This window comes from Mya arenaria, chromosome 9 (genome assembly GCF_026914265.1).
Source record: "Mya arenaria isolate MELC-2E11 chromosome 9, ASM2691426v1".
Lineage (NCBI taxonomy): Eukaryota > Metazoa > Mollusca > Bivalvia > Myida > Myidae > Mya > Mya arenaria.
The window spans coordinates 1082538-1226716 of NC_069130.1; the positions used below are offsets into that span (position 1 = coordinate 1082538).

At 33.4% G+C, this 144179-nt stretch overlaps 1 protein-coding gene across 5 annotated transcripts; it reads right to left on the minus strand.

Moving 5' to 3' along the window:
- Positions 1 to 30208: 30208 nt before the first annotated feature.
- LOC128245459 (uncharacterized) lies at positions 30209 to 117286 on the minus strand. Of its 5 annotated transcripts, none has more exons than XM_052963628.1 (26): positions 117154 to 117286; positions 90636 to 90687; positions 74818 to 74869; positions 64033 to 64075; positions 63277 to 63325; positions 63105 to 63159; positions 62159 to 62240; positions 57211 to 57259; positions 57044 to 57098; positions 56012 to 56105; positions 55627 to 55675; positions 55460 to 55511; positions 53963 to 54056; positions 52910 to 52958; positions 52740 to 52791; positions 50614 to 50701; positions 49551 to 49599; positions 49246 to 49444; positions 47086 to 47288; positions 46676 to 46803; positions 46016 to 46125; positions 41488 to 41909; positions 40407 to 40681; positions 38111 to 38335; positions 36997 to 37093; positions 30209 to 35764 (listed from the first exon to the last, which is right to left on the minus strand). In XM_052963628.1, the coding sequence occupies exons 4-26, from the start codon at positions 64066 to 64068 to the stop codon at positions 34620 to 34622; spliced, it is 3657 nt and encodes a 1218-aa protein (XP_052819588.1). In that variant the 5' UTR covers positions 64069 to 64075; positions 74818 to 74869; positions 90636 to 90687; positions 117154 to 117286; the 3' UTR covers positions 30209 to 34619. The 5 variants fall into 5 exon arrangements, with proteins under 5 accessions (XP_052819588.1, XP_052819589.1, XP_052819587.1 ...); XM_052963629.1 differs by having other exon boundaries at positions 90636 to 90704; positions 117154 to 117267; XM_052963627.1 differs by lacking the exon at positions 117154 to 117286 and adding an exon at positions 107918 to 108061.
- Between the last annotated feature and the right edge of the window lie 26893 nt (positions 117287 to 144179).

A 144179-nucleotide genomic window follows, 5' to 3' on the forward strand; every position in this document is an offset into this window, starting at 1 on the left:
GAAACATCTTGTAAAAAGGTGTGAAATAATGTTTCCTCCTTCTCTCCTTCAGAGGTTCAAGTCCTGTTTCAAAATAAAGATTAGAAATGGAAACGAGTCATGTTGCTCCGGAGATGATTCGCGCTGCCTCATGCTGAACTTTCTCTAGATCTTCTTCATCAGCGTGCGTAAGATTGTCCCAAACAACATCGGCATATTCTAAAAGTGGCCGAATAAATGTTTCATATAGTATGTCGAGCGATTTGCGATCAAGGAAGTATTTAAATGATAGCATGAGGTTGATACGTTGCCAGGTCTTGTTTTTTACGGACTGAATATGTTCATGCCATGAACTGTTCATGCCATGAGCAGTTATTGGAGAGTGTGACGCCAAGATGTTTATGTGAAGTAACTTCCTCTATTTGAACATTATCCATAAAGATAGGTGGATGTGCCTGTCTGTTTGTTTACCAAGAGATAAGCAGTGATTCGGTTTTCGCCGGGTTGAATGATACACGCCACCTTTCTGCCCACATATTGATCTTTTCCATGTCATTGTTTAACTGCTGAGCAGCAAACAAGTGTCATTGACTATGATATACATGGTAGTATCATCTGCAAAAAGACGTATGGGTGAATTTATTTCACGAACGATATCATTGATGTAGACAAGAAAGAGTAAGGGCCCAAGGATTGAACCTTGCGGAACTCCGGCAGATATTGAGACATAGTACCAGGCATGACAACGCACTGTTTTCTATCACTGAGATAATCAGTAAGCCATAACAATAGGGGACCAGAAATACCACTTTCTCTAAGTTTGAAAATGAGGGCTTCATGCCATACGCGATCAAAGGCTTTTGATATGTCACAGAATACTGCTCGTACTTCTTTACCCTCATCTAGAGCGAGGCAAAATGAGTGGTAAATATATACAAGCTGATTAACAGTGGAGTCCTTAGGAACAAAACCTGACTGAAATGGTGTAAGGAAGTCACTTTGACGGAAGAAATTGAACATGTATTTATGCAAAATTCTTTCTAGAACCTAACTTATAACACTCAACAGGGATATTGACGGTAATTACAGACGTCTTGGGGATCTGACTTCTTAAAAATCGCGCATACTTGAGCCAGTTTCCATTGGCTAGGTACCTTACCAGAACGAAGAGAGTAATTAAAAAGATCTCGAAGGGGCTGTGCAATTTCGGTTGCTATCTCCCTTAAAACATAGCTGTTTATAGAGTCCGGTCCTGTGTCTTCAGAACCTTTATTGAGTCAAGTACATCTTGATTGGAGATATCAAAATCTTGCATGGAAAGGGAATCAGAGACAGATGGAAGAAGTACGTTAGTACGTAAGTTTTTCATAATGTGTTTGTATGGCAGTTCTTATAGTATGGTTGGCATGATTGCGTATCATCCTATAAGCCTGCTAGTGGTGTTCATTCTTCGAGAATCTGGCTCTTCTATATGCTCTTTGTCTTTGATGAATTAATTTACCAATTTTATAATGAAACCAAGGAGGGTCCTGAGTGCGAATCGTAATACACTTTGACGGTATTCATATTTCACAAAATGTCATAAGTTGATCAGTGAAATTATTAGCGTACATATCGATATTTGTGTTGAAACATAAACTCCAGTCAAATGATGACACTAGCGATCGAAGTTTGACAAAGTCCCCTTGTGAGAATTTCCAGACTTTCCGTTTAAATGTTGATCCGACAGTTAGATTTCAATATGCAATAAATAGGGCAGTGATAACGAACTAACTGATCAAGAAACGGTTCCCCTACACCACATTTTAAAACAATATCTGATGATGAAACCAAAAATAAGTAAGTAAGTTCTAATACATACTCAAATAGAGAAAATACGGATATTAACAGGCAAGCTATGGTTGAGGCCTGTAGTTCAGATAAGAAAAGTGTTAGATCATTTTACTATGAAAACGACAAATTAAGAACAGCAAAATTAACAAATGCCAGATTTAAAAATGCGAAATAGTATTGGAATTTGTTTAAGGATGGTACAAAAGCTAAACAGCCTGGAAACATTTCTTAAGACAAGTTTACAACATATTTTAAAACTATCAATAACCCAGATGATATATTTTTTCCTACCAGATGAAGATATCTTAAATTTTAATGAGAATATTATTAACTCTGAAATGAAAATTATGTTTATTAATTCGATTTGCCGTTTAGCATTGATGATATTTTAAGGAATATAAAATATTTAAATATGGGCCGCAGCTCAGGACCAGATCAAATTATAAATGAACTCATGTATCATGGTACAAATGTATTAGACCATATACTATTGATTCTTTTCAATAAGACTATGCAAATGGGTTATTTTCCAGATAATGGAAAATCTTTACAATATGCAGAAATGAACCTGAACAAATGGGCAGAAAGTAACTATATCTAGGCTGAAGAACAGGCTGGTTTTCGTGCCAAAATAGGTACAGTAGATAACATGTTTGAGTTCAACAGCCTTATTAATCATGTGATTAATATTAAGCAGTAGCTGTATTGCCTATTTGTTGACTATTCTAAAGCGTTTGATTACTTAGTTAGAGAAAATATCTGGTATAAACTGTATAAGCTAGGTATTAGAAGTAATTTTGTTGATGTCATTAAAAGCATGTACCTACAGATGAAATTTAGAGTAAAAGTAACTAAATGATAATGGTGAAATATTTGAAAGTTTGCTTTGTTTACGACAAAGGGAATATCTAAGCCCGTTTTTATTCTCCTTAAACCTTAATGATTTAGAAGATGAAGAGGGGTCTAATGGCATTAATGTTTCATTGTTGAAATTATTTATGTCAATGTATGCAGATGACATTGTAAATTTTGCACAAACAAGTGAAGATATGCACCTTAACTTGAATATTGTACATGCATATTGTATGAAATAGAAAGTCACAGTAAATAAAGATAAGACTAAAATAGTCATTTTCAGAAAAGGTGGTAGAATACCTGACACTTTATATTTGTATTATGGCAACTCTGAAATTGATATTGTATCAAAATATTGTTATCTTGGAGTAGTCATGACGTCAGGTGGCTCATGGGCAGAATGTCAAAAAACCCTTTCGGGTCAAGCTCAAAAAACTGTTTAATTGTTTTAATTCACGAATACATCTGTTGATCATGTTCGTGATTTATTTGATAAGTTGGTTTGACCTATATTGTTCTATAATTGTACATCTTGCTGTTTTTGCATATAACGCCTTCGAATTATGACGGCAAGCTACTTCAGTTACAGTTCACTTGTGATGCAACAATTAGAAACCTATAAACTTCTCTTTACCTATATATGTATAAGTACATGAATTTTATTTAAAGATAGACAACTGTATTAAATTCCTTTTATCCGCTTATCAGTTCATAACTTATCTGTTTATCCATCGTGTACTGAACTGTATCTCCTGTCTCGAATTGATAATAATCCTTGTTTACACGAAATTGCACAACTCACTTAGTTAACCATGAAATTCAATTGTACACGTTCCGTATTGTTGTTTCTATTATATACACATGACACTTATTATTTGTTGTGTTTTGAGTAATCTTTACTTTAACATGTGTGTAAATATCCTGAATGTAAACACACAATGTAACCCAAAGAAATATATACGAAAAGAAGGTCGAAGATAGCTAAAATTGTATTCTAAATTGTTAACCAGAAATTTATATCAAAGAATAAATCCTACTGCACTGTACACATATTAAATTTATAGAAAAAAATATTTAGAAAACGTTATTTAAGATCAGTAAGGCACAATTTCAATTCCGACAAAATAAGTTATCTATCGAGTCCTGTAATAGTCTAAATATCTTTCGCTTTCTATTTCAAATTTAGAATATAGTGAATGGGACGTAAATCGAAATAATTATATTGGAAAAAGGATTTATTAAATAGAAGGGTTACCACCCTTCCATTCGACGCAGCATTATTAGAAAGGGATATTATTTCATGTTAACAAATTATGGGTTAAGTATCGATTAAGAATTATGCAATGTATTAAGATGAACATATTGTATAATGCAGTGAAGAGTATAACTGTACTTCACTTTTTACTGTAAATGTCTAATCATTATTAGAATGTTTGATTGCGGGGTCAAATTTAAAATTACTAGATGATGAGCTGCATGTATGAAAACAACCTTACATAACCTTTATTACTTATTGATAATTCTTGACAAGATCTGACAATCTACATATTGTGTTGTACATATCACATATTTGAAGATATCATTATGTTATTATGTCCGTATTATCATTTTTGAGTAAAACGTCTTCTTCATAACTAACTGGACGTTTAACTGTTTACTCAACGAAAATGTCTCTTTAAATCATCTAATAGTAAATATGTTATAACTTGAAATGTGGAAACTAGTGGAATGCAGTGTGTAGGAAAGACAGGGAGGCCATTTAAAGCCTGATTACGAGAACATGTTTATAAATTCAAAAAGAATAACAACTCCTTGATTTTTTTATATCAACATTTTTAAAAGAATGGATATAGTTTGGAAAAATTGTTATACTTTTACTTTTGGAGTAATTTTAACTAAAAGAAAAGCTAACAAAAATTTATAAATTAAGTAAATATACATGACCAAAACAATATCAAATGACAGGGCCGCGCTGGACTGCGATGTTAATTGAAAACATATGCCGTTTGGGCCGTATAGGCTTAGAAAGTTGACAAGTTGATGAAATGCTTGGTCACATGCGGTGGTCACATACTGAGGCCATTTTCGTATATAAACCATGACTTTTTAAGCCTTGGTAAGCTTTTTACCACCAGAGGATTTTGCTAAAAGAACTTCTGAAAACTTAACGTAAAATTAAGAAGGGACTCTCTGCTAAGCAACGTAGTTTGTAAAGTATCAAAAGTGTGTTGTTCTCCCTTAATTATTTGCTTTTGTGAATTAAAGGAAAATAGTTAAAAAAACCCATATCTGTTAGCTAGAAGCAAATTTAAAAAAGTTACTAAGTAAAAACAAATTCAGAGTTTACTATCTGCAACTAATTACGAGAGAACTGAACTGAATAGTAACTGTATTAATCTTATTGGGTGTTGTTGTAAAAGGAGCAGCGAAGCGGTTAAGCTTGAAGAACGAACCTGGGTTTAAATATAAAATAATATAACTAGACAAGTTATATAAAAGCCACAGGGTAACAAAATTAACCATTCATCCAGTAGAACATATATTTTTTACAGATGTAGTTCCTATACATTCAAAGCAAGATGCACCGCAGAACTTGACTGGAGTAAACGCTTACAAACTTCATATCCGCTTGGACTCAATGGTAACATATTTAATATAGGTAATATATCAAAATGTATTATTATTGGCATTTGTTTCATTATTTAAAGATAGAAAGCATAAGACAGGATCACATGGTAAGATAATTAATGGAAACATAAAGAGGAAACAGAGTCGAACACTTGTTTAGAGCAGTGTAAAAATAATATGTTACTATATGGCAAGCATCGACTTCGTTCTACCTTATGTTCCCGTTCAGTACTTCTTTACGCTTACTGGATAGGGAAGAGGAAACAATCATTTTGAGAACAGATCCAAAGTATGAATGCGCCTGTATTGTTAATGGTTATATAAAACATTACCTTAATCGAACTATTGAGAATGTTGATACACGCAAAGGATATCGCATTAAACTTTCTTTTAGCAACAAGGGATATACCTAATAATATATCATAAATATAAAAAAGCCTATTCGAAATGAAGTAGTAGCAAAGATAATATTTCATCAAATACATCTCCTTCATGAGATTGTATTGTTTCAGTGTACCGCTACAACGCTGTTGGACATATTGTTATGGCGATTTTAAGTTTATTAAAAACAATCTATTTAGAAAACTGCTAAATAAAGGTCCTAAATACCGACTAGTATCTGAAATTAATTTTCATACATGTAAATTAGAATTGACACAAATTTTATCTTAATAAAGTCCATTTCGATAACTCCAAAGCTGACTATTGATATCAAATCCCTACATTAAAAATTGGTGTTCGTTCCAGCTGACAAAGCAGCTAATAATGTAATCATAGTTTGACGTTTATATAATGTAAATACTATCAATGAAGAGTTACAATCTTCTTGAACTTACGTTCGTAGCCAACTCAAGGATCAAAGTGTTATTAAAAATCATATCGATTCTACTGTTTTAATTCCAACAAAACACTGCTTACCTAAAATTAAAAAAAAACGTATAGATCACGATTAACAGTTGATTTCATTTCTTGTTCTGATAAACGAGTTTCGATTTTACTTACATCCTGCCTAACTTAGATGTATAAATCATTGAAAAGTCAAAAGTATTAAGCACTGAGGCCTTATATCGTCTACTTCCAATATCATTGACTACATCTAAAGAATTGTTGATGGACAAAAATTAATTCCAGAGTTCTCATAAACTTTGCTACTATATTTCTTTCTCATTCAACTGTAATGTTGATAAATGATCTCGGACAAGATATTTGTAAAATTGAAGAAAACTTCAGTAAAGCTGTAACAATATACACACTACAGATAATAAGCATGCCGCCGAAAGGTAAGTAGGTTGTCAAGGCGTATCCAATTCATATAGATATTGACATTGGCGAAGATGAAGAGTCAAGTCCTGAATTAAGCTTGGTGGATGCTGCAAGTGACAACCTGGTAGAAAGTTTTAGTTTTTTTAGGGTTTCTCTAAATGATTTTAGCAAACAGTAAATTCAACTTAAACATGTATATACTGATGTCATATTACAATCCAGGAGGTCATGAGCTTTTTAACGGTAATATGCATATGTGCCATCAGGCAAACTTTCATAATTTTAACCATTAGTGTACAATTTGGTGAAATTTTGTCACGAAATGACTGGCCAATACGATGAAGAACATGTGGAATCAAATGTTTTTAAACATTAAACTTGTCAAGGTTACCCCTTAAAAGATACTAGTTGACATCAATCAAGCCCAGTTTTAGAAATCAATCATATCTAAAACTTATGCTCAGTAACTTAAATCATTTTAACACCTTAAAGCTAGCGTGGTTCAAAATATATGCTTCTTGAAGCGTAAACCGGTTTAAACCCCGCAAAAAGTCATTACTTATTGTTCACTTACCGTGCCAAGGCGGAATCCTTAATATTTGTCAATGAAGACGTTTCATATATGTTGCATTGTGTCTCTTGTGCTTCTTTGACCTTTATCCTTGTGCCTTAAACAGGATCTTTGTAACATTTTAGGCTTCAAGGCTTGACTCTTGTACGTAATGCTTTGACGTGATACACATTTGTACATAGCTATGTTAAGAACATGCACTAAGTTAAAGCGTTTATATATGGCCACGAACATGTTTCGTAGGCCGCCAACGGCCAAGTAGACTACGACGACGACCACCTGTCCCACGTGTTCTTCAAATGTCAAACCATAAAAAACGGACGTCACCAAAAATGGCCGCAGAGTATTTAAAATATTCCCGCAATAGAGTTAGTTAAAATTTCCGTCAAAAGATATTTGAAAAACCCCGCCAAAATAATTTGAAAATTTCAGCCAATTTATTTTGTAGATTCCGTCATCCTTAAACCACGCGCATTTATCACAGGCGAGTATCACGTGATCGCTATAGCACATCGGCCGAACAAGATCGAGAATAATTCGCCCGTTTCAACCTATAATTTTGGCTTTTACCGATGGAGAATGTTAAGGTAGAATCTTTAAATAGGCGCAGAGTACCCGCGTTGTAACACAGTTTACTCGCGTGATTTTTGTTTTTCGGATGTTTGCTAAGTTTAAGCCTGAAACTCGATACAGATTTGATTTTGTTCGTACATTGTCCAAATAAGTCAGTTGTCCGTGTGTTTTAGCGCAAAAAGCAGGTATATGAAACAAATGTTTACACAATATTGATTAAATTTGCAAATGTATCCTTCGTTGTAATTTTAAAGTGATAGTTCGGTGTTTTACAAAAAAATTCAAAGTTAGTACAATGTCCGAACAAAATATTTACGAGTACAATGTCCGAACGAGTTCATGTTTATAGCATTTCTCGTTAATAATTATATACCGTTCCCTTCTTTGTAGATTATGCTGCACCACAAGTTTGTCCATACTTAAATCGCTTTTCTGACAAGTGACGTGATACACCTCTGTGTTTATGTAGCCCAACCGGCTCGATACTACTAATGTAACGCACCCAGGCAGATCAGACATTCCTAAAACCATAACATATGAAGCGATGCCTGCGAGCACTTGTCTCATTCAAACAGATTAGACAAAATGTTTCGTTTTCTTCTTTTTGGACTATTAATGTCGGTGTTTGTTACGCTTCCTTCTGTTAAGGCTGGCGGTATGTTTTGTTTTCTTTTGCAATGAAACATATTTCTTGATTGTATTATATAACTATCACAAGCGACAATTTTTACAGATTGTTCACAATTGACAGTAAAATGAATGTCTTGTGATCTTAAAGCAGAATGTTATAATTACACCATTTGTTTTATTTTTGTTGTATAGTTATTACTGAGGGATCGTTGATGTTAAAATTATGAATGATGCGATGTATGCATACAAATAATTTTCTAATTTATAAGTTTAAAAGTCATTGTTAATAAAATAATAATAATAATAATAATAATAATAATAATAATAATAATAATAATAATAATAATTATACATTTAATACTACTACTGCTACTGCTACTGCTGCTACTGCTACTGCTACTGCTACTGCTACTGCTACTGCTACTGCTACTACTACTACTACTAATGGAAACAATCTAAGCCGGGGGTGCTCTATTGTAATTAAAAAATCTTTCTTAAGCAATTGCTGCATTATCGATAATGTGAAGGACTTAAATGGTCGGTGTTTAATTTTAAATATCAAAGTTTTTGAACATACATATTCCCTAATTATTATTTATGCGCATGATAATGTCAAAGAAAGGAAATCTTTTTTTCTTAATCTTAATAACATGTTAAATGACAAATGCTTAGGTATTTAAGTGATTGGAGGTGATTTTAATGAATCAATATATAATATAGATAGAGTTTCTAAAAACAACAATAATGCAAAGTCGGAAAAAAACGTAATTAAACTTATAAAGAAAACAAATTAAATACTGTATGGCGTGAAAGCAATCCAGATACAAAACATTACACATGGAGAAGGAAAAACAGTCACGAAAAAAGCAGAATTGACTACTGGTTAATAGATAAAACATTTGTTCCCTTTATCGAAAGTACTGATGTCCGACCAGCCTGTATTAAATACACAGATCACATGGCAATTTCTATAAAAAATCATAAACAAATAGAAAGAGATCCAGGTTACTGGAAATTCAACAATGCATATTTATATGATGAAAAAATTGTAAATGCAATGTCTAAAGCCTTAAAACGTAGTTTATCATTAAATGAAAACATGAACATACCAACAAAATGGGAACTGATGAAAGTTGAGATCAAAAATAAATCATTTGAATTTGCAAAAAAAAAATCAAAGGACGTCCGAGATAAAAAATAACAGCATTGGAAAAAAACTAAACTATCTAGAAGCCAATGATATTAATAATGAGGAAAAAATAAAATACTAATGGATTTAGGAAAATTTTACGCAAACAAAGCGAGAGGTGCTCAAATAAGATCCAGCATTCAATTTCTAGAAGAAGGTGAGAAAAACACAAGTTATATTTTGTCCCTTGAAAAATCAAGACAAACGAGGAACAATTTGACGTAATTAAATGTGGATGGCCATTTATTTTCAGAATAAAATGATATTCTTAATGAATAAGTAAAGTTTTATAGCAAACTATTTAAATCCGATGAATTAGATGAAAAAGATCTTAAAAGATATATTAACGATAGAAAATAAGCTAAGCGGAAATGAGGCGAAAATGTGTGAAGGTTTTTTCAATAATGAGGAATGCGAAAATGCTTTATTATCAATGAAAATTAATAAAAGCCATGGATTCGATGGCTTATCAGTTGAATACTACAGAAAGTTTTGGAAATTAATAGGCCCTTTATTGTGAGATGTTTTTAATGAGGGATTCGTCAAAAAAGAGCTTAGCTATACACAAAAATCAGGAATATTGTCATTATTATATAAAAAGGGGGACCCTACAAATATAAAAAAATAGAGACCAATAAGGCTTTTGAATGTAGATTACAAAATTGCAGCAAAAGTTTTATCACTAAGGCTACAGAGAGTTATATCCAAAATTGTTAGTTCAGACCAATAAGGGTATATCAAAAATCGTTTTATAGGGTACAACCTTCGTCAAATACAAGATATTATAGATTATGCGGATGAGCTGCAATCCGAAAGCGCGATCATATTTCTTGATTTTAGAAAAGCATATGATACGATTGAATGGCCTTTTCTATTTCATACACTAAACCATTTTGGATTCCACGATGACTGTATCACTTGGATCCAAACATTGTACAGAAATTGCTTCTTACATATTTTCAATAATGGATGGAAATCAAATCCGGTATTCCCTGAAAGAGGTATACGCCAGGGATGTCCACTCTCTTCATTACTTTTCATTCTTGCTGCAGAAATCATGGCCCTAGTTGCCCATTAGATCTAGTTGCATTGTAAAAGTTATTGAGGTCACAGTAGACAATACAACAGTTCCACTCAAGATATCTCAGTTAGCAGATTACACGACTCTTTTTGCAAACTCTGTAAATGATATTGAAAATGCATTAAAAATAATTGAAGAATATGGTAATTTTTCCGGACTAAGGTTAAATAAATCTAAAACGGAAGGTATGTGGATAGGAAAAGCCAAGGACTTTTCTATTAAACCTGGTAATATCAACTGGTCAAATAAACCAATAAAAGCACATGGGATTTATTTTGGTCTCAACCCGAGAGAGTGCGCATCTTTAAATTGGGATTCTAACGTAGAAAAATGCAAAGAAATAGTACAAGGTTGGTCAAAAAGAAAATTAACGTTTTATGGAAAAATACAAATTATAAAAACGCTACTTATTCCGAAATTCACATATGCCTTTCATGCATTGGTCGTTCCGAATCATGTGATAAAACTATTAAACAGAATCATATTTAGCTTTTTGTGGGATAAAAAAATGAAAATAATAAAACGAAGGACGCTTATTGCTGCAAAAATGAACGGTGGTTTAAATATGATAGATTAAGAATCTTACAAGTTCAAGTTCAAGTTCCAGTTTTATTAAGTAATTTACGGCCACCGGCTCATAATACAGAACATATATACATCAATGTCATTCAAAAATACCATTGTCATTTCCATGACTATATAACAATATTAACAATATTATAGAAACCTATCAACATTTAGTTATTTTTCATAATTGCATGAATGAATTGGCATGTCTTTAACAAAGTGTTATAATTTTTGCATGACAGTTTGCTATTAAATACTTCCACTGTAGAGTTTGCAGTTGTAATACTACCTAAGTAAAAAACATCGTATTATATCATATTTCTTGCATTCAAAGAAAACATGGTACTCATCTTCAACTACATCTATGCCATTACATTCACTCAATAAAAATAAAATGGGTGAAATCTTTAATTTCAGAAGAAAAAGCTCATTGGAAAGTTATACCTAAATATATGATGCAAAAGTTTGGTAAGGTTTTTCTAGTTTTTTTCTATGAGTTTAGATAGTCCTTTAAGCATTGAAATCAGTCAATTATCTCCCTTTTATAGAGATTTAATAACTCTTTGGATAAGGCTTAAAAATGTTGAACCTGAATCTCCAAAGAGTTTTTATGACATCAGGAACCAAGTTCTTTGGGGTAACAAATTTATCAAATTTCACAACAAATCACTCATTTTTTTGAACTGGATTAATTCTGACATATGTTATGTAAATGATATATTAAATGAAGACGATGTAATTTGTGGGGATTATTTTTTCAAAAATTACGCTATAGGCAAAATTGGATATCAGAAATAAATATTTTAAAACATGTTTTCCCCAAAAAATGGTTGCGAATAACCTCTAGCGAAAAAGGAAAAAATAAGAGTGTCAATAAATATAAATATTATTATTAATAATAAATCACTTATACAGCTGACAAACAGGGATATATATTCGTATTTGATTAAGGACAAGGTTATCAAACCTCATGTCCATCGCTTTTGGAAACATTATTTTGATAAACAAATAGCTTGGGATTCATTTTATAAAACTATTTATGCCATACCAGACAACAGAATAATACAATTCAAATATATAGTTTTAAACAACATTTTTCCGTGCAACGTTATAAAGCATAAGTGGGGTATGATTAACTCACCAAACTGCATATTTGCAACACGTGTGAGACATATGAACATGTTTTCAGATTGTTTAGCAGTCAACTCTGTTTGGCAGATCTTTTCAAATCCCTTTTCAAAATACGGGGTAAACAAGAATATAAGAAAGATTGAATATATTGTACTTGGATATAATATTACTTATCCTGAATGTTTTTTTATTTAAACCTAATATTTGCCACTCTAGGTTATAGAATATATAAAGCATATTTCATCAGCGATAGTAGACGAGAACATGTCGATATTAAAAATAAAATAATAATAATAATAATAATAATAATAATAATAATAATAATAATAATAATAATAATAATAATGAGTTATAACAAAGAGTTTCCAATGTTGAAAATCTCTAATTACTCAGTTTTTTTCTACCTAACGTTTTTATTTATTCAGTGGTGCTTGGGTACCATTATATATCTAAATTATGCTTTAGAAAAGGAATTTCGCTTAAACTCCGTTGACATTATGTCCTTAATGTCAATAAACAGTTTAAATTATTAATGCAATGAAAACCACACGGACAAGCAAGTAGTGTAAACCCTATTTAGAGGCACAAGGCCAATGCCGTTTGACAAAGCATTACACAAACAAAACACAGTCATGTATAAACACCACAAACACAAATACAAACACCACGAACAGACCACTCATGCATTCATTCAGCTTAATTGTCATGCAAGTAAACCGTAACTGATGTTTTCATAATTGACAAAGTTTTTTATTAAATTTAATGTTTTATTACACAAGAAAAAAAATCCATACATGACAAACCTCTGTTAATAAACCGGCGTTTCCTTGTTGCTAAACCATGTTAAAACAGCATTTAAAGAACCTTAGTGCACCTGCTTATTCCAAGCAGCTACGGGCCTGCGTTTGAATATATTGCTATGTTGATTTCACAGTACAAGTGGCTGTTAAAAGTTGTAAGATAAAAGTTGGACCAGTTTAGAGAACAATTGTTCGTAAAGCTACGAACAGCAGTGTCGAAACTCTCTCCGAGTTACGATGCCGCTCGTATAACTCTGAATGAAACGGTTCCATTGTTCTTGGAATGGTGTATGTGCTGTTTTATTGGCTCCGGTTTTGTTGCATTATGATAATTCAATGCAACTTCATTATGTCAATGCAATGGTCCTAGGATTATCAACCCATGAAATGCAAATATTTTGATATTATTGTATCGAAAAAAAGGTTTTACCTCGATACATATTTCAGACAACCAAAGCCAGGTTGAACATTGAGATCTATATAACATATTGCTAATAACAATCGCCGAAAAATAGGTTTAATATATACTTGACGTTTTGTCGGAAAAAGCTCGATTATGTAAATTTGTCTATTACAGAACTGACCGACCAAAAGCTCCTAAAAGCGATTGAAAGAGCTCTAGATCGACAACTCAAGGATACAGAAGTAAGACAAGAACTAAGTTATTTTATTGGTTTCCATCTTGTTTTGTTCCGTTTCGATATCGTAAGGAAAGCTTCGAAAATCTTTTTATATATGATGATAGGTTAGTTGCAACTGTTGGAAAAATGTTTTCGTTTGATTGTCACTGGTTCTGTATCTTTGTTGGTGTAAAGGTCGGGCCAACTGTTGACTAAACCTACGACTGTGAAGGAAACCAGATATGCAATGGCTGTTTTGACGAATGTGAGGGCAAAGTGAAGTGTGCAAGCGTTTGCATGCTGCGCGGTCTTGAAGATGAAGACAAACGTGGAAGGTCAATAATTACACGTCATTGTACATATTTTTGTTGCTTTCCGTTCCAGTTTTCGAAAACATATGTATGTTTGTTTAAGTTTACGATCGCATTGAATTTCACATCGCAAACACCGAAAGTAAATATACACTCAGGGCACAACTCTTCGCGCGAAATCGGTGAAAAACATTGCGATCCTACACTGAAACGGGTGACTATTAGTTTATTTAACGCAGCTACTGATCTTTTCATGGGTTTCGGCTCCAGCGATTAGTCTTTTTAGTTTGGCACACAGTGCACAGAAAAAAATAAACACTGGTTAGAGTTACACTGGTTCTTAAACGTACATCAGCGTATAACATGGTCACACGGGACCTCTGTTTAACTAGTAATTTAGTGTTAAGGCGGGGAATCGAACTTGTGACACTGGTTTGCCATTGTGTTAGCACTAGGCCAAAGATTCGCCACTTATAATGAAACAAACAGCTTTACTCTAGTTCATATAGTTTTGTCGTTGTTTGTATCAGTGGTATTTGTATCACCTTTTGGCCAGTTATACTTTCTCTAAGTTCTGAATAAGTAGCACAATGTAGTGAGTCTAAGGAATGATATTCAGACTCAACATAGTTAATTTTTAACAACCTTTGTTTTCTTGATCAATTTTCAGTGACGATACGCAAAAAAAGGATGGTGGTACCGCTAAACCCGGAGATATCTACCTTCATATCCTATTCGGAGAATTTCATGATTGGAATTTATGTGTATACAAAGTTCATACAGAATACATTAAACTAAATAGGAATTCATTAGGTTATTGTGTCTGCACCAACATTCTATGAGTTAATTTAGGGAACCTTTTTCGATTTGTTCTTTAAAGTCCATTACAGTATGAGCAGAGTTAATCAGTCGCCTTTCCCAATTTAAAATTTGGTATCAATTGTAATTATTATTCAAAAGGCACAATACAGCTTGATACCAAAAACATTTTTATTTTTATGCATTATTATGTTTATTTGATTTTAATGATAAGAGAAACAAAAAACATAATCTAGCACCTTCTTCTAGCTGACAAGAATCACCAATTTCATGAAAATTTAATTTCAAATTATATCCGCATACAATTGTTTAAGATACGTTGGTGCAGATTCTGAAAACGATTAGTTTTCGAACCTAACATATTAATTGAATGTAAGTTAACGATAAAACATTTGTTAAAGAGGTCATCAGTATCTTAGTTGAAACACTCCTTATGATTTGTCAAATTTGATTTCCGTCATTTGACAAAACCATGAACGAGTCACTTTTATAATGATTAGTGTATGCATACAGAACAATTGATCATTTGGCTAGAATTGACCAAGCCAAACGATTAACCATTTTTTTCACAATTGATAGTCAAACACTCAAGTCTGCTGAAAAGACTGCTTTTGTATAATCGAACTCTATTTACGGTACTTTTGTCTAACCAGGTATTTCTGAAATAAGATCATCTCATGTCAACCGTCAACCAAAAATGTTAGTGTGCCCATGATTTAGATATAGCTTGGTATCGCTATGTTATTTTCCTAAATACGAGTATATAGTAGTACGTATGCAAATAACTATTCTGCAAAGTTGAGAGCTAATTCTACAGACTAAGTCTGGATGTTCTTGGCCTTTCAATCATTTCATTTATGTACACTTTTTAGTGTTCTGTGACCTCTTATTTAAAATATATCTTTCGCGTTTTATCCTTGTAGCATCAAGGTCACTCGCTAGGCAAATCGCTTAAGTATCGATTTCAGATATTGCAGATTATTGTTATGCTCAATGCCAGTAGAAACGATCTTTAGATCGGGTTTACTAGTAAAAATGTAAGAATATTACATTTTTATTTATAATTATAAAAAGAAGGCGCGCGCGCGTGTGTATGTGTGTACGTGTGTGCGTGCGTGCGTGCGCGCGTGCGCGTGCGTGTGTGCGTGTGTGTGTGAGTGCGCGCGCGTGTGTGTGCGTACGTACGTGCGTGCGTGTGTGTGAGTGTATGCGCGTGCGTGTGTGTGTGTGTGTGTGTGTGCACGCGTGCGTGCGTGCGCGCGTGTGTGTGTGTGTGAGGGCGTGCGTGTGTGTGCGTGCGTGTGTGTATGTGTGCGCGCGCGCGTGTGTGTGTGCGCGCGTGCGTGTGTGTGTGCGCGCGTGCGTGCGTGAGTGCGTGCGTGCGTGTGTGTGAGTTTGTGCGTGCGTGCGTGCGTGCGTGCGTATGTGTGTGTGTGTGTGTGTGTGTGTGTGTGTGTGCTGTTTGCAAAGTATATATATATATATATACTTAGGTACACAAATACCCATGGGGTACAATTTACCATAAGGGGCATATTTTTCTCAAGTCTCGGTTTGTATGAGTTTAATAAAAATGACCAAAACTATGTAAATAGGACGGAAACAACTCCTTCAGAAAATTGACAGCTACCTTAATTACCGTTATTTAACCATTTGCATCGCTGCGTATCGCGGTGGCTCGACGCGGTGGAATAAAGCGGTGGGCATTATGCTTCAATCGCCACGTATAGTGAAACTTAGATACCTGCGATCATATTCTTACATTGAATTTCATTATAAGTAAACTTAGAGCCCAGAAAAAGAAAAAAAAAATGCTCATTTATTTAATTTTCGGCCGCATTTGACTCTGTCTGGCTTGTGGCATAAGCTAATACAAATACTTGCAATATAATATCATCAGGTGAATAAGAGTGGTATTAAATACAGATACTGATATCATTTGTAAGCAATATAAGCTGTATCGTTATATCGACGTTCTTATGAACACAAAATATTTCTCTTTTTATTTTCTATTATTTACGACATATGCACAAGTTTGTAGAGTTAATTAACACTAAAAATGAACGAACAGTGAAAATTTTGAGTGTGAACTCTTTTGTTATCACAATCACAAAACTACTAACCAGAAGTTTATCTTATTTCAACATTTTTCTCATGTGTTTCTTACAGATAAAAACGGTGCCCCGAAAAAAAGTGTCCAGACAAGAAGAAGTCAAATCTCACCACTTCAAACTGACTAACTATTAGGAATCGTATATTGATATACAGATTTTGTGTTGAATACTAAGAGTGTCATTACAATGTCATCTCTTGGGAGTATCCGTCTACGATGTCGGGTCTTACAGTATCCATTTTAATCACAAAATATAACTAAAAGTTTGGCTAGAACAAACCTTCTATCTTCAAGTCCATTAAAGCCGCATGAAAAAAGTACATTCAACCTTTTTTGTGTAAATGACCTCATTCACTATATTAAACCTATTAAATGAAAAAAATCTCTAATTTAGTTTCTGATGAGACAGCAAATGGATACTAGTAACCAAGGGAAGCAATCGTGGGGCGATTTCATTATTTACTTATCATAATAAAAGCAACAAATATATATAAACTTTACCACAATTACACTGTTTTGAATTTTAATTTTCTTTCTTAATATCATCATTTTTTCGTTCTAATTTGACGAATAATAAGTAATTATAAAGAGAATGTTAAAATTTTGAAATAGGAAAAACAAATATGAACTACTGCAATGATCAAGCATTTAAATGTGGTAACATACTGTTTGTCATCGTCACTGTACCCCCGACGACAAAGCAAAATATACTGTAATCTATTTCTGAGACCCGATTCGTTTTATAACAAATTAAAAGAAAAGTTATTCGTTTAAGTTTGTGTTATTGAAATTAAATGAACTTGAATCTTGGTCAACCCCGGCTCCGAAGAAACTGCAACTTCAAAAGGAAAAACATGATGAGTGAAAAAATGACAGCTGCATTCCGTCTAATTATTCTCAAAGATGAAGGTTTAAAACGTTGCTTAATTACCTCTTTCTACATGCCAAATCCTTTCTGCCAGATTGGTCAGTTTAAATTCAATCGTTCGATTGTCTCCCCTTGTGCCGTAATAAATTTTTCCATAGTGTGGATATTTAAATGTCTATTTACTTCCTCAGCCCGTTACCAACATTATTAATGTGAGCAAGATTGTCGGAATCATTTGACAATTCCAATATATGTGCCTGTTATTTCTAAATCTTTTATTTTATTTATGCTTTTCCGTTGAAACAAATGTTATCGTGGCACTAAAATGTGAATATGCGTGTGTATATAACTTTGTTAATCTAAGTGTGTCACACATGTAACTCATTATCCTCTCCATATATAGAGTCATTGCTCAAAATGATGCATTTAATTGTCAGCTGGCTAAGAGAGTGTTGGGTGATATTACTTTTTGGACATGTAGTACGTCAATATGGTTGTTTGCAAGATCATATGGATAAACCAGTTGTCAAGCTCTGGAAAATCAAAAAAGCCCTCGTTACTGTTCGTTTTTCTAATTTTGTTTGAAATTATTTTAATACAACAATTGTCGAACTTACATTAATCACTTTCGTTGGCAACATGCTAGTCGGGATTACGATCTTATGCTGTGGGGGGAACTCGATAATCCAGAAGAAACCCACTTGTCCGGCTTGGTAAACCAAACTTATTCCACTATGTAAATATTATCATTATTACAGAGTGCATTTATCATTAATTTCAAACAATGTGGTAAAGTTTCGTCCATAAAAACTAGAAACGTTTTTGGAAAAAAGATTTTGCCGATAATGGTCAAAATAATTTAGTTAAACGTTTTCAATATATCAAACGTTACAGGGTTTAAGCATTTAGTACAAGACCATTGTATTGAGAAAATACAGCCTTTTGTGTGAGACCAATAATCTGACATTCTTTTACCATGTATTGTTTCTTGTTCTAATACACTAAACCAATCGGATCTACTAATGTCGTATATGTGTTAAAACCCTTAAACCATGTGGCATCGTTGTATGACTTTAAAATTGTTTTATTGTTGTCTGTTCTCATTCATATCAACCTTAATATGTGTTGTAAGCAATCAGCAAACATTCAGGACGGAGTAACCCATTAATCAACATTCTGGAAAGGACAATCCATTAATCAACATTAAGGACGGGGCAACCTAGTAATCAACATCTTGGAGAGGACAACCCATTGATAAACATTCTGGAAGGGGTAACCCTTTAATTAACATTCTGGACGGGACAACCCATTGATCAACTTTCTGGACGGGGCAACCCATTAATCAACATTCAGGACGGGACAACCTATTGATCACCATTCAGGAAATGACAGCCCATTAATCAACATTAAGGACAGGACAACCCAATAATCAACATTCATGACGGGACAACCCCTTAATCAACATTAAGGACGGGACAACCTAGTGATCAAATTTAGGACAGGGCAACCCATTAATAAACATTAAGGACGGGACAACCTATTGATCACATTCAGGACGGGACAACACCTTAATCAACATTAAGGACGGGACAACCCAATAATCAACATTCATGACGGGACGACCTAGTGATCACATTCAGGACAGGGCAACCCATTAATAAACATTAAGGACGGGACAACCTATTGATCACATTCAGGACGGGACAACACCTTAATCAACATTAAGGACGGGACAACCCAATAATCAACATTTAGGACGGAACAACCCAATAATCAACATTCATGACGGGACAACCTAGTGATCAAAATTCAGGACGGGACAACCCCTTAATCAACATTAAGGACGGGACAACCCAATAATCAACATTCATGACGGGACGACCTAGTGATCAAAATTCAGGACGGGACAACCCCTTAATCAACATTCAGGACGGGACAACCTAGTGATCACATTCAGGACAGGGCAACCCATTAATCAACATTAAGGACGTGACAACCTATTGATCACATTCAGGACGGGCCAACACCTTAATCAACATTAAGGACGGGACAACCCAATAATCAACATTTAGGACGGAACAACCCATTAATCAACATTCAGGACGGGACAACCCATTAATCAACCTTAAGGACGGAACAACCCAATAATCAACATTCAGGACGGAACAACCCATTAATCAACATTCAGGACGGGACGACCTAGTGATCAAAATTCAGGACGGGACAACCCCTTAATCAACATTAAGGACGGGACAACCTAGTGATCACATTCAGGACGGGACAACCTAGTGATCACATTCAGGACGTGACAACCCATTGATCAACATTCAGGACGGGACAACCCATAAATCAACATTCAGGACGGAACAACCATTTAATTCACATTCAGGACGGGACAACCCAATGATCAACATTCAGGACAGGGCAACCCATTGATCAACAGTCAGGACGGGGCAACCCATTAATCAACATTCATAACGGGTAAACCTAGTGATCACATTCAGGACGGGACAACCCATTGATCAACATTCATGACTGGACAACCCATTTATCAACATTCAGGACAGGGCAACCCATTGATCAACATTCAGGACGGGGAAACCCTTTGATCAACATTCAGGACGGGACAACCTATTAATTAACATTCAGGACAAGACAACCCATTAATCAATATTCAGGACGGGACAACCCATTAATCAACATTCATGACAGGGCAACACATTGATCAACATTCAAGACGGGGCAACCCAATAATCAACATTCAGGACGGGACAACGTATTAATCAACATTCAGGACGGGACAACCTAGTGATAAAAATTCAGGACGGGACAACCCATTAATCAACATTAAGGACGGGACAACCCAATAATCAACATTCATGACGGGACGACCTAGTGATCAAAATTCAGGACGGGACAACCCCTTAATCAACATTAAGGACGGGACAACCTAGTGATCACATTCAGGACAGGGCAACCCATTAATCAACATTAAGGACGTGACAACCTATTGATCACATTCAGGACGGGCCAACACCTTAATCAACATTAAGGACGGGACAACCCAATATTAACATTTAGGACGGAACAACCCATTAATCAACATTCAGGACGGGACAACCCATTAATCAACATTAAGGACGGGACAACCCAATAATCAACATTCAGGACGGAACAACCCATTAATCAACATTCAGGACGGGACGACCTAGTGATCAAAATTCAGGACGGGATAACCCTTTAATCAACATTAAGGACGGGACAACCTAGTGATCACATTCAGGACGGGACAACCTAGTGATCACATTCAGGACGTGACAACCCATTGATCAACATTCAGGACGGGACAACCCATAAATCAACATTCAGGACGGAACAACCATTTAATTCACATTCAGGACGGGACAACCCAATGATCAACATTCAGGACAGGGCAACCCATTGATCAACAGTCAGGACGGGGCAACCCATTAATCAACATTCATAACGGGTAAACCTAGTGATCACATTCAGGACGGGACAACCCATTGATCAACATTCATGACTGGACAACCCATTTATCAACATTCAGGACAGGGCAACCCATTGATAAACATTCAGGATGGGGAAACCCTTTGATCAACATTCAGGACGGGACAACCCATTAATTAACATTCAGGACAAGACAACCCATTAATCAATATTCAGGACGGGACAACCCATTAATCAACATTCATGACAGGGCAACACATTGATCAACATTCAAGACGGGGCAACCCAATAATCAACATTCAGGACGGGACAACGTATTAATCAACATTCAGGACGGGACAACCTAGTGATAAAAATTCAGGACGGGACAACCCATTAATCAACATTAAGGACAGGACAACCTAGTGATCACATTCAGGAAGGGACAACCCATTGATTAACATTCAGGACGGGAAAACCCAATGATAAACATTCAGGACGGGACAACCCATAAATCAACATTCAGGACGGGACAACCCATTAATTCATATTCAGGACGGGACAACTCATTGATCAACATTCAGGACGGGACAACCCATTGATCAACATTCAGGACGGGAAAACCCAATAATCAACATTCAGGACGGGACAACCCATTAATGAACATTCAGGACGGAACAACCCATTAATCAACACTCAGGACAGTACAACCTAATGATCAACATTCAGAAAAGGGCAAACCAACTGATCAAGATTCAGGACAGGGCAACTCATTGTTCAACATCTAGGACGGGGAAACCCAACGATCAACATTCAGAACAGGACAACCCATTAATCAACATTCATGACGGGACAACCTAGTGATCATATTCAGGACGGGACAACCCATTGATCAACATTCAGGACGGGAAAACCCTTTGATCAACATTCAGGACGGGACAACCCATTAATCAACATTCAGGACGGGACAACCCATTAATTCACATTCAGGACGGGACAACCCAATGATCAACATTCAGGAGAGGGCAACCCATTGATCAACAGTCAGGACGGGACAGCCCATTAATCAACATTCAGGACGGGGCAACCCCATGATCATCATTCAAGACGGGGTAACCCATTAATCAACATTCATAACGGGAAAACCAATTGATCAAGATTCAGGACAGGGAAACACAGTGATCAACATCTAGGACTGGGCAACCCATTGATCAACATTCAGGACGGGCAACCCATTATTCAACATGAAGGAAGGGACCACATAATGATCACAATCAGGACGGGACAACCCATCAATCAACATTCAGGAGGGGACAACCCATTAATTCACATTCAGGACGGGGCAACCCATTGATCAACATTCAGGACGGGGAAACCCAATGATCAACATTCAGGACGGGACAACCCATTGGTCAACATTCAGGACGGGACAACATATTGATCAACATTCAGGACGGGAAAACCCAATGATCAACATTCAGAACGGGACAACCCAATGATCAACATTCAGGACGGGAACACCCAATGATCAACATTCAGGAAAGGGCAACCCATTGATCAACATTCAGGACAGGGCAACCCACTGATAAACATTCAGGACGGGACAGCCCATTAACCAACATTCACGACGGCGCAACGCAAAGATCAACATTTTAGACGGGACAACCCATTAATCAACATTCAGGACGGGACAGCCAATTCATCAAGATTCAGGACAGGGCAACACATTGATCAACATCTATGACAGGGCAACCCTTTGATCAACATTCAGGACGTGGCAACCCATTGATGAACATCCAGGACGGGGCAAACCATTGATCAACATTCGGGACGGGGCAACCCATTGATCAACATTCAGGACGGTACAACCCATTAATCAACATTCAGGACGGGACAACCCATTAATCCACATTAAGGACGGGACAACCAAATGATCAACATTCAAGACAGGGTAACCCATTGGTCAACAGTCAGGACGGGACAGCCCATTAACCAACATTCACGAAGGGGCAACGCATTGATCAACATTTAAGACGGGGCAACCCATTAATCAACATTCAGGACGGGACAGCCAATTGATCAAGATTCAGGACAGGGCAACACATTGATCAAAATCTATGACAGGGCAACCCATTGATCAACATTCAGGACAGGGCAACTCATTGATGAACATTCGGGACGGGGCAACCCACTGATCAACATTCAGGACAGGGCAACCCATTGATCAACATTCAGGACAGGCAACCCACTAATCAAATTCAGGACAGGGGAACCCATTTATAAACAATTAGGACAGGGCAACATATTGATCAACATCTATGACAGGGCAACCCATTGATCAACATTCAGGACAGGGCAACCCATTGATCAACATTCAGGACAGGGCAACCCACTGATCAACATCCAGGACAGGGCAACCCACTGACTAACATCCAGGACAGGGCCAACCACTGATCAACATTCAGGACAGGGCAACCCACTGATCGACATTCAGGACGGGGCAACCCACTGATCAACATTCAGGACATGGCAAACCACTGATCAACATTCAGGACGGGGCAACCCACTGATAAACATTCAGGCCAGGGCAACCCACTGATCAAAATCCAGGACGGGACAATCCATTCAGCAACATCTAGGACGGGACAATCCATTGATCAACATTAAGGACAGGGCAACCCACTGATAAACATTCAGGACAGTGCAACCCACTGATCAACATCCAGGATGGGACAACCCACTGATCAACATTTAGGACGAGGCAACCCACTGACCAACATTCAGGACAGGACAACCCACTGATAAACATCCAGGACGTGGCAACCCACTGATAAACATTGAGGACCGGGCACCCCACTGATTAACATTCAGGACAGGGCAACCCATTGATCAACATTCAGGACGGAACAACCCATTGATCAACATTTAGGACGAGGCAACCCACTGAAAAACATTCAGGACAGGGCAACCCACTGATCAACATTCAGGACAGGGCAACCCATTCAGCAATATCTAGGACATATGCATTACCAAAACTTATATATCCATTTACAGTCTTAACAAATTCAAGTAAAATTATAGTTGATAGTATAAAACGAGATATATTGATTTCCTTTTGGACGGAAAAGCAGACAATATCAAAAGAGAATTATTATACCAAAAACTAGAAAATGGTGGACAAAAAATAACATATATTGAAAATTTACTTGAGTCATTAAAAGGTGTTTGGGTGAAAAGATATTTGGACGACATGAACAAAAGTCAATGGAAAATATGCTTTCATAAGAAGCTGATGCCTTACGGAAATGACTTAATATTTGATTGTGAAATAGATCAAACACTAATAAATATAATTTCTAAGAATCGTTCATTTCTTCACGACGTCCTTAAAGCTTTGAGTAATATTAAAAAAAAATATGATATAATAATTTACATGCAAAACAAGTTCTTTGGAACAATAAAAATATTTGTAGCAGAAACTTAACCATATTTTATTATGAATGGTTTTAAAAGGGCATTAAATATCTTAACATTAAACATATATTTGACTAGAGAACAAACACATATTATGACTTCAATCAAATGAGGTACCTTTACGATATAAATGGTAATGATTTCATAAAATATCAAACTCTTATTCGTTCAGTGCCACAACATCAAAGGCGGCATCACCCTTACATAAAACATAACACTAACAGAAAAGGTTAACAAATCAGTACAAACAAACATTTCTTTACTCAATACAGACCAAAACATCTATCCGTCCAACATCGGAAATGAAATGGGCAGAACACATGGAAATCAAAATGAACAACTAGATTGGAACAAAATATACAGTAATATATACAAATCAACAATAGATACAACCTTGCGGAGTTTTCATTAGAAAATTCTTATGAGAATAATACCCACCAACAAATTACTCTATAAGTTAAAACTTGCTGACTGCAGTCTATGCATTTCTGTTACTCGAATGTAGAGTCAATTGAATATTTATATTGGGAATGTAGTAGAGTACAAGATTTATGGAACAAACTATGTAAATTTATTGCATCAACGACAATAAATATAAACATAGGTAAACGGCTTTACTGGAAATAGTAGGTAAAAACCCATACAGAAATGTTTGTAACTTCCTAATTATATTAATGAAATTTTACAATCAGCAAAATGTAACAACATAATATTGTCGTTTGATGCATACTTGATGTACCTGAAGCTAAGAATAAAAATAAAATATAAGACCAACAAACAAAATGGAGAGTACTTGATATTTTATATGATTAATTTTAAAAAACGACATAAGAAGCCACCACAATATTAATCAAAGATAACCTTTTATAAAAATACAAAAAAAAAATATGAAAAGAGACATCAATCTGATGGTGTGTAAATGCTTGTGCATGAGTTTTTTTGTGTGGGCGTGAGTGTGTATGTGTGAGTGCGAGCGTGCGTGCGTGCGTATTTGTGTGTGTTATTTTTTGTAAAATGTATCCAGCATTGAAATGTTTACAAAATATCATTTTCGTTGCCTTTTATGTAAACATTCGATGTAGAATATAAATGAGAAAAGAAAAAATCTAGGACGGGACAACCAATTCAGCAACATTCAAAACAAGGGTAACCCATTCTGCATCATGTGTTAGGGTTGTTTATATACATTGACATGACATAGTTACATTAGTTGCCTTAAACTAGTATCTAAATTATGTGTTTTATTTGTACTTTAAAAGAGAAGAAATACACATTTTGTATCAACTAATTTGTATCGACTTTGTAGACATTCTTTCATTCATCTGTTATTGAGTAGCCCTACATTGTTTGTATCCACTATTTTGTACCGACTTTTTTCATGGTAGACATTCTTTTTATTAATCTGTTATTGAGTAGCCCTACATTGTGTGTATCCACTGATCTGTACCAACTTTGTTCATGGTAGACATTGTTTCAATCATACGACTGAAAACGTTTTAAATACATTAATAACGTTTTAACATAACATCTCACTGTTAAACCCATGGTCATGATAAAAAATAAATGTTTAACCCATTGCTGTCCCTGATATTCTGTATGCAATTATGTTCAAATGAATCAAATTTGAGTAAGTTTTGTGCAATCATGTTTTCTGCACTTACATAAAAATATACCTTTGAAATGATACAATATTTATTCCTCAAGTTTATTCAGTCAGTAAATGATTAGATATGTACATGCACTTTTGGATCAGCCCCCTTATGTAGATTTACACCAATCAGGTAGAAACACAAACAAGTGAATATGATGTACGTGATAGTACTCTTTTTCCTGCAAGCATTAGCAAATCCAATTCACTTTGCCATGTAGACAGCATATTTTCGGAAACGGAAAGACGTTTGAAATGATACATTATTTCTTCTTCTTCATCTTAATTCAGTCAGTAAACGAATAGATGCGTACACGCACTTTCGGATCAGTACTCTTATTTAAATTTACACGAATCAGATAAGAACACAAACGGGTGTACGCGATCGAACGCTTTTTCAGACGGACTAGCAAATCAAATTCATTTTGCTATGTAGCATATTTTCAGAGTTCCTGGGGTATGGATCGGAAACCCAAAGTTGCGCCCATTTAGTGTGCCACATAACGTCGAATTCTTAATCCGTCACTAAACTATGTATTGCCAAATTTCAAGGTTGAATAATCACAAGCAAGGCTAAAACATGTATGGATGCGGGGAAAAGGCACACAAGAAACTTTGAATGGAACGGGTGAGACGGCATCAGCCATACATAAAGATAATATAGTAAACGTTGGTATGAATTTGAAAGTAAATTCATACTAGGCGTTCATTGGACATGTGTAGTGAAGGCTATTCGAGCATGTATCAATGACGATGTGTTGATACTATTATCGTATTGACACTCCGGTTACAGTGATCACGTGTTTGACTGTCCGTTCCAAGGCGTGTATTCAATCATATATCGTTAAAGCTATTTTAATTAGTATGTGGCCTGTTTTTGTTCTCTGTATTTGAATTTGTTGTTTTAATATGATTGTTTCTCTAATGCATCAGTCTATTGTAACCACGGCCCCAAGGTCCGGGGAATAGCGAGGACTTTGACGTTCTGTTCAGCTAATCCTCGGTAGCGGGGACAAACTGCTGGTAAAATCCCTGCCAAAAGCCTCCGCAACCCAGGGGCGTCCTAGGTTAAGCCCAATCCTCGCTATTTTCGGCGCGAAAACAAACCCACCGCAGGCACTCGGCAATGAGGGGCCACCTGGAAGGTAAAAAACACGGCCCATTTCCCCGCTATCCCCGGTATACCCCCGAACCTGGGGGCGCGGTTACAATTTACTGTTGAACTTTCGCCTACTGAGCCTGTAGTTTTTATAGTATTATTGAAGCGTTTTCTCTCCTGTTTGTTGTTCATTTCGCCAACATTCTTGTGGTTTTATACATGCTCTTGGCTTTTAAGGCTACTGGGCTTGTTTTAAAGTTCCATAAGAACATGGATCAAATGAAAGGAAGAGGGGAACTTTAACAACTTTTTTACATTTTGGCGTTCAATAGAATTTGAGCAGCGCGGCTGGAAAGCTCGCTCCCTTAGGTCTAAAACATTAAATTTAACTCTAAGTTATTAGGCGAAACACATATTTTACCGACATATATCTGAACAACAGAACTTATGTGGTTTTACTTCTTTGATACTTATCTACTGAGAAATGAGCCATGGTAAATTGAAAACATCTCGCACTGACAAACCACAAACAAGTGCGAACACCAACTACAATCAATTGCCCCCAGAGCTAATTCACTCTTCAATTCAAAATTTAATGTACTTCAGTTCGTCTGGAAACATTTTCAATCGTAGAGCTTTCTTGCATGTCGGCATTATTTACAACTCCTTCGTAACTGATTCATACCACAGTGAAGCCAATATAATGAACCCATGCTTTTTCCTTAAGTGTCACATGACTTGAATACTTTAATGACATGTTTCCTCCAATGATTCATTATTTTTTCCCCTATTTTCAGAAGAGGTCATTCTTAACGACGATCAACATTTTATTGACTATGAATTATACCATTAAAAAAATGTCAGAACATACAAGTACGTTAGTTCAAAATAACCTGAATAACAGGTGCTTGTGTGACGTCATGAGTGATGTCATAGAAATAGTATTACATTAAGCTCGATTCGGGCCGAAATATAACTCAGCAGCTGCATTTTTGTTTCGTCGCCATTTTTTGCAGTGTTCATTCGTTTGGAAAGTGTTTTTTTTTAAATTGACTGAATAACTGGTATTATTTACACACACAATATATAGGGTAATCGATTAATTACCGATATAGTCATACTTTAATCATTATTTGTTTTGACAAGTAATTTAAGCCTGAACATTTAATAAACATTTTCTTGATAAAATGTACAGTATCTTCAGAATCAGAGAAAAAACTATTTGAAATTTCATTGTTCATTGCAAACGACAATAATGGAATCATGTCCATATAAGTTGTTTGTTCTGAATAAAATCGACAGAAAAAAACTAAAGTTCGGAGGAGTTGACCGTTTTAGACTTAATTTTGTGCTTTTAATGCAAACAAATAGTCAAAACAACTGCAGAAAGTACTATTTAGTAAACACACATCATCTTACCAGGAATAGACAACTGGACTCAAAAGAAAATATGTGAGTTAAATGCGGTTTATTAAATTTGTTATTATTTGTATACAGCTATATATGCCGAAACACGTTTTTGTGCAAAAGTTGGCATCGTTGACCCACTTTTAGTCAGAAACCAGGTCGCTCAGCAGCCATTGTTATGATGCGGGCCCTGTCAGCGCTTAAATAAAACAAAAAGCCGGGCATTAACGTCATGTGAATTTACTGAATAATGCACGTTTTCTTCCGATAACGCCCGGGTTTTTGCGTTTGAATAAACCACGATAACGGACCGAAAACACACATTTTATGCATTTTATGTATATATAGTAGTGTGCAACAGACACTCGTGTTAATTTTAAGAGGTAAAGTGGTACTACCTTGTCACAGACCGCAGTTTATTTTGACCTACCGTTTGGATCAAAGGTCACCTTCTACTAGTTGTATTGTATGAACATCTCAATTTCAAAGTGTTTTTGCTCTTCAAAGAGGTGCGACACTATTGCTATACTTTATCATTTAGGTATTGATTAAATGCGAAATCTACACCTCGGTCGGTGCAATTTGTTGTCTTTAAGGCAAATTATTTTTATTTGCAAATGCTTAGCAAATGATAACGAAACATGCCATCAATGAAGTTTTGCTTTTACGCAAGTATAGGACATTTCGCTGACTACTCTTTTCAACCCGTTCGCATGTCACACGTGCACAACAGAATAATACAAAATAGATGCAATTAACATTTTGATGAAGTTGTCTGTATCTATATCGAAGTTTGTAAGACGTTTTAAATTTGCGTAAGAAAAACAACAGAGACAGCAACATCTCATGTCCTGTTTGAATGCGAGATTCTGGACAGTAATGATTTAGCCTGATACTTTGTCACATTGTATTATTATTTTCCAATAACCAGTTATGTTTAACTATAAAGGGACCTCACTGACAATGTACCGGACATTGTGGTGGATGCGTGGTCTGGTGGTAACAAACTTGACTGTCAATCCAGGGTTCGCAGGTTCGATTCTTCGCCGCAGCGTTAAAAAGTAAAATTCGCCTTCCTATACGTTGAATGGGGGTCCCGTATGACAATGTTCTACACTGTTCAATCTTTAAGATTTGTCCAATTCAAAGATAGTTGCCATCTTCGATATCCCGTTGAAAAGGATGAAAAGCGCCTGGGTAGAGTAACTATTTTTCGAACAACGCATATAAACAGGAATTATAACATATAACATAGTACATGTATATAAAATCCCTGATATATGAGAATAATAAAAACAATTGAATACACTCTTTTTATTTCACACTTAAAGCAGAAGAAAACAAAATAATTAGAGACAAAAAATACATAACCAAAACAGCAACTCGCAAAATAATTCTGTATCTGTAGCAAACATTTACTTCTAACACTGCTTGCTTAAGCAAAAAGTAACTAACAGTTTTCAAAAAGCAAACCTTTGACCTGTTACATTGATTCATTCTTTATTAATCTTTTCTTGACTATTGAAAACGAAACTTTTTAACACGTTTGGAAAGGTGTAAACAATTTGTTTAAAATGTTTCATAATGTAAAGTGGTTGATTTCGCCAGTATCGTCTGTTCGCTTTGACGTCATCACCAGAACGCAATGTCAGCATTTGACTTTAATTTGAATAGGACGTGTTTTTTTGTAGTTATGTTTTTGTTGTTTTTAATTCGATTGTAGTGTTGTGAGCAACAGCATTGTGAAGAACAAAATGCAAACACGTCATTTTAAAATTGTTTAAACCCGAGCATTTTAGAGTCTTTGTGTTAAGTGATTTGTCGTTGATGTTCCATTAAAATGTGGTCTTTTCGGTTTGGTGTCTATAACAAAACGAAAAGATAAAACTGCTAGAAATCCGCCATCATGAAACGAAATGCCTTCAACCATTTGTTTATCTCATGTAGGTTAGAAATAATCTTACGAAACAAAACTATTATTGCGAATTCAAACCTATTAATTGGTCAAACTTAACAGAGCCTTAATATTGTATTAACACATACATACATACATCAAGATATTGTGTTTTTCTTTTTGTAGTCAGAGTCCGACAATAGTTTTTAGTCAGATATGCATAATACACTATCATACATCTCTCATTAAAGCTTTATGATTTCTAACATTTTTTCAACTCTAAGACTAATATATATAATTATTTAATTGACATGACGCTATACTCTGATTAAGTCAATCGTCGGTTATCCAAAAAACAACAACAAAAAAGTAATATATTTTCGGTTTTCCTACATTTGTTATTGCAATTGTTCTGACACTTATTAACGGTTAAAGCTTACGTAGTATTCAGATCGGTAGTTCCTTATGCTGGCAAGACGTTTACATATTACTTTTTGATAGAGCAATTGACATTATGGCAGCATTGGTCAGTAAATATGACATTCAGACACAGCATAACTTTCTTGGTGCAAATTATACGTTGCTTAAACGATATAAATAATTTCATTTCGTTCGGGTCCCCAAAACAAAATTTGAACATCGTATCGGCGTCAGGTCAATTGTTTGAGCTATGTATTTTCACAAAAACTAAAACTGAAACATATTATGACATTTATAACGATTCAATTCAACACGTAATATTGTTTGATTTAAGCAACACAGGGTGCTTACGTCGGTATCTAACAAACAAGAAAATCACACATACATGATTGACTGTACACCAGAACGCCCACAGAGAGTTAATCAGACGAATAAAAACACATCAGAGCAATTCCGTTTTCTTTGTTATCTTATGTCCAGCTATCTTGTTGGGGTGTGGGTAATATTTCGACCTTACGCAAGTCGAATGGTGACACGCCCAGAAGGATAGGCGGACAAAAGAAAACAAAAGAGACTACTGTAATTGAAGACCATGCCCTAGTTTATAAAAAATGTGTAACAAGCTAAGCAATACTTTTTTCGGCCACCTGTAAATATATCAATACAATTTGACTACCGGATTTAAGGCTCTCTTAGATATAAAATATTCGTCGAACCCGCCCCATGTGTTTTCGTTTGTCCGTCATTGTTGAATTCGTAAATACATGCAAGCGTTTCGGCCTAAGGTCACTTGAAACAAAACGCAACACAATCTATATTATAAATATATAAAACTGCATACCTTCAAAAACACGTTAAAACCTCTAATATATAACAATAACATTGTATCACGGTCACATATTCAAATATCCGATTATATAAAAATGTACACATAATTTTTGTAATGAAGCTTGAAAAACATAAAACATGTACTTAATTTCCAAACTCAATTTCATTGAACAGTACAAATTAATTGATCCTTTTCCAGTTAATTAGTTGCAACATTAGTATTTTTTACTAATCTGATATAAAGCGGGAAATATTTCTCGTCTAAGAAATGTTCTTAGAACCGGCCGCATTTCGGCGTGTGGTTAAATGTAAACAAAACGAGAAAATGTGCATAAAATGTACAAATAAGCATTTACATTGTATCGTTGTTGCATTTTCAAATTTCCGATTACATAAATAAACGTATATAAAAACATATCATTCAATTATAAATAAATACATTATTTCAAGGTAATGTATTCAAATATCTGATTACATAGATAAATCTATAAAGTTACATGGAAGAGAGCACACATTTTATAGATACAGTGCGTAACCTTTTTTTTAACGTTAACAATAATTCATGGACATGTATTTAAACATGTAACACTGTTGAATAGTGACGTTTAATATAACAACAAACATGAGGGGCGTTCAATCTATTATATAACTGCCATAAGGGTTTCCATATGAATGTGCTTACCTCAATTCTATGAATACCTAATGAAAAAGAGTGGCCTTTTTGTCATTTGATCTTAATAATGCATGTACTTGTATACGTCAATAATTATATTGTTTACTAAAATTTGAATATGGCATATTCGGATATTCAGGCCTAAATTAATCAGGGCTTAAACATAGGTCACTGTTGAGTTTGAACATATATTTAAGATAAGATAAACCGAGGATCGTTTGTTTTGAATAAATCGTTTGATAAGTAATTGCATACGGGTTCGTCTGATTACAAAATTTATCTAATCTGTCGTGTTGTCTTATAAAAAAGCAATCTTAGAAAGCGAAAATGAGTTTAATTTATGTAAAATGCCGAGAGTTTTTATCAACACTAGTCAGTAGTGTTCGGAAATTCTCGGATAAAATGAACGCCCCAGTGAATATATCATACGATGAAATATATTTAAATTGCAATCATTAAATAACAATACTTTTGAATAAAAAAAGACAAAGGAACACTTTTGTGTGCCTTTGACTGATAATTATATGATCGAGACAAACAAAAAAAAAAGAATCGAATAGCATCAGTCTTTAGTGTGCCCATTTGGTATACCTTTTTTCCCTGACTTCAAATCCTTTTTTTATATTATGAAAAAACCCAAGCAAAAACAAATATGAAATCATACCTTATTTATCTATTCGATACGATTTTGAAAAGGAATCAAAATATTGTCTACTAGTAATTTAATTTATCTAACAACATAACGTCGTTTCAGTCTGTACGTTCGACACACAAGACATCTTTTCAAAAGCGGTTTACTACACGAGACTCGAAATGACATTTCAACTGTCAAGACTACACGATGGTAATATTGTGACTTCATGATTAAAACCTCACGATTTCAACTTCATAAATTTACGATTTCATATCGAGAATCATTTACATAATATACAAAGCAGCATTCGTATAATTGTTGTTGTGCTTTTTGTATATCAAGCTTGGGCATCTTGCAAATAATGGTTATATCAATGAAATGATCATTTGACTCTCAAGATTTGACAATTTTATCTAGTTTGTGATACCACGATTTCATCTTCACGAGTTCAACTTCATTCATCTTCACGAGTTCAACTTCATTCAGTCACTACTTTAATCTTACGTATTGTTAATTTCTATCGAGAAACATTCAGATTATATTCAAAATGGCGTTCACATGTTATTGTTGCTGTGCATTTTCGTTCATAAAACTTTGAGAATCTTGCAAACAATGGTGACATGAACTTTATGATCCTTCAACTCTAAAGATTTGACAATTTAAACTTTGTGATTTCACATAATATACAAAATTATATTTATATATAATTGTTTTTTATTGCCTTTTCGTAGATAAAACTATGAAAATCTTGCAAATAGTGGACCATGACCACTTTCAAACATAACCAGAAACATTCGCATTATATACAATGTTTCGTTCATATAATATCTGCTGTGCTTTTTGTACACACATCTATGCAAATCTTGCAAATAATGTCGACAGCAGCGTAATGATCTAACATTTATCAAAGTCTAGACGGTTCTATAACCAATATCGATGTAATAAAGGATGTTTTGCTGTCATTAACTAGTGAATATGATATCAGTTAAATCAAATATCTTATCTGGTATTTTAAAGAAAGTATCATTTTGTTAAATGAATAACACAAAAAGCACATATAATAATAATATGAATAGCACATGCAAGAAATATACACTTAAATTTATTCAAGCTTGGTTTTAAACTAAGTTTTCAAATGTAAAACAAAATGTTTAAAGTATTTCATGACCTACGCTATCCACAGTTTTAACTTTAAAAAGAGTCAAGTCACTTTTTCAGCCAATTTATATATAGTGGTTTCAACCACAGCAAGATTCATATCTTAATTATTCCAAAAACTTTGAAACAATTTGTACAAAATACTATTTTCTTTTCGTTCCTGGTTTTTCTTCTCCAGTTCTTTCAGTTTTTCTTTGGTAAGTTTTAATTTTTTTTCGTGTTTTCTATTCTCTTCTTCCCTTGTTTTATTTTCAAGTTTAAGCTTCTCTTCGTGTTGTCTCTTCTGGTCTTTCCGTTTTTCCTTTTCGGTTCTAAGCTTCTCGCTTTGCTTTTTAATCTTTTCTTCAAAAATTTCCTTTTCTCTAATAAGATTTAATTCGTGTTTTCTGACTTGTTCTTCCCATGATTCTGTTTCCGTTCTACGCTTCTCTTCGTGATTTCTATTTGTTTCTTCAAGTTTTTCCCTTTCGCTACTAAGCATATCTTTGTGTTTTCTTTTCTTTTCTTCCCACGTTTTCTGTAAACTTCTAAGCATCTCTTCGTGCTTTTTATTCTTTTCTTCCCATGCTTCCTTTTCGCTTGTAAGCTTCTCTTCTTGTTTTCTTTTTTCTTCTTTCCGTTTTTCCTTTTCGCTTCTAAGCTTCTCTTCGTGTTTTCTCTTCTCTTCATCAAATGTTTCCTTTTCGTTTGTTAGTTTTTCTTCGTATTTTCTTTTTGTTTCTTCCAGTTTTTCCTCTTCACGTCTATGCCTCTCTTCGTGCTTTCTATTCTCTTCTTCCCATTTTATTGTTTCGCTTAAACGATTTTCTTCGTGTTTTCTATTGGCTTCTTCCCGTTTTTCCTTTTCACGTCTATGCTTCTCTTCAAACTTTCTTTTTTCTTTTTCCCATTGTCCCTTTTCGATTGAAAGCTTTTCCTCAAGATATTTACGTTTTTGATATTCATGTCTTTGCATTTCTTCAAGTTTATTATTTGCCTCTTCCTTTTGTCGTCTGCTTTCCTCTTGCAATGCTGCAATTTGATTAAGTAATTTATTTTGGTCTTCCTTACTTGTTTCAAGAGACGCAATCTTTTTCTGTAGATCTTCTACCTTGTCTTCATGTTCTTTGTCTCGCCGTTCGCGTTCTGCATTTAGTTTCATTTGTTGCTCATCCATCTCCTTTTTTTGTTTATCTAAAGCCTTCTGATTGTCTTCTGCCATTTCGATCTTTATTCGTTTTAATGAGTCTGCATTTTCTTCTTTCTCTTCTAAACATAGAAAATAATTTTCGTTTATCATGTGATGTTCATAACTATTTTCAAATTGACTTTTACAAAAGAAAACTATATGATTATGATATAATAATATCTCGTTTGTCGGTCGGTGACAAATGTAAATATTCATTTCATCGTGAAATACAAAAAAAAATGTTTCTCACAATTAACCAACAAACGGAACACATTCCGACGAAAGCTGGCCTCGATACTTTTTGAATAAGCCAATACAACAAATGTGTCTAAGCAATTGGCTATCGCATTTGAAGGCGAACGGAAGAGATTTTCTTAAATCAACATGTAGGAAAGGATTAATGAAATAAGAAACTTTAGATACTTGAAATAAATTAATCAATATTTTAATGCGACATTCCCTAGTCCTGGTTACATTTTTCTCCGTGAATTACAACTCCCGAAACAGACGTTTTACCACCGATATATCCGAGCTGGACTGAATTTGCTGCTTTATGTAGTTTACCTGAGGAATTTGTTCTGCGAAATATTCTGAATGTATGTGTTTTTTTTTTTTATAAATGTCGGTCGTTTTGGCTCTTGCGTTATCAAATCAGAAGATTTTGTTGTCAAACATTGAAACAAGTTGCTCACGCATATTAGTCCAATCATTATGAAATCTTTTCAGAATGCTAATGTGATTTAAATGATGAGCTGTTTCAATTAAAATGTAAATCATACCATTTTTTGTTCGAAAATATTGATGATAGTATACGAACCACCTTCTTCATAAATATATTAATGAATATTAAGTACCCATTAAATCAAGACAGATTGATCATGAACTGTTTCGTTTCGGTACATAAAAAGAGGCCAGTAGCTCAAATTATTGAAAAAAAAATAGTTGTGTTTGAATATTGCAAAAGGAGTCAGTTCAATTATGACTTTCAAATAAAGCACAAAATATATACTGAAAGAACATTTTTGCTAAGTTTTTTTCGGCCATTAAATTCACATAAAAGTTATCAGAAAACAATTATCTTAACATGATACCAACAATATATGGGGTTACCAGGAATCGAAATTAAACATTACAGTCAGTGGCACAATTAAACAAATAAACTCATTTGTACATAACGGATGCCTTGATATATGTACAATAAATAGTGTTTGATTCAAAACCATTGAGTGCATCTATGTTATAATAATATGAACTCGTATTATTAAGCAAAACACCTTTTTATTTGTACAGATACATATTTTAAAATACTTACTCTTTTTTTCTTCCACAGAAAGAGCATCATCTTTTTCAAGGATCTTATTTTCCTCCTGGCCAAGCTGGTTCGCAAAACTGCTCCAACATAAACCGACCTAAAAATATAATGCACTGTACACTTCTTGGTCACGTTAGATTCAGTAACATTCTATGGGTTGGATATAAGCAGTGTCAAACGTGTCGCCACATGTAACTTGTTGTTTGCTTATAAGTAATGGCACTGTCGCGCACTGTACCCTTATTTCGAATCCCTGTGCTTAGCAGCAGTACAAAACAGAACGGTATAGCTAGGCTGAGGTGTAATTCCTATGATATTTAAGGAGGTTAGATATGCTGCAGCGGTTTAAGATTCCATTTTTTGTTCATTAGCTCCCTTTTCCTCTTCTGCTACATTCATCACAAGGACGCTAGTATTTTCAAGCTACATTGTCTCTAATGCTCAGTTAAAAATCAGGCAACCATATTAGGATTTCGGCAGCGGCTGTCTACTTTGCGATAATAGGTAGTGCAGTTGTATGAGTCAACTGACTACAACAGTAGCTGACAGTGCAATATTTGTTTGCATTAAGAGAACAACAAGTAATTTGAAAACTCATATGAATATTTGAAATAAATTTAGATGACGTCTTAAACGTACACCTTCTTAGCTCTGAAATTTTTCTAAACTGGTACAACAAAGTGCCTTCATATAATTTACTACAGTCATACAAGAATAAAAACGCCTGCTCCTGGCGGCGATATATTTATATTACAAACATGACTTCGGAATTCGCTAGTAAAACACTCAAAATTCTGACAAACGGTTTTTGAGAGTTTCTTTCCTTTCGGTTTTACAACAAAGAAATTATCCTAAAAGCTGACCTAAAGGCGGTCTAGTATATTGAAATTGGCCGAGTTGTTGAGGGGGAGAATTTATTTGAAATATACTGCTTGCAATGGACAGAATGTGACGAAAATAGCTCACCACGGTGGGGTTTTAACAATATTTGGATATCAAAACGTTAGGTCAGAATCTGATTAAAATTAAATCAAATTAAATGATTCTTCTTAATCTTTATTAACATTCATATTTATATGAAAGAAAACAACACAAAAGCGCAAACAATGTTTACCTCTCTTGGTTCATAATGAAAAAGAGCTTTCTCGTATTGCTGCCTGGCTGTTTCGACATCTCGTTTGAATTTTTTATGGCCTCCTAGGATATAATAACCTTCGGTCTTCAACGTCGCAAATAAGTTTTTTATGGATTCCAAGCCTACAAGTATGTTTTCACAATGTTTTTCTAATTCCTCTTCATTTTGTCTTTGAAACTGTTGCCAGAACAAGTCCATTTCCATCTACAAATGAAATATTGTCACATGTGAATAATACTATTAAAATGAGTTTCGTTTGTCTTAAGTTTTAAACAAGAACGATATAAATACGACTCTCATTTACTTCCTGTTTCACAATTGGCATGCTATACATTTAAATGATATTAAGAAACAAGATAGCTGTATTCGATATTTTAGTTCAAAGCTCCTATAGTTCCAAACGCAGACCCTGTGTTTGTTTAACGTGTTCACACGGCGAAACGGTGACGCTATGAACCTTTGTTTAAATGTTCTCTTAAACTCGTGCTTAAAATTGAAGGACCATATCTTTAAAATAAGTAGTGCGATCTGATAGAAAATTGAATCTTTCTGATATGTTATGTCCTAAATATTGCTACAAAGTCCGGTAAATATTGAAAATCAAATCGGATAAAAATAAAATAAACAGTTCGATCAGGATGTTCATCAATTTTGGTTATCAATTTAGTCAAAAGAAGACAATTAATGTACCATTAACCAATTTTGAAAAAAAAATATATGATGAATCTGAAATGAATCATGCGGTTTTGTCGTAAATATAAACGCTCGAGGCTTTATGTTTTGATAAGATTAGGTAAAGATGGATATGCAGATATATTTGACTGTCTATATATTTTTATTTAGGGAATGGTTAGTATTACCTTGTTTTTAGCTTTTATAAAACCATCACCTTTTTTCTGTATTACACTTGTGTAATAGAGCCGTGTTCTATTGCTTTTGGTCAGAAATATGTCACTCCGAATTTTTGTGAAGAAATTAATTGGCGTAAATAGATATTTGGCAATATTCTTGCAAGTCATTCATTTATTTCTAACTATGATGAAGTTTTAATTAAATAAAATAGTATATGTTGTTTTAATTTTGAAAGGCAAAGCATGGTATTTCGTCTTAGTTTCGTGAAAAACACTTTAAACTGGGTCGGTTATTGATGTATTGAAACTGAAAAAAAACGTCATGAACATATCACAAACTATGACGTCATCTTACCGGATATGTCGTCAAAATATAAAATTAAGTAAATATCGTTAAAAGTATAGTTCTAATTGTATATCATCTTGGTTTTCATTCTTCTTCTAAGCATATTTAAAACGATCGGATGAATCTGTGTTTTTTAGATTATTCCAGGTACCTAATTTCTGCAATGCATGTAACGCGGAAAATGAAATTGCTTTGTGGTATTCGGATAGTCACTTAAGCAGGTAAAACAGGTTGGTGGTTTTTGCTATATTGCATACGAAAAAACATGTTTTTTTGTGATAAAAAGAAGCTGACATTAGACATCATATAATACAAAATTTTATTCAACATTAATCGGGAGTTATGTTATAACCTTTGGCTACTGAGCTTGTTGCTGTAGTTGCACATTAAGTATTTTCCAGGAAAATGTCAGTAAGCTCGCAAAAGGCTCGCTGACTAACTTATTTCTTGAGCTTGATGACTGAAAGTCTTTATTATATGACTACTCGTGACAAATCCCTTATCTTCTTAAAAAAAATGTATTTCCGGTTCGGGTCGAAATTACCTGCCGGAGTACACGTGCGGAAGCCGAAAACAGGGATTGCCGATCAACAACGCCACGCGTGGCCACGGTTAATATTTCGATCCGGACCAGGAACGCATGTTGTTAAGATTTCAAATGTTCAATTTGCGAAAAATATAATAGAGAAAACGTAAGTCTGTACAGTCTGCCTAAAAGCGAAGACGATTTTTCGAATTATCAATATGCATTAAGTTGCACTCAATATAAACTTCCAAATTAAATTTTAAACAATCACATAATATAATAAACAGTAAGTGGCATGACTCATGTTCCATTGGCTGCCAGTCTTCGGAAATGCATATCTGGTGTGTAGACATGCTCAAGATAGAGAGTAATTAAGGTAGGTGCAGTAAACTTTACCCATTTACGTTGTACACCATTGGAATGAAAGACACTGTTAAAATTCGTAAGCGGACATGTAATTGTGACAGCTTAACAACGGGATCCCTTTATCTCTGCAATGTTGCACATGCAACTGACACTGAATATGCAAATTTGTAAAAATGTATTACAAACCTGAGCATTTCTTTCAACAACATTTGCAACATCCTTGATAGCTTTTGTACGCATGTATTCAAGCGCAGTCCACCGGGTTTCTGTGAAATGTATATCAAGCAATTTTGATGGCTGTGGCAACTGTAACTCCTTCATTTTGGATCGAAACATGTTCATGCATTCTTCTTTAACTCTTTGATTTTCGATTTTAGCAACCGTTGCAAATGCATCGTCAACATCAGGCACAGCTCCCTTTGCAAGGGCATCAACATAATTTCTGGTTAGTGTGGCAAACACTGCAAACAAAATCCATGTATGAATAAAGACAATATGTATCTAACATGTATAGAAGAATAAGAAAGTGTTGAGGGTATTAGCAAAATATAAGTATGATCTTGCTTTCTTATTGTTTTGCTACCCTTAAACTTTTAAACTTTTATTTTCTTTTACAAATGTTACTTTCTAATGAAAGGACTTGACTAAAACTTAAACATAGATAACAATGTGAAGTTGTGCACAGTGAAATAATTATAACCTTTAGTTCCATTGTTACAGAGTAATAATGTCTGTGAAGTTGTACACAGCGCTTGGACACAATCAAAGAATGTTATCTCTCCTTGTACTTTGAGTTTCTTCAAACAAACTTGAATAACAATTGCAAACTTTCCCTGCATTTTTTTTCTTTTTTCCCCTATTTACTATTACTGTTATTATTATTATTATTATTATAATAACTATAATGATGATGATGATGAAGACGATGACGATGATGATGATGATGATGATGATGATGATGATGATGATTATTATTATTGTTGTTATTATTATTATTATAATTATTATTATTATTATTAAATAAAAGTTTCTCTTGAGCAGAACTCGGAAATATCTTGAAGGACTGCAATGGAACTTGGAAAATTAATAAATGGCATTATGTAGTTGTGTTCCATGCATTAATTACAGCTAGGGCACTTTGCTGCCCGCATCTATCTTCCCTTGGTAATTTCAACAGAAAAATCTGCCCAGAGCATGACTCAAAAACAATTTCGCCTTTCGAAAACAACATTTTATGTATTGTTTGATCTTGTTTTAAATTACTTACTTGATCCGTTGACAGGTTTGCTTACTTCAAGTTGCTTTGATTCCTGGCTGTAGATAAATGACAAGAAATTTGTGGTAGCTTTCTGAAAGTTTGGTGAAAGATCTTGAAAAGTAAGGCTTTCTATGTTTTCCAAAACGTCCTCATCGCCAGGGCGAGGAAACGCAAAACATCTCCGTTTGCCTTTCTGAAAGAATTTTCGGATGCATTCACGGGGTTTATTGAATAAAGCTGTTTTTCCCTTTTTACTCTCCAGACATATTTCAAGGTATTCGTCTTCTGTTATTTTCCTACCATCCTTGATCAATTTCAGCGAAAAATCTCTCAAAGCGAGCACAAACCCAGGCAGTACGCATTGCAAAAGACTGTTGTTTTCATCACATTTGCCGCCAAATTTAACGTTTTTCGCCATTTCAGAAACAAATCTTCCCAGTTAAGGTGAAATACCACCGAGTAACGTTTTGAATAGTCAATGATGGAGCCGCTCAGACGGTCTACGTGAAGAGAATGGCATGTGATAAATTATTTGAACATTTCTTAAAAAGGGAAGGAAATATTTTATACGGTAACACTTAACTGATTTATTTACCTGCAGTTATATATCATGTTTAAACAACGAAAGTAGAACACTTTTAAAAGAAACACTACTATTTTCTTTAACCTTGCTAACTGATGTTTTAGCAATTAAATATAAACCTACAAAGGTTTAGTGATCAAAGTGTATTTATTGTCTAAAATGAATGGCAGAAAGACCAAAATCAGAAAATAAATATCGTTTTAAATGATGTTTTGATAACAACAAGGGCATGATCTAATATTTAAACCTGTAATATTTTCTAAGCTATAATTACGTAACGGCAGACATGCTTATATCATATCAAAATACTGTATTTTAATGCCCCAAACCGGACGTGAAAGGATCCTTCGAACACTTCATATGGTTGTACCCACTTTTTACAAACGTTTGCAGTCTGAAACGTGTCTATATGCGCATCATTTAAGGGGTCATTTTTTTTGCAACATTTTTGCACACAATCTTCAATAAATGATACTATACTTAAATTTTATTTCCAACATATGTAAACGGGAACATAAGTGTTTTAAATATAAGATCTATATTGGTTTAAATTTGTAACATAGAAGTTCATAGAAGTTGACATACCTTGGGGTCTTCTAAAGCAAAATCAGTTTTAATGGAACTCGAGTGTATCCTTATGTGATTTATATCTTAAATTCATAACATAATTTCAGTCTCCTTAACCCTTATTTGAATGATTTATACTTATTACTGTAGTAATATAAGTATGTGCTTTTCATTTCCTTGTTAGAAGTAAACACAGAATGTATTAGAAGGCATACAACTTTTGCTGACTTCGAGAAAATACATGTTCAAATGTGCTGGAAAGTATGTTGACTTTGAACAGGGTAGGTTCTGTATAGTCGATATTACTACCTTCGAGCACGTCATCGTAGATGTTTAACTACTGGACAAGTTCATGTAGTTCATGTTGTTTGACACAACGGATACATCTGTCAGTACAGTATTTTTTGTAGATCAGATATAATTATATACGTTTTACACTACAGACTTAAATAATGTTTCAATAATACAGAGCCAATCCGTGTAGTCGAAATTCGAAAAGAATCCCTCTTTAGGGGCACCATGCAAGGCCCCAAACGACAATAGACTATAGACACAAACATATGAACATCACATACACACATACAAACACCAAAATCAAACGTACACCACATACGCATATACAAACGCCAAAGACAAGGAATATGTGTTTCTGTATTCAATAATAAATTGAAAACTGCAGGGACAAGCCCGGTAGTCGAAAATTCAAAACTATGGGCACACGCCAATGGCCTAAAGAACAAAGAACTAGAGACACAAACATATAAACTACATAAAATAATATAAAAACAAACGTACACATCATACACAAATACAAGACCACAAATAAACACTTCCTCATCAAAATTGTTTTACCGTTAAATGATGCCTAAGAACAGAAATAAGAGTTCACTGGAACCCGAGTGTACTAGGGGTTAAACTAGTTTATTTATCAACAATTACTAAACTAAAAAATAAAAGCCGCATTAGAGCACGCATTAACCTGAAAAATAAAAAATACTAAAGTAAAAATCATAATATAAACTGATAATTTAATTATTAGTACTTAACGACTGAATACCAACATCAACTGGAAACGAGGAAACAAGTCGAAGCAACAGTCTTAGCTCTTTAGAGGTAGACGACAACTTTCAGACATAGCTCGCGGTAACATGATTTGAAATTATGTCTTCATTTAATCTATTAATGAAAGTATCTCTGCACAAACTAAGAGGAAAAACAAAATGTAATATTATATAACAATACAAAATATATAACTGCTTTGTATTATTCCTCGACCTGTGAAAAAGAAATGAATCCAAAAATTACGAACAGTCCTTTATGTATGAGACAGAAGCGTCAGCCAAAAACGGTCTTAGAGATACTGTTCAATTATGAAGAAAACATTCGCGTACTGCAACGCTCACCTCGATCGAAAACGGTATTGAAAAATATAAAAATATCGGCAAAAGTAAATTAAGTTAAGGTCAATTGAAGCTAAACTTTATCACTGCTTCAGAGTAAGATAATAAGAGCACCACTTGTGTACTTAAAACACAATTGTTATAAGTGTTATAAATGTCACAAGAAGTTGAGATCAACATGAATTTTATCTTTATGAAAATATTTTTCAAATACTAGAATATATGTATCATTTAAAATAGTATCATCATACCCTCAATTCACATACGTATTTAAAAGTTGAATAGTAAGTCTTATTGGAGCATTTTCATTTTACGTAGCTTTTTGTGGATGCGTGATAGTATTTTTACAAGAGATTAGAGACTGTAATTGTATTAAGAGAGAATGCCATACGGCTTAATGAAGAACTTAGAAAAGGTTTTCCTCAGTTTCTAATATCTAAATCCATTTTTAACAATTAAGCAGTCATTAATTGACTATGGGAACAAAATTCGTCCACGTCGGAACATACCCTAGCGAATCTAACCAATTGAGCAATAAATACAGCATAAGACAAGGACATTGCGAAACCGGCACCCAAAGACTGATAATTTACAATTTTAAAGCTGCACTCTCACAAATTGAACGTTTTGATAACTTTTTAATTTTTTGTCTTGGAGCGAGCCAATTTTTGCGAAAATCTATGGAGACCAGTGGTATAAGACTGCTGACAAAAAATGCTAAATTTCATATTTTAGTTCAAAAAATCATGGTTTATGCATTTTTCTTAAAACGGTTTAAGCCATAAAACATTATTTGTTTAACGGAAATATGCAAATCTGCGCTCTGATCTTTTGTCAGTAATTATTTATCATTAGATTGCAGATATTTACGCAAAGATTTCCTCTTTCCAAAAAAATAAATATGTAAAAACGGTAAATATGTAAAGTGCAGCTTTAAAGTTAAAATCATCCCTTTTATCATAAAGTTTGATGGTCAATTTTTCATCTGTTACTCAAAATAGAAGATCTAAAAACGAAACATTTTGATCGGACGTGTTTGATTTATTTGGTTTTAATTCTGAAGGGTATATTAATTTGATATTTTCCGTAAATGAGGGATTATTCATACTTAAAATGTCAGCAATGTACCTAAAAGTGTTGTTAAATTTCCCAGAAAGCACAATATCTCAAGACTTGGAGATGTTGAGCATGCTTTTACTCTCATAAAAAAAATAAAAACAGGCATGCAAGTTGCATTATTAGGATTACCTACAGTTTGCCGGTAAAAAAACTTATTTCTATATCTTGATTGGCAAATGCTGTTGAATAAATGTATAACGTGTTGAAAATTCTTTTTTTGATCGTGTCGGCAACACACTGTTCAATACTACTAATAACACCTTAAGAATAATTGATAGACCATAATAAAGTTATTCCATAGTTCTCAAAATACATTATTACAAGATTTTTAACATGTGCTTTAATTGCAGTTAAACAAGATGTTAGTAAGACAGAAACATGTTTAGTTGAACAAGATATTGAATTTACTTTAAAACGTGATTTGTATGGCGTTTTGTGAATTTTAGGAATCCATTGTATTGCAAGGAGTTTTTTTGTGATCTTTATTCAACATAAAGTGACATTGAGCATTGCGCTCAATAAGCTTTTTAATTATTCATATTTCCTCAAGTTGGCTATAAACGTAGGTACGAGTAGATTGTTATTCATAAATTAGAGAATTTACAAGACTAATTAAGGATGCGTTCATACCAGTTGTGCTCTATAGATAGTGTATGAAATAAAGGAAATCGTCCGTATATGTGAAACCTGATTGTTTACACAGTCACATGCCATTCATTTCTGTTCTCAGCGAATGCTTTACAACTTAAATACTTTGCAAAATGACTAAGTACTAAATACTTTAATACCTTTTATATATTGATATTCACGTAACAATACGCAAAACGCAACGGATAAAAGTCAAACCTATAGTTCGACAAAAGGATACGTGAGTTTGTTCACAGCATCCTGGTCAAACGCTCCCATCATGTTGTATACGAGGGTGCTGCATAGCAGAGTAGCAAGGGTGAAAATGCGATTGTCGTGATTTGGGTCCCCCTGAAAACCATATAATGCCTTATTTTACATAATCACCAATGACAGAACAAATGAATTTGTTGTCTGGTGTATCGCCGTTATCGCTCTGAATAGCTTGGTTTAAATCCTAGAACAACCTTTCAAGAGGATTAAGCCAACCTTATTCTGTTGAATTCTTTTTTTAGTAAATTGTTGGTCAAGTTAATATTGAAAGTTACACTGTTTAAAATTGAGTTACAGAAATTTCGTAAGCCTGACGAGCTGAACAATACTGATGTACGGATGGCCAAACCAAAACGTTCAGTAATAAGTGAATAATATCAATCTAGAAAGAACAACGATAATTTTTATTACACCACATGCTTTATAAACAAGACATAATAATGCCTGACCGATGGACAAGACCTAATCTTTATACCAACACATTCCTTAAAGTGTAAGGGAACAATTTGAGGTACTGCTATCCAATGACAATTAATTTGACCACAAGTATAATATATAGAATTGTTTGAAGCCGTACACATTTTCGCCTATATATAACACTTCCATCAGGAACATGATTAAGATCTACCTTTTCAACATCTCCCAATCCTTCCGTGTCAAGAAGCATTAGAACAGTGTCCTTCTGTTCAGGATGGTCTTTGCACCAAACCCATATCCCCTTCGTCGTTGACTCTATTGTGTTACCGAGTACAAAACCTGCATTATATTGATACTATTTAAGTCCAAAAAATGAAGATGAAGCATTTAAAAATATGATACATTTTTACAAGTATTATTGTTCTGAAGGACGGACAACTTGTAGAGAAACATATTTAAGAGAATATAAAACGACGTTTAACTACGCGCATTATTACTACACTAAGAAAATCATTGGTATATAAAAGAAAATGCATATTATTCGTTATGTTCTACACAGAACGTTATGAGTACCTATGTTAACGAATCACCTTGTAAGTTTTGATAATATTCAATTAATACCTGTTTGTTCGTTAGCAAGACGATTCATCAAATACGATTTTCCTGTTCTATATAACCCCGCAATTGCCACGACAACACAGGGTTTGTCTATACGTGAAATCTCGTCAAGGACATCCTCGCAGACTTCAAGAACATTTTCTCCCCTCGCGCTGATCAGACATTGAGGTTTCTTGAAGACGCTTGAATCGCGCGTTGACAGATACCTGAATATAATAAAGCTTTTTCTTTGATGCTGTATTTAAAATGACATTTTGGTACATTGAATGTTTTTCAAACATATTTTATAAAGCCATCTTTTGTATGCATATACATTGTTGTTGAGCGTGGCAATGTACCGATTTATAATGCATAATGTATTTTTAAGGAGCATTGAGTAAACGTTTGTATTGTAAGTTGACGTATCAATTATAACCCACTTGGGTGGTTTTTTGGTTTCTGTTTTTATTTCCCAAATGTATATTCGAAACAATAATAAATGACATACACAAACATAAATATAGTTTAGGGTTTGACGTTAAGCAGCCCATTTGCGATCGATACAGTTAACAATACTAGTGACTCGATAATATTGACAATAGTTTATTTGGCAACCTAATGCGCAATCATTTTGCTAAATGTGTAATCCGAAAACCATTCTTTAGTAGTAGCAAAGTAAAATTATTGACAATAAATATTTGCGTTCTCTAATTTCGATATTTGTTTTATAAAATCTTCAATATTGCCAACCTATATTCAATATTATATTATTATATTGTCATTGTCAATTTCTCACAATATACTTTTTGATTGTGGGTGGGCCACTTAAAAGGGGCGTTACTTAGAAGGCGCAATGCCAAGCAAGCCCCTGTCCCCCGGAAAACAGAAAGTATACGCTTTAAATGTAACGTGAGGGAAAGGGGTTCTCCCCAAGAATTGTTGGGTTATACCAAACTGAAATGGTGTTTTTTTAGTATTCTATGCATATTATAGTGGGTTCGGCTCTTGCGCGATGCCCGTCCTTCGGCGGCACTTCCCGACGACCCTGCCACGCTCGCCGACGCTCGAGAGTTGTAATATTACACAAGATGGCTATTGTTTATCTATTTTGACTAAACATGAGACCATTCAAGGTCAACGTAAAATGACAATGTACAAAGTTCTGATAATCCGTGAACATTCCTAACATTTGTGAAATCAGCAAGCTGCGTAAATAATGCTCATTTAATCGTTTTCTTCATTACTCTGAGTAAATCGTAATCCCAGAGTGCTATAATGATTTTTATCTATATTGATGTACAATTTATGAATTTATGTAACCCCACACTCCCGAAAAATACCATGTTCAGACTTCCTGCCATCAACACTCATGGCGCTTATTTACCCGTGACGAAACACTGCCCATAATATCCAATGTTAAATATAAAAAATGACGTCCGCCGGGGGAACCTACGTCGGTGTGGAATCATTTTAGGCAATCGGACTTCTCTATACAGATCTTGAGCGTTAACAGTCCAACAACAATTTCACAAGATTCATTGGGCATAAAAGCGAGATCGTGCGGCCTCAAATACATACAAATATCGTTTTAGTTGACTTTAACTAAAGAAAAGTAATTCTGTCCGCAGGGAGTCCGCTCTAGAAATAATTTATATTCCATTTTCAGGCTTATACGAAGAATTACTTTTAGCAATGAAGCATTACCGTGTATACAAGGGAACTTTCTCTGGAAATTGTCTTATTGATGAGAATATCTGGTTTGTTGAAGTTTACATTAACTGCTTGGAATCATTTCAGCAAGAGCGCGTGACGTGCGTTCCTACCATTGGTAATAAAAATGACTAGTATGCCGTGCATTTTCTATGTACCGGCGGTTTTTAAGCCAGTTCGTTTGTAATAATCGGGGTTCAACATCACAATCTGCGAAATCACTGATACGCGCAAGGTAAACGTTCATAAATCAAATCGAAATGACATTTAAAAGGTAAACCTATTTGATTAACATTAACCGTTAGTTTTACTATATTGTCATTCAAAGAAGTTGTGTAATGGGGGGGGGGGGGGCGGACGCCGGGTATCCGGGTATGAACCCCACCTTCCCGAACCGCTAGTAAAAATGGATTGTTAGTCCCTTACGTACAATTATGGAACACGAGATCATGATCATTTTTATGAACCACTTACACTATACGACCTATAAAATCTTCTTGTGATTCTGGTTGTAGTGATGAATCTTTTTGTGATATCGGTTGTAGTGATGGATGTTCTTGTGATATCGGTTGTAGTGATGGTTCTTCTTGTGATATCGGTTGTAGTGATGGATGTTCTTGTGATATCGGTTGTAGTGATGGATCTTCTTGTGATATCGGTTGTAGTGATGTATCTTAAATTAAATAAAAAGAATCTTGAAATAAACTTGAGTACAGAATTTAATATGCATACAACGTACTCCCATCTTTGACCTGTTGTTTCACAAAACATGTACTTACCAGGTCCTTTCAAAGGTGGAACTTGATTCGCATTGTCTGTATTTTTTATCTGAAATAGTATCGTATCTTAGTATCATGAAATATGAAACACTTGGAAAGGAATTCAGACATAAAGACGAAGTGTGGCTGTATTTCGATAACCACGTCACTATGATTTACAAGACAACTGCTGTTTATGCAAATGTATTTAAGTTCAAAAATCAAAATTTAAGAAAGAAAAAAAAATGTTCACACAAAATATCATTCTGATACATATCACTTTTAATTATAGTAGAAATTCGACAATTGTTTACACAAAAGGTTTGTATAAGTAATCGAAGATGTATTGCTAAAAAATATTTTAATAAGAAAAGTTCTTTTTGCATATATACATTATTTTTCAATCATTTAAAAACGATACAAGCAAAGTCTTTCCGAAATGACGTGTCGAAAAATATTTCAGATTTTCATATCTTCTTTGTCCTAAATCCAAGAGTAACGATACGTATATGGATCAGTGTCATAAGGTAGATTATTCGCATGAATGAAAAAGTTCAACATTAAGAGCATGAATCTACTGATGATCAAAGTTAACGATTTTCAAAAGTTCACATTTACAATATAAAGCAATAATATCATGCGATTGCGATCATTTTTACATGGGTATTTCTGTTTGTTTGTTTTATATTCCATTGATCAACATATTGATTTATTGAAAGTTTTTTTTAATGTGGCTAGTCTGCTTTGCAAAATCAATTGAGGCTAGTCGATTTTGAAAAATATCTCAAATCCACATCAGTCTTTTATAATTTTTTGACGCTCAGTCGTTGATAGATCATTCGAACGATGTCATGATTGAACCTGGCCAAGTGCACGCATATTTCTAACCAATAATAACAATGATTTTAAATTAATCCAAAGTACCGCGTGTCTAAGGACTGAATCCATTGTTGACAAAATAATATTTCAAGTACTTTTTTAATATAAGTCCAAAAGAACAAACATAATCATTTGTTGCACTGCTCTTAAAATCTGTTATAGTTTGAAAACGATTTGTTTTAAGAACAGAACAAAAAACACTTACCTGTATTGGTTCATCCTTGCTAGATTGATCAAATGAATCCCTGCTGGCTGGCGAAACAGAAGGATTTTCTTCCGAAGCATTAATTAGTCTTAAAAAGACCAAAGAAAAGTAGTATTTGATAGCGGTACGCATATGCTTAATATTACAATACATTTAGCTTTTCAATATAGTCTTAATAAACATACGAATTATTACATCATTTTTTATAACCTTGAGTTGCAGAATAGCCCCATGACAGCCTGTTTTGGTTCATTTTGAAGAACATTGCAATTCCGGATACCCCAACTTGTATCGCTAAAAACCATTACTGCATAATATGTATTATTATTATATGTCGTCGTGTGACATTTTGTGTATCTCATTAAATATCTGTTAGGAGTTAAACCTTGAACCTCTAAACATGGACGAAGTTATTTCTCATGTCGCCTGTGTAATATGGTTAACGTGTAGTGATCATATGTTGTCCGTTACAGTCGTCAATCTCGTTATCGTCCATATCGTCGTCAATGGAGCCGTCACCGTTCTCGTTAGCGTTGCCAGCGGCGTCACATTTTAATGTCCGCTCTCTAACTTGAACATTTGATCCAATGTTTACCATATTTAGTTACAATAGTATCATAAGTGTATTGGCATAATACATCGACTGAGATCGACCAACAGCAAAATTTCACTATTAACTCTTCGTTATGACTCTTGATATTTAAAACTTGAGCAAATTCACTTTGTCCACTTTCTTAATTGTCCATCTTTCTATCAAATCTTTACCATATTTTGTGTCAATGTTAATGAGCAATTTATTTATAATTAGCTCCAAAAATAACATGATCGCAATATCAACTCTGGTGTTATGACCAAATTGTCATTTTCTTCTCCCTTACTTTAGCATTTGCCATCCAACCTCTTCTGCACTAAGTTATAACGTTTGAGAGCATATTTTCTCCCACCTCAGATAAGTAGATCCAAAAATTTGACCATGCCCAAAATGCTTATCTTGCCCACGGGCAGAGACAAAACAAGAACTCCTTTTTATTGTCATCACACGATTACCATCCTTGTTGAAGAACGTCGTCTGTAGCATCACAAAAACGTTGCCTTGTGGCAATATTAGGTTCCTAATGAATTATTTCTCGCTTCAAATTGCACCATAAAAGACTTTTCATGCTCCATTCAAGAAATAATACTGCATTCTACTCAGAACTTTTTTAAGAACGATTTGACTATAAACATAATCTGAATAACTGCGCGCATATCAATGACAACCACGAATTATCACAAATCTATACGCATTTATTTTCACTACGCACAAAATAGTTCCAACGGAAAAATACAATTTGACTTTATTTTGTTTAACTGAGGTGGGAGAAAAACCATAAACATAGCCGCTCGTGTAAGATAGGTTCATGCCAACCCTCGCACAGGGTATTCTGTGGAACTCGGTAAACCTCGTTTTCGCAAAATACCCTACGCTCGGGTTTGGATGAACCTTATCTTACACTCTCGGCCATGGAAGATACTTATAATTCAGGTTTGATCAATAGTTTGATCAAAATCGCACTACGACTAACTTTAAGGTTATTGCACTAGATTTGTCCAATTCCCTTTTACCACTTTCGTATTTGAGCATTTGTTAACCAAAATGAGCAAATAGGTTGTCAATGGTAATAGGGAAACAATTTCAACCTGTTTTCGAAGGCCTTATATGTTTTATTTTTGACCACCATTACTGACATAAATAGCATTGTGCTTAGCAAAATGGTAAAGTCAAATGCAAAAAAAATGTGTATATGAGTTTGGCTAGTAGTAACAGAAACGGATAAGTTTGTTTTTCGGGTACTCCGATATTTCGAACCGCATAACACCTCGTTCTCGAGCAACATTGTACAAACGATTATGATTCATATAGTGTTGATATAACTTGTTTTATAATCATTTTGCTATTTTTAAATCTAACAAAAAAGAGCAAAATATGTTTATTATCGATTGATGTATTGATTCATTACTGCACAAAAACGGACAAAAAAAACCAAAAATGTTTTACAAAAGACAAGACACTCTCGTCAAATGAATATGATGTCCATGTTAGTGTTATTATGGACGTGACTGGTGATTATTTTGAATGCACGTACCTTTCATGAAATGACGATTTTCCCTCTGTTAATAACGGTTGAGGGGTTGGTTCTAAAATAAAATAACAAAAACATGAAAAGGAAATTTCATATCATAGTTCATTCAATTGCTAGATATGTGTATAACGTTTTCCAGATTGTATACATTTTTCAACCAAACATGTACTTACCAGGATCGTTGATGGGTGAGTCATTATTTGAATCGTCTGTCTCTCTAGTCTGAAAAAGTATCGAACACCAGGATAAAAATCAAAATTTAAAAAAGAAAATAATAAAAACGTAACGCTACTATACACCAAATATTAATCATCTTCATGCTACTCAGTTTAAAATATAGTCAATAGTATATGCAACTCGTTCTTTTAATTATAACGTAACTGTCGGTATAGTTGTTCAAATATATACTCCTTAAGTTGGTATTTAAGATAATAATTGTCTATATGCTTTGATAAACATAATAGTTCAATGACTTATGGAATGACGGTATCAAATAAGACATATAGATTTTGCAATGAGCTCAATTATGCTGGATAAAAGTGATCATCTCTTTCAAAATAAAAACTTGCCATAAATAAATACTTCCATTTGCAAACTAATTACGCAATTTTAAAGCTACGAGTATCAGGTACACATATAATATTGCAGGATTAATAATTATTTTGTGCATGAGTATGGTCAAAACACATTTAAGATCAATAATTACAATTTATTTCCAGTTTACTTTACCGGAAGCCGCCATTTTGATTAATTATATTGAAAAACAATGCTAAAGCGATTGTCCATGCATTGGTCACTCCCCTTTTCAAAAAAAAAACACTAGTGCTGCGTAGGAAATTTATAATTGATTATATTAGTTTTCAAAAAATTGTATTACAACAAAAATATAGGTGCAGTAAATTCTCGGAACGAAACATCAATTTGGTGAAGATAAATATGTTTTGTACCATTTAAGAGTTCGATTTGGTTTTATAAACAAAAGCAACGTGAACAATAAGACGCGGGTCAACTTTGGGCATACTTCTAACCAACAATTAGAATAGCCTCAAGCTAATCTCAGGAACCACATGCCTAAGCACTCAATCATGAAAATGAATTGAAAAAAAAGTATTCTAAAGTATTTCTACAAAGGATAAGTCAGTATTGTTCTTGCTTAAAGCTTGTTGCACTATATTTTGTATTTTTAAATACGATTTATCTTTATAACAAATACATAATTAACCTACCTGCGTTGGTACATCTTCGCTAGATAGCTCAATTGATTCAAAATCCTTGCTGTCTGACAAAACAGTAGTATGCTCATTCGAAGCCATAACTGGTCTACAAAAACATCCCAGAAAATTAGTATTTAGTACAGGTATACATATGGATACTCATAAAAGACCTTAAGCCTTTTCACTATAACCTGGTTATATTTGGATTTCTGGAGTGAAATAATCGTAACTTATGATACGATGCATAACATCACTATTTGCAGAACATGCGTGTCATAGTATTTCCATGACATACTATTTTAGATCATTTTAAAAACATTTCACTGGTCAAATATTAAAAGACATTACTGATAAATGTTTTGTAACGGGAGTAACCTTCCAACTTTCAAATATTATATTCATAATGCAAATTTGATTTTGCTCTAATATCCTTTCATTTATCGGAAAACATTTTTTAATGAATATAATAGAAAAAATGTATTTGCTGTCAAGCAAAGTTTTGTGAATCTTCTGTAAGGATTGTTAGGATAGAACAAAGAGCCACTAAATATGGATCTAGTTATTTGTCATGACGTCTGTGTAGTACGGTAGATGTACAACGAACATGTAGTGTCCGATGTAGTCGTCCGTGTCATCGTCATACACATCCTTGTCAAAATAGGGGTCGCCGTTCTAGTTGGCATTTTTTTTTGTCAAACTTCAAGTACGCACTTAAACTTGAACATTTTCTTGTTCCATATAATGTGTATAGCCATAACACCACGACTGAGTTCGATCAACAACCAGATCACACTAATAAAACTTTTCGTAGTGGTTCTTGATATGTCATAATGTTACTAATTTCACCTTTTCTGCTCCTATACTTCAGCAATCCAATCTTTTTTTAAAATTTTGGTTTCATTGTTAATAGGGAAATATTCTCATATAAGTTCATAAAAATGGATCGCAATATAAGCTTTTGAGTTATGACCGACTTTACCATAATTTCTTCCTTACTTAAGCATTTGCCATCCAATCTACACGGCACTGAGTTATATCGTAAAATAGCAAATGTTTATTGAAAGTTCCAAAAATAGTTCGATTTTGACCAATTCCCCTTGTCCTCTCTCGCATTTGTGATATCGCGGGATAACATTTCAAACTGTTTCGATAAATTGAAAGGATCGCAATTTATTCCGCATGACTTACCAAGACTTGACAAGATTCACTATGTCTGCTATGCACTAACTGAGGCTTTTCTTTTTCAATCCTTTTCTAATTCGGTCATGTGTATATGCATAATATCTTAACTGTTTCAGTAAAGGCTTTCTTCACACTTTTCATTAATGTTATACAACGAAAAGAGAAAGAAATGTTTATTAATAATTAATTAATTAACTAAATAACTAATACAGACAAACACAATCAGTATTATGATTTCCATAAACTCCAGGATACCCATTTTAAAAGAGTTATGTACATGCCAGCTTTAGTATGGACATGAATGCTGAATAGTTTTAATGTTCATACCTTTCCGGAGATGGCGATACCCTTCCTGTAAATTCCGATGGTGGGGCGGGATCTAAGATGAAATGATACAATATTGAATTTAACTTCAGTGCACCGTTTACTAAATTAATAACTGTGTATGTTATATATTTCCAGAATTAATCTTATGTCACAAAAAACGTACTTACCAGGACTTTGCAAAGGCGGTGCTTCATTTGGATTGTCTGCTTTTCTTGTCTGAAATTGTATAGTACACTAGTAGCATGACCTTTAACACACAGGTATTGAAGTCAGATGTAGTGTAGTTATAATTTAGTAAACACTTCAGCACGACAAAAACAAACAGTTTGTAAGACATTTGTTGTAGTACTGCATGAAAATGTGCCCAATGTCAAAAATCAACAATATACAATCAAGCGTATCCCTAGAAACACATGTCTAATTATTCATACCTATGTTGACATTACACAACATATTTCTTTAAAATAAGTCAGTAAACAACTTGCTTAAGGATAGATGAGCTTTTTCGTATTGTAAATGCGATATATTTTTATAATATGTGTTTTAACTTACCTTTGTTGGTTCCTCCTTCATAGATTGCTCATTTGATTTTAAAACCTTGCTGTCTAACAAAACAGTTCGATTTTCATTTGAAGCCGTAACTGGGCTGCAAAAAATATCCCTAGAAAATTATATCTGATACCGGTACGCCTATGTTTAACCCTACATTACCTTTAGCTTTTTCTCTATAGCTATAGTTCAGTATTAAATAATTGTGATTCATTTATCCGTTGCAACATGAAAAGCTTTGATAAGGAGTTGATCCATTTTTACGAAAGAGTATTTTATCAGATTTCCAACCAAAGAGCTTTTACGTTTTCCATAGAATGCCTTAATACAAAAATAATGTGTTTTGTGTCAAATTTATCGGAACTGCCAAATCAATAATGTCTTTTGGCGTTGAGTTGATTGCCGTTATATAAAAACAGATATATGCATTTTTGTAACCCGGTCCACTACTTTTAATTATGTTTTGAATATCCCCGTTATTTGACAAGACATCATCAAAACCTCTGATGACATTGTTGAATAGGAAATCAGGGGAATTTTGACATAAAATCAGAGGAGTAAACATGTAGACAGACTGTTCCGAAAAAGTGTAAATACTTTTTTATCCAAAATCTGATAAAATCTTCGTTTGTACTGCCCCAAAACATGTCAAGAAAAATATATGTTTCTCTCCCAAATAAAGATCATTCCTCAAACCGAAATAAAACATGAACTTTTTAAGCGTTTTAGTTTTTGACTATCCCGACCTACTGATGCATTGTGGCAGGCTCTTAACTAAGGAAAATACATATACCCTTTATTATAAGTTATTCAACCGTTTGTCCAAATTAATCCAAATGCATATTGCATGCCTGCTTAATCATTTCTTGCCTAATATTACCTTAATAACAATTTTATTGTTAAGTTTGACAAGCTATTCCCGTAGCTAAAAAGATCCCCTTCTCGCGTAACATCATGCCAATGAGAATGAAACATATGATGTCGAAATAAGTTGCATATCAAACTGACAAACACCTCCAAACGCATTGTTGTTACCTTTGTGGAGACAGCGACGCGTCTTCTTTTTTTAAAACCGGTTGTTGGGCTGGATCTGAAATGAATAATAAAAAATAAAAACAACTTCAGTTCGCCGTCCACTAAATTGCTAATTATTTTTAATATGTATCTCTAGGTATTGCTTGTTTCACAAAGCATGGACTTACCTGGTATTGCCATAGGCGTGGCTTGATTTGGATTGTCTGTCGGTGTTGTCTGAAATAGTATTGTACACTAACATTATGAAATCTGAAGACAGGCGTCATGCGGCTATATTATTTGACCGACATATCCGTTTCCTACGGCGAACAATATACTTAGGTATTATTAGACTGATTCATCCGCATCTTTGATTGTAAATCATGTGATAATTTCTAATCGAGCTGTTAAACAAACACAACAATACAAAATAATCCAAATAATTATCAATATCAATATTACGACCAATGTCGACACTGTAAGACGTCATCAGCTAAGTTGCGAGTGTTAACGGTTAAAGTTTAAAACGACCGCTCAGTTACCTTCACGATTTGTCTTCGCTTTCCTTCGGAAGGGTTACATAATGATTTATTGTAAATATGTCGAATGTGTACATATATATTTATAGTAACAGCTGCAGAAGTTTGATGGTGATTCTAAGTATTAAGGGACCAAACGTTAGAAAATCATTCAAGGATTTAACGGAGGCCAAAAGATTTCTTTTGCAACACAGGCCATCGTTAACAGCAATGTTTCAAAGTTGTGACAACAGTTGTTTGACATGGATTGGGTTTTGCAAATGTTCTTATTTTAATGGTTTCCATGGATACCGTTTGAACCAAATGAAAATTCTTGAAAAAACATGAAATGTGCGTATATTCTTATTCTGATAGAAATATGTTATACTATGCTATCAAATATTTATAGCCTTGTTTAATACAACTTTCCTATCAAGGTCAAGGTCAAATGGCTAAATAATTTCCAATTAAAGCTTATTGAATGTCTTTAATGATAATTATTATGTTTTTATTATTAAGAAGTATCAATTTATTGTTATCAAGTTACTGCATTTTATTACAACAATAAAGAAATAATGTTTATTAATCGAATTCGTTTTAAATATGAGTATGGTTGCTTTTTCAATGATTTTTTTCAAATGTGAAAAGAAATAGCATAGCGGGCAAACAAAAATCTAGAATTAGTCAGTTCTCTTAAATTCGGCTTTGAGTTTCACTATTTGTCTTCTGAATAATGGTTTCAATATTGCAAAATTATAAGATTCTAGTGTAATACAATTCATAGATTGTGTTTATATTTCAATAACCATTTACAATATATATTCTAACAAAAATAAAGATAAAGAAAATCTTTCTTTTTTTCGGACTTTCGTTTCTTAATTTATTACAGGAAATTTCAGACGTTGTTCATAAATTAATACTTAACTGTTATGAAGAGTCCAATTTTATGTACATTCAGTGAAGGCACTGTCTTTAGTGGTTAAATAGTATTGTTAACACTAGGTGACATTTATATTTCCAACAAATGATCATGACACTTGAATGTTCCATGTTATCTTGGGAAAGATTTACATTTTAGGACACCCCATAACTACCCAAGGACACTCCATGACTTCTCCCATACCCAGAACTATCTCTTGGCTACAAATTAGTATCCAAGAACTACAAAAGGACAACGCACAACAATCTTGGAACAACTAGGAATTAAACAAGAACTACTTAAAACTACCAAAAGACACAACAAATTACATGAGAACACCTTGAAACAGCACAAAGATTATATAGAACTCCTCAAAGACATTAAATAACTACAATCATAAACTATTCAAGGAAAACCTTACGACTACCAAAAACATCTTGAAACTCGCAATAAACTACCAAAGGGCACTCAAGCACCACTCAATGACACATAAATGCTACATCCCAGGATTATCCAAAGGCACATCAGAACTTCTCAAAGACACTTGAGAACTACACAAAGTCATACTAGAACTACCCGAACGAAACATGACTACAAATGAAACACAGGTACTACCCAAGGTTAACCTAGGACTACCAAAGGACACCCAAAGACTACCCGATTATACTTCAAAAGTGCACACAGCCACTCTAGAACATCTCAGTGACACCACAGAATAACCAAAGTACTGACCAGCTATATCTTAGGACAGGTCAAGGACACCCCAATACCGCACATCAGCACCACAAGAGTACTCTTGGACACAGCTATCAAATATCACTTTTGAAGTATACAACAGACATACGAGGATTGTCAATGAACGCTCTAGAACTATAAAAGAACATATTTAAACTACACATGGATACTCCAGAACTTTTCAAGGACAACAGTTGACTAACAAAATGAGAACCTAAATTTACCAAAGGACATAAAATTACTACCCAAGAAAACTTCAAACCTACGGAAGAACACCTCAAAACTATTCAAAGACCTGCTCAATGACATCCCATGACTGCCGGAGGACATCCCAGGATACCCAGTTTTCAGAACTACCCATTTACATCCCACAACTACGCATGTACACCGCAGACTACCCGAAAAACTCTTCAGTATATCTTAACATTATCAAGACTTCCAAGGATAATCAGGAATACCCCAAGAGAACTATAAAACCAATTAAAAGTGCATGATGAATACCCAAAAACACACTAGAACAATCCAATAACATCTTAAAACTAAGGACTTTCTCCAAGACTACTCAAGAACGACCAATGACTACCAAGGGACAAGCCAGAACTACGAATGAACATCTTATGACTACCTAAGGGCATTCCATAACTTCCCTAAGACGTCCCAAAACTACTCAAGGACACTGCATTACTACCCAATGAAATATTAGGACTCCCAAATGCCCCTCCATGACTACCCAAGGACACCGCAAAATACCAGAAAAACTCTAAAGAATAAACTAATGTTATCAGGACGTCTCAAGGATACTCCTTCATGACATGCTGGGTTTATATTCCCATCTTTGCCGAATGTGTGAATCTGTCTCCAGGGAAAATTTGCTCGTGGGGTCGTTTTAGGACAGGAAGAGTGGCTATCTTGAGAAACATGAGTATTATAATTAAATGTAAATATTTTTTTTATTTAATAACTCTACAAATGTACTCTATTCAATTAATATAAAGAAATTCTTTTATTGAATACATTGTTGATGGGATAGTACTTTCCGAAAAAATCAAATGCAGTTTGATCCAAAATCATATAAAATATTCTTTCTTAAAGTTTAGTTTATATACTATAGAACGTGCTGCTGTTTGTTACACTCAAGAAAGAGAGTTTTCCTCAAAACTAAATAAAACATTGAAACATTTGTTTGGGTTTTGGCCTTCCCTATCCACGTATGACCTTGGAAAACCCCTTAAAGTTGTTTGCATAAATACTTTAAACATTTTGAAAATAAGAATTAAAAACGCGTTAAAATGCTTAAATTTTGAAAGTTAAGCACTCGATTTAATGATACGTATTCGCGTCTCAAATAAAGACGAAATAGCCAAACTTAAAACCGACATAAACATATTTAAATATTTCACTTGTATATTTATTTTCCGAATCATTTTTTGAAAATATATATACTTTTGAATTTAAAACAATTGTCCGTCTTTATATTTTTTAATTTCGTTGGATATTTCGTACCTTTAACCTTTGTTTGACCTTGACATTTTTAAACAGATGAGTTATATTGTGCCTGCTGTTGCTCGACATAAATAATTAAAAACACTACATCTGTGAGGGTTCATTCAGCCTAAACATGTGTTGTTAATAGGGGGTTCGGTATTTTTACTCCCAGATACCTCCGATCATAAAATAAAAATGAAGTTAAGTGTAAAATAATGTGTTTGTTGTATTATATTGCTTAACAACCATACCAATTAATGTCCAAATGTGTTTTGTGGGTTCTATTAATAGTAATGGCTAAAGAAAACTCCAAACTTCGCATCTTCTCATGAACTTCTGAGGTATTCGAAGGAATTAGTTTTTTCGTGTTTTGGAAGGCTAGATCAAAGTCCAACAACCTGTTTGTGATAGCAAATACACTGAATGTTAACACTTTGTGTTAAAATATATCTGCATGAACACATTTTTCTGAGCAATTTTGCCCCCCCCCCCCCTTCAATGGTTAAGGACTGATTACCATTACATCCCAGGGCCCCCTATCCAATTTAACGTTCACCATTTGAAATACCCTTGAATATTCATCGACATATATTTGTATATTCATCTTTTACAAATGCTTGTCCGATTTTCAAGCTCCCAGCACAATACAAATGCCATAATGATAAAAAACCTAAACAGATGTATTGGAAATGTTTGTCTAGTCTGCTACAACAGTAGAGGCCTGAGGCTTCTGAGGCAAATCTACTAAAACGGGCGTATTCAGAAACAAATTTGATTTTACAACGCATTCGGTATAGTAATAATCATATAAAAAAATGTTTTTGTATAAAATTAATATAAAACTGAATTCCGATTTAAAGCATCACTGCATTAGCAACATATTTACAAGGTTAACCATCAGGTTTTAGAACTGAACATTTATGTAATCGCTTTTGTAAATGTAGAAAATGTTAATTAAGGCTTTTTAGGCACCTTTCACTAAATTCTTATTTCTGTGTTGGAGTGTCAAAACTGCAAAATCTGGTTTTGTCGTAAAGTTTCTATCAATAAAAGCAATGCTGGTAGAATGTGATATATCTGTTACAAATATATTGTTTGATAATTGATACTTATTTTGTTGACAACAAATACATTTCATATCATTTGGCTTTTTTTTCTGAGCTTCGTATTTTCTTCCTCAGACTCGAGAAGCTCATGAACATTTGGTCTAATCACATACTTACTGAAAAGGAAATTATCAAGGTTTGCGTCAATCCATCAAAAGCGGGTCCACTTTGGGCATATTTAATACCATAAATAACAATTACCTCAAGCGTATAACAAACACCAAATGCCTACGCACTCAATCATATTTTGACATACAATATTATAATTCTTTCCTTAAAGGATAAGTCAGTAATGAACAAGCTTTAAAAGCATTACACTGTTAGGAATCAAATCTATCGATCTATCGTTATACCAAATTTATAATTAACCTACCTGATTTAGTTCCTCTTCGCTAGCTGGATCAATTGAATCGACTTGTATGCTGTCTGATGAAACAGTCGGATTTTTATTTGGTCTGCAAAAACACCAATGAAAATTAGTGCTAAGAACCGATACGGATATGATACGTGTCATAATTACTTCGTAAAAGTAAATACTGGTTTACAAATTATTAATTCCACCTACGGAAGAAACTCCAAATTTTGATTTAGAGATAAACCATGTTCGCAATTTGAGCTGTCAGATTTGTCTCTGCTCTATGTTTCGACGCGTTTATCCCATATTTACAAAACTAATTTGACCAATAGCCGGATTACACGATTAACTCTTTGCTATGGTCTTTCATATTTCAAATTCACTTTGACCGCTCGTTTACAAGAGTATTATTTATCAAATCATTACCAATTGGTTTGAAAGACTATTATGATCGCAATATAAACCCTGGAGTTTTGACGAAGACCATAAACCCCGCATTTAAGAGCTCTATCCACGGTAATAAAGAACTTTCTCTAATATCCTAAAGTTTTCCTGAAAATCTTGACCAACTGATTTCTCAGAGTTGAAATCTAAGGCAAAGTACACGGCTTTTGACAAATCTATCGCTTTACTTCATGTTAGCCGTAAATAATTCATAAACAAATCTTATTTTAAGCAATTTTATGAATTTTATAGATTTCAGCGTGTATTGTAAAACTTCTAGTTATTTCAAAGGTAAAAATGAACTAAAACCAAATTATCTATATTTTTTTATCTAATATTTCTATTCCCGCAGCCAATAAGATCACCATCTCGCGCAACATCGCGCCAACGAGAGTGATAAATATCATGTTGTTATAAAATACGTTGAATTTAACAGGAAAATACACCAATATTTATTAGTAATGAATTAAGTGATAACCGATATAAAACGGACAGACGCTGCCAAACGTATTGTTCGTACCTTTGTGGGGATGACGATACGTCTTCTTTTGTTAAAACCTTTTGTTGGAATTGATCTGAAATTAAAAATAAAACAGTGCAATACACTTCAGTTTACCGTTCACGAAATTGCGAAGCATGTTTTTTGTATCATAAGATATGTTTTTGTTTTGTTTTACAAAACATATACTCACCAGGTGTTATCATAGGCGGAACTTCATTTGGATTGTCTGCCGGTGTTTTCTGAAAAAGAATTGTACACTAGTACACTAGTATCATGAGACGTTCAGCAACGGAATTAAGAAAAGTAGAAGGCACGCAGTTTGTAAGGCATTTGTTGTGTATAAAACTGTTTAGATGAAAAGTCTAAATTTATAGTTAATTTAGTTTAAATGGTCCATAGCTATATTTTGGGAACATGACGATTTTCATTGCAAAAAAATAATCAATTATGGTTCGTATCAGGTCTAACATTATTATATAGTGTTTTTTTTTATAAACGCTTAACTTTATTCCGACCAAGATTATTACCTTATAAGGCATACACCAACCCTATAGTTTTCAGATCATTTTATATTTTTATTTTGTTCTTTGTGAACCTGGAAAATGTAAAAAATACAGCTAATTCAAACATGACTAAACGCATGCCAATATTGAACGTGTACATCCATTTCTAATCTTTATGGTTTTATGTACAATAGTTTATAAAAGACACGGCGCATCTCCGTTCATGCTTCAAACAGACACTAAGGATGGTATCTAGATAATCTCAAGTGCCACGATTCCAAGAATCCAAACTTATGTTGACAAACTAGTATTTCCAAAATAAATACCATAAAACAAAACATCGACGGTGCAAACCATTCAGTAATTCACAAAATAACAAGTGTTGATGAGGAATATGCTCGAAAATTGTTGAACTTAGTGCAACAAAACTTAATTTAACTTACTTGTATTGGTACAATTGGAATTTCATTCGAAGCCATTACTGGTCTGAAATAAAAAAGTAGAATATATGGTATATGATATGCTTATGATTAAGCTTACTCGAACAACGCCCTGGCTACATATTGATGGCTTGTGTGAAATGACCCTAATTATACAGACGTTAGTCATTTGATCTTGGTAACAGTTAATTAACGTTAATTTAAAATAAATCGAATGTATTATCTTGTAATGTTTTGTTTGTTTCGTTGAATGTCTGCAGATATTAAATAATGTCTCTTTAAACATTTTATTAAACGTTTTCACGTTCTAGTTGTCGGCTGTCTTAAATGAGCATGTGTTATCCAATCTTTGCCAAACTTGGTGGAAATGCCAATGGGCAGTATATCTATATAATATGAATGATTTTAATTACCAACCGACTTGCAATTACAATTTCGGAGCTTAACTTGACTATTACCTAGCATTTGTCATCCAATCTGTACTATACTAAGTTTAAATTATAAATGGCGAGCAAGTTCAACCAATAGTTGGATCACAATCCAAATAGCGTTTAAACCATTACGACACAATTCTAATATATAAGTTAGATCGAGCAATAATGCGGAATCACCAAAAAATGCTGCATAAACTGTAGAAGTAGTTCTTTCCAGAAAGTTACGATAACATTCAATACGGCCAATAGTCATTATTTTTAAGCATTTTAAAATGGATTGTAACGCACATCTACTTATAATGTTGAGTCACTGTGCGACGGAAGGAATAACTCCATGCAATCACAAAACCAAGACTCTGTGTTAATATACCCGAAAATATCCTAATTTACAAATAGGGTATAAAAACATATTTAACATCATCAATATCTTTAGTGAATAAAAAGCAACAGAAATAGCAAAGGTGAAATATCTAAACATTGGTTGATATATTACCATCAAAGGAATCTAAATCGTACACATCCCTTCGATCCTTCATTTAAAAAGAAAATGACACACATTTTGTAAAAGTACCGCACTGTCATAACCTCACTTCAAACAAATACCATTAATATAAACAACAGCGATTTTCTTACGAAATTCAATAAGTGTGTATAATTGTATTCATGAAAGATGAACATATTTTGCCTTTTTAAAACCATTTTAACATTATGTGAAGAGGCTAACGTATGTTGTTAAATTCCACAACCCAGTATCCAAAAATAAGAACATAATTAAGATGATATACTGTTAATGATTATACCTCTTTCTTGTAAACATCACAAAAATTCCTTTTTGATGACATTAGTATGATTATACATTTGTTCCAGAATTTAAAAACTGGCTTATAAATATAGAAACAACTAGACACTACCAACAACTAAACACTGCAAACATCTAGATACTGCAAACAACAAGGCACTTCAATTATACAGACACCACAAATAACTAGACACTGCAAACAACTAGATACTGCAAACAACAAGACACTTTAACTATACAGACAGTACAAACAACTAGACACTGTGAACAACTAAGCACTGCGAATAACCAAAATCTGCCAAAAATTAGACACTACAAACATTTAGATACTGCGAATAACAAGACACTGCAATTATACAGACAGTACAAACAACTAGACACTGCAAACAACTAGACACTGCAATTATACAGACAGTACAAACAACTAGACACTGCAAACAACAAGACACTGCAATTATACAGACAGTACAAACAACTAGACACTGCGAACAACTAGGCACTTTGAACAACTAGGCACTGCGAACGACTAGACACTGCAAACAGCTTGGCACTGCGAACAACTATAATCGGTTAACAAACAGGCACTTCTAAGAACATGGCACTGCGAACAACTAGGCACTGCGTACAACTAGGAACTGAAAACGACTGTACCATTCTAACAACCAGGCACTACAAACAACTATGCACTACAAAAAATAGGCACTGCGAGAAAATAAACACTTCAAACACACTGTAAAAAACTAGACAGTGCAACCAAATACACACTGCCACAAACTTCGCACTACTAACAACTAGCCAGACACTGTAAACAAATATACATTTCAAACAATTAGACAATACAAACAACTTGACACTGCAAACAGCATGGCATTGCATACAACTATGCAATGCCAATAAATAGACACTGCGATCAACTGGACAATGCCAACAACTAGACGCTTTAAACAACTTGGCACTGTGAACAACTAGGCACTGCAACAATGTAGACACTTAAGACAACTGGACACTGCAAACAACTAGATACTGCGAACAACAAGAAACTGCGAACAACAAGACACTGTAATCAACAAGATTGTTCAAACAAATATATACTGCAAACAACTAGTGAGTCTAAACTACTAGAATCTGCAAACAACTACTAAGTCAAAATTACTAGACACTATAAACAACTAGATACTGCAAACAACTTAACACTGCAAACAACTAGAATATGTGAAAAAACAAGACAATGCAAACCGATAGGCACATCGAATAACTAGGCACTTCGAACAAATAGATAAAACAAAAAAAACTAGGCACTGAAAACAGCTAGGCACTGCGAACAACTAGACACTTCGAACAACTAGACAAAGCAAATATTGGCACTGCAACAGCTAAGAACTGCAAACAACTAGAAGCGTAGAACACTGCAAACAGTTAAGCACTGCAAATAACTAGAAGCTGAGAGCAAATAGACACTGCAAACAACAATGCATTGCTAATAACTAGGCACTTCGAACAACTAGGCATTGCAAAAAGCTAGTCACTGCGAACAACTAGGCACTTCAAGAGCAAGGAACTGTGGACAACTAGACACTGCAGACAGCTACTCAATGCGAACAACTAGATATTTCGAACAACTGGAAAGTGCGAACAACTAGACACTTCAAAAACCAGACACTGCGAACAAATTGGCACTGCATTTAAATAGACAGTGAACAAACCTTGACACAGACCACCATTTACTGCAAACTTCTAAACATTGCAAACAACTATACACTGCAAACAACTAGGCACTACTAACATCTGGAAACTGTAAACGACTTAAGGGAACAAAAAACTTAATACTGCGAACAATAAGACACTGCGACCAAATAGACACTGCAATCAACTAGACCCTGCATTTATATTGACCTTTTTAAAATCAAGAAACTTTGACAAATAGACACTGTGAACAACTTGAAATTGCGCACAAATATACACTGCAATAATAAAGACTGTTCAAACAACTAGACACTTCGACAATCTAGACACTGTGAACATCTAGGCACTGCAAAATACGAGACGCTGTAAACACTTATATACTGCGAACATCTATACACTACAAACAACAACTAGCCACTGGGAACAACACGGCAATGCGAACAACTAGACATTGCGATCAACTAGACACTTTGAACAACCAGGCTCTGTGAACAACTAAACACTGTAAATATATAGACACTTCAAACAACTATACAACATTATAGATAATGCAAGCAACGGGACTCTATATAGAATTAGACACTGCAAACAACCAGATACTGCAACCAACTAGGCATGCAAACAAATAGATACTGCGAACAACTAGGCACTGCGAACATTTAGGCACTTAAACGACTAGACACTGCATACAACTAGACACTACTAACAACTAAACAGTGCAAACAATTAGACAATTGACACTGTAAACAACTACTCACTGCAAACAACTGAATTGTGCGAACATTTAGACACTCCAAACAAATAGGCACACAAACAACTAGACACTGCTAGCATCTTGCTTGACACTGCGAACAATTAAACAGTGCGAACAACTAGACTTTAAATACAACTAGACACTGCAAACAACTTGACACTGCTAGCACCTTGACACTGCGAACAACTACTCAGTGCGAACGATTAGACACTGCAAACAATTATACATTGCTAGCAACTTGACACTGCGAACAACTAAACAGTGCGAACGACTAAACACTGAAAACAACTAGACACTGCGAACAAATAGACACTGCGAACACATAGTCAATACTTACAACTAGGCACTACAAACAATAAGACACAGCAAACAAGTAGACACTGACTGTGAACAACTAGTCACTGCGAAAAAATGGCGACGTAAACAACCATATACTGCGAACAACTAGTCACTGCAAAAAAACTTAACACTGTAAACTGCTAGACTAGACAATGCGAATAACTTGGCAGTGTAAACAACTAGATACTGCGAACAACGAGACACTGCAAACAACTAGACACTGTCAACAACTAGGCAATGCGAACAACTTGGCAGTGTCAACAACTAGATACTGCAAACAACAAGGCACTGCAAAACAACTAGACATTGCGAACTACTTGGCACTCTAAACAAGGAGACACTGCAAACAATAAGAGACTACAAACAATAGATACTGGAGACAACTAGACACTGCAGACAACTAGACACTGCATAAAATTAGGTACTGCAAACAACAAGAATCTGCGAAAACAAGGCACTACAAACAACTAGAGATTACAAACAAATATATACTGACAACAACTAGACACTGAAAACAAATATACACTGCAAACTACTAGAAAGAACAAACAAATAGAACCTGCGAACAACTAGACACTGCGAACAAATATATACTCAGACAACTAGACACTGCAATTATATTGACGTTTTAAATAAATAGACACTTTGAAAAGTATACACTGCTAACAACTTAACACTGCGAACATCTATACACTGCAATTATATAGACACTTAAAACGGTTAGACACTGCGACTTAATATACACCGCGGAAAACTAGACACTGCAAACAACGTAACCCTGTTAACAATAAGACACTGCAAACAACCAGATACTGCAACAAACTAGCCACTTCAATCAACTAGAAACTGTATGAAAATTAAGGTATGTAAACAACTAGACACTGCAAACTATTAGACACTACTAACAACTAAACAAAGCGAACAACTAGACAGTACAGTCAACTAAACACTTCAAATAACTAGACACTGTAAACAAATAGACATTTCGAGCAACTAGACACTGAAAACAACTAGACACTGAAAACAACTAGACACTAATAACAAGTCGTCACAACTAATAACTGAACATTGCGAACAGCTAAACACTTCAATCAACTTTACACTGTAAACATCCAGTCACTGCGAGCAACTTGACACAGCAAATAACGAGACACTGCAAACAAGTTAACACTGTAACAACCAGTTACGGATAACAACTAGACACATTGAATAAAAAGATACTGCTAACAGCTAAACATTGCGAACAACATGACATTACAAAAACAAGACACTGCAAAAAACTAGACACTGCAAACAGCTAGACACCACTCTAAACAACCAGACTCTGAGAACAACTAGACACTCTGCGGCCCGAAGAACATGTGGTTTTCAAAGCCAACGACACTGCGTTTGGATTAACTCATGACACATGCACTACTAAGGTACGTTTTTGCAGTAAAGTAAAACGTTTTCAACTCAAGCAATTGAGCAAAAACATGTTTTAATAATGATAGCACATGCAAATCCTGACCCAACCTAGCCCTTATATTAATCTCAACTTATGTAGCATGCATCATGAAAGAAAATTATGCAACCAAGTTATCGATCAGAAAGCAATTTTGTATTTCCATAAACAACATTCTTGACCAGACAAAGTGCAATTCCCTAGAATGTGAAATGAGCGGTCTATATACCAAAGGCAATCACAGAAACGGAATGGCTAACACGTTGAACGATGGCAATGCATTAATATTGCATTAACTTCAATGCATTCCATTATTAATGAATGGAGTCATTACAAATCAGTTTTCTTAACCCACTACATACATTTCGCAAATTCCAAGAAACATACTTTTTGCTGTTATCGTATTCATTGGTTTTGATTTAAGAACATATCCAATGGCTATGTATTTACCTTTTCAGCACCTTGATGTTTTCGAAATGAATATGATTCATAGGCACCATAAGTAATATAAGTACCATAAGTTAAGGAACATAAATAATGTTCAGGCAAATTAAAATGGTTGTATGAAGTATTTTCAATACTTATGGTCCATTTTATTTTGATTTTCTAGGTCATTCTTTGAAAATAATATTTCTCATAAGTCATCATATGGCACTGCAAGGTACATGAGTATCTATTCTTCTTTATATAGTTTCTAAACATAAATATGAAAATCTATTTCCAGTGTTTTAAAAGGCCTGCTGTATTAAATCCACTTTTCATTCCGTGAAAACCTCGAAACAAGCCAAAGATTGATCAATATAACTTAAAAAGGGCGCCATGTTGTCGTATTTTCTTCTCTCGGTGGTTAAAAAAACCAGAGTAAAAACTCAGAAATATATTATGTTTTGACTGTGATAAACATATTATTTCTTTCATGCTTTTCGATCAAATAAGGAAGGTGGAAATATCAATTTGATGATTTCATTGCAACAAAATAAGGAGAAATATCAACTTGCAGAACTATTTTAAATCCATAAAAATATATTTTGAAATTAACAAATCACCGTTTATTTAAAAAAAATGTTATCCCGTTTTTCAAACGTTTTCATTATATTGAAGCTGAATGTTCGAACATTAGCTTTCATGCCAAACAAACTGTTCAAAAATAAATTTAATGTTATGTCGTCGTTAAAATGAATTTTGAACTGTTTGTTGTTGAAATACGTAATACGAACTTCCCGGTATATGCAAAAAACAATTTTTAGATAACTTATTTATTTAACATCACCCACGCCTCAAATTGTGTCAACAAACTAGCGTGATCCTCATCATAACCCTGTAAAACGATCTGTTTTCATTTCTGTAGTTTTTTGTATAACTATCCAAGCGAAACAGACTGCTCTCTGACAGACAGGTGACTGAATACCCATGTATCAGCCAACACACTCTAAAACTAACAAAAGTGTTTTATATCTAATGATTATCTGCAATTGTTTTGCCTACACATTTGACCTTTCAAATTTCGTTCAATAAATTGCGGCGTAGGAATTTGTTTATGTATTCATACGTAACTTAAAATAAAAGTGTTTTCGTTATTTTTTGGAACATGGATGCACTTATAAAACTTCATTGATAACTGTTCATAAAATCTTTGCACAAAAAAACGAGCGAATAAAAAACTATAAAAAAAGAATATCAGAGACCTCTTTCTCAACAAATCGGAAATAGAAAATTGACAGCTATATTTTTGCAAGAGGGGCGCGGGTACCGGCGTTAATAACGCCCTTTTCAAAAATTGGGTAATTACGAAAATACATTGAAATTATATAAAACTCGGAAAACTCGGAAAATAAGCATAGAAGAAACGTTGTCACTCATGAAAATATGTTTTTCTATGACACTCTTAAAATAAAATACGATCTTACACTGAAATGAACAAATATCCTCTATGTATTTACCTACTATAACGCATTTGACGCGATACCGGCACAATCGCATCACTCCAACAATATATGCCGAATTTCGCTCATATCGACCAAAATAGTCCAACATGAGTTTCAGCCTTTGAAATGACTATCAAATTCGCTAAATAAGGAATTCGAGGAAAGGATAGGGGGTCAAAACTCGCCCTAATAGTACAGTGACCCTATGGCTGAAACTGTTAATAAAAAAAATGCCCAGAAGTGATATTTGCATAATTGTGTTGTTTGATATCTGCTGTGTGTATACTTTTTTATAAAAAAACTAACGGTGCAAAATATGATTTTTGGGGTAAAATATTAATTACTGTAAACAAAAGTATAAATTTCTGGAATATATCTGTATCAAATTTGGATTATGCAATAACATCCCCCCCCCCCCAAAAAAAAGAAGAAAATAAATTAACTCAGGCACATCCTAATATTGTTTTACTTGATTTATTGGGTGAAACGTTAAAAATGTTAACAAAAGAATGATTTTCTTTAATATGTCTGTATCAAATTTGGGTTAAGCGATAACCCCAACCCCCCTAAAAAAAGATAGATAAATAAATAAAAAAAATAATAACTCAGGCACATCCTAATTTTGTTAAACGTGAATTATTGGGTAAAACGTTAAAAATTTAAACAAAATATGAAATTCTTGGATTTGTCTATACCAAAATAACATCTACCAATAGAAATATCAGAATAACTATATTTATTACATAGTAAACAGCACCATCAAATATATAACGTGTAGACTCATCATAATTGTGATTTCTGGGGTAAAATGTTAAAAAAATGTAACCCAAAGTAGGAAATTCTGGGATTTGTCTCTATCAAAATTAGATCTATCAATAGACTTATCAGAAAAGACTATACTTATAAGATAGTACACAACACCACAACATATATGTTGTGAAAAGGGAATTTTGGGGTAAAATGTTAGAAAATGTAAACAAAAGTATGAATTTCTAGAATTTGTCTACATCGAAATTAAATTTAGCAATCAACACCCGTAATAACTGTATTTACTAGATAGAATAGAGCACCATAACATACCTAATGGGTTGACTCATTATTATAGTAAAATATGTTTTTTGGGGTAAAATGTTAAAAATGTAAACAGAAGTATGAATTTCTGGAATTTGTCAATATCAAAAGTTAATTTAACAATAAATGTACTAGAATAAAGTTGTTGAATACATATTATACAGCACTGTAACATACCTTATATATTGATACATCATCTATAATGACATATGAGTTTGGGATAAAAATGTTTAGAAAAAACAAATTAAAGTTTGAATTTCTAGAGTTTGCCAAGAACTGGACGGAATTAATCTAAAAGGATAACTAAAACTATATTAAACGGCCCTATAACAAACATAAGTCGCAGATTATCTTAATGTGAGAAATCATAAAATCCTAATGATGACAATAAATGTTACAGTAATGTTACCCACGACACTTTATTTGGAAGCAAATCAGCATCATGTTTTAAAACATTGTAGACAATTTTACAATACATCAAGTCGTCACTAGTTAAAATTTTTGCAGGTACTTTACAATTCTAATAAAGCAATTCTGGCTAAATCAAATCGTCTGAGTACACCGTAAACATTATCATTCTGAGAACAGCGTCTTACCTAAAGAATGCGTTTGTAATACTTGTGTATGAATACGTTCGACAGTATTTGCCTTATGAAAACCCAAAACCTCACTAGAGTAATTTAAAATAGGCAAAATCTGCTTGTCAAAAAGGTCGAGTCACTATTTCATTTATATTATTACATGTACCAGCACTTTTACTGAGTTTAAATTGTTTAATACCTTTTCTCACTATACTTATATAAGCATCTAATTCCAAAAAACATAACTTGAAATTCGTCGTCTACAAATCGTTCATTAAAATACATAATATCCTCATCAGCGTGGAAAAATGGGTCAGTGGGATTACTGCTTAAAAATACACTTCAAAAGACGACAGTCGTATGTCTGGAGGCTTTACATGCGCTGACTGTTTCAACATTTTCCAGTAAAGTTTGGCGTTATTATGCCTATATTGCTTCAAAGTTTTTGTTCTGTCGACGAGGTATGTTTTCTTACAGGATTGTATAGTACATTTGTATTGCGACCGAGCTTTAACAAGTAGCAATCTATTTTCATTTGAAGGACATTTGCGATATTTATTTCAAAATGTTAAAATTATGTTTCTTTTTTGATAGCATTCATCAGTAAACTAAGGATGATTTCCAGGCTGTGGTTTATTCGAGTTGTTAGCATTATGATAAATAGAAGTCTTAAAAAGACCATCAGTAACATTGTTCATAAGCTTGGAAAATTGAGATAAACTAGAATCTACGTAACTTCCCGTCGAGCAATTATTCGTAAAAAGAGCCAATGCATTCAGTTCATCAACAAATACATTGGTGCTAATTGCAATTATAAATTTATTCGTAAGATTAATTTTCCACTGTTCCACCTTCCTTAATTAATCTCTTCGTATTTACCATTTCCTATAGTCTGATCACGTGATAAAGAAGCGGCGTCAATGTTAACACTATTTTAAAACGCATACTTAATTAAACAATGCTGAGATAAGGAATTTTGATCATCAACTAATATAATACCTATCAAATAAGTAATTCTGGCAGTATTTGTTCAAACTTTGGCTAAATCATTGGCAAATGTCAGAAATTCTCACTTTTATATAATCTTTCAATCATTTTACCCCGTAAATCTCATTTCCCACTCAACAATGTGTTTATACTTAAGGTTTGTTGTACTGTACTTTAATATCTATTAATTAGAGTAATTATGGAAAATTGTATTGCAAGAATTTACACAATTCATGGCAACTTCCAGAAAACTTCATTTTTATTTAATTTTTCAAATATTTTACACCAAAACTCACATTTCACACAATACATAGTTTCTAAGCTTTAGGTATGTATTACTGTAGTATATTATCTATCAATTACAATAATTCTAGTAATTTTATTGCAAAGTTTGACAAAGAAATCGGTAAACTCCAGAAATTCTTATTTTCATTTAATATTCCAAACATTTTACCGCAAAATTCACATTTCACAAATTTTCGTAGTTTCTATACTTAAAGGATATTATAATATAGTAAACAATTTATGCAAATAATACAGATATAACTTTGTTAACTAACAGTTCACCTTGTAATAATCTATAACATTAAAAAAGTACCAATTTGTGCGTCAGCAAATCGATTTGTCAAATATGATTTTCCTGCCCTATACAGCGGAAAACATCCTTAGATATAAATGGCAGTACCGACGAATGCAACGACGGTAAAAGGGAATAATAAGCCTGCATACAAAAATATGCATATTAATGATAATAAATTTCGATATACGTACATTCTCCGAGACGGCGATTCCCTATCTGTTAGCACCGGTTGTGGGGATGGATCTGAAATAAATATAAACTAAAAATGCCGCCATGATAGAAAGCCAGGATTTAATTTGTGCAATCAGAAATTTGGTAGATTAAGTTATGGACCACAAGTAGTGCCATTCACCTTGTCCGTTACAGCCCAATATCCTATTTTCACGAGCTTGATACATATTCCAAGGTAATCATAGCACACCGCTCTTAACTTAAATTATTTAGCTTCAACTAATCCAAATGCAATACAAAGGTACGTATATCTACATAGTTTCCTAAAATTACATCATTTACTACTGAAAACTTGTAGCAGAAACTTTTTTGCGAACCCTTTAGAAAAAGTGACCTTGACCCAACCTACCACCTATCTGATACAAACCTACTTCTCGTAATTATCTTGCTAAATATCACCTGATATAGACTGTTGCTATAAGACAAAATTAATAACTTTGTATTTGAATGTTTGTTTTCAATAGTCCTACAGGGACAAACCCACAAAATAGAAACTTCAAAAATAAATAAACCCTGTTTAGAGGCAAAAGGCTTGGACCAATCAATTTGTAGGGTTGGAGTATGTTTCTTGGGTACTGCACTTCCTGTTATCTGCCATCTGCTTTAATTTCAAGTTTCATTTCAATCCCTTAAGTACTTTTAGACAAGCACACATTCTCGAAAAAAAATGTCGGTAAAAGGGGAGATATCTTAAAAATATACAGGGCAGGTTTTTACTGCTCTATATTTGAATATTCATTTCAATACCTTTAATTCTTTCCAAGTTATGGCCCATTTTCGAAAACGTGCAGCTTTAGGGAATATGAAATGCATTAATATGGTTCTGTGGTACTAAACTTTATATTATCGCAATTTAACTACATTTCAAGTTTCATTTATATACCTTTATTTTTTTTCAAAATATACCCGGACAAGCACCCATTTCCGAAAACTATCAGATAAAAGGGGAAAGCTAAAGAAATGTACAGGGCATGAATATAATTATCGTGCAATGCATTTCCACTCATCGCGATATTTCTATATTTTAAGGTTCATTTAAATATCTTTAGTACTTTCAAGATATGACCCGGATTAGTACCGATTATATTTCAATCCTATCTATAGTTTTAAAGTTATTTTCCGGACTAGGGTTTGACGGCGCCACGAAAGGACGTATGGACAAACGGAGCAGCGACTTAATAGAGCATAGAAAAGACTAATGAAAGTTATATTTTTGTATATAATGATAAGGTCGCCTCTTGCCTAATTATCCTGAAATTTTAAAGAAACAAAAATGGCCTTGCAAAGAAGAGTTGTGATAAACACTTTAAACGAAAACCATGTTTAATGATATATAACCATTTTCGAGAAATCAAATTATTATCTGTATAATTTTCAATAAAAATCATAAACGCAAGTCAATATCGGGAAACTTTATGAATTAACATTTAGTCATATAATACCCTCTATTAACAACATGACAACATTACGCCAAAATGTGGAATATATTAGGAATCTGTCCATGAAAATGAATAAATTGTGGTAAAAATAGAATTAGGCAGGTACAATTACATAACATTTGCTTGATTTTATGTTATCAATATCATTTCTTTTTAAATTTTGGCACAATTCAATTATTCCATTTTGAGTAGTATTTCATCATGATAATTTGATCTTCTGGTACATTACTCTAAATTATCTTATGCTAAATTGATAACCAACCAATATATTTTAAGCTTACTATCTAACTTATAGAATTGTCCAATTAGAATCAGGATTTAAGTTTGTTAATCGTTGTTAATTTCTTTTGGTTTCTTGCGATTGCATGTGATCGATGATCTTTATTTTAATATGTTTGTACAATTTAAGGGACTTTACTTCAATTCGGATTTTTTCTTCTTCTTTGATGTTCTTTTTGGGTCTTGTACCTTTCTTATTCAAACTTCCGCTTTTTTCCAAAAAAAATACAAAATACAAAAAAAAAATTAGATTGCAAAATTTATCATTATAAGCTCACCAGAGCACGAAGTGCTTAAGGTGAGCTATTGTGATCGGGCTTTGTCCGACGTCCGTCCGTCCGTCAGTCCGTCCGTCCGTCCGTCAACAATTGCTAAAAAAACATTTCATCTGAAACTACCTTGCAAAATTCCTTCAATGAAACTTCACACGAAGCTTCCTTGGGTGTCCCTCTACAAAAATACAACAAGGGGTCACAATTGATTAACAACAACAATAACAAAATGGCCGACTTCCTGTTTTGCTTTAAAATGCATCTCCTCTGGAAATATCAGTCCAAATTCAATGAAACTTTAGAGGAAGCTTCCTTTTGTGGCCCTTTATAAAAATACAACAAGAGCTCACGATTGATCAACAACAACAACAATAACAACAACACCAACAGCAGCAGCAACATCAAAATGGCTGACTTCCTGGTTTCCTTTTTCAAAAAACTTCTGCTCTGAAGCTATCAGTCCAAATTCAATGAAACTTTACAGGAAGCTTCCGTGGGTGACCGTCTACAAAAATACAACAACAGGTCACGATTTATCAACAACAACAAAAACAACAACAAAATGACCGACTTCCTGTTTTGCTTAAAAAAACATCTCTACTGAAACTACCTGTCCAAATTCTATGAAACTTTATAGGAATCCTTCTTGTGTAACGCTCTACAGAAATACAACAAGGGCTCACGATTGATCAACAACAACAACAACAGCAACAACAACATAATGGCTGACTTCCTATTTTGCTTTAAAACAAACATCTCCCCTGAAACTACAACTCCAAATTCAATGAAACTTTACTGGAAGCTTTCTTTGGTGATCCTCTACAAAAATACAACAAGGGGTCACGATTTATCAACAACATCAACAACCGAATGGCCAACTGCCTGTTTTGCTTTAAAAAACATCTCCTCTAAAACTACCAGTCCAAATTTAATTACACTTTACAGGAAGCTTCCTTGGGTAACTTTCTTCAAAAATGCAACAAGGGGTCGCGATTGATCAACAACAACAGTCTGGCCAACTTCCTGTTTTGCTTTTAAAAACATCTCCTCTGAAACTACCAGGCCAAATTCACTGATTTTTTACAGGAAGCTTCATTACATGACCATCTGCAAAAATACAACTAGGCATTGAGATTGATCAACAACAACAACAACAAAATGGCCGACTCACTGTTTTGCTTTATGTTAAAATCTTGATAGTTATGTACAGTTTACTCTTGAAGCAAGGGCATCAAATCTTCCTTTATGGTTTCCATTTCTGTTGATGTTCACAATTATGTAAATAAATAACAATGTTGTGGCTGGGTGACCTTGACGAAGACCTGTTAGTCTACTTTTTATTTTTGAAGCTACAGCAATGAAATTTGGACCATGTTTAATGTTTTGAAAACAAATATCAATATTGTCCTTGGATGACCTTGTCTGTGACGTACTGACCTACTCTCTTTTGAAGGTGCAGCAATAACATTTTGACCATGTGTACAGTTTTGAAAACTAATATCAATGCTGTGCTTGGATTACCTTTATTGTACCCTTTTGACCGTTCTTATTTTTGAAGCTACCGTTTTGAAATTTGGATCATATGAACAGCTTTGAGAACAAATATCAAGCTATATTGATTGCAAAGGTTAAACAATTTCACTTATGTGAGCGATTTAGGGCCATCATGACCCTCTTGTTTATAAGGTTATAACTATTTCAATATTAAGGATATTTAATGGTCACAGCTTTACTGAGTACTGTTCTCTTTTAGGTGATCATTGTCCTGATTTCTTAAGAAACCGATTTGTGAAATGATTTTTTTCTGACACGTATTCCTGAAAATAATATTTCTTATGATGCATACAGTTTGACAAATAGTTGTTGCATTTATGCAATGTTGCATTGTAATCTAAATTTGCACCACTCTGTTACTGACCTAAATCTCAGGGTCAACTAAACATGAACTTTTACAACACTTTCGGTAACCTCAACTACTCTACAGGAACTATTTAATCAGAATATCAAACAGAAGATGAAGAAAAAACTTTACAAGTAGAATATTATCTAACCAGCAGGCCGGAAGAATAACATAACCTCACCAAAAAAAGAAGACTTTACCAGAAGAAGATCAACATTTATCATCAAAAGACAAGAAGAAGGAGATAACTACACCAGATACTAAGAACAAGGAGACCAGAATAAGATAACCTTTTTTTAGAACAAGAAATAGCTCATGCTTCAAAGAAATTATATTTCAAATGGTCTTCAATTAAGGTCTTATACGAGAAAATGCCAGGAAGTCATGTTGATCCATTTGGTTAAGGATGGTATACGATCACGGGTGACGATAGCCTCAATAGTTCGGCCTTCAACATCCGGGAGCATAATTTGAACATATTTGGTACACGACCACTACACAATATAACACACAAAACATCTAAGCTCTAGACCTCATTGATTTTGTCAAGAGGATTTTTTCCTTTCGGTTGCCAAGGCAACCAGAGATCAGCATGGAGTTAATTTCTTTAATCATTTTTGAAAGGGCACTATCCAAGAAACATCTCATTTGCGGTTTCGGTGATGTCGTACGAAGCAATTGTTGACGGACAAAGGACGGTAGGCGATGGAAAAAGCTCCTCTTGAGCATTAAGAGCTCCAGTAAGTTTTAGACTTTAAAAAGATTAATCCAAAATATTATTAATTTCATGAATATTGTCTTCAAAACACTTTTTATCAAATGCATGACTACATATGAAGCGTTGTATGTATAAAATGATTGCTAACATAGTTGTAAAACGTTCCCTTTTAGATCCATTTGTTAAATTAAGTTCGCCTAGATGCATTCGTCTATATGCTTATCGGTGAATGCATATTGTTATTGATGTATTTTTAAGGTAGTTTTCGATGGTTTAATAACTTTATATTTTAATTTAATATCAATAACAGAACGAACGAATTGTAGATATGTATTTTGATGAACCAAATTGTAAATTAAAGTAAACGCTTGATATATGAAACATATAATTTACACGTAGGCATTAAGCAATAAATTGGAGGCAAGTAAACGTTGTACACAAAGAAAAATGCAGTAATCAATTATGAAACGGCACACATTTAAGCAATTGCATGCAATTTCCGAAATTTTAATTACAATGGTCAATTTGCTTGCACAGGGTACACACTCTTGTAGTTACTTACAACTTTTAACCTGATATGTGTGTACAGATATAAAACAGTGCTAAATTAGCTCAGCTCTCTGTAGTGAGAGTTGACTAAATTAGTATTTAATTGGAAGCCTTGGATTTTTTTTATTATCATGAATTTATTTTTACAATTTCAGTCCCCTACAAAAGTAGATTGTAAGTATCTTCCATGGCCGAGAGTGTAAGATAGGTTTATCCCAACCCGAGCGTAGGGTGTTTTGCGGAAACGATGTTACCGAATTTCCGCTGAACACCCTGCGCGAGGGTTGGGATGAACCTATGTGACTTGAGCGGCTATGGTAGATGTTTTTTCTCCAACCTCAGTTAAACAAAATGAACTAAAGATGAATTTTGTTTTCGCTAGAACTCTTTTGTGCGTAGGGAAAATAATGAACATATATATGTGTGATAATTCGTGTTTGTCATGGATATGGGCGCAGTGATTCAGATGATGAAAATAGTCAACTCGTTCTTTAAATAATTCTGAGAAGAGTGCAGCAATATGTCTTGAATGGAGAGTGAACACGTTTTTATGGTGCCATTTGAAGCGAGGAATATTTTTTTTTAACATTACCACAAGACATGGTTTTCATGATGCTACAGACGACGGTCGTCAAAATGGCAGGTAATAACAATAAAAAGGAGTTCCATACGGGTACCTGTTTTATCCTTGCCCGTGGGCAAGATAAGAATTTTCACCATGGCCAAATTTTTGGATCCACTTATCTGAGGTGGGAGAAATTAAATTATTGGAAGGCAAAACAAAAGGCTTATACATACCCATTTTTGTATAAACCTGATTTTAGAATGGCTTTGCAAATTACGATATATATGAATTGAATCAGTAAACTGTTAAAATGATGAATGTTTAATAAAATGTTTACCGTTTCAAAATAGACAATTTGTCGTCTGCTTGAGTCAATAAACTCAATAAAATCATGAGTGATAAACCTTTAACTACTTACTAATAATTAATTTATGGAAAATATTAATTACTGACTGTAGCCGTGTTTTGAGAGCTGAAAACGCACAAATATTAAATGACTGGTGGGTCTTTAAAGCTGCACTGTCACAGATATATTGTTATTACAACTTGTATTTTATTTTTTGTCTTAGAAAGAGCATTTTTTGCGTAAATACCTGCAAACAAAAGCTAAAAAAATGCTGACAAAAGATCAGTTCGCAGAATTTTATACTTAGGCCAGAGTTTTTATATCTTTAGATTTACGGGAGCGCCGTACCTAAATATTGCAAAACCCAAATAAAAATAAAATTCATTTTCGTAGTTTTATTTTTATTTTTTCCGACGAACGTTGCTCCAATTTTAAGAAGAAAATAAAATTAGTGTTCTATAACCCATATCTCAGAACCAACTGGTGTACCAATTGTTATTCATTATCGGTCTTTTTACTGCACAAACAACGTAAACCAGTCGGAAATACGCGGGAAACAGAACAGGTACCCGTTACCATAACAACGTTCTGTCAAAAGGGAAAGCAGTTTAGTCATACCCCTTATTTCTCGCAATTTCTGCAGCTATATAGAAATGTTTTACTACAAAGACGTTCCTATGTTTATGTTTCTTTATTTAAATCAAACCGTGGAGAACCTAAAGCGTGTTTATTGTAATTTTTTTGGTAGGTTCAGTATGTTGTTCGCGATTCGTGGAATGATTGCGCAACTTCTTGTCAAAATAAGGTGACAGAAATTCGTAGGTTGTACTGTCAATTAAAAGTCGTTGGCACACGTCGTATATTAACAAGGATGAATTGGATTACAGCGCAAAAATGTAAAGCTTATGACAAACACAAACTGCAAAATGATATCGTGTTCATCATAGTCAAAATGGATATTTTTTTCTGAATTTGACTCTTGAGGAGCATTGAACACACTGCTTCACGGTCACATATTTGAAGAGAAAAACACAAGGTATCGTGATACGTTCGTAGTTGTTAATTAGTTTAATAATGATTTAGAATTTAAATCGTTATAGAGTACTGAAAATAATGTAATAATAACATAGTGTGTGTTTCCGATAAGACAGAAAAATCTGAACATAAGATATTTGGCAGTCAGTACAAGAGGTCAAACTGATCGCTTCCTAATTGCAAACGGGTATAGCTGGAATTAGAAGGATATTGTTCAGGACTGATTCTAAAATCAGTTCTTAGACCTGGTTTTTTTTAAACATATTGTCAAATTTATCTTAATGCTCCCTAATTTTCTATGGTAAAGTACATAAATGTAGATTTTGACTGTCTGTGTATCGGTAAGCCCTGTCAATGTTTGAAGTGAAGAGGAATTTCCATCAGGGCTTAGACTTTATTTGGTAATATTTTCTATATAAAAACCACATCACGGAAAATTGTCACGGTGCTATTTCGTTAAAGACAGAAAAACACATTTGACCTCCTTATATGCACCAGTCATTTGTAACCACGGCCCCCAGGTCCTGGGATTGCCAGGGAAATGGGCCGTGTTTTTACCTTTCAGGTGGCCCCGCAGTGCCGGGTGAATGCGGTGGTTTTGTCTTCGCTTTAAATATAGCGGGAAATGGGCCTTACCTAGGGACACTGGGGTGCGGGGGCATTTGGCGGAGATCTTACCATCTGTTCGTCCACGCAGGGCGTGGATTTTAGCCGGGGTTAGCTGGACCAAAAGTCAAAGTTGCCGCTATTCCCCGGACCTGGGGGGGGGGGGCGTGGTTACAATTGACTGGTGCATTACCGTGTCTGAAACTTTGTTCAATGAAAGGATATGCTTATATTGTGGGCAAAAGGTTAGAAATGGCCATTTTAACTTCTTTATTACACTGACATGTTTCATAAAATCTATGGGTTGATAATATATGCACCACATATGCATAGATATATTCAAACAAATATATACAATTAATTTCAATAAGCGCTTGAACTCAGAGTTGAGGTCAATATTTTCGGTCTTTAAAAGGATCTTTAAATTATGCTTTTGAAACTTTATGGTGATCTATCACCCTTTGTTCAGCCTATGAAATAGCTGACACAAGTAAGGTGTGTTTTGTCTTCATGATATAAGAAGATTTAAAAAATAAAAAAAATCGAAGAAAAATCGGGGTTTTTTTTTTATTTCTCCTTCGGGACATTTTATGCATTTTATTTTTATTTTTATTTCCTCCTCCTTACCCAACTTTTTGAAAAATCTCCCGTAAATCTAAAGATAAAAAACTATGGCCTTAGTTCGTAAATTATGTTTTATGGCTTAAACCGTTACTAACGGTTTTATAAAAAAGCATAACACATCATTTCATTTAACTTAAATATAAAAAACTGCGGTCTATTAATTTTGTCAGCATTCAAATATCCATGCATTTTCGCAAAAATTGGCCCGTTCAAAGACAAACAATTAAAAAGTTGTTAAAACGGTATATCTGTGAGAGTGCAGCTCTAAAGGTGATCAGATTTCGCCTCATAAGATAGAAATACCTGCACCTTTCTTACATTTTAACACGGTATCCTTCATTAGAATCACTGTTTACGATATTTATTTTTTTTCGGTAAATTTAAACAAATGTATTAGTTGTGGTACATATGATTAGTGAGTTAGAGTGCATCTTTAAAAAAAATACTAACACTCACCTCACTCACTCACTCACTCACTCACTCACTCACTCACTCACTCACTCACTCACTCACTCACTCACTCACTCACTCACTCACTCACTCACTCACTCACTCACTCACTCACTCACTCACTCACTCACTCACTCACTCACTCACTCACTCACTCACTCACTCACTCACTCACTCACTCACTCACTCACTCACTCACTCACTCACTCACTCACTCACTCACTCACTCACTCACTCACTCACTCACTCACTCACTCACTCACTCACTCACTCACTCACTCACTCACTCACTCACTCACTCACTCACTCACTCACTCACTCACTCACTCACTCACTCACTCACTCACTCACTCACTCACTCACTCACTCACTCACTCACTCACTCACTCACTCACTCACTCACTCACTCACTCACTCACTCACTCACTCACTCACTCACTCACTCACTCACTCACTCACTCACTCACTCACTCACTCACTCACTCACTCACTCACTCACTCACTCACTCACTCACTCACTCACTCACTCACTCACTCACTCACTCACTCACTCACTCACTCACTAACTCACTCACTCACTCACTCACTCACTCACTCACTCACTCACTCACTCACTCACTCACTCACTCACTCACTCACTCACTCACTCACTCACTCACTAATAATCAATATTTCATTCAGTGTTTCAAATTGTATTTTTTGAATTATCTACACTTAAATGGGATAATAAGTATGCCGTTAACATACGGGTTATTGCCTTTTTTCTATCAATACACCTAAATACATTTAAACGTTCTTTTAAAACACAAACGTTTCTTTCTTTTTTCTATAACAAGCCAGGTCTGTAAGAACTTCAAGGACAAAATTCTGTGCTGCTCAAAGAATGGTCCTGCCCATACCGTTTGCAGAAAATGGACTACGGTCTTCAAGTAAGAAGATATTCTTAGCAGTTGAAGTCTTATCCGAAATGCTTCTCTGTTGTCAATGAGTGAGGGTTTACCTTGGAGTTTATAAATACTCATTGCAAAGTACCCCCAAAAAATCATTTCATCTTTAAACTCTGCGAATGCATGATATCTGCATAATTTATCAAATGTATTACTACATATAGAATTGTGTATTCCTCACATGAGTATTGACAGGCTTTTGCATACGTTCACAGTAGTAGATGGTAGTTTTATTCCGTTAAAAGCATTGTTTAATATTATTTGCAGATTTTGATGTGCCAGCACTTAAGTGGTCAAGCAAACTGGAACTGGGAAATGCAGCACTGAATTCCATATTTCAAGAGAATGAAGATGTAAGTAACCCAAACTTAGCATTTAAAACCATTTAATTTCAGAAATCTTTAGTTAATAGTATGTTTCTTCGCATTTCCTTTGTTGCAATATTTGTTATTGTTTGAGAAACAATCAACGGCATTTTAGTAACTAAAAGCTTAAATTGAATTTGATTCAATGCATATGGTTGATCAAATGTTCGCATCCTTCACTTGGCCAAAGGGCTATAACTGCTTCTCATAAAACATAAACATGTTCTTATACTGCAGCAAGCTTTCAGTATTGAATTGACTCTTATAAACTTCAGGTTTATTTGCATTAAGCTTTAAAATGAACTGAAGCATGTTTTAAACTCTGTTTTGTTAAAAATGTTCAAGATCCAGCTGTTCAAACAGAAAAGAAGTGCGTGTGTTCTGATTTAATAATCCAGGGTTCTCAATAAACGTATTTTTCGAAATTTGGACCGGACTAATTGTCATTTGCACCAACTATTTTGGTCGGCAAATGGTTCTTTTTGAGAACACAGAATATCAAAAAGAAAATTGAAAAGAATGAACTGGGTGCTCTCATTTGGCAAAGAACCTAACATAATTTGACAATTATTGCAAACATTCAGTCAGATTAATCAATATAAATTAATAGTACAGATTGCTGTGGCCTAAATTGGTGAAACCAATTGTTTTATCATATGTACATAATTAGCCTCATTAAAGCATTTTGGGTATATGATATAATCTAATCATTTTAATCGTTTAAATTGTTTTCATACATAACAGAACAGAACATAACAGAACATTTATCGTAACATATACAGTTCATCGTTGTTACAATAACATAACACATGGCATGGCAATAGTTGATAAATGCGAGAGTGCATTATACATAAATACATATATAAACTATCAATGATTTCAACATGTTAAAAGTTAAGCATTATTATTCAAAGCAGTATATCGTAGCTTAAAAGCATGTTTGCAATACAAAGCTAGTTTTCGTAGACATGCAGCATTTTCCGAGTTTAATAATTGAATGAATTTAAACATGCTTGGTCTTGCATAGTAAAATTTAGTTATGTATTTTTTCCTAATGTCATTATATTTCGGACAAATCAAAACAAAGTGATATTCATCTTCGATATCATTATGAACACATAAAACACGTTTTCGTTGATTTCTTTCAATATTAACATATCTGCCTCTTTCAACATTTAACATATGAGAGGACAATCTTAATCTAGCAATTATATTCCTAAGTCTATAGCTATACAATTTATCTATATACGATGACATATGAATAGTACATTTAAGTTCTCTGTATAACACTAGTGAACTTAATGAGTTTATAACATTTTTCCAATGTCCAATAAATGAGTCGATTAACCTTCTTCTAAAATAAGGAATAAAATAATCAATATTAATCGACTCCAGATATAACCATACTTCATTGAATCCTGCATTTTGTAATATAGTGCGTACATTAGAACACCAATTGTTTGAATTTGCGTTATTTTCCGCATCATATCGAAGGCTTTGCAATGTATTGAATAAAATGCAATTGTGTCTTTTAAATGTATACAGTTTAAGAAAATATTTTACAATTCGTACATGTCTAGTAACATACAGAGGGTACCGTCGTAGTTCACCATATATTGCAGCGTTACTAGTGCTTATTTTTACACCAAGAAGTCTTTTTAGAAATTTTCTATGAACCCTTTCTATATTTTCAGCTCTACAAAAGCCCCATACTTCACAAGAATAGCACAAAATTGATGACACAAATGAGTCGAATAAACCCAGCATAATTTTAACAGGAATTTCTTTCCCCCTAGTAATCGCAAACAAATTTCCCATAGCCTTAAGTCCTTTATCTGCTAATGTATGTGTAGCGTTCATAAATGATCCCCCACTTGACAAAACAATACCAAGATAGTTAAAAGATTGAACCTTTTCTATCAATTCATCATTGTAGTAAAATTTTACATTTTCATTGTTATTACCTCCCTTTTTATAAACAACTATTTTTGTTTCATTAACATTAACATTAAGTGTCCACTTTTCACAATATGCATACAAATTATTTAAAGATCTTTGAAGACCTTTAACAGAATCAGACAATATTACAGCATCATCTGCAAACCATACAAATAAATTGAAAGTTGGTCTAATGTTAAACCTGCATCGTTATTTTCATTTAAGTATAGTTCTATATCATTAACGAACATATATATGAATGTTCTTGCGCTTGATCTTTTTGCTGGTAAAATATAAGTTTAAACTAATCAAACATACTGGGCTTTTAAACGTCACGTGATATGGAAATTTGGTTTTGATTTTTTTCTGTGCTAGTTTTAGAATATTCTTAAAGTTGTGTTGCATGTTTGTTATTGCAAAAATATCCATCTTTTCCTACTGGTTGATAAAAGATGCTTGAAAAATTTACTTTACGTAAACATATTGGGCGGTTAAAAGTCTTAAATAATTTTAACTTGAAATTATGCATTTATTTTGATTTCTACCGGATGTTATTTAAAAAAAACAACAAAAAACACAACAAAAAAAACACAAAAAAAACAAACTTTTTACTGGAAGGCATGTCAAAAGGGTCACAATTGATGAATCAAATTTGTAAAAGTTACACATGTACATGCATATTTATCTGTAAAATGTCTAAACATATCTATTTTAGTAGTATATACCTGAATATAACAAGGATGTGTGAAATATTAATGAATTGAAATTTAGTTCATTTTAATTCTTAAATAGTTAACATGATGCTTGTCAAATTCTTTTATCATTTCAAATCTTTAAAAGTATTTTAAAAGTTTTTAGAACTCATTGTTTAGATTTTTCAACTGTTTTGGTCTTAATGAAAGCAGTATTTTTTTTTATTTTCCATTTAAATCTAACATCACATTTTTATATTTAACATTTTGCAACAGTTTTTGTTAAACTTTTTGTGGGTTTTGCTGTTTTTGTAACAAACAAATAAGAAAATAGTCTGTATTCTCAATGTTGCTTGGCTACAAATTATTATTATTATTATTATTATTATTATTATTATTATTATTATTATTATTATTATTATTATTATTATTACTATTATCATTATTATTATTATTATTATTTGATTAGTTGTTTGGCTATCATTTACCATAATTTTTAAATTGATGTTTGTCCTTTCAATTCTAGTAATTCTAGTAAAAAAATGCAATTACTCTTGTTTTTAATATCCTTCTATGCAATTATTATTGTAATGTAACTAGTTTGTTGCATTAACATATATTAAAACGTTTCCCATTTCACCCGTAGGCATTCAGTTAGCGTTAACTATCACTTGTCCAGCAATAACACGTCAAGCCTGTAGAGGCAGCGCCGAAGTTAATATTATTATATTCTCTCTCCGCCTTTCCTACCGATACATGTATACTTATGTGAAAAACTACAGAAACAAACTCAGTAGCAAAAAGTTTAAACATAAACCCGGTTTAATGGCACTGGGTAAACGCCAAAGACAGAGAACACACAAAAATAATCACAAACAAGAAACATGGAAGAACAGCACAGTGCATACAAACTATATAAAAAAAACTAGGTATGTTTATTAAGGTGTGTTAGGTACGGCAGTGGAACGGTCAGTATAATAGAAACGAAAATATTCAAAGTTATTTAATTTAAGTATTTCAGAAAAATCGATCCTGATTTGGTTTTATTTCAGATAGAAATAAGGCCAATTGTATATAGTTTGACATTTTATCCTGTCGGGGTTTCAATTAGTGTTTTTGCCAATGATCTATTATAATCGACAATTGATCGGAAAGGCCTACGTCGGAGACATCGATAGTGAAATTTGAACAATCACTTATAGAAACAAGGGACGTAACCGCGAGGATTGGTTTTCAACTTCTGATATTTGTGGTTTAAAAGTATTTTTAAGTGATGTTCCCGTTCACTTCTTGCAAAGTAAGAATTAAGTTTTCTCAGTTTTCTCAAAGGATATGTTTTTTTGTAAAACGTATAGAATAATCAACTGCTTGTTGTACTTTTTACTAATTGATCATTGAAACAAACTGATATCTTTCTTTGTTATTATTTTACACATGTATGCAATACTAAATGTAAGACAAAAATTAGTGCCCGTGGAAATTTACAAACAATATTTTAAGGGAGCATTGGTGCTTAAGACTGGTGCATGTACTTGTCTGCATGTTAAATGACCAAAGATAATTATATAATAATTTAATCGATTAGTAATCATAAACCGATTATCGATAGTATTTTTCTGTCCGATTCCCAACACTAGTTTCAATAAGCGTACGTAGACATATTTTCGTCAAGAAAAGCGCAGATAGGTCCTAGAATTTGACTCCAGGCGTTTTTGAAGTGTAAATTTTTTCGTACTCGCAACCGGACCCTTTCGATGAGTGCTACAATAGTGTAAGTCATATTAATAGGGTTAAGGAACAAAGCGCACTGTCTGAACGGAGCCCTAGTAAGAGCTATAATGGTTATTTAACGTTCTCCAGTGTATAGCACTGGCCGACGGGACCCCCATTTAACATCCCTCCCGGAAGACGACTACTATTTTTTATTGTGCTACGGCGGAGAATCCAACCTGCCATCCCGGGGTTGACAGTTAAGTGTGTTGCCACTAGATCATGTACGCCACTACGGGGCGTTCTGAAAAATCATAACATATTGCTTTGTACGCCTTGTGTTATGCGACCGGACGTTTCCTGTCCAAACTAGTCAGAACCGGATTTCCGTAATTGAAAGAAGATGAAATGTCATTGCATGCGGTTTTGAAAGGCGTTGGCTACCTCTTTTAACACTACACGGTCCGCCTCTCAGCCTGTCGGTAGAGTTTATGCACTAATCGTGTGTACATGGAACACCAAAAATACAGCTGCTTTAGTTGCTTGCACCTCGTGGGAGTCGCAAGACAAGCACGTGTGCACCCATGGATCAATTACCGCCAATGAAGGTCATAGTTCTCTTTTCTGTTATCAAATGCTAATTGCGTAGTTTTGATTGTAGCAACATTAAGTCGTATACTGTCAAGTTGAAATTATAGGGTTTACTTCAAACATTTTAACATAATATTTAAATGCGATGACATTGGTACTGTGGTGCGGATTATTAATGGAACGTTATTTCGAAACATAATACAGGCCGGTTCCGAAGATTGGATTTAGCACGACCGAAGAGTTCTGTCACATATTTTTGCGATGTGAATTCTGTCACTTCTATTTCACGATGTGGTTTATTTATTTATTTATTGAAAAGGCTTTGATTATCGCAAGAAATAAATAGCAAAGATATTTGTTTTAAATTTAAAAATAAATTTTAATTGTACTTATGAATAAAGGAACATCCATCCACATGACTTAAGTACGTAGACAGATGGACCAAATTCATGCTAAGAATTGGTGACTTGGAATATCTTAAGTTTCTAAGATTCAAGATTATTAAATATACCTCGTGTCACAATTCATGACAAAAAGGAGTTTTGATATGATAAAAATAACAGAATAGAAAAACATATGAACCTGACCCCAAACATGGTAACAGTTTAGCTACCAATAATGAAAGGTTGCTGAATAGTTCATATGCTATAAATGGCAGGTCGGACGAATGCAATGATGGCAGATGGGTGTACTATATCTGCATATATACATACATATGCTTATGAATTATGATTCTTTTTCAAGGTACGTACATTTTTCGAGTCGTCGATTGCCTTTCTAGTAACACCGGCTGTGGGAATGATTCTGAAACGAAATAATAACTAGAAAATATGAGTGTTAGGTGACCTTGACCCTACTTACACCTTATATGATCCAAACCATCATCTCAACTTAAGCTCGCTTAAACACTCAATTGTAATTATGGAACGCATTTGATATATTCAGTAGCAAACCTTGATTTTATTACCCTACAGGCAATTCAAAGGTACACATTAACATGAATTGCATATATATTCCAAGTTCCTAGCTTGTATGTTATTCCTCACACAAAATTATGTTTGCAGAATGAAATGGGAAAACAGATTGCTGGTCAATAACTTAAGGTACAATTGATCGATTTTGATGTCCGATTTATCACCAAACTTGCCGAATGTGTTTATCAGCAGTATACCACGGCCAATTAACCAGCTTTGTCGCCCCAGTTATTCCAGAGTTAGTGTCGAAATGTTTTCTAAAAAAATATGAGATACAACAAGTGATTGATGCTGCAAAAGTTATTAATTAAGAACCAAACTTTCCGCAATGCGACGAAACCAGGTTTTCAAAGATTAATTTAAAGCCTTCGTTCTAAATTCTCTTTCATGGGTTTCTTTTATTTGTAGAAAAGGTGACATTAACCTTAACCCTAGTGGCCCACATAGAATCCTAAATCTCAGTATACTCTATCTGCTTATCAAGTTTTGTCACGATTTGTCCACCTCAACCAAAGTTATTTAGTACGTTTCCCTTACCAACGTTTATGTAAAAAAATGCCAGAGAAAGGGGTAAATTAAGAAACGAAATAGGCAATTCCTGGATATGTTTCGTTACAACTTCGTGGATGATATATCTAGCTTATTACTAGAACCGTATGTCTTACCACTCAATATGTTTTTTCAAAATATTATTTTGAAGTGTTTTCCAAAACGATAGTTGATACAAAAAGTGATTGACGCTGCAATTCGACCAGTAATTCATACAGAAATATAACAAAAGTTAGGTAAGGAATTCTTCAAATATGTTGAAAGTTTCCTCAAATCACATTTGCTTGGATTATAAATTGCTACTGGTTGGGCGAACCCGAAGGACACTACTGATTTGGAAACAACACAGAATATTAAGCATAAACACCTGTTCGTCTATATTTAAGATAAACCGACCTGTAGCGCTTAACTTGCTATGACAACATATAGAGATATATCTACATTTTTTTCTGTTATTTTCTCGACAATTATCGAAATTTCAGAAATGAAAAGCAAACAAGAGTGTCATGATGATCCTAAAACGCTCACCTAAGCAAAGGTCCACAACTCTGTGATAAAGCATTAATAAAAATGTTGCAATTTAAACATATCTTAACTGATGAAGAAGCCTTGTTTTATATTTGTAAAGGGTCATGCAATGAAGTTATCTGTAAAGTTTTATTGAATTTGGCCTGGCAGTTTCACAAATTTTTTGAAGGCAAAACAGTAAGTCGGCCATTTTGCTGTTGATCAATTTCAATGCCTTGTTGTATTTTTGTAGATGGTCATGCAATGAAGCTTCCTATTAAGTTTCAGTAAATTTAGTCTGGTATTTTCAAAGGAGGTGTTTTTAAAGCAAAACAGGAAGTTGGCCAGATTGTTGTTATTGTTGATCAATTGCGACCTCTTGTTGAATTTTTGTAAAATGTCACCCAATAAAGCTTCCTGTAAAGTTTCATTGCATTTGGACTGGTAGTTTTAGAGGAGATTTTTTTAAAACAAAACAGGAAGTCAGCCATTTTGTGTTTGTTGCTGTTGTTGTTGTTGATGATCAATCGTGACCCCTCGTTGTTTTTTGTAGAGGGTTACCCGAGGAAGCTTCCTGTAAAGTTCATTGAATTTGGACTGGTAGTTTTAGACGAGATAATTTTAGAGCAAAACAGAAAGTCAGCAATTTTGTTGTTGTTGCTGTTATTGTTGTTGTTGATCAATTGTTGTATTTTTGTAGAGGGTCACACAAGAAAGCTTTCTGTTAAGTTTCATTGAATTTGGACTGGTAGTTTTAGAGAAGATGTTTTTTTAGCAGACAAGGACCGATCACAATAGCTCACTTTGAGCACAAGTGCTCTGGTGAGCTAAAACAGCTGGTTTGGGATCTTATGGAAAAATGCATATAAAGGTAATATTTCCAAAATGCTTTAGGTATCAAAAACAGAGCTCAACCAGATTCAAATATATTTTAATTACTTGGTTCTTCTAATTAACCGCTAATTTTAATGTTGTCCAAAAATCAAGTTTCATAACGGTTCTGATTAACACTCGTACGCTCCAGTGTATGTAATAGAAGTATTGTGTGAAAAACATATACGCGGGGGTCTACCAGTCTTGTTTTTTGACGCGGCCTAGATATATCGTTATAATTTTAATTGGACAAGGGGTCCTAAATACATTTTAGAGGAAGACTAAATAATTATCAATAAAAAGTATTACTCACTTTTCCTAAATCTATGTTGTTAATGAACCGTTTTGATGTCCTTTGACTTTCGATATATAGCATATCTGTATAAGTAAATATTAGCCAGACGACCATTTACGACAATCTACAAATTTATTCACTGTCTTTTCATTTATACTAGAAGTTATTATATTCATTTGTCAAGGGAAAGCACTGCGCTTGAAAACCGCTATATATTTTTGCGCATACCTTTCGGAAATTTTAACAATAAGGAACACACTCAACAAGTCAGGCGTTAAACCTATTGCTAGGAGGATTTATTTCAGGCGATTATGCACATAAGCCATAATGCAACCTTTAAAGGGCGATAAAATACCATTATAAATATATTTATCATTGCCTGTAAAGATGATTAAGTAAATTAATTCTTATTCAACTTCATTGTTTCTCTTTTTTCTATTTAAATGTAGAAACTTATGTTTCATAGCTTAACGAACAGGCAATCATTTAGATTTTTTCCAAAGTTATATATAAGTAAAGGTCTGTCACAGAGCGAGTGTGGGACTATTGTAATATCAGGTACTCCCTCTGCCAGTATTGACGATTGTTTGCGGAGATTAAAGACCCCCGTCGGCTTATAACCGGTCATTAAACCGCAATTTTCAATCTTTGCCGATCTTTGCTTTGTTTACAAATAGGACAAAGTGAAATTGAAAAGATACGACTTTCTTTTGGGTTTGTCAAAAAAAAAAATACACATATATTGTTTTTTTGTGTTACGTTTTCTTCTGATAATAGGCAATTAAAGAGGATATTTTGAGGTTTAAAAAAGGATCCGTCGCTTACTGACATCGTGAGTTCGACGTTGATACAACGTTGTATTTAAGTCGCCGACGTCGCGACCAAAATCCAACCTATATCCAACGTTGATCCAACGTCATGTGTGTTGCTGGGTTAGGGTAAAGGCCAGGGCAACGAAGAGTAAAATGCTATATTTTTAAACTCAAAAATGGCGATTACGCAGCTAGATATCATTCTTACGTACACAGAATAGTTGCCATATATCATCAAATTGTTCGCAGACATTTACTGCGAAATGATTAATTTGCTGCCGTTCGAGTCCGGGGGATACATATTTTATCTAATCTTTAACAAGTTTCTGATAACATGACACTTTCTTTGTTAAATATGTTATATATCAATTTGTGGTATCCCTTTTTAGTTGAATCACCTTTCAGAATGTTTAAACCTCATTCAAATTATGTAAAAAATGCATTTTTCACACTTAAAGGTGAACTGAACTGTAATTTCTGCTTCTTAATTTTATTCATTCTTTCTATTAAACGCGCTCAAGTTTAATAATCAAAGCGTAAAATTTCTACGGTCTACCGTTACCACGGAATCCGCCTCTGTTCTGCCCATTCTATGGTTGCTAGATGAATTTTTGCCCTTGAAATAAGTGGAGACTGTGTTGTCTCCCTTTGTTTTAAGTGCGCATGCCCAGCGAGTACCACAATGCACTGCACCATTTACCACTCTATTTCCCGGAAAATGTTAGATATTTCTGGGTTTCTGATGTCGCCAATATATTGAAATAAGAATTATATCTATAAAATCTACGAAGTTGGTTTGAATAGCGATACGAAGTGTTTTATATGAAGTCAGTCTGTATCCTTGCGATAAATATTAACGTGTTACTTCCCTTGGATTAAAATAAGCCATTTAAAATGGAGGCCATGACAACACTTCTTTCAGAAACCGTCAATGACAGACAAGTCAGTGGCACAAAATAAGGTAGCGATAATGAAATGCAGACGATCTTAAAATTTTACGACCGTGCTCGTATGTTTGAGCAGCTGGTTGAAACGGATTGATTTACCAAACAATAATTGCAGTGTCAATTAAAAGTAATATCTTGCGAGGACTTGGACAGGTTTATATAAACATTGGAGATTTTTTGACTCAAAGAAATTGGAACAACCAGCATTCCATAATATTGCTTTACATTTGGCTGTTTTAAGTCAGCATTTTAATGGAATGCTGTGTTGCACTCTACTTAGGAAGATAAAATTGTGAGTGATAAAGGTGAGTGATTTGATAATTACTTGTATTTTATAAAAGAATGACCTCCACAAGAACAGTTAACAGTAAATCTGTCAGGAAAAGTGGGCCCAATGATGGGCTCGAACCTATGATCACTAAAACACTAACCGATGCCCCATGTTTGTATGGGATTACCCAAAAACTTCACCCCTCTCCATTTTATCTAAAGGCTTATCAAGACACCCTTGCATTTAACATCAAAGTAAACCTTGGAGGGACAGTCCATTCGGTGTTGGACTCTAGCCCAAAAACACTCAAAAGTTATCATGGAATTCTTATTAACTTAGCTAACCAAGCTGCTGCTTCCCCAAATACAATCCACAGTACAACAATAAGGCAACTATCAATTCATTGCTGGATTTTCATCCCCCGACATTGTTTTTTATTCGCCGCCACTTAGAAATATTGACGCACATAAAAATGTTGATCTAGTGTACCGGTATGCATTTGCCTATCGGTCCAGAAATGTCTAAGAACTGAGTTTATTCTTTGATGTAAAACGTTAACTTGTAAAATAGGAGAAATGTTATGATCTTGATTGTGGTTCGCCTAGAAACTAATGTTTATGGCCCCTTATGCATTAAGAAAAAGCTTGAACATTCATCTAATGAACAACAAAATACCCCCATTTAAAAGAATGGTTGAAAAGCAATTAATCTAGCAATTAATTTATATTGGCCAAAAAGAGACTTTTAGATTTTAAAGACTGTCATTCACATTTTAAATACAACAATGGTTGGTTTTCATATAAGTGATACTCACCTATTTTGCCTATTTATTTTAAGTATGTTGTAAAATTAATCTGTAAACAAATAATTGAGCTAGAGTTATGGGCCTTTAGCCCCCATAATCACATAGTTTTACACTTTTAGGAACCGCTTAAAAGGGAGTGATCCATAAAAAACAAACAAAAAACAACAACAAAAAACAAGAAAGACTGGTCCATTTTAGGGATATCATTTTATGCCTCTTTTTCTACTATATTGAAACAAAACTGACCTTAGATATTGGTGAACAAAAAGCAAGCAGCTGCTATAAATGCATTGAGTACAAAGAGTGAAATGGACAATGTCTGTATTCTGTCACTCCCAAATAATGACATTTATCTTTTTTATTGAAAAGAGGTTTAGACTTAAATTTCTGTTGCAATTAATTATTATTAAGTTTCTCAATTTCTTCATTGTCCTGATCAATGAAAACAATGAAAAATATTTCCTGAAAATTTAAAAAATAAAACTCTTGTTGAAATGCATTTTTTTGCTGTAATGAATAAAAATCCATACATAAAATAGAGAATTAATTTGATAAAACTTGTTTATGATTTTTAACAATACTACATATATTAAATATATGGTATTAAGATACTGTTCAACTTGTGCTCATAGAAATATAAGTTTACACTTTTCAAATAACTAATAATAGTAATGTTTCATGACCATTTTTATGAATGTTGTCACTGTCATTCAGAAGAACTAAAATAAAATCAAAGTTTAAGGACATTAAATCTGTATGTTGTATGTCAAATTTTGTGTTGGTGGAGATTCGTTATTTATACATGTCCATGTTATGACCTACTGTTGCTTTGTTTATGATTTTATTGGTGAAATATTCTGTGTTCAGCATTTGATGTTTACTTTTATTTTACTGCTTTTTGTCCTTAAACTGTAATTTTATAGGATTTAAAAAGATACTGTAAGGTTAAACACTGAATTAAATTTCAAACATATTAGAGTATTAAATGAAAATCAATTACAAGCAATATCTTTATATCAGTATCTCTTTCAACAATTAATATAAGTATAAAAACAAGTAGCAGTTATATTGTTTATTGTGTATAATTTTGATTGGATATCTGATAATCATGAAGATTAATCAACTTCAATACGGTAAGTCAACATCATAAAATGCTCATGAATACATGGAATACTCATATGGAAAATCAAATTAATAAGTATTGTGAATAATGTTTTTTAAAGACATCATCTAGATCTGCGCTAAAAGCAGTAATATAAGAAATTTATTGTCATATCATAAAATTAAAGCTGCACTCTCACAGATCCAACGTTTTGACACCTTTTTTTTTCTTTCTTGAAACGAGCCATTTCTTGCAAAAATGCACTGAAACTAGTTTATAAGACTGCTGACAAAAAAAATGATCTCAGATTTTTATATTTAATTCAAAAATTGATGTTCTATCCATTTTTCTTAAACCGTTAGTAACCATTCAAGCCATATACATGGATTTTCAAATGGAAATATGAAGTTCTATGATCTGATCTTTTGTCAGCAATCTTATATCATATATTTGCAGATACTTACGCAAAAATTTGCTCTTTCCAAGACAAAGAATTAAAAAGTTGTAAAAACGCTATAATTATGTGTAAGAGTGCAGCTTTAACATCAGTCTTGAACACTTTGTTGTTAAGACTCTTAGTGTTGCAAGTTTGTTCTTATAAATCTTTCCACATGACTTCTTTCTTTGAAATTGTATCACACTTACCTTAATGTATCTAGTATTTGTATAACTCTGTCAGATTCCGCGAATGGCAGATTGTGACTAAGCATCCCATAGACTACAATGCAATGGTTTGGAACTGCCAATGTTGTATTGTACATTTATGGCATACTAGTCATGTTCAGATGTTTGTAGCAATTTCACCAATTTCCTATGTAGAAAATACATGTCTTTGGTCAAAACCAGCGTGAACCATGATGAAGTTCTCTCACCTTTAGAATGAACAACATTTAATTGTATGCACTTCTTTGCATATTTCACAATAGATAGTTTTGCAAAATTAATGTTATAAATAGATGCATACTGTACATTTGAAGTTTCTGCTAAATTATTTAACATTTTGTGCAGGTTTTATCTAGCTAACCTTCATGTAAAATTTGGTTGACATTTGAGAACTTTTGCTTAGCAAATCATCTATTCCATGGCTAATTTACATAAAAGGGATGTTACTCTTTAGTCAAGCCTATGGTTAGAGACGGCCTTTCTTTAAATACAAACTTTGATAGTACTCCATCAATAAAACCTAGGTTTTTGAAGCTACTTTTGTTGTAACATAGCACGAGATTCCTTTTGTCAGTCAAATGACTGCCACTAAGTCAGCTTGGCATTGCCATCGTTTTGCGTACATGTTATGCCAAGTTTTTTATGAGAATTTAAGTGACTAAATTTTTAACAATTTTTTCTTGGTCTTTCAACATCACATCTGGTCAAAGGAGTGGATTGGACAGAGGCAAAGCTGTTGCCTATTTGGGGTACTTATGGGCAACACACCTAGCCCCAATTGAAATTCTAGAATCGCCCCTGCATATTAGACTGATACTGGTACACTAAATTATTCATAGATTCAGACTTCAGCCTGGTTCAGGAACACAGGATCGTCAGTTTGAAACTGTTTCAAACTTTCAGTGTTTGACTTGGTTGAACATATTGATTCGTTTCATTTCCTCCTGTTAACTTTCAAATTAAAAGCGTCTACTTCGGAAGAATAAGCAAATTCCATATGTTTTACTCGTTATTTTGGTGATAAAACCATGTTAGTGGACTGGAAACCTCGGAAAGTCCATGTTTTACTGATTTCGCGGAAGTTGACATGTCGATTGACTGGCTCCCGTTTCATCTTCATTCTCTATCAAAACCGAGAGGCAGTACCAAGGGAAGCAACTACGCACGTATAGCAACGCCAAGGGAGGCAAGTCAGTCGATTTTTTTGGAAAATGCCGAACATGGGGTAGTTTGTAACAAAACTGCCAGCTTATGAAAATGATTTTAACTGAATCACATATCGTATCAAACTTGAAAAATATCAATCTTTTATATCGTTATGTAATAATTAAATGTCAAATATCAGTTCAGTTCTACTTTAAATATATTCAGCCGCGTGTTGCATTAAAATTGGTCTTGTCAATTTTTGAAGGCTGTTTAAGAATGAGGTGTAGTGTAAACAAATTAGTGGCGGGTGTAAAGTTAACGCGGATTAAGTGTGTAAGTTCTATGTATATCAGCTAGCTCACGTGAAAGAACCAGTGTAGCTTTAGTCGTGATTAACAAAATGTTTGTTAAATGTGCACCAAAAGTTTACATTCGTGATACTATGTATAAGAATATATAGAAGCTCTTAATATAGTTGTCTTTCTGTAAATACATGCATAAATAATGAAAGCGATGAATGTGTTGAAAAGTTTAAGCGCGATAAGCCTTATGATTCTTTTTCAACGTTTCTGTTCACAGGCAATAACAATCGAAATATCATAGGCAGGCGGCCTACAGCATTCCTCAAGTTAATGTATATTTTGATAAGATTTACCTTTAACGTTTTGTCTTTATTTAGGATTGTTGGGATAAGAGTGAGGTTTTTGCACGTAAACTGGTTTAAACCCCGAGTAAATTTACATTTTATTGGCCGTTCCAAGGCAGTACCTAACAATCCTTGATAAACATAACTAGTTTTTTTATAATGTATGCACTGAGCTGTTTGTGAAATTGTGTGCTGTTCTTCCAAGTTTCTTGTTTGTAATTTTTTGTTTTTCGATCTATGTCTTTGGCGTTTACCCAGTGCCATAAACCGGGTTTATGTTTAAACTTTTTGCTACTGAGCTTTTTGTCTGTAGTTTTTCATATAAGTAAATATAAACTGTCATTTAAATATATAAACGCACGACATTTACATTTTAATATAGTTTACAATTGAAATCCTTTTGTCTATGTCGTTGCTAAGTGGGCATTTCTATCATCTCATAAAATATGTTTTATATTCCTTACGCTGAAGTACAGTTATAGAAGAGCAAAGCTAAGCCCTTAATACTTAAACGTATAAGAGACAATTGTCATATTGGTTATATATGGTCTGAAAGATGTGTTACACTTATCTTAAGATTTTGTAACACGATACAGTTCAGCCGTCTAATTAATACCGGTATCTGATCAGAGAAATGCAATTTCAATGATTGAAACAAATGATTTTAAAATTTAAAAAAGGTATATCTTCATCTGTTGGATATCGGGTTTCGTGGTAACATTGGTTACTGCGGTTATATTGAAGCATTTCAAAGTTTATTATACTTTGATAAGATTTACCATTTCTTAACTTATTCAGAATTGTTTGGATAAGCTTGAGGTTGTGCACACAAACTCGTTTAAACCCCAGTAATTTTACATCTTACTGACCGTTCCAAGGCGAAATTTAATCAACCTTAATAAACACACTTAGATTTTTGTATATAGTATTTATGTACTGTGTTTTTTGTGCTGTTGTTCCATGTTTCTGGATTGTTTGTTTTTGTGTTCTATGTCTTTGGCGTTAACCCTGTGCCATTAAACGGGAACTATGTTTAAACTTTGGATTCTGAGCTTGTTTCTGTAGTTTTTCATGTAAATATTTATACAAAATAATCTGCCGTCTGATTAAGGTTATGCGGTTTCAAAAAGTTACAATGAGTTACAATATTGATTTTAAAAAATTTGCAAAAGTATTTTCATCAGTCTATGGATCATTGGATTACGTAGTTACATTGGAGATTTAATGGTGCCATTTGTTTTGAGCTGAGTAATACTCAAATCTCTTATTTGATGGGCCGATTTTACGCGAGAAATGTATTGTTTTGGGTGTTTAAGTGAGATTGAGATGTTCAATATAATGCTTTACAAAATAACATGGAAGCGTTTGGCTACAGCACACAGAGATTAAAACAAACTGGAAATGTGTTGTCTAAATTAGCTAATGGAGCAGGGAAACTTGTAAAGATCCATAAGGTCGGGGAAGATCCATGACTCCAAATCCTTAAACAAAACAAGGACATTAATATTTACCATGGTGGTAATTTCCGTCTGTCAAGAAACATCCGTTATACTAAAATAATTTGTTTTAACAGGTTAACGTTAAACTACATAAGAGCCAACAAAACCGCAATAGCGTCCTCTGAACGTTTCTCTTGTTTGACAGATGAACAAAAAATATAAAGATGCTACGACCACAAAACAAAGTACAAAGACAGCGGTGAAATGTTTTCGGGACTATCTACAAGCAAGAACTTCCCAGACGTATTTAAAATCACTCCGATGATTAAAATCCTTTAATTGGCGATTTCTATTTGGAAGCCAGGAATCAGGATGGTGAATGCTATAAAAAGAACTCTTTATTTTATACAGGCATGGGCTGCAGCGACATCAACATTTAAACAGATATGTGAATAAAAATACATTTAGAAGGGGGATGATTTCTAAACATTTAATAGTGCATTCAAGTCATTGTCAAAGGAAATAAAGTGACAGTGGAAACCATCTGTGAAGCACACTCGGCCGAACAGAATGATATCGCTTAATCTGGTCGATAAATCATCATGATATCGACCTCACTAAAGTGCAATGATAGTCAAGTCGATGTAATCGTTGTCTCTAAAGTTTAGCTTTATACGGGCGGACAGCAGACGGACAACCGTTTTGACTCCTTTTTTCGTTCTGCTGGAGACTTATTACAATATACTTTTTGTTCTTCAATATATCGTACAACTGCTGTTATATATACATACTCGTCAATGCTAATGAGAATAAAATCTCAAATTGTGAATGAACTGGCGCTAGATAAACATTTAGGCGGTTTAATCAATACCATACAAGCTCTACTATAGTAAAAAACTGCGTCAGGAAATGTCAGCGGTATTCATGCATACGTTATTATGTTATAAGTATACAGTACGTATTTATAACGTGTTTGTAAATGATATATTGCAAAGTTATTCATTTTGATCGTGCATGTTATCAATATTCATTTTTTTTAAACGATGAGCTATATATATTAATCATGTTCAATCAATTTGTTTTCTATTTTGTCTTATTATTCATACTTTCACACATTTGTATAGGGTACCGCGATTTTTTACTTGACTAGTATTGTTTTTGCCGCGAGGGCCGGTAATAATTATTAGCTACAGCCCGCCTGAGAATTATTCGCACCTAATGTCAAGTTTCGTTTTATAATCAAAATTTATATCAGCGAAATCAGTCCACTATTATATATCATCACATTATTCGTTCAACTCTTTTTTGATCATTAAGGATGGCAGTCGCGAACACAGTTTTTGAAATAGTGATTTTAATCGACCATTAATATACTATTCTGCACGACGTTTCTTGCCTTGCGTTGTCATTGACACGTAAATACCCGATTTCGTTACATCGTTGTTAAACTATTGCTTTTGCAAAACACTCTTTATTCGCACGCCTCCAACGATTCAATGAGAGTTTCAACCGGAAACATAATTTTTGAATTTCTTTAAGCAAATTTTTAAATTATTTTATTATAAATATAATTATTTGAACCTGCCTTTTTAAAAGCAGATATAGCTTGTTTTACGCGCAGAATTGACTTTTAATTTCTGCTTGACAATATATGTGTCCACGTTTATCACCCACATAATTATAAGAAGCAATACTGCATATGCATTCAGACGCAATTGCAAAGGAATACGATTTCAGACGATTTCTATAAACGTGGTTGTTTTGACCTTGGAGTAACATCAAAAGCAAATCCGTCAAGTAAACAGTCATTGATAAATCAAAGATTGGATATGAATGATATACAGTTCTCACGTGACACAGTGGAGCTGAATGATATACAGTTCTCACGTGACACAGTGGAGCTGATTACATATGTCCGCAAAACGCCTAACAAAATATGGTTATATCAGTTATGATGGGTGCATTGGAAAGCGCGAGAACGTGACGTAGTTTTGTGGTTTTAAGTGACAGATGGTGGGCAGTCAACATTTTAATTGTATGGAATGGAGGGCATGTACATCGTCAACGAGAAGAGTACCAAACCGGCTCAACAGAAAATGGTATGTTAACACAGAGTGGAAATATAAGTATGTCTTCAAATACACGGATGTCTTAAATAAGCACGCTTGTATGGAGGCTATTCGTTGTCAAAAGTCCAGACGTATAATTCCAACAATTTGCTTCTTAATCGTACTAAATATCCCTTATATTTGTCAATGTAGACGTGCTATTCTAATATGTTGAAATACAAACAAATACAATCTAAATCAATAAATTGTTCATGAACGAAAGGTCCATTCAGGTAAACCACATTGAAATTAACTTTGGCAAAACTTAATAAAAATGCGAGAGATCTATCTTTTTGAAGCACAAAATGCATTCAATGCATGGAAAAAACAACTGTTTATGTCTGACTTTGTCCAATAACTCTAGCTTGACCGGCAAAAAGTTAAAAACGAAATAAACGATATTGTGGGAAACAATGGGACGCCACACATCAGTAGTTCAATGGTTAATTGTTATTAGATTCATCGCACGATATATAGCTAATAATAAACAAATCAGTTTCGGCTCGATCAAAGCCAAAAATAACCTTTAAAGTTGGACCGCACAAATAACGTTTTTTCAGTTAGTTATCTGTGTGTACAAATTATTTCTGAACGACCTTTAATTGGATGCATGTTTTAACATAATTCGGGAGTCCTGAGAAAATTTCAATGCACTCGGTTGAGGCTCAAAACAATACCTACATACAGTAAGATAACTAGAATTTCATTTCTAGAGAAAATAATTGTCTCCCACCATGTATGCAGTACAGGATCTTTACAAGTATACCTACTCATAGGGATCTCTAGCAAGCGGTTGCTCTAGAAGTTGTTCTCTCCACAAAAATGACAAATCTAATAAACGTTGTTGATGTTAATGCACAGCTAAGATTGGAACTTATCGTTTCTGTTGAGTGTAAAAAAAATCCTTAAGCAGTTTTGTTTATTTGCGCGGAAAAACTAATCACACCATATAGTACGTCTTATACCCAGATGAAAGAGTTTATATTTTAAATAGACGGTTGTAAAATAGCACAATAATCAATTCTAATTTGAAATTTAATGTTTAATTAATTTTGCAATAAATCGTTAGACGTTATCCAATTGATTTCGAATCCCCCAAAGTCAATTAAAATCAGTATGCTTTTAAGTATTTTAAAGACCAATTTACGCGTTATTCTATGGGCATTGTTCATAAGCAATTTTAGGGAGTACGTATGGGTCGAGAGGTCGGGAGAGTTGTCAATATGACACGACGATAATATCGAACTCATTTTTCAATTTTGAACACTTTTGTATGAATGCGGTGACATGATAAATATAATAATTTAATTCATAGACCACGTAATTTGTGAATTTTTTTTTTTTTTCTCCCTGTAAGTTCACTAAAAGCAAACCATAAAGCTTACTTGTTCTGGAATAAATGTAAAAGTCCGTGTGTCTAAGTATCATACTAGCACATCATTATATGACACTGGTCTTAACCAAGTTTATATCTAGCATTGCTTAATATATTGCTGCAATGCGACGAATGTAGGTTTTAAATTCGGGCAATAATGACAGTTTTGCAAAATGTAGTTTTTGTTAATCTAACTGACGCCGTAAACAAAAGGAATGCTGGTCTGTACACAAGGGTTTACAACAGGTCATTATTCCCTACTCAAGATATGGAGCAAAAACAGTTTTTTTATTGTTTAGCAACATCAAATTTACCCGACATACGAATTATATAATACCAGCCTACGTCAGCACGTTAGCTCCTGAATAAAACATTAAATAATGAAATGCCTCACTCAAAGTATTGGTTAGTTACCGATTTTGTGTCTAAATTTACCGTCACATCAAGGTCAATTGCTATACCATCATGCAATCAAATTTTATTTAGCAGAAACTATTTTCTTTACAGTTACAGCGACATCGACCTTGATAACAGTGATTCAAATTGCAATGTAAATGTTAACCTTATCTTGCTAATTACGAAGTTTCAAAACTAAATCTTATTCTAACCTTAAGTAATTGAACGTCTTTTTTTCAAATTAGAACGACATTGACCGGACAAAATACCTTCATGGTTCTTTGGGAGAGTATCTGTATTTTTAAATTGATTATAATTTTAATTGTGTCAAATTATTTCAATTGAAAAATCATAGATACCCAGTGAACGTTTATAAAAGCTGAAGTCGATGGTTGATTGGTATGCGGGTATTTAACGTTTAAGACAAAATCTTGGGTTGTAGGCCTTCAAATGTTGATATGTAATGCAACAACAGGTATCGTTAGGATTTTTTTTTCATTGAATGTTAAAAAAAATGTGCAGGTGTTACAAAATGAGACGACTTGTATTATGCGATTTTAAATAGTGCGAATAAAAGGACCAATTTATTTGAAAACGTTCAGAAGATTTGATGGCTATTTTGAATTTGGAACCAAGCCGAAGAACCTTAAGTAAAATAAGGCACCGAGGGGATTTTATAATTCAAGATATTTTTTCAGAAAATGAAAATGTTTTAAAAAAAGCCCTGCTTGGCTTTACTTACTTCAAATTGGCAAAACAAAATTAGTCAAATCGGGTTTCGTTAGTTAAATTGACTCAAGCAGTACATATGTTAGATGAAAGCAATGTTCATATATCGATGTACCTGTTATGAAAGTAGCTAAGTGTATCAAAATTTACATTACCTTTTATGTTTATGACAGGTTATAGTTTGGGGTAATTCCAAAACATTTATGGATTCGTATTCCATCGCATGTGAACAAAATTTAGTTATAATTGCCAGAATAATTGGCCTTGCTTGACATATCTGTATTGTCTGGGTCAACATATGTACGGCCGTTGATAACATTGAAAACTTATGTTCTTACAAAACCTCGAGAATGAAACCAATTTTATAACACTACCTCGACAATGAAAAAAAATGTTATTGCAATACCTCGACAACCAAACCAATGTTATAACAATACATCGACAACCAAAACAATGTTATAACAATACCTCGACAACCAAACCAATTTTATAACAATACCTCGTCAACAAAATCAATGTTATAACAATAACTCGACAACCAAACCAATGTTATAACAATACCTCGACAACCAAACCAATGTTATAACAATACCTCGACAATGAAACCAATGTTATAACAATACATCGACAATGAATCCAATGTTATAACAAAACCTTGACACTGATTGTTATATTATAATACCTCGACAACGAAACCAATGTTATAACAATACCTTGACAACGAAACAAATGTTATAACACTACTTCGACAACAAACCAAGCAACTGTTATTATTTCAAAACATTGCCTTATGTCATAATAAGGTCATCGAACGAAAGGCATTTATTTTTCTTAAAATTATTGCGACGTTGTCACAACATCTAGACCAAAGGCAATACAAAGCTACGTCTTCACTTAAGCTAATTGCACAACAACAGTGGTCACCATCCATCCATGCCAACTAACGTTATTAAGCGAAACGCAAGCTGTTTGGCACCGGCCCTTCTCCTACTTGGTTCTCATTCCGATTTATCGTATTGCGACCTGAGGTTGTTGATGTTGAACAAAGAAAAGTAAAATCAATTTGTAATAAACGTAGTTCTCAAAATGTACATCTTAATTTAATACAAACAATTTGTACAACTGGAACGAGCTTCCAAGTACCATCAGGAACTCGGTATCTTCAGACTGCTTTAAGAAAACCTTGAAAACGCATTACTTCAGGGATTACTATGCATTATTCTAAATAAAGACAGTTTTGATAGGCGGACTGTTTTGACCCAAATCATTTTCTGTTTTGTTCAACATTTAATTTTATATTATTTAATTCCTTCATGTATATTTTAAAAATATATTCTACGATACTCTTAAATATGGGCCACATAGTACTCACATAGTGGTATATGACTCTTTTGGGTATGACACTTTCATGTTTTATAGTAGACACATATAAGTTTTAATTTACCTTGTTCTTTTTTATTTTCACACAATCGCAATTTATTTTTATAATGTCGCATTTACCTGTCTTATGTTTGTTTCGTGTGTTTTATGAAATTGTATTGATGTCGATTTTATATTTGTTTACATTACTGTGTACAACGCCATTGAGTATATTTATCAAATTAGGCGTTTAATCAAATAAACAAGTTTCAAGTTTCAACAAACCAATGTCATGACAATATAAAGGCAGCGACACAAATGTTATGACAACACCTCGACAACAAAACAAATATAATGACATTACCTCGGCAATGAAACAAATTTAACGACATAACCTCGACAACGAAACCAATTTAAAGACCATACCTAAAGAACGAAACCGATGTTTTAACACAATATCGACAGCGTAACTGATGAATTGTCAATACCTCGGCAAGGAAACAAATTTTATTACTAGTCTTCGACAACAAAACCAATATTATGGCAAGACCTCGGAAAGAGAGAAATTTTATAGCAAAACCACGACCAAAAACAAAAACAACAACAACAATGGAATGACAATACATCGACATCAAAACCAATGTTATGGCAATACCCTAATGAAACCAACGTCATGCCAATACCTCGACAGCAAAACCAATGATATGACAACTCCTCGACAACGAAACAAAATTTATACCTCAACGAAACCAAACGTTATGGCGATACCTTGGCAACGAAACGAATGTTATGGCAATACTTTGACAACGGAAACAATATTTTGTTAGTACTTCGACAACAAACCAATTTATGACACTACCTCGACAAAGTCTTCATATTTATAAACAATTGAATTACCTTAAATTGTTTAATTATCAAAAAATACAATACCTTCGTTGAAAAAACAACAACATTTGTTTCGTATTTAAATATGTCCTTTTATAAGGCATAATCAGCAAGTACACGTACAGAAGACTGGAAAAACAAGAGGATATTTACCTTCAGTACTGAATTAACAAATCATAGTTTTCCAGGTTGTCCAGTTCCTTAATGAGAATATCAAAACTCCGTGTTGAGATGCGAAGTGCTTACATGAAATCAAGCGAGTGTTTATTGACAACCAGCACCTTCGCTATAAGTTGAATAAAGACGTATTCAATAATATTTCATGAATGGTTTAAAGCTGTCAATGCAGTTTATAATCGAATGAAGTACGTTAATAAACATAAATCCAATAATTTAAAAACTGCAAGTTTCTAAATGGCATGTAGTTTTAACAATTATTTTGGGCGTTTCTAAATATTAAACTTTGCAGGCCGGGTGCAGCCCCACGCATGACATAACCTTGTTTATGTTACATTGTTTCGAAATGCAATGTTTTTAAATGTAACATTTTACCCCAAAAATCATCTTTCACAAAATACGGTATTTCTTAACTTTCGATATATTAAATTGTATAATAATATCTATCACATACAGTAAATCTGGTTATTTTATTGCAAAATTGGACACATATATTGCCAAATTCCAGAAATTCTTACTTTTATTTAATTTTTCCATCATTTTATCCCAAAAATCACATTTTGCACCATGTGATTGTTCTAGACTTTTAGTATGTTAAATGTGATGCCTGATTTGACACAAATCCACCAAAAAAAATTCTGTGCATTTTTTTTTCCCCCAATTTTTTTATTTTCCCTGGACTATTTTATTACTCTTTTTTTTCTCGAGTACAGGCATAAAAAGCACACTTAGACGATTTGAGGGAGTGGAGTGGGGTGGGCGCGCACCGGTTGCGCCCCCGCCCTCTAGCCGCTAGTGATCATAGTAACTCTCAGTTATAGTTCGTTTTTATTTTAGGCCTGCAACAAACGTATAGTCGGAAGTACATGAAATGGTTGAAGATGTAAGGATAAAATACTTTTTGCACAAAATACATAAAAGGGTATACACACTAATATTTAAATATGACCTATTGTTTAGCATAAGGAATGTATATTTATAAAGTTAAGATCTCATAGCACGCTGATTGATGATTTTTTATTTTTTTTTACTGTGAGTGATTATGAGTAGTAATTATGGCAATAATGTGTCGCTGTTCCTTCAGACTATAAATGCACCGTCTTATTAACGCACGCTGGTTATAAAGTTAGATTAAAAATGATTTTAACATAACCATTCAAGTATTTTTATATTAAATACTGACATTGAAGGCTGTTAGTGTATCGTTCAAAATAATTATTAGTATATTAAATTATATTACCTTTCCATAATCGCAATGGTGTATTAAATTGTTAAATGTAATTGGAGATAATTATGATACTTATTCAAAACATATTTGAAGCTTTTATATTTTCGAAAAACGGAGAAGGTTTTCGTAATATTGAATAATTGCGTATAAAAAAGAAATGCAAACCTCTAGCAATTATTAAACAGCAATTATGGAATAATTCAAATTTACAAATCAAACATAAATAATAGAGGACAGGTTTAAAACATGAAAATTGACGTAAACGCGATATTCAAGATGAAATAAATTTGTATTCTTCATTGAAAAACAGTTTTACTTTGGCTTGCTTTAGCACCATTCAAGTTTTGAAACTGATAGTGTTAATAGCAAAAAATGACACTAAAGAGTTTTTCTGATAATTTTATATATGAATGATCTGTGTTTTTTACGGGAACGAATTAAAGAATAAGTAGTCATGGCCGGTATCAAACATATCGAGAGACATACCCGTTATGTACAAAATTTTGTTCATACAATAAGATCTTTTCATGTTCACCAGTGAAATGATCTTAGGTCAAGACTCACCAATTACAATGTCATTAAGGCTGTATTGCTGTAATTAACTACGATAATTTCAAGAAGGTATAATGAAATAATGTATTTGAATTGCAAGAGAACACACTTGATTAATAGTGTTATTCCGTCACATGCAAATCAATATGATCGAGTTTCAGAACTGACGATAATACCAAGCATAAAACTTTTATTTAATTGTTAATATCAGCAAAATAATTCGAATGTTTAAAGTTGATTTGATTGATCAATACATTAAATGAACGTCGATCTATTCAAATGTAAGAGAAAATCCTTTAGTAAATTACCTTAGATAATGATGACATACTTAATAATTTTCTTTAACAAATATACTTAATTTACGTAATTTGAACCTAACCTTCTGACACTCCACATACTTAGGAGTCAATATTAATCTAAAAGTGACACGAACCCATATCAAGAACACTATTGTCGGTGTTCAGTAATTGTCCCTTATTAAGATCCATCAAATGTTAACACTCCTATTTCAATATATTATACCTCACATATATGTGTCCCTTCTTTATATATATAATATATATCGGTCCGTATATCACTATATTTTGATGAAAATCCAGTTTTATGACGTCAGCGGTCCATATTATAGTTTTGGCCGGTCCGGACCTCGCCAAAATTGTAATATGGATCGCTGACGTTATATGATTGGTTAGTGCGGCTTGTTATTTTCACAACGGCAAAAACTAGTAAACATGATCAGGTTTGTTAAATAAAACACATTTAAATCGCTATAAAAATATTGTTTTTTATTGGAAAGTGTTCGGTATAGTATAAGTAATATAATACACCACTTCGGGCAATATGGCATTATAAGGACCGGTCTGTCAGCCCCCGAAGGTGAATGGACCTCGGCTAACGCCTCGGTCCATATACACCTATATCATACCTTACATAATGTGTCACTTCTTTGTATATATAAAGTTGATCGGTCCGTCTACCGATGTTTTTTAATAAAAATCCAGGTTTTATGACGTCAGCGACCCATATTAGGTTTTTTGCCTGTATAATATGGACCGCTGACGTCATATAATACGGACCGCTTATGTCATAAAACAGGTGAGTGCTGCTTGCAATTTTCACAACGACATTTTTTTAGCAAGTAAATTTAGATTTTTTCAATTAAACATATCAAAGGCGCTTTAAAATTATCAAATGATGAAAAAAGTGTTCGGTATAATATAAGAAATATAACACACACACCACTTCGGTCCATATACACCTTCGGAGCTGACCTGCCGGTCCTTATAATGTACTACCTCAAAACAAGACTAGAATTATCAACACGAGCTAGTATGCAGCCGATAAAACATCACTTCACATGATTAAAAGAATGTTTTGTCACTGTCGGAACTGAGTTGTTCCGTTTAGAAATAGCGCATCATGGTTTTTCAGCTTATAGTATTAGAACAGACACATATATCGTCGCTATTTCAAAATTTACTGGGAATTACGTGGTAGCCAAACTCCATATAAGAAAAAAATGCGTTTCCTCCTCTATTTATTTCGTGATTCTCTTATTTGTTTTGTGCATGCCTCATCTGTCAACTTTTATGACATCGCATAATTATTGCGGGTCCTTAAGTTTAGAAAATGAGATTTACCCTCAAAATAAATTTGCTTACGAAGCTTTTATTACTAATTTCTTACGTGTTTTAATGGAAGGATTTTATTAAGGGCAATGTTATTTTATGTTGCTCAATGTATATATAATGTCATGTCTAATAATATGTATAATTATTATCCAATCGTATCAATTCATGCGTACGGCAAATATTTAACGTCCTTTTGTCATCAATAGTAAAATAATACAAGAAGAAATTGTGATTCCGTGTGGCAAAAGCTCTTATGCGTTATTTTAAAGCATTTGTTGTTTCTAACAAGTCAGAAATAAAACAAAATGCACGTGTGTTTAGAAATATTGTCTACAAATTCTTAATTTAGAGTTTACTGTCGTACGATGAATGTCAGACCTTGGCATTACCATTCACGAAAATAATTAGAAAAAAGATTATTTTTATCTCAAACCGTGTTATTATTGAGATCCTTTAGGTTAGCCTTATTGGACCTTTTATACGGTTGCATAGGGATAGCATGTGTGATTTTTTATTTCATCTCATGGCCACAACCTGTAAGCCATTTTCGACGACTTATCATATCGTTCTCATGCTGGCATTAGGATTCTGTTAATTATCGAAAAAACGCAGCTATATTTTTTTTATCAAATTCCCCTTCAATTCGTTAAAAAAAGTTACGTATTGATTATAACCCTTGTTTAGTTTAAAAACGACTGTGGAGAATGTAACATTAACTTAAACAAAGCCACTTTTGTTGGTACGCTGTTGTGCAAGAGCGTGGTCTTGTGTTGTGGGATAAACCGGAGTACCTTGAGAAAATCAACTTGTTCTGCTTTGCGACCACAAACCAAACTCACATGCGCAGTGGAAAGAGTGGAAATATAAGTATGTCTTCAAATACACGGATGTCTTAAATAAGCACGCTTGTATGGAGGCTATTCGTTGTCAAAAGTCCAGACGTATAATTCCAACAATTTGCTTCTTAATCGTACTAAATATCCCTTATATTTGTCAATGTAGACGTGCTATTCTAATATGTTGAAATACAAACAAATACAATCTAAATCAATAAATTGTTCATGAACGAAAGGTCCATTCAGGTAAACCACATTGAAATTAACTTTGGCAAAACTTAATAAAAATGCGAGAGATCTATCTTTTTGAAGCACAAAATGCATTCAATGCATGGAAAAAACAACTGTTTATGTCTGACTTTGTCCAATAACTCTAGCTTGACCGGCAAAAGGTTAAAAACGAAATAAACGATATTGTGGGAAACAATGGGACGCCACACATCAGTAGTTCAATGGTTAATTGTTATTAGATTCATCGCACGATATATAGCTAATAATAAACAAATCAGTTTCGGCTCGATCAAAGCCAAAAATAACCTTTAAAGTTGGACCGCACAAATAACGTTTTTTCAGTTAGTTATCTGTGTGTACAAATTATTTCTGAACGACCTTTAATTGGATGCATGTTTTAACATAATTCGGGAGTCCTGAGAAAATTTCAATGCACTCGGTTGAGGCTCAAAACAATACCTACATACAGTAAGATAACTAGAATTTCATTTCTAGAGAAAATAATTGTCTCCCACCATGTATGCAGTACAGGATCTTTACAAGTATACCTACTCACAGGGATCTCTAGCAAGCGGTTGCTCTAGAAGTTGATCTCTCCACAAAAATGACAAATCCAATAAACGTTGTTGATGTTAATGCACAGCTAAGATTGGAACTTATCATTCCTGTTAAGTGTTGTAAAAACTCCTCTAGCAATTTTGCATATTTGCACGGAAAAACTAATCACAGCATATAGTACGTCTTATACCCAGATAAAAGAGTTTATATTTTAAATATACGATTGTAAAATAGCACAAGAATCAATTCTAATTTGAAATTGAATGTTTAATTAATTTTGCAATAAATCGTTAGACGTTAGTCAATTATATTCGAGTCCCCCAGAGTCAATCAAAATCAGTATGCTTTTAAGTATTTTAAAGATCAATTTGCGCCGTTATTCTATGGGCATTGTTCATAAGCAATTTTAGGGAGTACGTATGGGTCAAGAGGTCGGGGAAGTTGTCAATATGACAAGACGATAATATCGAACTCATTTTTAAATTTTGAACACTTTTGTATGAATGCGGTGACATAATAAATATAATAATTTAATTTATAGACCACGTAATTTGTGAAAAAAATATAATTTTTCTCCCTGTAAGTTCACTAAAAGCAAACCATAGATCTTACTGGTTCCGGAATAAATATAAAAGTCCGTGTGTCTAAGTATCGTACTAGCACATCATTATATGACTCTGGTCTTAACCAAGTTTATATCTAGCATTGCTTAATATATTGCTGCAATGCGACGAAAGTAGGTTTTCAATTCGGGCAATAATGACAGTTTTGCAAAATGTAGTTTTTGGTAATCTAACTGACGCCGTAAACAAAAGGAATGCTGGTATGTACACAAAGGTTTACAAGAGGTCATTATTCCCTACTCAAGATATGGAGCAAAAACAGTTTTTTTTTATTGTTTAGCAACATCAAATTTACCCAACCTACGAATTATATAATACCAGCCTAGGTCAGCACGTTAGCTCCTGAATAAAACATTAAATAATGAAATGTCTCACTCAAAGTATTGATTAGTTACCGATTTTGTGTCTAAATTTACCGTCACATCAAGGTCAATTGCTATACCATCATGCAATCAAATTTTATTTAGCAGAAACTATTTTCTTTCCTTTTAAGTTACAGCGACATCGACCTTGATAACAGAGATTCAAATTGCAATGTAAATGTTAACCTTATCTTGCTAAACACGAAGTTTCAAAACTAAATCTTATTCTAACCTTAAGTAATTGAACGTCTTTTTTTCCAATTAGAACGACATTGACCGGACAAAATACCTTCATGGTTCTTTGGGAGAGTATCTGTATTTTTAAATTGATTATAATTTCAATTGTGTCAAATTATTTCAATTGAAAAATCATAGATACCCAGTGAACGTTTATAACAGCTGAAGTCGATGGTTGATTGATATGCGGGTATTTAACGTTTTGGGTTTTTGACAAAATTTTGGGTTGAAGGCCTTCAAATTTTAATATGTAATGCAACAACAGGTATCGTTAGGATTTTTTTTATTGAATGTTAAAAAAAAATGTGCAGGTGTTACAAAATGAGACGACTTGTATTATGCGATTTTAAATAGTGCGAATATAAGGACCAATTTATTTGAAAACGTTCAGATGATTTGATGGCTATTTTGAATTTGGAACCAAGCCGAAGAACCTTAAGTAAAATAAGGAACCGAGGGGATTTTTTATTTCAAGATAATTTTTCAGAAAATGAAAATGTTTTAAAAAAAAGCCCTGCTTGGCTTTACTTACTTCAAATTGGCAAAACAAAATTAGTCAAATCAGGTTTCGTTAGTTAAATTGACTCAAGCAGTACATATGTTAGATGAAAGCAATGTTCATATATCGACCTGTACCTGTTATGAAAGTAGTTAAGTGTATCAAAATTTACATTACCTTTTTATGTTTATGACAGGTTATAATTTGGGGTAATTCCAAAACATTTTAGGATTCGTATTCCATCGCATGTGAACAAAATTTAGTTATAATTGCCAGAATGATGGGCCTTGCTTGACATATCTGTATTGTCTGGGTCAACATATGTACGGCCGTTGATAACATTGAAAACTTATGTTCTTACAAAACCTCGAGAATGAAACCAATTTTATAACACTACCTCGACAATGAAAAAAATGTAATTACAATACCTCGACAACCAAACCAATGTTATAACAATACCTCGACAACCAAACCAATGTTATAACAATACCTCGACAACCAAACCAATGTTATAACAATACCTCGACAACAAAATCAATGTTATAACAATACCTCGACAACCAAACCAATGTTATAACAATACCTCGATAACCAAACCAATGTTATAACAATACCTCGACAATGAAACCAATGTTATAACAATACCTCGACAATGAAACCAATGTTATAACAAAACCTCGACACTTATTTTTATATTACAATACATCGACAACGAAACCAATGTTATAACAATACCTTGACAACGAAACAAATGTTATAGCACTACTTCGACAACAAACCAAGCAACTGTTATTATTTCAAAACATTGCTTTATGTCATAATTAGGTCATCGAATGAAAGGCATTTATTTTTCTTGAAATTATTGCGACGTTGTCCCAACATCTAGACCAAAGGCAATACAAAGCTACGTCTTCACTTAAGCTAATTGCACAACAACAGTGGTCACCATCCATCCATGCCAACTAACGTTATTAAGCGAAACGCAAGCTGTTTGGCACCGGCCCTTTTCCTACTTGGTTCTCATTCCGATTTATCGTATTGCGACCTGAGGTTGTTGATGTTGAACAAAGAAAAGTAAAATCAATTTGAAATAAATGTAGTTCTCAAAATGTACATCTTAATTTAATACAAACAATTTGTACAACTGGAACGAGCTTCCAAGTAACATCAGGAACTCGGTATCTTCAGACTGCTTTAAGAAAAACTTGAAAACGCATTACTTCAGGGATTACTATGCATTATTCTAAATAAACACAGTTTTGAAAGGCGGACTGTTTTGACCAAAAACATTTTCTGTTCTGTTCAACATTTAATTTTATATTATTTAATTCCTTCATGTATATTTCAAAAATATATTCTACGATACTCTTAAATATGGGCCACACAATACTCACATAGTGGTATATGACGCTTTTGGGTATGACGCTTTCATGTTTTATAGTAGACACATATCAGTTTTAATTTAACTTGTTCTTTTTTATTTTCACACAATCGCAATTTATTTTTATAATTTCGCATTTACCTGTCTTAAGTTTGTTTCGTGTGTTTTATGAAATTGTATTGATGTCGATTTTATATTTGTTTACATTACTGTGTACAACGCCATTGAGTATATTTATCAAATTAGGCGTTTAATCAAATAAACAACTTTCAAGTTTCAAGAAACCAATGTTATGACAATATAAAGACAGCGACACAAATGTTAAGACAACACCTCGACAACAAAACAAATATAATGACATTACCTCGGCAATGAAACAAACTTAACGACATAACCTCGACAACGAAACCAATTTAAAGACCATACCTAAAGAACGAAACCGATGTTTTAACACAATATCGACAGCGTAACTGATGAATTGTCAATACCTCGGCAAGGAAACAAGTTTTATTACTAGTCTTCGACAACAAAACCAATATTATGGCAAGACCTCGGAAAGAGAGAAATTTTATTGCAAAACCACGACCAAAAACAAAAACAACAACAACAATGGAAAGACAATACATCGACATAAAAAACAATGTTATGGCAATACCCTAATGAAACCAATGTCATGTCAATACCTCGACAGCAAAACCAATGATATGACAACTCCTCGACAACGAAACAAAATTTATGACAATACCTCCACAACATAAGCAATGTAATGGCAATACCTCAACGAAACCAAACGTTATGGCGGTACCTTGGCAACGAAACGAATGATATGGCAATACTTTGACAACGGAAACAATATTTTGTTAGTACTTCGACAACAAACCAATTTATGACACTACCTCGACAAAGTCTTCATATTTATAAACAATTTAGTTACCTAAAATTGTTTAATTATCAAAAAAATACAATACCTTCGTTGAAAACAACAACATTTGTTTCGTATTTAAATATGTCCTTTTATAAGGCATAATCAGCAAGCACACGTACAGAAGACTGGAAAAACAAGAGGATATTTACCTTCAGTACTGAATTAACAAGTCATAGTTTTTCAGGTTGTCCAGTCCCTTAATGTTAATATCAAAACTCCTTGTTGAGACGCGAAGTGCTTACATGACATCAAGCAAGTGTTTATTGACAACCAGTACCTTCGCTATAAATTGAATAAAGGCTTATTCAATAATATTTCATGAATGGTTTAAAGCTGTCAATGCAGTTTATAATCGAATGAAGTACGTTAATAAACATAAATCCAATAATTTAAAAATTGCACGTTTCTAAATGGCATGTAGTTTTAACAATTATTTTGGGCGTTTCTAAATATTAAACTTTGCAGGCCGGGTGCAGCCCCAAGCATGACATAACCTTGTTTATGTTACATTGTTTCGAAATGCAATGTTTTTAAATGTAAAACATGGAATATTGTTTGTACTTTGTGTATATTTTTATGCAGATGTCCCCTGTTTCCTCTTTGAGTGCTGAATACCGCATTTTTCGGATTGGCAACTGGAACACCGCTTCATAATGAACAGTAACCAATCACTTCATCAATTAGAAACATGCGTAGTGACATATTTTCTGACCAAAAGAACAAACAATCAGTTTTTATTCCACTTGCGTAATACAAATCGTAATAATTTCATATGAAGCCAAGAAAATAAACAAACAAGACAAAACCTAAATCCGAAATATCCGCATCATCAAATCAACTATCATTATTTTAACAATAATAAAATAAGTGTTTGCGTTAAAAACCAGTCTGTTAAACATTCTCAATCAAAAGGAGATCAATGCTCTAGTTGAAAAATCGACAATTTTGGTACTCTATGTAAAAGTAAGATAAAATGAAGTAAATTTTTCATGATTAAGAATGGAAGGTGTAAGCTTCGCGATGGAGCCCTTCTTCTTCCAGGAAGTATTTAAGGTCATCTGACTGACATAGAATACACCTTCATTGACTTATACATTGACAAAAAAAATCTGACGCAGGAAATGTGTATTAGATGAGTGCCGGAAGGCGGTCCTTTTAACACCCGCGAAAATTCTTAATGAGAACATGATGATTGACACTTAGCAATTCTATTGGGATAAAATGTATGTTGTTTTCTCAGAAACGATAACACATGTACTTTTATTAAATTTGGGCTTATACAACCTTCATTCGATTATAGTTTCTCCTTTTAGATTCTTGTATCTAAACAAATACAAACTCAAAAGGCAATTTTCAAAATTCATGTTCTTATACTTTTTTTCGAAACAAATCGAGCAATTAAGATTCAAAGGACAGAAAAGTGGGATTGAAGACTCATGATAATGTTATGTTTACTAAAACTGTTTCAGTATTGTTTGGTATCAAAACATTAATTGTAATTATGAACATATGTTTATTTAGTATCAAGTATAATCAACTGTGAATGGAAAACTGTCAGTAGGCACCCTCAGTTTCAAACGAACCACACTTGAAAACTTCTCAGAAGTGATATGAAGGGCGCCATGTGAATATTTATGCAAAAAACCGACATCGCGGAGCGGCTGATGTATGGTGCTGATATCTGATCATTCTTGATATTATTTATAATTTAAAATACGGTTCGCCTTCACCTACTCCTGTTTTTAAACAATTGTTCTTTTATACTACGAGATGCTCGCTTCAATTCATCTCGGCCATAATCCTAAGGACTCAAACTTAGTATGGTGTGATCTTAAAGATTTCCGTACACTCTCAGAGCGAATAATACAATTACTGAACATTTTTACAGATTTTCACTTCAAGGATATAAAGCCATTTAATTTATTTTTAACGGGAAAACATGTTGTGTATTTCTAACAGGAGTCTGTTATAAATTAATATTAATGCCGTGATGCACATATTTGTGGGTTGGATACCTTAAATGCATATTTGATTTTGTTATATATTTTCGTTATTGAATATGGAGATAAACTGTACTGTTTAACTGATGGTTGTACCTTTTTTTAAAAGTGAAACTGGATTGACAGTGACAGTAAACCACATTTTAATAACAGCATAATATTTTGAAAGTCTGGTCTAAACACCCTTAAGCATAGGTCGTCTATATAAAGATCCAAACAAATGTTTTGAAACCATAAACACAACTTTAGGAAAAAGTTGAACGGAGATAAACACAAGCTCAAATATCAGAATGTAAACCCTTTAATCACAACTCAGTGGAAAATACATGTTTAACTACTTTAAATGCCCTTCTACAAATATTTTTGACTGGTTTACCATTATACACAATATAATTAATAAATTCATTGTTAAATTGTTGGATTTCATATCCTAAAAACAATTTATCATATGTCTGTGTATTTTAAATACATTGCCACTGGAAGTCAATATATTTTTAAACTTTTTTAAAGTTATTTTAACATAAGCAGAGTCGAATATATTTGGTTTTACAGGCACAATCTTTTTCATTCGGCCTTCCTAAAGTTGAATGGTGAAAAAAAGGCAGGGGGCTTCGAGGGTTCTCCTTCCTCCAAGAAAATGTTAAAAAATTCAAGGCCGAGATGGTGCATTTTGAGAGTATTTTAATGCAAATGCTGCAGGAATGGTATCAACGTTTAAGGTTGTGCAATGTCCCCATATCTTATGCTACATTAGGGCACTGACATTGCTACTATAATCAACTAAAAACATATTTTAATGTATGTTAAACTAATTGTACATATGTTACAAAATATCTACAAATTCATTCAAAATATAAAAAGTTACATATTAATTATTTGGGGCTTGTATTCATTGTGATAAAATTCCAGAAATCAACATTCTCGTTTGTGCTTTCAGAACATTTTATCTCAAAACCACATGTCTTGCTTGATCTGATAACATAAAGTTTTCCAATGTTATTTTCCACAAAATGTAGAGCATGTCAGTTATGCTAAATAGTCATTTTTTTGTGAAATAAGTGTTCTTGTTCTGTCTTTGATCCAGGTATAGGCAAATACCAGAAATTCGCAAATACATTTCTGTTTATTTTTTTTTTCATTCAGTTTTTGGTTAATATTTTACAATACTTTTCTTTAAAGTAAATTATTTTTCAATATATGGCAGTTGAACGTGTGATTGATTCCAAATAGTCCATGTTTTGTAATGTTTTACCCTAAAAATCGCACTGCTTACAACACGATGTTTCCATACTTCAGGTATGTTATACTTGAATATAATAACTATTAAATACAGTCATTCTAGTAATTTTGTTGCAAATTTGACCAAGTTATTGACAAAATCCAGAAATGTTTAATTTAATCCAATGTTCATTACTTTTTACTGCAAAAATCACCTTTCACACAAAACGATGTTTCTATACTTAAGATTTGCTATAGTGTGATATAATACCTATTAAATAAGTAATTCTGGCAGTATTCTTGCAAAATTTGACTAAATCATCGGTAAATTCCAGAAATTCTCACTTTTATTTAATTCTTCAAACATTTTACCCAATCAATCTCAGTTCTCACTCTAAAATGTTTTTATACTTAAGGTTTGTTGTACTGTACTATAATATCTATTAATTACAGTATTATTGGTGAATTGAATTGCAACAGTTGACACAATTCTTGGTAACTTCCAGAAAAACTCATTTTTATTTATTTTTTTAAACATTTTACACAAAAACTCACATTTCACACAATATTAGTTTCTAAACCTTAGGTATGTAATACTGTAGTATAATATCTATTAATTACAATAATTCTAGTAATTTTATTGCAAAATTTGACAAAGTAATCGGCAAATCCAGAATTTCTCATTTTCATTTAATTTTCCAAACATTTTACCCCAAAAATCATTTTTTTACAAAATGACGTAGTTTCTATACTTTAAGTATATTTAACAGTATTATAATATATATTTAATACAGTAATTCTGGTAATTTTATTGCAAACATTGACAAAATTAATGGCAAATTCCAGAAATCCTCATTTTCGTTTAATTTTTCCAACATTTTACCCAAAAAATCATCTTTCACAAAATACGGTAATTCTTAACTTTCGATATATTAAATTGTATAATAATATCCATCACATACAGTAAATCTGGCTATTTTTTTGCAAAATTGGACACATATATTGGCAAATTCCAGAAATTCTTACTTTTATTTATTTTTTCCAACATTTTACCCCAAAAATCACATTTTGCACCATGTGATTGTTCTATACTTTTAGTATGTTAAATGTGATGCCTGATTTGACACAAATCCAGCAAAAAAAATTCTGTGCATTTTTTCCCTCAATTTTTTTATTTTCCCTTGACTATTTTATTACTCTTTTTTTCTCGAATACAGGCATAAAAAGCACACTTAGACGATTTGAGGGAGTGGGGTTGGGTGGGCGCGCACCGGTTGCGCCCCCGCCCTCTAGCCGCTAGTGATCATAGTAACTCTCAGTTATAGTTCGTTTTTATTTTAGGCCTGCAACAAACGTATAGTCGGAAGTACATGAAATGGTTGAAGATGTAAGGATAAAATACTTTTTGCACAAAATACATAAAAGGGTATACACACTAATATTTAAATATGACCTATTGTTTAGCATAAGGAATGTATATTTATAAAGTTAAGATCTCATAGCACGTTGATAGTTGATTTGTTAATTGTTTTTACTGTGAGTGATTATGAGTAGTAATTATGGCAATAATGTGTCGCTGTTCCTTCAGACTATGAATGCACCGTCTTATTAACGCCCGCTGGTTATTAAGTTAGATAAAAAATGATTTTAACATAACCATTCAAGTATTTTTATATGAAATACTGACATTGAAGGCTGTTAGTGTATCGTTCAAAATAATTATTAGTATATTAAATTATAGGACCTTTCCATAATCGCAATGGTGTATTAAATTGTTAAATGTAATTGGAGATAATTATGATACTTATACAAAACATATTTAAAGCTTTTATATTTTCGAAAAACGGAGAAGGTTTTCGCAATATTGAATAATTGAGTATAAAAAAGAAATGCAAACCTCTAGCAATTATTAAATAGCAATTATGGAACAATTCAAATTTCCAAATTAAACATAAATAGGACAGGTTTAAAACAAGAAAATTGACGTAAACGCGATATTCAAGATGAAATAAATTTGTATTCTTCATTGAAAAACAGTTTTACTTTGGCTTGCTTTAGCACCATTCAAGTTTTGAAACTGATAGTGTTAATAGCAAAAAATGACACTAAAGAGCTTTTCTGATAATTTTATATATGAATGATCTGTGTTTTTTACGGGAACGAATTAAAGAATAAGTAGTCATGGCCGGTATCAAACATATCGAGAGACATACCCGTTATGTACAAAATTTTGTTCATACAATAAGATCTTTTCATGTTCACCAGTGAAATGATCTTAGGTCAAGACTCTCACCAATTACAATGTCATTAAGGCTGTATTGCTGTAATTAACTACGATAATTTCAAGAAGGTATAATGAAATAATGTGTTTGAATTGCAAGAGAACACACTTGATTAATAGTGTTATTCCGTCACTTGCAAATCAATATGATCGAGTTTCAGAACTGACGATAATACCAAACTTTTATTCAATTGTTAATATCAGCAAAATAATTCGAATGTTTAAAGCTGATTTGATTGATCAATACATTAAATGAACGTCGATCTATTCAAATGTAAGATAAAATCCTTTTGTAAATTACCTTAGATAATGATGACATACTTAATAATCTTCTTTAACAAATATACTTAATTTACGTAATTTGAACCTAACCTTCTGACACTCCACATACTTGGTTGTCAATATTAATCTAAAAGTGACACGCACCCTATTAAGAACACTATTGTCGGTGTTCAGTAATTGTCCCTTATGAAGATCCATCAAATGTTAACACTCCTATTTCAATATATTATACCTCACATATATGTGTCCCTTCTTTATATATATAATATATATCGGTCCGTATATCACTGTATTTTGATGAAAATCCAGTTTTATGACGTCAGCGGTCCATATTATAGTTTTGGCCGGTCCGGACCTTGTCAAAATTGTAATATGGATCGCTGACGTTATACGATTTGTTAGTGCGGCTTGTTATTTTCACAACGTCAAAAACTAGTCGCATGATCAGGTTTGTTAAATAAAACACATTTAAATCGCTTTAAAAATATTGTTTTTTTAATGGAAAGTGTTCGGTTTAATATAATAAAATATAGCACACCACTTCGGGCCATATGGCATTATAAGGACCGGTCAGTCAGCCCCCGAAGGTTAATGGACCTCGGCTAACGCCTCAGTCCATATACACCTATATCATACATTACACAAATGTGTCCCTTCTTTGTATATATAAAGTTGATCGGTCCGTCTACCATCTTTTTTTAATAAAAATCCAGGTTTTATGACGTCAGCGGTCCATATTAGTTTTTTTACCTGTAAAATATGGACCGCTGACCTCATATAATATGGACCGCTTACGTCATAAAACAGGTGAGTGCTGCTTGCAATTTTCACGACAGTTTTTTAGCAAGTAAATTTAGATTTTTTTCAATCAAACATCAAAGGCGCTTTAAAATTATCAAATGGTAAAAAAGTGTTCGGTATAATATAAGAAATATAACACACACACCACTTCGGTCCATATACACCTTCGGAGCTGACCTGCCGGTCCTTATAATGTACTACCTCAAAACAAGACTAGAATTATCAACACGAGCTAGTATGCAGCCGATAAAACATCACTTCACATGATTAAAAGAATGTTTTGTCACTGTCGGAACTGAGTTGTTCCGTCAAGAAATAGCGCATCATGGTTTTTCAGCTTATAGTATTAGAACAGACACATATATCGTCGCTATTTCAAAATTTACTGGGAATTACGTGGTAGCCAAACTCCATATAAGAAAAAAATGCGTTTCCTCCTCTATTTATTTCGTGATTCTCTTATTTGTTTTGTGCATGCCTCATCTGTCTACTTTTATGACATCGCATAATTATTGCGGGTCCTTAAGTTTAGAAAATGAGATTTATCCTCGAAATAAATTTGCTTACGAAGCTTTTATTACTAATTTTTTGCGTGTTTTAATGGAAGGATTCTATTAAGGGCAATGCTATTTTATGTTGCTCAATGTATCAGATATAATGTCATGTCTAATAATATGTATAATTGTTACCCAATCGTATCAATTCATGCGTAAGGCAAATATTTAACGTCCTTTTGTCATCAATAGTAAAATTATACAAGAAGAAATTGTGATTCCCTGTGGCAAAAGCTCTTATGCGTTATTTTAAAGCATTTGTTGTTTCTAACAAGTCAGAAATTTAACAAAATGCACGTGTGTTTAGAAATATTGTCTACAAATTCTTAATTTAGAGTTTACTGTCGTACGATGAATGTCAGACCTTGGTATTACCATTCACGAAAATAATAAGATAAAAGATTGTTTTTATCTCAAACCGTGTTATTATTGAGATCCTTTAGGTTAGCCTTATTGGACCTTTTATACGGTTGCATAGGGATAGCATGCGTGATTTTTTATTTCATCTCATGGCCACAACCTGTAAGCCATTTTCGACGACTTATCATATCGTTCCCATGCTGGCATTAGCTTGCAAACATTTATGTTGCGGCCACGAATTACTAACTCGATAACACACCTGCGTAGGTCGTGACGAAGACTTGCTGTTTTATTCCCACGACTATGTTTTCACAAGAAAATACTTCAGATAGAGCGATTCTGTTAATTATCGAAAAAACGCAGCTATATTTTTTTTTTTTCGAATTCCCCTTCAATTAAAAAAAATGTATAAAGTTAAGTATTGATTATAACCTTTGTTTAGTTTAAAAACGACTGTGGAGAATGTAACATTAACTTAAAGAAAGCCACTCTCGTTGGTACCCTGTTGTGCAAGAGCGTGGTCTTGTGTTGTGGGATAAGCCGGAGTACCTTGAAAAAATCAACTTGTTCTGCTTTGCGACCACAAACCAAACTCACATGCGCAAAGGCCGAGAATAAACAGAATAGCCTTGATGAGAAGCGAATGGGCTTACTACTGAACTAACCGGACTGCCATTTTAAGGCAATTTATTTGATTCAGCATTATAAACACGCATCATATAAGACCATGTATGATTAGTATCGATGTATTAAATTTTATTTTTATTTCACATGTGAATTGTATTATTGTATTTAAGATTACGCGCAATATCACGAGGAAAATGAAAACCGAATTAAGAGTTTACAATTGCAACGTTTTGGTTGGGAAAATGAGATTCCTTGACATTTCTAAAGTCAGTCTTTTTGATATATTTTATTTATATTTATTTTTTAGTACTTTAAATAATGAATAATCGTAAACTGACTATAAATTTTCAAACGAACTCGTATATAATTACATGGGACACTGTCTGTTACTATTAGCGTTCAAAGTCTTGACATTTATTGAAAAAGTTTATAAAGATTATAATGATCGTACTGAAAGCCTTTTGTTGCCGAAAGTACGGACCGGGGTTTTGACACTCAATTCACATTAACACCAAGCGGTAAAAAAGTCCGTGGGTCTAGTCTTGAATACTAATTGACAAATGACACGGCAAGATTGTATCTTAGAAGTAATTTAAATAATTATCAGTAACGTTTATTTATGATTATGATTTAATTATATTTAAAATTCTGATTGCACTGGCCATGTCATCTTATTGCGAAATTACTTTTGATAAAGGAAAAACATAAATGGCATGCCTGAAATGAAAGAAACGAAATACACTGGTAAGTATTGCAAGATTAAGTTCAAAGTAATTGCAAATTGGTATGTTTTCCCATTCAAATCTTACCCAATTTTGCTTAAATGTGGAATAATTGATTTCGCTGCATGTATGGGGTCTTTTTTAATATAGTACAAACATTTAAAAGAAAAATCTCATACGTATTTTCGAAAAGGAATTTATAATGATACGACTCTAGTTCACGAGGTTAATATAAAATGTCAATGTTTATTTTTAAAATGTAGGGATATGTTATTATTTTGAAACGTTATCTTCTTTCCAGTTTTAACATTTACAGTATGATATTTTTTTCATTGAATTCTCAAAACTAAGTACTTCTTTCATTCTTATTTTCAATATTGTTAAATTTCAACCAGGAAAACTCGAGATAAACTTAGTGCTACAATTTACGTGAATTGGCAGAATGATAAGGTTAATTGTATTTAAACACTGGCCCTGCAACACAAGTTTTGAAAGTGTGGAATCAGTGTTTTCATATACCAATGCCGTATCATTTGAATGAGACCACTCGTATGATGATGTGTAAATCAGTAGCGATTTCATTCTACAAATAAGTAGGTTTGTCATCAATTAGAAATCAAGTTTAACGGTGTTTAAGAGTGAATAAATAAACCTTCATTGAACCAAATTGAATAAGCGTGTGGAGAATTCCTGGAGAATTTTGTCTGTTTTGATTTCATTAGGTGAACACTATTTTGAAGACTAATTTAGTTGTATCATGCCTTTACATGAAAGTAACAATATCAGTTAACTCGTGTATATCCCGTATCTACGAGTTATAAGTATCGATCGGGGTATTTTAAATGAAACATATAATGGACGAGCATAGTTGATGATAGTTTAGAAATGATATTTAACAAACGTTTGTTTAATTTCTGCCCATTGAGTAATGATATTATACAATATACTGTTTTTATCATGGATCTTCTATTAAACGCAATTATTTAAAACTAAGAGTATTACTTGAATTGTTTGATGTACTTTATGTTACCGCGACCTTATTTACGGTAACATAATACTGATTTCATTGTCCCGAGAGACTCTTAAGTGCACTAGCACTAGTTGCTTTACATGGTGGAACCATGCTGTTGTTTGATTATTGTTCCGAGAGTCTCTCAAGTGCCAGAGCTATGGTTGCTAACGTTGAATCTGGCTGTTGTATAATTATTTGGCACAAGGTACTCCGAAGTCCAAGCTCTGGTCGCTACATGTTGCGAAACCAGGCCGTTGGATTAATATTGGCCATAGTGTCTCTTAAGTTCCCGAGCCCTGGTCACTAGGCGTTAAGTGCACGATCGCCTATGTTATAATACTTAACTATAATAAAATTAGTTGTACATGTTTTACTCAGATTCAAAGGTTTCTTTAAGAGAAAACCCCAACAACTCAAGTCGCCAAACAAACACAGTGGAGGCATGCACTATACAAAAATATATAACTAATTCTAATGCAAATTTATCCAGGTTGCTATTTGATTGGAAAACGTATGTGAATATGAAAAACACAGCCATATATTATGCGAAGGTGCAAACACATAAATCTAATGCAAATGGCATAACAAGATACCACATAAGTTAAATAGGTATAGGTTTATAAAAATGCAATAGTGTTAAACAAAATGTAAAATAATACGGAACGACAACTCTAGTTTCGTATGGTTATACAATTCAAACATAATTATTTTCCTTGATTGCTTAGTTTAACAAATATTCAATATAGCATGATAAACGAATTTGAGCATAATCAGAAGCTATAGTTTGGCAATTTTATATAAACGTAGACACAGAATATAGGTCAATCATAAAATCAAGACTACAATACGTTAAATATAAATTTATATTTAATGTTAATACTGTGGTGAATAAATTCAAATCTGTTGATTGCTAGACTTCTTCCATAGCGTTTGAGGGACCGGGTAATAGCTTTTACATACATGGTGTAAACTGTGATAGCAGAAAGAAATTGAAAGGAACTTCAAATGATCAGAGAGTGTCGGCAACATCTGAACAGGTCGCGAAGTGTTGTAGCTTAATACATACATGGTGTAAACTGTATCTGTTGTGATAGCAGAAAGAAATTGAAAGGAACTTCAAATGATCAGAGATTGTCGGCAACATCTGAACAGGTCGCGAAGTGTTGTAGCTTCGCCTTGATATGCCCCGACGAATAACAATTAAAAGGTGTTTTATTCATGTATATATATTTAAATATTCATATATTGTTGCACAATGCATGGTGCAGATATCTTCTAGTTGTTGCACACGGCAGGATGACAGATAATTACATGTAAATGCACAAGGCAGAGGGAAATAACTGTATGTTTTTGTGCAAGGCAGTAGGGGAGATAACTGCATAGTATTGCACAAAGCAGGAGGAGAATACACATGCATGTTGTTGCATAAGGTAGGAGGGTAGAAAACTGCATGTTGCTTCAAAAGGAATGATAAGGAGATAACTACGTGCTGTTGCATAAGGCAGGGTGAGATAACTGCATGATGTTGTAAACGACAGGATGAGGAGATAAATGCATGCTGTTTCATTGGGCAGCGCCTTACTGTCATCTTCCCCTAAAAGAACATGTACCTGCTTCACTAATTACAGGGTTTCTGGAACTATGAAAAAGGTCTTATATACAGTCTTATGTACATTTATTATTTTAGAATTTATCGTAATATAAGGAATTTTATACGTGTAATGTTTTCTCAGAATAAGGCAGTCATTAACATCAGTCTGATCAGAGAAGTGTTTAATTCACGCAAAATTGACAAGGGTTCGTAAAAGCACTAATTAATACATACAATATTTCGCAAGTGTTTATTGTTGTCAAAAGTTAAACGTCCAGTGAGTATTTCAATGGAAAAATTGACAGTGTCCATTAATATTGAAATATATTTGTATTTTTCATTGAAAAAAGTGTTTCTTCTGCTTGCTTTAGCACCAATTTTAAAGTTTTGAAACTGATAGTGTTTAAAGCCAAAATCTCAAGTACTACAAACAACATTTTTATAAATCACATTTCTAATGTAATTCTACTTTCTGAATAAGAAAATTGATTAAAGAAGTTTTGCGTGTGCCTTTGCACGAACATATCGAAGTATACTGTTTCTGTACCCTAAACGGTTCACAAACCACATTCTTGCACTCCAATTATCCGAGAATATAGAGGATTGCTGGATACATCAAAATACGTCTTAATAACATCGATATACTTTCTGAATTATAATCAAATTTGCATTCTATAATGAAGGTCCCTTGAAAAGAAGGACGAAGGTTAGTTCATCTATTGGAATGTCCCATTATCCTAGGATGAGTTGATATGAATAAAAACGTTTAATAACATCTGTACACTTTATGGCAATTATGACCAAGTTCCTCTCAAAATAACTGAGCAGTTACCTCCACATATACAAATGGCAATAAGGATTATAATAATGTTCAAAGGCAATTAATGTATTCAACGAATTCGATGCGAATCATGAACAATAAGTAAGAGATTATTACACTTAATGGTAAGAATAAGTCCAACACTCACACATCTTTTACTTTGCCTCTCTTTCTTTTTCTTATTCGTTCTTTTCTCATACCATATTATTTTTTCTACTTTAATACAGTTGATTAATTTTGAATATATTTTTTCTATAATAAAGGTTATTGCATTTAATGTCTCTCATTCAATTACCTTAACTTCAAACATTATGTAATATGAGCTTGTATAATAATATAATTATAACTGCATCACTAATATCTGCCTCAAATGCAAATTGTAATTTATCAGAACAGGGAAAGGAACTCTTTAAGTTAATTTCTACCGTTCCTGAAATTTGATTATGTATTTGTAGTAAAATGTTGATTAATATTGCTCAATAAAGTATGTTTAAACCAAGAATAAGAAAATACTTTTAGATACAAACACATCGTTTTCTTCCGAAACACAATATCTATAGCAACAGGTCGCCACACCAATCGTATAATGATTCTTTTGCACACCTCAAAAACTCGTATGTGGTATTACATACAGATGTAAATACAAATACATCATTACATGTATAAATAGAAAAATAAGACAATATAAAACACCATGCCTAATTTAAATATTTTCCTAATATATATATTGAAAATTTATGAATTGAGTGCTAATAGTATAAGGACATATCTAACATCACAAAGTTTCAGTATGTATGTTCGTTACCCGGACCTTTTTAAAGCGATATTTCTACAAAAGAAACGGAGAAGCATTTTGACTTCAAGATATCACGATTTCACGATTTCCCGATTTCAACTTCTAGAAATTACGATTTCAATTTCACGTAATATCGATTTCATAAACTCAACATTTATAATAATTTTCATCTTCACGAATGAACAATGCAGGAACTCATCATTTCATTATTTTACATTTCAACTTAACAAATTCACAATTTCAAATCTTTTCACGATTTTACGATTTCAACCTTACGAATTCACTTTTTCAACGTCGCAAATTCACGATTTTATAAATTTCACGATTTCACGATAACTATGTTAACCTCACGATTTCACGATTTCAACCTCATTTATGCACGATTTAACGATATCAAATTAATGATTTAAATAATTAAATTTCAAAGTGAGGTTGTCAGAGTATCACTATGCAAAACACGAATGTATATCAACATGAATAAGCAAGAAAAAAGCGGACAAAAAAAATTTGAAACTTAAATTACCGTACTTTAAATTGACTAAAGAGCCTTTTTGATATTGTTATACATTCTGTATATGAATGATCTGTGTTTCTTACGAGAAATAATGAAAAAATAACTAATCATGGCCGGTATCAAACAGATCGAGGGGCATGTCCGTTATGTAAAGGTTGTGTTCAGTCAATAGCTATTGTGCTTTATTTATCACAAATCAATGACAATCTTGTCATGATCATCAGTGAAATGAACTTAGAATAGAAACGGCTAGGCGTTACTATAACCAATTTCAACGTCATGAAGGCTGTATTACTGTTATAAACTATGATAACAGTTATACTGAAAAACTAACTTATATATGATATTTTCTAGAAAGTATAATTGTATATATTTAATTGCAAGAGAAACACATGAAGTTTTTACGCTATCCAAAACTTCAACATTTATACGCGATAACAAACTTTTCTTAAGTAGTTTCCAAACTATTGTGGATTGAACTAGAAACAAGATTCGTACCTTCAGGTTTTAATGTTTTTTCTCATGTTTTCTTGAGTTTTTAACCAATTAATGTATTTTTTCAAGCTTTTGATAAACCCTGGGCAAATAATGTTTCTCATGAACATTCTGATTTTGGTTTCTTGCGTGAAAACTGTTCAAAATAGTTTAATAAAATTTCATTTGGAGAGGGAAACATCAAATTTAAGGTATTTGCTTCTTTTATTTTTTATTTTACTTGTATTGCAATTGAGATTCAAATAGTTGTTATTTGAGATTTTATATTGCTGGAATTTTGCATGGTATTTTAACAAATAACTTAATAAGATTGTTAATATTAACATGCATGTTTCAGCATTAGCATAGAACATGAAGTCGAGGTTGAGCGAGAGGACTTCGATGTCAGGAATGTAGTCTACTAGAGATTATACTCTTGGTGTGTGTGTTTTATGTAAAAGAAGAATTGTAAATTTCTTTGTGTTGTGTTTCATATAATTAATTATATGAACGGTTTTAATAACCTACATGAAATTAATGGAACTCGCGGTATTTTTGTATTTTGTCTTATGTTCTATTGTTTGTATTTGTATACAATATTTATTTACAATTAAATTATAGTTATTTACTGTGTTTGTTTCAGGGCTTAAAATTAGCTCAGCTCACATATCGTGTTATTATATAGTAAAATTAAATTTAATACAACTGAAAATAAAGAACTAAAAAGACTCACGCCTTATCTATTCGAATCATTATTTTAAGATTTAAACATGGATATAACACTTGTGTGATGTTAAACGCGAAGCAAAGCTTGTTTTTTATACCAAGGTACGTAATACGTTATGTATTCTAGGTAAGTTTTGCCCCAGAAAAATCTGGGAATATATAAACATATACAGCTAAACCTATTTCTAGTAGTCACCATGTCAATATTGATGATTTTATTAAACATTTTAAGGATATTTCAAACACTCAACATGTCAGTTTATTCGACAATGACGATTTGTAACCAGAGAGGAACCAATGAATTTGACTGCCTTTTTACGATCACAGAAATTCTAAAAACTATTTCAAATTTAAAAAAGACATTAAAGTCAACAGAATCCGGATTAAGTTTGCAAATCCGGAATTTTTGCAAACTTATTCTCTTTGTTTTTCACCCAATGTTTTTTATTTTAGTATTTTTAAAATGTGTAAGGTAATACTAATAAGAGATATTTTTTTGTTTCCTGAAATTTAATTTAGAAATATGTTATTTCTGCAATTAAAGTAAAGTTTTCCAATGGGATTCATTGGAAAATGGAAAATCAGACAAACATTTTTTGTTGGAAAATTCTCCCACATTTTCAAAAAAGAAATTAGTGATTAATAACAATCATTTTCATTAATGGTTAAAATGTTATCTAGAAAAAGTGCGTTTATAGTACTTTTTATCATTTTTTGTAAAAATAAATCCCGTCTACCAATTTTTCCAATTGGACATTCCCACAATTCAATACGGGGCCAAAGCTATACTGGTTGAGTTTGTAAATCCGAACAGTTTTGACGGTTTTTTAACAATATCTTTGTGAGTTTTGGTTCTAGTAACTTCAAACTTGGCATTAATAATGTTTGGTTCAAACCTCAGCCTCTGCTGAAGTACACATTCACACAATATGTTGATTCATAAGCGCAAAACGTTCATTTCAAGCACAGTAAATCACCATTCAATCGGTGAAATTATGAGAGTATGTAAATCCCGATCGCTTTTAAAATTATATTTTATCTAAAAATAGGTTGCTTTTCCGTCATAGTTTGTTTTCATATCTAACCAAACACAATGGGAAAGGAAATAAACTCAAACAGATTTTAATCTTAGAAAATTTGAATTGTGTCCCTTACTTCGAAAATCTTAGAACATTTCTTACCCATGATATTGATTACAGTGCGATTTCAAATATATTAATAAGCAATTACGTGATAAATTACAAAAAAAGCGTCAAATCAAATTAAAGAAAATAAGTGGTGTTGTATGTGACGTCATTCCCCCGCGTGCTGCATATTTACATTTCACCTGATTAGGAGTTGACAGGGATTTATAAGAAGAATACTCACCTTAACTTGACGAAAATTCGCATTCTTTGCTAAGGCAAGTGTCTGTATCGATCTAGATCATCAAATTTTTGATCGAGGTAAACAAATGTGTGATTTAACAGGTGTTCGGTATTTATGTACTGTTCGGATTTACAAACTCAGCCAGTACTCAGTTTTACGCTTGAAAATGTTATTTCGGTTGTCAGTACCTTTACACAAAAAATGTACCATTGTCTTGATTTTTAATGAAGATGTAATTAATTGATGGAAATCCATATGAAATGTTTTACCTAAGATAATAGTTTATTTCATACACACTGTTCTGCAGGGGAGCAGGATCATTCAACTCCAAGAGGCATTTCAACCCTACTAAAAAAGAACACTTTTCAGTTTTCAACCCTTATACTTTTAAACCCCTATTTCAAAGACTTTTCAACCCCTACCTGTTTGGACTTTTTAACTCCTATATCAAAAACTTTCCAACCCCTAGTTGAATTTTTTTTAATAACCATATTAAAGACTTTTCAACTCCTTAACAAAAGACTTTTCAACCCCTATTATTTGGTTTTGAGCTGGTCCAAGCTAAACACCATTAAAAATGCTGGAAGGCATTTTAGAATGTTAACATGCATCATGTGCCCATGAAATGCCCTCCCCAAACAGTAATACTAGTATATGTTTTAGAAAAAAATATCGAACTATAAAATAAATATAAGGCTGGTGAATTTTGCATTACAAAATAAACGATATTGGCAATGCCATGGTGTCACTTTACTACATAGTAGTATATAAGCCAGACGTCCTACAAGATAGCAGAGAAGCAAAAACACACATACGATGATTACTTGTAAATCATCTTGTATATGTGGAAAAAAATGAACTTGTTATCTAGCTGATTGTAAAAACACTTTGTCATTCTTAGGGAGACTCGTACCCCATTGGCACCAAATAATCATTTTCAAGGTAGTGTGTCTGAAATAATCAGTTAACTCTTTGATACCGAAATTGCAGGACAAAATACAATGAAAGTATGAAAATAAAGTCTGGTTTTAATCAGGGGTGAACCAACGCTTGTTACGTCAAGGACAAATAAATAGCATAACCACTCAGCAAAAGGGACTCATACATAATTAATTGATATTTTGATCATGCATACCTTGGAAGCAACACCTTTATTTCGTATTTAAAACAAATCTGCTAAATAACCACATTTTACAACCTATGAGCTATAACTTATACAACAAACTCATACCTGGTTGAGCCTTTTTGAGGTAGAACATGCTCCCAAAATGCCAACAAGTACATATACATGCATAAATATTGAAGCAATGGTTAACATCGTCGCTTAAGTATATCCCTCACACATCACACCTCCCCCCCCCCCCAACCACAACGTGCCAATGTCGTCCAAGTTAACTTTTCGTTTCGAGGTAGGGGGTACAGGGTAATTCAGAAGAACTGGAAAAAAACAGGACGTCAACCTTTTAGGTTGTGAAATTGCGTAAATTTGTTTAATTAATTTTTGTTTAGTGACACTGTTCTTCAAAATCAATACATACATATATATAACAAACATGAATTGTGATACTTTAAATACTTACTAAATAGTGCATTTATTGAAAAATATTAAATGATTGGTTAATTTATGTTAACATATTTATTATTTGTGTCTACTATAGTTTCATAAGGTAGAAATACCGTGTGTAATGCTAATTTCTTTCAAATTTAACACGATATCCTTCATAAGAACCATTGTTTTCGACATTTATTTATCTTTTTAGGAATATTAAAACAAAATTATTAATTGTGGTAAACCTTATCTGGGAGTACTTAAGAGTGCATCTTTAATACTCGAGTGAATCTACCTTCTAACCGGTTTAACACAAACATGTCACAGAAATCAATACCATCTGCTTTAAGATGTCGGGGATGTGTTAGACGAATGAATTTGTTTTATGGAGCTTTGAAGGGCGATGAATGACACTAAAGTGTTGCCAAATTGATATCTAAAACACCCATTGGTAAGTCATCTATTTTTTCCATTTAATTTTTTGTGTTGACTTTTGAATATATAGACAGTCAAGAAGTAGGACATCTCGTATTAAAAGAACGTTCACTAGAAACTAGCTAAAGAATTTCAGCGAACACGTGATATATTACCTTTTTGGACGTGTTAGCTGAAGAGAACGCCGTATCCAAACCCTACCAGAATTAGTGACATTTTTATGTCACGCTGTTATTTCACTTGTATGCATTGTACAGACAAAATAACTATACTGGTATCCTCAGGTAAATGAAGTAAAATGTAGTTCACAAACACATTTTCAAAACCAATAAAACGCTTTATAGATAGTTAATTTATCATTTTAATAAATTCGATTATAAGCATTCATTAACTAGGTCATAGTTGTGTTCAAATTTAATCACGTGATAACAAGATTTTCAGAAAATACCCATGTGACCTACATTTGACCTCACACATGTAGTGTTTATTTTGCTGTTTTTTTTTTCTATTTCGAATAATAAGTAAATAACTAATAACAAATTTGGAATAAATTTATTGTATTTACTTATAAAAAGGTATTTTCAACCTTACTGCAATCGGTTTCAACTAAATGAACAATGTGAATCCGATGCTATAAATAGAATCCAGCGACGTCATCATGGTCATGTGATTGCATCATCATTCGATTGCATCATCATACTCAGTTGATTCTGGTTGACTTTTAAATGGGGGTTACGCCATAACTTTAATGTGTTGTAAACATCAAAAAAATAAATATCAACATTAAAGTTATGGAAGCCAGAACTAACGGGAAACAGGACTCTTCTTATCCACACTTCGACTCGTTGTGAGTGGGGGTAATCTGCCTAAATAGCCGTCAACGAGTATTTTAAGAAATATCAAAATAATGAAAAGTGTCATAACGTGGTTGCACCAGTGAATTGTAACCACGACCCCCCCCCCCCCCCCTGGTCCGGGGAGAGCCGTGGAAATAGGTCGTGTTTTAAGATTTCAGGTGGCCCCGCAGTACCGAGAATGTGGTTTTGTCTTTGAGCAAAATATAGCAGGGAATTTGCCTAACCTAGGCTCCCAGGGGTTTCGGGAGCATTTGGCAGATTGAACAGTCCGTTCCCGCAGGGCGAAGATTTGGCTGTGATGGCTGGACCGAAAGTTAAAGTCCCGGCTATTCCCCGGACCTTGGGGGGGGGGGGGCATGGTTACAATTGACTGGTGCATTATTGTAGCAAGGGGGATAGAGATGGCGCATTTCCCACTAAAATTGTGTAAGAATTTACTTATTTAATAATTAAATATAGTTAACAATGAGTATTAAACTAGTTGAAAATGAACTATTTTAGACAAAGTCTCTGCTATCCCTCGCACCTAAAACAAGGAAAGCTGTTTTATTTTTTGTTAGGCATATGTAAAAACAGCATCGAGGAACAGAGTTAAAGTAATATATTTACTAAGCTTTTAAGGTTTTTAAACTACATGTATATTTAAAGGTAGAACACCCCTTATGGGCATCATTTCAAACTATGATCAGCTTGATAATTTCTTATTATTATGCATATCATTTCCTGGTTTCAAAATTTAGAAGAATGTTACTGTCAAATCAACAAATATAATCAAACTTAACTTAAATAGCCATATAGTAATTAAATATGAAATATCTTTAACCTTTTTGGAACAAAAATATGCAAAAAAAAAACAGTTATGTTTTACCTTCGGTATAAAAAATAACTATTTTTTAATAAAACTACTGTAGAAAAAAGGAGGCTAATGAAATGGAAAATAAAAAGATGCTTCTGGGTTGCTTTGAAGTTGAACTGCTCACATGAACCCACAAAAGATGTGTAGGTATGTGCTTAACAATAAAGAATAAAGCATTAAAATGAAGCATCTCAAGTGGAGGTTTTTTCATTAGGGTAGTGCTACCTTACCTTCACACTTTACAATTATTTGTTCTCCTTTATTAATCTATTTTCTTAAACCAATGAACTATACAAACAGTAGGGTCAGTCCCAGTATACAGGACAATTATTCAATAAAATGTTTAACTTTTTGATATCATAATTGTTAAAAACAATAACAAAATATAAAGAAAAAAAACAGAGACCTGGTTCAAACTGTGGTCCCCAAAATTGCAGTCCAGTGTTGTATCCACTGCTACGAAAGTTTACATTTGTCTATTTAATAAATATATACCTAGCTTAGTATTTAACACCAAGTGATAACATCGACTAGCCAATCACGCATAAAAATTAATCATACTAAGTTTACACACCTAGTAATCTTTTTTAATGGAAAAAAACGTGAAAAATCAATTAATTGTAAACTATGTGGTACTTCAGTTAGTTAGTTTCAATGCATTGTAGACATTGATACCAAGTTCATGTCAGTTTTCGACAATTTTCTCTTCTTTCGCTATTTCATCATACGGTGTATAGCCCCTTTAAAGCTGCTGCCTCTCACAGATATACCATTTTTACAACTTTTTATTTTTTGTCTTGGAAAGAGCAAATTTTTGCGTAAATATCTGCAAATCAGTGATATAAGATTGCTGACAAAAAATCAGATGGTAGATTGTCATATTTTCGTTCGAAAATTGATGTTTTATTGCTTAAACCATTACTAACGGGTTAAGAAAAATGCATAAAACATAAATTTTCGAACTTAAATATAAAATTCTACGATCTAATTTTGTGTCAGCAGTCTTATATAACTGGTTCTCATGGATTTTCGCATAAATTCGCTCGTTCCAAGAGAAAAAATAAAAAAAAGTTGTCAAAACGTTCAATCTGTGAGAGTGCAGCTTTAACACCTCTGAATAAAGTTTCACTCTGTTTCTTTGAGTATATTTCTTAAAAATCCTTCCAGGTCCGGGGGTATACCAGGAATAGTTGGGGAAATGCGCCATGTTTTTAGTTTTTATGTGGCCCCACAGGGCCGGTTGACCGCTGTGGTTTTGTCTTTGAGCCAAATTAAGCCGAAATTGGGCCTTATACAGGGCTTTTTCACCTTCTTTGCTAGGGGCCGAAATTAGGCTACTTCACAATTCAAAATGGCATATTTCCCCAATTTCCAGATATTTTTTTCACAATTCCCAGACATTTTTCCCCAAAAGGAAGATCTTACTTCAAAAATTTACAATAAAAATTTATTATGTTTAAGCAAATTATTCTTTTTATCTTTTTAGTTATCATAAGAAGAATGCTGTATAATTTAAACATTATTCGAGGACCAATTAGTCCATATATTGTTATCAATTCTTTCCCTCGATTAAGAATCAACTCTATGAAGATTAAAACTACTCTCTCTCTCTCTCTCTCTCTCTCTCTCTCTCTCTCTCTCTCTTGTCATTGGGTCATGTTTAAAAAGGGAAGTCAAAGACATGATTTCTCCCCCAATAAGATCTACATGTGTAGCAATTGGAAGTCCATACATTTTTAACCTTTCAAGCTTGACCCTGTGGAGTGTTTGTACACATTTCATATTAAAAAGGTCATAATTGAAAAAAATCAGCTAGAAGTAGACTCACATGTAAGATATGAGCCTGTTCTTGTGCACAGCTTTACATAATGCCTACATACTGCCAATTCTGTAAAGTGTCATCACTCTGGCTAATAAAACGGGGTTTATGTAATTTTGTGGCATCCGCATCACGTTATTTATACTGTGGTCACAACTAAGTAACTTGAGGCCACAACTTAGTAACCTGATGCCACAACTTAGTAGCCCGAGGCCACAACTTAGTAACTTGTGGCCAAATTTTATTTAAATTAAGGTCACAACTAAACCTCAAAGGTATATATTAGTTGTATTTGTACTGGTTGCGTCGAACAAATTTAATTAAGCATAAAGTCGGATCATAGCAACAGTACCTCGTAATAGTGCTCATGGAAATCCGAAACTGTTCTGTGCATACATGGCAAGTGGAGTGTATCATGGGAGAAGATAGCAAGTTATTTGTGAAGTATATTTGTGATAAGAGTGAGGTTTGTGCACGTAATTTGCTTTAATCCCCAGTAAATTTACATTTTAAAATGACCATTCCAATGCGGTAACTAACACTCTTTTATAAACATACCTAGTTTTTTTATATAGTATATATGCACTGTGTTGTTTGTGGAGTTTTGTGCTGTTCTTTCATGTCTCTTGTTTGTTTTTGTGTTCTGTGTCTTTGGAGTTTACCCTGTGCCATTAAACCGGGTTTATGTTTAAACTTTCTGCTACTGAGCTTGTTTCTGTATTTTTTTACATAACTATTGTGAAACATTGACATATGAAACTTGTAAAGACGCATTATGCAAGTTAATAGTGACCATAAATGGTCAACGAGAACCAGTTGGCAAAAAGAATATCTTACAATGGTGCTCAAGTTTATTTTGTTTAACATTTAAAATATTTATTATATTTTAATAATTTCGTTATAAACTTATGATTATGCAACGCATGAACATTTAATTTTGGAAAATGCATTTTATTAATATTTTAACTTACGAAGTGGTCGAACTTATATTGATTTGTTTTGTGTGCTAATTCTGTTGATTTGGTCACGTCGATTTTGCCTTACAACCTGGTTTTATTGGTAAAACAAGATGTTTATAAGTTGAAGCCTTTAAGAAACAAGATGGCCATGATGGTCTTAAAACGTTCACCTAAGCAAAGGACCACATCTCTATGATAAAGCATAAATAAAAATGTTGCAATTTAAACATATCGGTGCCTTGTTTTATATTTGTAAAGGGTCATGTAATGGAGGTACCTGTAAAGTTTCATTGAATTTGGCCAGGTAGTTTCAGAGATTTATTTAAAGCAAAACAGTAAGTTGGCCATTTTGTTGTTGTTGTTGTTGTTGTTGATCAATTTCAATGCCTTGTTGTATTTTGTTGAGGGTCATGCAATGAAGCATCCTGTAAAGTTTCAGTAAATTTGGCCTGGTAGTTTCAGAGGAGATGTTTTTAAAGCAAAACAGTAAGTCTGCCTGATCGTTGTTGCTGTTGATCAATCGTGACCCCTTGTTGTATTTTTGTAGAAGGTTACATAAGAAAGCTTCCTGTAAAGTTTTATTGAATTTGGACTTGTAGTTTTAGAGGAGATGTTTTTTTGAAAGCAAAACAGGATGTTGGCCATTTTGATGTTGTTGTTGATGATGAATCTTGACCCCTTGTTGTATTTTTGTAGAGGGTCACCCAATGAAGCTTCCTGTACAGTTCATTGAATTTAGAGTGGTAGGTTCAGAGGAGATGTTTTTTTAAAGCAAAACAGGAAGTAAGCGATTTTGTTGTTGTTGCTGTTGTTGTTGTTGTTGATTAATCGTGACCCCTTTTTGTATATTTGTAGAAGGTCACCCAAGATAGCTTCCTGTCAAGTTTCATTGAATTTGGAGTGGATGTTTCAGTATGTTTTTTTATAGCAAAACAGGAAGTCGGCCATTTTGTTGTTGTTGTTGTTGATCAATCGTAACCCCTTGTTTTTTTGTAGAGGGTCACCCAAGAAAGCTTTCTGTGATGTGTCATTGAATTTGGCCAGTTAGATTCAGAGGAGATGTTTTTTAAGCAATTGTTGACGGACGGACTGACAGACGGACGGACGGACGGACAGACTGACTGACGAACGGACAAAGACCGATCACAATAGCTCACCTTGAGCACTTCGTGCTCTGGTGAGCTAAAAATGGATTGTTTATTCAAATAGTTGTATTCATCTGTGATAATCATACGAATGACAACTACAACTAGTATTGTTCGTTTTATACTTTTAGTAGCATTGACTAATTGTTTTGAACTCAGCAAACGTAATTTAACTTAAGATAATCCATTTAATTTTTGTAAATATACAATGATATTATTTAAATAGCATTTTAATATATATAATTTAAAGAACAATTACTGTTCTGAAATACAGATATTTCAATTTAAATATATATATGTCGAAAGAGAAATTGGACTTTTTCGCCAAAAAGTATCCGATAATGTTTGCAAAAGTACCACATGAATTCTTTTAAACTGTTGCAACCACGATACTGTCACTAAACAAGAGAGTAAAAATGTTTTGTGAACTGACTAAGATCTGAGTAAGTTGTGCCGTTCAACTTATGTCTTAGGGACAGGTGACATACAATTAATAGTTTAATACAAGAGTAATCTTTAGAAAAAACATGCTATGTTGGAACAGAGAAGGAATGTGTTTAACAAAAGTTTGTTTTCAAATGCACGAATGTTGAAAAAAGCAAGCTAAATAGCTTGAACGAGACTCTAATTGAGCAATGCGGACTTATTGCTAAACTTATCACAAAACTTGAGAATGCACTGCAGATGAACACGACAAATCCAAGGTCATGATTAAGGAAGGATATATTCTTTTCGTTATTTCCTATTATGTCGAGCGAAAATAACGATGCATATAGTCAAATCATAGTTATAGTATTCACTCACATTGCTCATGGAAATCTAAGGAAAAAATATATGATATTAAAACATACTGAGTGATTTCTGTTTCTTAAAAAATGGCATGAATCTTATGAATATTAGAGAAACTACAATGATATTTTATGCGCCGTCTTTTCACTGACAATGATATGCATTATCTGCGATGTTCATCTAGAATTTCCCTATAATGAAAAGCGTAAATGTCTAGAAAAGGGTGAAATGATGATAACCAAAGGTTTCGCTATTGCGTGTCCATAACCTTTGATGTGGTGACATATAGATTGTCTTACAACATTGTTTAAGTTTTTTTCGAACATTTCCATTGTTACATTACATTACTTTCGATCAGTCCATCATTAACTTATGATCACGTAATGCGTGGTCATTTATGTTTGGTTATTGCACACTTTTAACCTTTTAACTAGATTAGTGGTTACGATAATATTGGTGATTCTGGCCTGGGCTCTGTTTAAATAACTAATTCACCCGAAATATGTTTTAAATAATTAACGGCTTTAAGCTGTTTAAAAAAATGTACAGCAGAATAGAAAAAGTACTCCTATCCAATCTGACAAAATAATTTCGAGCAAGAAATATTGATTTGTGTATGTATTTCGATGACACTGTTGATTTTTATACAATCTTCATCACTAACGACTTAAAGAATCAAAGAAATTAATGAAATGACGCCTTTAAAACTTTAAAATCGAAGTAATGATATTCAATGTCCTTGAAGTTATCTTTGATAACCATACGAACGACAATTACAATTATCATTGTTCAGTTTATAAATTTGTAAGCATTAGCTTTACACCATATTTAAAACTAAGCAAACGATAACAGAAAATTAAATATATCAAGACATTTGTATAACTCATATATTAAAAATATATTAGTTATGTTATGTATTATATAATTTAAAAAAATGAGAAACGTTATACAATTGAGATATTTTTTATTTAATATTTATATATAAATACACATTCCAAAACAGATAATCTCAAACAATGGTTGTGATTAGCTCTGCGGTCAAACGTGCATTGAAATAATTGGAAAACGAATCCGTTGGTGGTATTAAACGTAAGTTTTAATTTATTTTGATAACGCCCCTATCCAATGAACGAAGACATTGGGGCAAATGCATGGCTAGACGGATTTACCAGTTTTATATAGGGCTTAAATTGCCAATACGTTTTATCATGAAAGTCTTATATATACATTTATTCGTATTTATTAAGACTTCATGTACCCAAGTACCCACGTATACTTGAAGACAAGCACAAAGCAAAAGTATACAAGACAAATTATGTACCCGATTCATAAAACTAATCTGGACGTGTTTTAAATGTTAAAAAAGCCTTTTTTACTAATGATCGCTCAGATAAATATATATATGTACTGGACATGCACAGATGTCATTGAAAGTTTTTAATTTTGTACTCAATAATTCTTTTCTAAAGTTCGGTAAATGTTTGTATAAGCAAACGATTGGAATTCCAATGGGTGCCAAGTATGCATCTTTACTAGTAGGCCTCTTTTTATACTGCTATGAAAGTGAATATATGTTGAAATTATCTAAGTCTGGAGATCTAGCTCATGTTGTTCAATAGCACTTTTAGATATATTGATGATATTCTAAGTTCAGATAATTCTGTGTTTACTCATAACATTCATTAGATATACCCTTCACAATTGCAATCCAATACATCAGTTTTAAAAGCACCCTATTTAGATCTGCAACTCGAAGCAAGGGAACATATATTGAGTATCAATCTTTATGATAAACGTGATGATTTTAATTTCAATATAATTAATTACCTTTCTTTAGATGGTGATGTTCCTAGTTCACCATCATATGGTGTTTTTATTGCACACTTGATAAGATTTGCTAGAATATGTACAGATGTGAAAAAAACAGCTCTCGCAGTAAAATTATGACGCCAAAACTTCTAAAAGAGGGTTTCAGATATTATAAATTAAGGAAAACTTTCGCAAAATGTGTTAATGGTCATTATAATCTCATATCAAAGTACAATAGTTGTCTTAAATCGGTGATTATTAATAGTATTACTCATCCCGATTTTTATGGTGATGTTTTAAAGAAAATTCGTAAAATTAGAATATTTCCAGCAGGTAGTTGGGCAGATAGACTTAATGGATTACTTTGATTTTATTTAAACCGTGGATAAAAGGGCAATACCTTGAAGAGCACTTGCCTTCTATTTTTTTAAAGATGAATACCTGAAACAAAATATAGGGTTAAATTTAGCATCTTTTTATAACTAAACTTTCTGTACTTTGATTTTTAAGAAGATTTTGCTAATTCATGTTATCATTAAAACCGTATTTGGCTTACACGTTTTTGGCTGACTCGGAGTGTTTTGGCATTTGACTTCATTTTCTTCAAATATTTTACATTTTAAAATCATTTGGAAGGAAAGATTAGCGAATACATGTCATTTTATTTTTTTAATAATGTTTTCCTTATTTGTTTTAGTATAATGATGTTTTTATAATGAAACTCTGTGATCACACAGTTTTAACCTTTTATTTTATAAGGCAGACTGTGTGGGATGTTTATAGTTTCAAACAATGACTGCATCGTATCTGT

Excerpts from the sequence above, each read along its gene's own strand:
- LOC128245459 (XM_052963628.1), bottom strand. The coding sequence starts at position 64,068 with ATGGCTTCGAATGAAATTCCAATTGTACCAATACAA. Across the intron at positions 62,241-63,104 it reads GTATCGTCATCCCCACAAAG|ACCAAATAAAAATCCGACTG; the intron begins GTACGAACAATA and ends GTGTTTTTGCAG. Across the intron at positions 37,094-38,110 it reads TTCATTATGAACCAAGAGAG|GTCGGTTTATGTTGGAGCAG; the intron begins GTAAACATTGTT and ends TTATATTTTTAG.